This window comes from Mesoplodon bidens (genome assembly GCF_964165515.1).
Source record: "Mesoplodon bidens genome assembly, contig: HAP1_SCAFFOLD_238, whole genome shotgun sequence".
Classification (NCBI taxonomy): domain Eukaryota; kingdom Metazoa; phylum Chordata; class Mammalia; order Artiodactyla; family Ziphiidae; genus Mesoplodon; species Mesoplodon bidens.
In genome coordinates, this window is record NW_027671924.1 from 129926 (window position 1) to 274104 (window position 144179).

Genomic DNA, 144179 nt, shown 5'->3' on the forward strand with positions numbered 1-144179 from the left:
AACTGGGGGAAAGACTTACCAAGGGGCAGGCACCTGCTCCACACCACACATGCTTCATCTCTCCCATCAACCCGCAAGGGATTCTGGCAAGTGTCAGCCCCTTAGAGAGAGGGGAAAGCTGAGTTGACAGAGGGTACCCTTCCCTGGCTACTAAGTGGCAGAAACAGGATTTCCTCCCCACCTGCTGCCCTCCCCCGCCCAGGTTCACTTTTCCACACCCCTTCCTTCTGTGTCTCCCTTACCAGGGTGGCCCCCTTGGATACCTCGCACCATTGCTCCTGGGGGTTTCACTCCAGGACTCAGGTTTGCATTTCAGGCTTGTTGTTAATATGTTGTCAGAAATCCCTGTTTGTCAGGAAGAAAACAATAATACATTTTAAGTTTTGCTGGATCCTAAAGGGCACTTGTGTACATCTGTCTTGGTATCCGTTCCTTCCAGGGAGTATATCTTCGTTGTCTTTAAGCAGAAATTAACAGAAAGTAGAATTCCTCTTTTCTAAGTTTTACACTTAGTATTTTCACAAGGAGCCTTAGTTTTTTAGCCTCCTGTATAAAACTTTGAAACTCTTCACCCGTTCACAGAGGTTGCACGGTTGAAGCACTGAGATGAAATTACACATCTTATGCTTCAGAATTGCCCCCCCCCAAAAATGGAGTTTGTAGTTTTAATGTTTGACCATCTCTTCACCAAGCAGACCTTTCAAGAATCAAAAGTCCTATTTCCACATTAATATCTCTGGCTGTGAGAATGAGACTTGGTATAAGATGCTGGGCCTTCACAGCGAACTGGGCCTGTGGCTCTGTCCATGTGGCAGAGGGACGGGAACCGCGGCCCAGGCCGTGCTCACTCGAATCCACATCCCACATCACTCGAGAAGCCGGCAGTGTCTCTCAGAGTTCAGAGGCCAGATTTGGAGTCAAACAAATAGGGGTCAAGCCCCACCGCTGCCCCGAATGACCCTGAGTAAGTGGCTTGACCTCTGTATCGCAGGTTCCTCTACAAAAGCAACCAAAACTGTTAGCAAGGGGCCTCCTCCGTGGGGCAGTGTGAGGGTTAAATGGCAAAATGCCTGCAGTTCCTGACACATCGCAAGCCCCGTTTCTAAGGGGGAAGAATAGGCAGCTCATGGATGGGTGGGGATTCCTCTATTTCTTTCAGGGAGCTTCCTGCCAGCTGACGCCTTCCCCGGTCCTCCCAAAGCCGCCAGCTCTTATGGGACACGCTCTTCTCTTTGGTGAATACGACTAGGGCCACGGCCAAGAAAGGACCCAGATACCTTTTGTGAATGGGCTAAGGCTGGGATTTTCAAGAGGAAAGTTTTAAATGCACAGAAGTTGCCACTTGGGAAGCACGCAAGCCCTTTCTTAGGGCTTGAAGTGTAAGAAAGGCTGAAGGGCACAGGCTGCTTCTGGCAGGAGAAGCCGCTCAGCTCTCCTGCCAATCAAATCTCCAGCCAATCAAGTCCTGTCTAGGGGGCATGACCACCGCTTTGTCTTGTGGTCTCAGCCAGGAAAACCCCCTAACCTTCCCTCTGCTTAATTAGCTCACATCCCTCTTCTTTAAGATGAGAATAAAAATGGCACCTAGCTCGTAGCCTTCCCAATGGGAGCTTGTATACAAAACCCTTAGTACATAGGACCACAAAGCATACACGCTCTCCTACCATCGTCATTATCCTCACTATTCTATTTAACTCACTGTCTTCCAAGATTTCCTTGGGCCCAGGTATTGTCAAGATTCTGGCTTCCTCCTTGCACTTGTGTGTTTTGTTTGTTTGTTTGTTTGTTTTTGCGGTACGCAGGCCTCTCACTGTTGTGGCCTCTCCCGCTGCGGAGCACAGGCTCCGGACGCGCAGGCTCAGCGGCCATGGCTCACGGGCCCAGCCGCTCTGCGGTATGTGGCATCTTCCCAGACCGGGGCATGAACCCGGGTCCCCTGCATCGGCAGGTGGACTCTCAACCACTGCGCCACCAGGGAAGACCGAACTGTATACTTTCAAATGGTTAAGATGGTAAATGTTATGTTATGTATATTTTACCATAATTAAAAATTAAAAATGTTAATTATTTGGGGAAAAAATGCCGTTGGGGACTTTATAATGGATGGCTCAGTCTGTTAGCACTGGACTTACCATTCAATCTCAATATCGTTAAAAACAGGATGACCAGACATTATGTGCTCACTGTGTGATGCAGGATGGATCACACAGTACCGCCTGTGAAGGCGACTGGACAACAAAAAGACTTTGATCTCCTCAGACCTCTAGATCTAACTATTTGTTTACAGGAAACATGGGGAAAAGAGGAACAAGTTAACTGAAACCAAGAAGAAGTGATCAGCCAAATCCAGTATGTGAATGTTCTACAGGACAAAAGACCCAGTTTCTACAACAAATCAGTGGCTGGGGGATAAAAAAGGTCAGGGGCGGGGTGTTGCTGTTACAAAATTAAAGACATTTCAGAGACATAACAACCAAGTGTAATGTGTGGACATTGTCTGGATCCTGATTCTAACAAACCAACAGTAAAAAAGATATCTCTGAGAGAATCAAGGAAATGTGAGCATGGACTGAATATTAGATGATATTCAGGAATGATAATAAGTATTTTTAGCTGTGATCATGTCAAGGCGGGGATAATGTAAAGGAAAAAATAGTCCTTTCAGTTAGGATGTCTTTATGGGTGAAATGACACAACTTGCTTTAAATTAACCTAGAAAACAACTCAAAAAGGAAGAAAAAAGAATGAAAGAACACTGGGAAAATGTTGAAGCTGGATGATGAATACATGGAGTTAATCGCACTCTTCTCTAGTTTTGTGTGTGTTTCCAAAATCCCATAATAAAAAACAATTTTTATGTAGGCAATCTCAAAGGAACATACAGACACACACACAAACAGAGTGAGCTACAACCAAAGCATAAGCAAATGAGGAAGCCATTTGCCTTTAGTAAGTGCAGGAAAAGGGAGATTAAGCCTTGGGCCTTGAAAAATGAGCTAACCAAGTCTAAGATGCCTGTATTAAGCTGGCACCCTCAAAGATGCTCCACACCCTGGCAAGAGGAGGGCTTAAAAACTTTTTTTTTCTGGACTTTCAGAAAGGGGAGCCTATGAAAACCTGTAGTTTTCAATGTGGCTCTGGAGGGGAAAACTAATAATGGCCACAATACTGATGATGATGATGATCACCCTGAAGGTTTGTAACCACGTGGGTCTGGGGCTCAAGTTTATACTCCATGTATTCAGTGGGAAAACTCCCAAGTTGAGGAAATAAATGTCAGTGTTCAGAGGTTATTAGCATCCCTGGCATCCAGCTGAAACAAACAAAAAAGACTTCCGAGAGCAAAGCAGCCAGGAATCAGACCCCTCAGGATTCCCACAGATTAAGTTCAATGAAGAATGAGATCACAGTCAAATTACTAAACATCCAAGCAATAAGTCAGTATGAGCCAGAGTAAGCAGACACAACAAACAAGACATTGAGACACCACCCCACTGCCACTCCCACCCAAAGATTTCAGATGTTAGAATTATCAGATAACAGATTCTAAAATCACTATGTGTTCAATATTTGTTTAAAGAAGGCTTTTAAAATGAGCAAGGAATGAGACTATCAAAAATGGCCAGGCATTTGTCCTCAGGATTTTGTGGGAGCACAGGAGAGCTATTTGACCCCTGTACATTTGGCTCTTCCATTCTGGTGGGAAAAACAGATTTCTTTACAGAATCAAATTATGCTGGCAATAAAAATTCAAGTGCTTCCAGGAGCCCGAGAGGAAATATGATCAGTGCATTGGGCAGGCAGAACATAGGCTGTATCTAAAGAGGGAGCCTCTTCTCAGCCCCAGCAGATTGTTGATCTATATACAAGAAGAGAGTCCAGGTATTGCCAGATATTCCCATTTTCCCAAAAAAAGGCATAAATCCAGATGTCAATGATCTGTACATGTTGGCTACTGTGGTAGACATCTGGTTTTTGTCACCTAATAGCAATTGACCTCTCTTCTAAAATATTATGGTGTTATGATCCCCCTTTGGGGACAACACCTTTCTCCTAGTCTCAGTCCAGTTTCTCAGAGATGGTGTTGATTCCACCTCTGGCTGCAGGGCTGGGCATGTGGCTCAAGCTCAGCCAATCAGAGCAGTCTCCTGGGCCACAATAATTGGCTCAGGAATGGGCTTTTGACCCACCCAGAGAAAATGAGAAGCAGTGAGGCCATTGGGGGAAGCTTAAGAAAAAGACTCTTATCCTTCCCTATGGAATTCAAAGCTGAGAAGATGTAAGGGCTGGAGCTTCGGCTGCCTTTTTGTGACCATTATAGAGAGATTCTGTCTAAAGTTGGATCCACATGGTTCAAAGAATCCCTGAGAGCTGGAGAGAGGTCAAGGCCTCATGATATCATCTGAGCCTGAACCCAGAGGTTCCCTCTAGACTTTTCATTTTTGGTAACCAGTGAATTTGCATTCATGCTGAAGACAATTTGAATAGGTTTCTCTGTCACTCCACAGAAAGAGGCCTCTCCCTTCAGCAATTAATTAAAAGTCTTTTAACACGCTGGGAAAGCCAGACAAACATATCTGAGGGCTGACCATGGACCTTCAGTCTGCGGTCTCAGCACCTGGCCCCCCCTCTCCTTCTGTACTCTTGTCCCTAGCTTCTCTGATGACTCATCTTCTGGCCTCCATTCCCACTGCTCCTGCCTTGGACCATCCTCTTCTCTCCCTGCTCTGCCTCCGGAAATCCTACTCATCCTTCAGAACTCAAGTCAAATGGGTCCTTTTTTCTTAGTGCTTTTCCTGACAACCCCACCCTAAGCCCTACCCGAGGCAGAAGAAGATACCTCTCCCTCCATCCCCAGGCCCCTCTGACCCCCCCACCGATGAACACTCAGCCCTTCTGCTGAGGATCCTAATTACCCAGCCACGTTCCTGTCTCCCCTGCTTCTTGACCGTGATCCAAATTCAGACCCAGATTAGAAGGGATGATATTTGAGGCTTAAGTTTCAAAAAACAATCAGTTCTTAGGAGAAGTCAGAAAACATGGTGAAAGATGAGAATTTGGGTCAGGGATTCGAAAGAAAAGAACAGTTGTTCCGGGGAAAAGAGAGGGTCTATGTGGAGTGCAGTGAGGAAGGAGGAACCACTGGACATATTTAGACCAAACGAAATGATTCAGAGGAAACCTGAGAAGAAATGTCTAGAGAGGCATGAGGTTGATCTGACTGGAAAGGAATATAAAAATTGTGTGACGGGAATGACCCAAAACAACAACGACAAAATGCCCAAAATAGGTGCACTGTTCACATGAGAAAAGAATACGGACAGCAGCAAGACGCTGAGAAACCTCCAGAAAACAAGAGAGAAGGTGACAAAGGATGAGGTCATTTCAAACCAGATAAACTGGGAGGCTTTCTATGAATTGAAAGGGGTTTTTCAAAAGCTAGGGCTCATGTTGGCTTGCCCCTGATGGAAACTCAGGGCACCGAGGCCTCCTGGAATTTTCTGTTCAACAGACAGACACAGGGAGGGTCCCAGGAGGCCAGGCAGTGGCTAGATGTACCAAAAGAACTACCATGGGTCAAAGGACAAAACAAGCAAGGTGTCAGTTTATGAGCCACCCCAGGGAAGCACTGTCTCGCTTTTTACTTCTAAGGACCATGGGACCTTGTCCACAGTTCCCATGCCACCTACCCTGGGACCAAGTCTTTCTTCATGTGATAAAATACCTAAGCCGGAGAGTATCCAATCACAGCGGTCTTTAACCTTTGTTGGGGACATACCTGGTTGAGGCTCTGAGCCCTCTTCCCAGAAAAATACACACAGCCTCAGACACAACAAAGTTTCCTTCCCGTTTAAGCAGCTTATACCCGCCCTGGGGCCCATCTCTTGAACAATATTTCCTAAACTCATTCACTTAATCAAAAAAACATTCATTGAGTGCCAGCTACCTGGTACCTGCCAGGAACTGCTGCCAGGTACTGCTCCGGGCACCAAGGATACAGGGATCCTCGCCTCATGGAGTGGACCTTCCAGTTTGTATCTGAGCCCTCAAATGATCAGAATGTCTGGCGAAGCGGCCCGGGAATTCAGTGATTCTGACATGGGGCCAGAATTAGGACCTGTCGTCCCAAAGAGCCCCAGCTCAAACACCCCTTCTGTAAGGAGAGAGGGGAGGAGTGTATTGAAAGCATGTGCTCTAACTGGGAAGCTCATAGCCTGCTGAGGGAGTGTAGAGGGTGCCTGCACTTTGGAAAAATGTTTGGCAGAATCTCATAAAGCCGGATGTATGTGTGACCCAGAAATTCTACTCCTAGATATATACCCAAGAGATATGTGCACATGTGCATACCAAAAGGCATACACAACGGCCCCCAAATATCCCTGGTGTTCACACCTCTGTGTCCCCTCCCCTTGAGAGTAGGCAGGACTGTACCTTATTTCTAATCAGTAGATGCTGCAAAGGTGATGGGCATGTCATTTCTGTGATTATGTTACAGAAGATTGTAACTTCCATCTTGCCTGGAGACTCTCTCTATGGACTCTCACTGGCTTTGATGAAGCAAGCCACCTTATGGAGAGGCCCACATGGCAAGAAACAGTGCAAGATCTCTGGCTAACAGCCAGCAAGGCGGTGAGGCCCTCAGACTAACAACCCTCAGGGAACTGTATCCTGCCAACCACCACATGAACTGGAAAGAGGATCCTTCCCCAGCTGAGCCTCAGATGAGACCCCAGCCCTGGCCACCTCCCTCATTGCAGCCTGGGAGAGACCCTGAGCAGAGAACCCAGCTAAGCAGTGCCCGGATTCGTGACCCACAGAAACTGTGACATAAGTGTGTGTTTTTGGGATCCGTTAAGTTTGCCGTAATTTGTTCTGCAGGAATAGATAACAGAGTGTAATGCAATGCAGCAGTGAGAATGAATGAACCACAGCTACATCAGACAACGTGGTCGAACCTCACATAGTTGAGTGAAAGAAACCAGGCAGCAAATGGAATCTGTAAGATTCCATTTCCATGAAGTTCAAAACCAAGCAGAATTAATCTATGATTGGAAGTCAGACAAGCGGGAGGGGGTAACAAGAATGAGCACAGGGAGTCTTCTCGGAGGGGCGGGGGTGGGTGGTGATGTTCTGCTTCTTGTTCTGGGTTCTGGTTAGGGTGGGTGCATACACTTTGTGAAAATTCTTCAAGTGTACACTTATCAGTTGTGCTCTTTTCGAGATGTATATTATGTTTTGAAAACAAAACTTTACAAAAAAGAAAATATGCTGGAGTCCAACAGCTAGGGTTCGAATCTTGGACCTATCACTTACAAGATTTGTAACTGGGCAAGTTACTTGACTTTTCTGAGCCCGCTTCTGTGAAATGGGTTGGGCCAAGAATTAAATAAAACAGTGCATGGCATAGCGGCTGGTACCTAACAAGCCTCAGTAAATATTAGCTAGTTTGGTTCACCTCATTCATAGTGGTTCATTGTTAATCCCCCCAAAAAAAGTAGTGGAGGTTGATTTGCCTGGATGCCTGGAAGTCGAATATATGGAGTTGTCTTGCACATGCCACGCCACAGAGACCAGCTGGATTCTCAGAATCCCTCTAGCAGCGATCAGGGGAGCTCAGCCTGCCTCTGACACCCACACCCAGAAATGTCCCTGGGCAACAAGCAAGATGATATGCGAGTGTTCTGAGGTCAAGTTTGCTCTGGGTTGGGACTGAGACGATGCAAATCAAAGCTCTCCCCAGGATGGCTGTGATCGGGTTGAGATGGTGCTGTCCTCCCACATCATCAAGAAAGCAACAAAAACAAGCAAACAGACAGACAGCAACGCGGACATTCACAGAAGGAGTCTGTGGTACCGGGCACAGTTTACTACTTCACACATTTAACCCATTTGGTCTTTACAGTCAATGCTGTTATTACCTCCATTTTACAGGTGAGAGAAGTGAGGTACAGACAGAATAAAACAAACAAACAAACGAAACCAGGCCGATCAGAGGTGGGATCAGCACCCTTCATCTGCAGTTTTCAAACAGAACATACAGACTGACCTCCCTGGCGAAGCTTTTTTTCTGTTTTTTTGTTTGTTTATTTTAGAGAGAGTGGTTTTTTGGTTTTGTTTTAATTTTTTAAATTAATTAATTAATTAATTTTTGGCTGTGTTGGGTCTTCGTTTCTGTGCGAGGGCTTTCTCCAGGTGTGGCAAGCGGGGGTCACTGTTCATCGCGGTGCACAGGCCTCTCACTATCGCGGCTTCTCTTGTTGCAGAGCACAAGCTCCAGACGTGCAGGCTCAGTAGCTGTGGCTCACGGGACTAGTTGCTCCGCAGCATGTGGGATCCTCCAAGACAAGGGCTCGAACCCACGTCCCCTGCATTGGCAGGCAGATTCTCAACCACTGTGCCACCAGGGAAGCCCCCTGACAGATCTCTGATTTGCAAGAGATGAGCATCCCAACCAGCCTTGTCTCTATCTGAGAAAACACCTGGGTGACTTCTCATTTTCTGACAGGGGAAGGGGGTGTGCATGGCCGCAGAAGGCCTCAGTGACCAGCTGTGATTTTGTGGTTTGAATTTATTTTTGTGAACCTGTGTGTGTGTGTGTTTGTGTGTATAAAAACCTGCATTTCCTTAGCCCATAGCGTCAGGTTATGAATGGACTGTGGAGCCTCCACTGGCCCTTTGCTCTCCCATCTGTCACCTACTCAACAGCTTAGCTACTTCCTGATCCTTGAGCACTCTTTCTCTCTTTTACTCTCCCTTTCTCCGGTTCCAGCTCTTTCCCTGGCTCTCTCTTACCCCTTAAAGGCTGGGCAAGCTCCCTACCTCTTCCAGGCAGGAGGCCAGCATTCATTTCTTGTTGGAATGCAGGGGACAACAAGCAGATCTGGGGAGGGGGCACAGTGGATGGGCTCTCTCAGTCAAGGACAGCCCAGGGAAGGCAACTGTGGCCCAATGAGATTTTATGGGGCAGAGGTCCTGCAGGAAAGAAGCCCAATGGGTGGCAGGAGAGGTCCCTGGCAAGCCCCAGCTACCCACTCCTGACCTCAGCTCCCTCCCCCTCTTGCTGCAGGCACTGCCCAAACTTCAGGACAGCCGGAAGCCCAGATTGTTCAGGGCTGAGGGAAAGCAGGTGGTGAGCATGGGTGTCTCGTGGCTGTGACACCTGTCACCTGTGGTCCCCGGGGAAAATACCGTCCCATCACAGTCATCTAGATTCAAATCCTGTTCTGGCTGTGTCACCTTGGTCACACACCTCCATGGCTCTTGAGCCCTATTTTCCTGTTCCAGTGGGAGTGACGTGATAGAAATAACACCCGTCACGACACTTTTGAGCGCTTCTCTGCAGAGCTCCGAGGTCCAGGTGTTTCACACACACCTACTGCCCCAGGTTATGGTGAGGATTAAATGAGATGATCCACAGGAAGGACTGGGACAGAGCCCTGCGGGTGGAAAGCCCGGAGTTGACATCACACGCTCCAGTATTAGGAGGACACAGCTGGGAATGACAAAGCTGGGACCTGGACCCAGGCCTTTCAGACACCAGCATCCTGATGTTGATGGAGATACAGTACAGCCTTGGTAGCCACCCAGAGCTCAAGAAGATTGATTGATTACAGGCATCACCAAGGAGCCCATATAAACTAGAAACCTCTTTTTTTTTTTGGCCATGCCTTGTGGTTTGCGGGATCTTAATTTCCCCACCAGGGATTGAACCCGGGCCATGGCAGTGAAAGCACCAAGTCCGAACCAGTGGACCGCCAGGGAATTCCCCAGGTGCAGTATTTTGAACACCCCACCATCGCAAAGGACAACTCTCACTCAGCCCAGGACATGCTATGATAAAGCCATGAGTTATTGGGGTATTTTGGTTTCTGTTTTTGAAATTTAAGTGGATGACATGGAACTGGGTTTTAAGACTTTCACACACCCTTTGAGATGACTGTGGCATCCTGTGGGGAGCGGCAGGATCCAATCAAGATTTGGCAATTTCTGCTCCAGTGAGCCTGAATGTCAGCTTTGTTCTGCGTTTAGTATTTCCTCATCGAGAGATGGACTAATGGCAACATATGCTCTCCCAAGCCTATCACGGGGCCAAGGGCGGCTCCGGCTCCAGGCTGGCCTGGATGGGCTCCGTAGGGTCTGGCTGGCAATGAGCAGGGTTGCGCTCTGTGCTCATGTTGATGACACTGAAGACAAGCATGGAGCTGTGGGTGGGGCTGGGGAGGGCCAAGGCTACAGAAGCCTAGGTCCTGGGGTAAGGACAGTTCAGCTCAGCAGCTCAAGAGTAGGAGATAAGGCTGTGGGTGGGTGGCAAGGGCTGCCCCTGTTCATTTACTCATTCGTTCATTCAGGCACTGTTCTAGGTACTGGTGATACAGCAGTGAACAAAAGAGAAAAAAAAAACCCTGCCCTCATGGAGCTTAAGTTGGGGGGCAGGGGGGAGTTGGGAGTGGGGAGACTGACAACAAATAAGAGAAGGAAACTAAATAAATAGCATGTTAGAGGAGTGGTAAGATGAAGGGAAGAGCAATAGAGTGAGGTGTTTGTTTTGTTATTCATGTTTTTTTGGGGGGGTGTCTTTTGTTTTGTTTTGTTTTTTTGGGTGGCATCATGGGGCTTGCAGGATCGACCAGGGATCGAACCGGGCAGTGAAAGCACCGAGTCCTAAACACTGGACCGCCAGGGAATTCCAAGACCCTTTTAAATAGGGTGATATTTGAGTAAAAATTTGAAGGAGCTGAAGGAGATCCCTGGGGGAAGTGCCAGGTAGGGAGAAGAAACAGTAACTGCAAAGGCCCTGAGGCAGAAATGTGCCTGGAGAGTTGAGCCTGACCCTCTCTGTTCCTCTGAAGTTACCACTCAGGGCCCTGGTCTCTGTGGTCACTCCTCATACATTCCTAAGGTCTTTCTGGTCGAAGGGAACTAACCCAGGCAGAACCTTCCAGGCTGACTGAGGGCCTGGAAGAGATTTCTAGGGACAAGTGCTGGGAGGGCTCTGCGATTCAACTGCAGGGTTGAAAAAGTCCTGAGGTTTTGCCAAGCTTTTAACAAATGCACAAGGAATTTGAAAGAACGCAACAAATTCATTCCTGGACCATGCTCCAGAGTTGCCTAATCAGAATCTCTGAGGTCTGTGCCAGGGAATGTGCATTTCTAAGAGCCTCTAAGCATGTGGGAGCATCTTTACCATATATTCCATCCCATATCTATTTCCATGATTTTTCTCTCTTATATCATCTTCTAATTGACTAGAGTGGAGTCTGCCATCTTTCATCTTTCTCAGATGAATATTTTGAGTTTGTCTTGGGGCACCTTGTCCGTCATTGCCTGCCAGGGAAATGAGGCATTCTGTAGGTAGTCAGCAGGGCTGTTCTGCTCCCAGACAGAAGGGGATGATTTGAAAAAGGTGACATGGGGTGAGGGGAGATAGTTGGCATTTGCATGTCTTCTCCACACGCTCCATCCCCCCAGCCCCGTGCCCATGGGGAGTGCGGAGGGGGGCGGTTTCATAAGGATCTGATCCAGGTCAACACTGGGGCCACCGTCTGACCTTGTAGGGACTCAGGTGATGTTTGTAGAAGTAAAGAACACATGAATGAATAAACGCGAGTTTTGACAGGGAAGGACAGGAACAGTAAGGCTGTGGGCTTGTAAATACCCTTTCCCTAGCACGTGGGAGAATCTTCCATTCTTTCAGAAGTGTTCCTTCCACCCCACCCATCTCCCATCTCCACCCCCACCCCCAGAAGTGATGGTTCCCCCCAGCTTACTCTGTTTTCTCCTCCACAACAGAGAGAACTAGAGTTTCGGGTGGGACGGGGGGTACTAACCTCCAAGCTTCTCGTGGCTCAGCTCCATTACCCTCCCACGCCTGACCACCCCCTCCTCAACGCACCGAACCTAGAGCTAAGGTCAGTAGGAAGGATTCTTGAGTCTGCTCCTTCCCCGCTGTAAGACTTGGAGCTACTTCTGTGAACACTGAGCCTGTTTCTCCATCCTCTAGCGGGCAGGTCGGGGAGGGCTCGCAGCGCTGCAGCGGGCTGTAATTGGCCGGGTGCTCCCAGCGCACCTCCCCCTCATCCTTGGGCGCCGCGCACGCCATGCCCCTCCCCAGCTCGGCCGTCAGAATGGCGTTGCCGTGGCGACGTTTGTAAAAAGGCCGGGCGGGCGCGCGGGCTGCGGGCTGTCGCCTGGAGACTCCGCGGGAGGGCGGCAGAGCGGAGGTCAGGGCTCTCGGCGGAGGACGAGGCGTGGGCTTCTTCCTCTGGCCAGGTGAGAGCGGCGCGCGAGGAGGCGGCGGGAGGAAATCTGGGCCGGAGGAGGCCAGCCCTGCGAGGTCAAGGGCGTTGGGGTAGGCAGGGGACCCGGCACCAGCCGAGTCCGAACTCTCTGATCCAGGCTCGGGTCGCCAGGAGCACCCCAGAAAAGGTGCCCCAACACCAGCCATTCCTTCCTAAGTGCAGCCCCTACCTCGCCCCCCAAGGGAGGCGGCACGGGAGCTTTAAGCCTCTCCTGGGCACCAGCTCTTGGATGTCCTGTGGGTATAGCTGGGATTAAGAGAGGAACCCCTGTTTCCCCTGATTTATGGACAACACCCACCCAATGGTCAGAGACACACACACACACACACACCCGCCCCTTACCTGAACTCCCCTTCTTTAAGGAACTTTGAGGCCACTGTAAACCTCAAAAGAAAGTTTGTTCCTTTAGCCCAATTCTGAGCCATCCAAAGTGGTCGGGGGAACGCAGATGACTGAAGCCCTTTTGCTCTTTCCTGTGGCTGGTGCTCCATGGCGCTGAGTAAGAACGAATTCACAGAGCTCCACACATTCAAATTACTTTGACAGTGTTTTCACGCAAGGAAGTGATGCACAGGGCAAAATGAAGGTGGAGAAATATTGTCCAATCCAAAAGCTAAAGAGATAGAATTTAGGTTTTCCAAGGAGTCATCTAAGCTAGATACTGACAGGAAAAATGAAAGGTAGTTACTATCAAAGCTTCCTAGCCAGCTGGCTGTACTGACTTGCTTTGAGGTGTCCTTTGTATTTTCATTCACTCAGCAAGTGTTTCCCAAGCACCTACTATGTGTCAGGTTCTGCCCCCCGCCGCCCCCTACCCCGGAGAAGGGGTAATGCACAGAACTGGCAGGAACTGCAAAGGGTCTGACATTTGACCCTGTTTGAAAGTTAGTAAGTTAGCCTGCCCAGCTTATAGTTCCTGGCAGAAGACAAGAGACTCCTGGGCCAGAAACAAAGAACTTGATTACTCACAGCACAGCTGACATAAAAGGCAGCAGAGCTGCATATGCACTTTGGTTCCTGTTGCCCTGAAAGTCCATCGGGCTGGTGCAGAGCAGCCAGTGTGGATGCTGTGCGCACAGTGGGTCTGTGTCCCAGGTAAGGAACTCCAAACTCAGGAAACTGCAATCTTTGAAAGGGGCTGCTAGCAAACCTGCCCAACTTTTGCCCCAGAAGGAGCCGTTATCTTTATTAGAAACATTACCTCTATCCTCCCAGGCTGTTTGCCATACAAGCAGCCTCGGAAAGTGAGTGCAGGACAAAATCTTTCAATGCCTTTGCTCTGAAGATGGGTACAAACACAAAATACCCATGAAGAATCGCTTCTGAACAAAATGAACACAGTCCTGGTTTTCCAGGAACATATATGTTAGTGAAAGAGAAACCAACAGCAAGCATAACTAAAGAAAGGAACAAGAACATGTCAGAGAATGATAAGTACGAGGAAGGAAACACAGCAGGGGAAAACTAGCAGGGGAATAACATGACTGAGGGTGCCTTTAGCCAGAGTGGTCAGTCAGGTGGTTGCCCCGAGGGGGGACGTCTGAGCAGAGAGAAGACCCCAGCCTTGGGGACGTCTGGGGTGAGAGCTAAAAAACAAATATGCACATGATCCAAGTTTAAGTTTTAGATTAGTGGCGTTTCCTGTGGTTTTCCTGCAGAAGAGACATTTCTTGGAAGTTTCCATTTTAGCTTAATTAGACTTGAATGTGTTGCGTGCTAACATGGTCCTCTGCAATTGAAGATTAATAACTGAAGGCAGCAGAGCATGGTTCTTTGGGAAGAGGAAATGTCTTTTCCCCTGTATACATGACAGCGAACTTAATCAAATGTATTTCTCATTATCTGAAAGCATCAATATTTGTGGGACATCCACAGGCCTCAAAGTTTACAAATATAAACTATGCTGCTTATTTTTATTTCTCTTACCCCCAGGTAGGGTCTCGTCTTCCTTTCAGAGGATAGAATGCTGGTTTCAAGGACTTTCTTTTATTACATGTGCCAAGTGTCAGCAGACAGTGCAATTCCCCCACCCCTACTCTGCCCCACCAGCAGCAATGGAGGTTTGTACACTGGTTACATGCAAAGGCCCAGAGTTGTCACACACTTACTATTGTGTGACCTTAACTTCTCTGAGTCTCAGTTTCCTCATTTGTAAAGCGGGACAATATTGACACCTGCCTCGCAGGGTGGTTCTGAGGATGAAAAGAGGCCATGTGTGTAAAAGGATAGCCCAGTGCCTGGCACTTAGTAGGGATTCAGTGATGGAATGATGATGGAGATATTGATGGAAAGCAGAGCCAGACCGGAGACCCTCTACGGTCAGACCTAGATGATTTTTGTTTTTATCCACAGTCTAACAACTTCACACTTCAGTGACGTTTCAGTTGAAAAGAGACTTTGGGGACTTTCTTGGTGGCTCAGCGGTTAAGAATCTGCCTGCCAATGCAGGGGACACGGGTTCGAGCCCTGGTCCAGGAAGATCCCACATGCCTCGGAGCAACTAAGCCAGTGCACCACAACTACTGAGCCTGCACTCTAGAGCCTGCGAGCCACAACTAGGGCTCGTGTGCCGCAACTACTGAGCCCACGTGCTCCAACTACTGAAGCCTGCACACCTAGAGCCCATGCTCCACAACAGGAGAAGCCACCGCAGTGAGAAGCCTGCGCACTGTGAGGAAGAGTAGCCTCTGCTCGCCGCAACTAGAGAAAGCCCACATGCAGCAACGAAGACCCAACACAGCCAAAAAAAAAAAGGAAAAAAAAGAAAAGAGACTATCTTTGACATGGCACTGAGATGGATCAGAATTCAAATATCATGTGAATTATCATCAACATTTTGGAACCAGCTGAAGTTACTGACATTTTTATGTTTTAAAACACATGTATATATGGGCTTCCCTGGTGGCACAGTGGTTGAGAGTCCACCTGTCGATGCAGGTGACACAGGTTCGTGCCCTGGTCTGGGAGGATCCCACATGCCGCGGAGCGGCTGTGCCCGTAAGCCATGGCCTCTGAGCCTGTGCATCCGGAGCCTGTGCTCCGCAACGGGAGAGGCCACAACAGTGAGAGGCCCGCGTACCGCTAAAAATAATAATAATAATAATAAATAAATAAAAATAAATAAATAAAAAACACGTATAGGGCTTCCCTGGTGGCGCAGTGGTTGAGAATCTGCCTTCTAATACAGGGGACATGGGTTCGAGCCCTGGTCTGGGAAGATCCCATGTGCCGCGGAGCAACTAGGCCCGTGAGCCACAACTACTGAGCCTGTGCATCTGGAGCCTGTGCTCCACAACATGAGACGCCGTGATAGTGAGAGGCCCGTGCACCGTGATGAAGAGTGGCCCCCACTTGCCACAAATAGAGAAAGCCCTCGCACAGAAACGAAGACCCAACACAGCCAAAAATAAATAAATAAAATTTAAAAACATGTACAGGATTTACTTTGAAATGCATTAAAATATAAAATGTATAGATGGGTAGATATGTGATAAAGCAAATAGAACAAAATGTTGATTGTAGAAACTGGGTGGTGGTTCTATAGAAGTTCACCATCCACTTCTTTCAACTTTTCTGTGTGTTTGACATTTTCATAATAAAATGCCAGCAAAAGATACGTACAGAGTCTTGACCGTACAGCCAAGCTATAATCTTGATATTTTGTCGTTGGAAATCATTTTTTTTTCAACCTAAATATATGAAGGAATGCGGTGACTTAAAAAGAAAGTATCTTCTAATGCCCATTTCCTCGATGACTGACTCTTCCACACTTTAAGAAGCTCTGTAGAAGTTGGGGTTTATTGAGTCAAAGTTCAGAAGCCCAAGATTAATAACAGTCACAATCACAGTAGGACAAATGGGTGTTTAGTGTAGCAATCACCATTCTAGATGCTTCACATTTAATCCTCACAAAACTCTTTGGGATACAGAGTATTATTAGCCCCATTTTACAGATGAGGAAACAGAGGCATAGAGAGAGAATAAGTAACTCACTCAGAGTCACAGAGCTAGTAAGTGGTGGGTTAGTAACACTGAGTATTTGATTCTGTCAGATAACTAACCCCAAACTAAGCTTAATGGGAGGTGGAGAGCGGTTATCAGTGGAATTCAGATTTGTTTGGGTTGTTTTTTTTTTTGCTATTGCTTGTTTGTGCTCTGAGTTACATAAAGGATGTCCTCTTGTGATCAGAAGCAAGCTCATCTATGCCGGCTATCACTGTTAAAAGGACAGTCTTAAATATGTGCGGAATTATCATTGTGATCGTTGTTAAATCCAGCTATCCACTCCTACCTCTGCTGACTTCTCCTGTGGACATTATGGTGTATTCCATTCATTCTAAATATGACACTGAATAATTAGAGGACTGTATTTTTCTAACAAAATTGTTTTCTGAAAACCTGTTATAGGAAAAGCAGAGAATATGAAAGCCTATCTAAAGAGTGCAGAAGGCTATTTTGTCCTGAATAAAAGCACTACGATTGGAAGGCATGAAAATTCAGACCTTGTTTTAGAGGTAAGACCTCTTCCTAGCCAGTCCCCGACCCTCCCTACCCCTCACACCACCAAAAGTCCTTACTGTTCTGTGGACTCCAGTCTCTTGTAAAGCACAGCCTCTGGCTAACAGTCCCAGCCTTCCTCGGTGTGCCACCAATAACCAATCCCGGCATGTGCTGGGTCTCCCTGGCACATGTGGTAAGAATGAGCACAGTGCAAAGTGCGATGGGCCCTGTGTCCTTTGCTGACTGTGTCTGCAGTGTCCCACCCTGATGGCGTGGTTTGGAAGGTGGGCTTAGAGCTGATGCTTGACCTTCACCTGCTCTGCGTCTGGCAGCCACGGCCACCTGAAGGGCCCAGCTTGAGCAATGGCCTCTCGCCCTTTCCAGAGCTTCTGGAGACTATGGGCCCCTCAGAGCCCTCCCGTGCCCCCGTACCTCCAAGTAGTAAATCAGGGTAAGCCCTGGGCGTGGCCTCAGCGCTCTCTCACTTCATTTCATTCCATTCTCTGAATTAGCTGTGGCTTGGTCCACAGTCCCAGCTCATTGACAGCCAAGGAAGTTGGAAGAAATTGTAAGTAAGGAATTATACAAACAGTGGCTTTGAGCCTTTTACCATTTTGAAAGGGATTAAAATATTGAAGCAGAAAGAGAAATGCAATGGAATCCCTTTAGGACTGTGAAAGGCAGACCACTCTCAGACTTCACTCAACAGATTTTTTTAAACTTTATTTTGAAATAATTATAGATGCACAAATAGTAGAGGGAATGGCACGAAGCATGTGTGGAGACCTGTGCCATTTTACCACGTGTGGATTTGGGTGTGGCCCTCAGGATATAGGAGTATTCCATCATCAGAGATGTCCCTTGTGATGCTCCTTTTATAGTCACAATTCCTCCTCCCACCATCGTCCCCACGCTCCGAAAACCACTAATCTGTTCTCCGTCTCTATAATTTTCATCATGTATGTATGACCTTTGTGATTGATTTTTTTTTTTTTTTAGTCAGTGTAGTGCCCTTGACATCCATTTAGGTTATTAGCTTGTTCTTTTATTGCTGAGTAATAGTCCACGGTATGGACGTATCACCTGTGTTTAACCATTCACTTTTTGAAGGACATTTTGTTTCCATTTGGGGCTATTACAAATAAATGTACTATAAACATTTGTGTACAGGTTTTTGTGTGAACATAAGTTTTTATTTCTCTGTGATAAATGCTCAGGAGTATGATTGCATGGATTAACATATGTGTTTATATATATTCGGTTTGTAAAGAAACTGCCAGACTTATCCAGCATGGCTGTACCATTTTTCATTTCCACCAGCTATGTATGAGACACATCCTCACCAGCAATTAGCATAAACACTGTTTTTCATTTTAGCTGTTTTAGTAAGTGTGTAGTGGTATCTCATCATAGTCTTAACTTGCATTTTCCAAATCGATAGTGATGTTAAATGTCTTTTCATGTACGTGTTTGCCTTCTGCATATCCTCTTCAGTGAAATATCTCTTCATATCTTTTAAGTGTCTCTAATCGAATTGTTTAGTTTTTTTACCATTGAGTTTTGAGAATTCTTTATGTATTTTAGATATGAGTCCCTTGTCAGATAGATGGTTTGCAAATATTTTCTCCCATCCGTAGCTTGTCTTCTCATTCTCTTAGCAGAGTATTTCACAGAGCAAAAGCTTTAACTCTTGATGAAGTCCAGGTAGTTATTTTTTCTTTTATAGATCATGCTTTTAGTGTCATGTCTAAGAACATGCCACAAGGTCCCTGACCCTGAGGATTTTCTCTTACGTTTTCTTCTAAGTGTTTTATAGTTTTATGTTTAAATCTATGAACCATTTTGGGTTCACTGTCGTTTATGATGTGAGATTTAGGTCAAAGTTCATTTTTCTTGCATGTGGATATTTAGTTGTTCCAGAACCATTTGTTGAAAAGACTATCCTTTCTCCATTGAATTGCTTTTGCAAGTTTGTCAAAAATAATCTGGCCATACTTTCTATGGGGGCTACTTCTTAGTTCCCTATTATGTTTCATGGATCTATTTGTCATAATGGATCTACCATTATGAGATAGCCTTGATTACTGTCGCTATGTAAGTCTTAAATCAGGTAGAGTGATTCCTCCCACTTTTCCTTAAAGAAATTTTTTAACCTCTTCTAGTTGCTTTGCCTTTCCATTTACATTTTAGTGTAAGCCTGTCTGTATACACAAAATATCATGCTGTAATTTTGATTGGAATTGTGTTTTATCCTATATATCAATGTGAGAATAATTGATATACTCCTATATTGTCCTCCAATTCATGAACATGGTATATTTCTCCATTTATTCAGTGTCTCTCATGAGTGTTTTGTAGTTTTCAGCCTGTACGTGTTTTGTTAGATTTACACTTAAGTATGTCTCTCTCTTTTTTTTTGAGTGATTGTAAATGGTATTATATTTTTAATTTTGGTGTCCACATGTTCATTGACAGTATATAGAAATACAGTTGATTTTTGTATGCTTCTTGGTATCTTGCAACCTTAACTGCACTTTCTTATATAAGGGCTTTTGTAGATTTCTTGGGATTTTATACATAAACAATCATGTCATCTGCAAATAAGAACAATTTTATTTCTTCTTTCAGAAAAGGAGATCTGAATGCTTTTAATCTTCTTTTCCTTGCTTTATTTCCCTGGTTAAGACTTCCAGGACTCTGCTGAACAAGAGCAGTGTATAAATCCTTATATTCGCTTGTTCCTGACCTTAGGGGAAAGCAGTTACTCTTTCACCATTAAGTAGGAGTTAGCTGTAGGGTTTTTATACATGTTCTTACCAAGTGAGAAATTTCCCCCTTTATTCCTAGTTTTCTGAGAATGTTTATTGTAAATGCAACAGATTTAAAGATAACTCCATGAACCTCCCCGTGAGATTCTCCTCCATGATATGGTCTCCCTTCAAGGACACAGAACATCTGTTCAGTGTGCAAAGTGGGAGGAAAAAGAAGAAGAAGAAGAACTGTAGTTTCTTCTTTATCCTAACAAGGCATAGATTTGGGGTCGTTTTATTTCCTGTCTGGCTAAAGTAGAGACAGAGATCTCTGTTTTGAACCTGACTATGATATTAGAAAACTGTAGTAATTTTTAAAAGCACGGGCTTTGGAGATAGACAGACCTGGGTTTGAATCTCATTAGGCTACTTTGTGGCTGAGTGACTTCAACCAAATTACTTAATCACTCTGAGCTCCTTTTCCCTGTCTGTAAACCTCTTACCTCACAGGGTTATTCTGAGGATTAAGTGAGAAATGCATATAAAGAGCCTGGCATGTGGTGCTCAGTGAATGACACAATGATCATTATTATGGTCTCATAAAACAGAGACTGAGAAGAATCCTCAGTGGTGCACAGGGTTGAGATGAGGACCCACTGACATTAATAAGCCATTTGGAAAAGGGAACTAATGAGGACAGTTATTAACGAGACAGAAATTGAGTTGCATTCATTGTATATAAATAATTGACTGCTTACTGCTCCTCAGACTTAGCTTAAGAAATACGTCACTAGGCTTCCCTGGTTGCGAAGTGGTTGAGAGTCTGCCTGCCAATGCAAGGGACACGGGTTCGTGCCCCGGTCCGGGAATATCCCACATGCCGCGGAGCGGCTGGGCCCGTGAGCCATGGCCGCTGAGCCAGCGTGTCCGGAGCCTGAGCTCCACAACAGGAGAGGCCACAACAGTGAGAGGCCCGTGTACCACAAAAAAAAAAAAAAAATGTCAGGGATTTATATTACTAAAAATCATCCTTGCAATTACCCAGAGGTTACATCTAGCAAATGAAAAAGATTGTTTGTTTTATTTGCCTGGATCAATCCTAAAGAATAGGCAGTCATGCTTCTAAAGATTTCTACTCATCAGCAAGGCTGACATGTTGTTTTGACTATTGGTATTGTAGTATTTCGACATCATTTACTCTTTCCGATAATGGAAGGTAGTTACATGCTTCTTGTTTTTAAAAATTGGGAGAAAGGAAAATATAAGGAAGAAAATAAAAGTCACTTGTAATCATTTGGCTCAGGGAAAAATCAATATTGATATTTGCTGGGTTTTACCCTCCAGACTTTTTTCTATATCCTGTAAGGAGTTTGGTTCCCTAAGGCAGTAGGAAGCCTGTTTATAGCCAGGCTAGTGAGAACTGTTTATAGTCAACAGTGATAACTGTTGCTATCACTCATTCATTGCACAGTATTTACCCAGAGCCTCAGCACCGAGCCAAGTCTAGGGGTACAGTGATGTCAGAACTGGACATGGTCCCTGCCATCAGGAAGCTGCCAGGAGAGAGAGAAATAAGTCAAATGATCCCACAAAGGTGTGACTAATTCCATTCCAACATTGGGGCTGTAAAGGAAAGGAATATGGAAGACAAGGAGGACTTAACTAGACAATAGGAGAAGGGAATGGCATGTGCAAGGGTCCTGGGGTGGAAGAGCATATTGTGAACCCAAGGGACTGAGAGAAAACCAGGGCGTCCAGAAGTCAGAGTGGGAAGGAGGAGGGCTAAGGGACAAGTCGGCCTCCTTCATGTCACCATAAGGGTTTTGATCTTTATCTGAAAAGCAGTGGGAAGAAGGCTTGAAGGATTGTAAACAAGGGGGAGACCTGCCAGTGAACATCCCGGCTGCTGTGTGCAGACGAGCCATCAGGAGCTCTATTCACAATCTCCCCTCTCCCAGTTTACACGGCTCAAAAGCCTCAGCCTTGCTCATTTCACAGCTAAACCTTGCAAGTTATAATTTATATGATTTGATGTGCCTTGTAAACTGTATTTTTTAGAGTTGGATATGGCTGTTATTTAAACTCTGCTGAGAAAGGGACTCAGTTCTTCCAGAATGAAGAAACACCAAAGCCAGTGGTTGTTGGATTTTCCTCATGTTTAAGAGTGGTTGTTCAACATGAACTCCTAGGCATTCTGACCCAGTGGGTTTGGGGTAAGGCCCAGGAATCTTCACATTTGTATGCTCCCCAGGTTCAGGTGGGGGGAATGGAGTCCCTGGAGTTGGTTCCAGGACCACACTTTGAGAACCCCACCATCAGTGCTCCCTCCCTCTCCCTTCTTGATCAGCAGAGCTCCTGCTTGTGTGTGTGTGTGTATTCTTTCAATAAACTTTGTTTTGAGGAAAAGAGAAGCGAAGGGTAAACAATGAAGGGCTGACTGACCCTACCCCCTCCCCAGGGACTCCCCCAGTCCCACCCTGGGGAAGTCCCAGGATCCCTAGAAGACTGAGCTCTAGGACAGCCCAAGTCAGTGCAGGGCTGCAGCTAGGAAGGTGGAGATGGAAGAGAAAAAGAAAGAACAGACATGACAGGGGGTTGAAATGCTGGTGTCCACACCTCACCCTCGGTGGTCAGTGTCCTGCCAGGCATCTCCTTTCTCATGGGTTTAGCCATCTCTCCAGCCTGTGTCAGCCCTTCTCGCGTGGGATCTGAGGGTCGTGAAGCCAGACTGATCTCATACACATACCCCAGATCCCATCCAGCCGGATGACTCTCGTCCCTTTTCCTGGCCCCTGTCAGTTCTGGGCTGCCTCTCAGGAAAGAACCAGAGCCTACACCTTAATCTTGTTTATTATTATTAAACAAGGCTGCTGGGATTCTCCTATTATTTGCGTAATTTCACGGACATGCAGGTATGTCTGCTCTGTCAAAGGACACACACAGCTGTAGCTCTGATGGGCATGGCCAAATTGTCCACCAGAGGTTTCCGGATGTGGTGTCCTGCCAGCAGTGGATGCCCGTCTCCCACTCCCTCCCCAGCCTAGGGTGCTGACCCCCCATTGGATCTTCACTGATCTACGGGGTGAAGTATGGTACCTGTGTCATTTTAATTCACATTTCTCTTATTCTAAGCGAACACCTGCATTTTGAGACATAAGGTGACAGGTGGACTCTCTGTGGGGAAATCCACGGAATGAAACAGGCCTGGGAGGGTGCACTTGCTGGCTCCCCATCTGCATCGCGCTTGTCCTCCTGCCTGGGTCGTGCTCCCATCCTCCCCCCTCACCCCCACCTCACCCCTGGCTTCTCCCCAAGTGCTCCTTGCTCTGGTGGTTCACCTGTTAGGTCTCACCAGTCCTCAGGGAATGTTTTGCCCCCTGTTTGGGAACTGGCGGCTGATTTCATTGGTCAGTACCCAGCACAGCAATTGATGGGACTAGTTTCTCACCAGCAGATGGAGGGCTTCCAAGAGGAAAAAGTTCAGAGGAAAGGGCTAGATCGTGATCTCATTTTTCTCATTTTTTTTAATTGTGGTAAGATATGCATAACATAAAATTTACCATCTTAACCACTTTTATTAAGTGTGCAGTTCAGTGGCATTAAATATATTCACACTGTTGTGCAGCCATCACCCCCATCCATCTCCAGAACTCTTTGAATCTTGCAGAACTGAAACTGCACCCATGAAACAACAACTCCCCTTGTCCCCCCATCCCAGCCCCAGCAACCACCGTTTTGCTTTCTGTCTCTATGACCTTGGCTACTCTGGGTATCTCATATAAGTAGAATCATAACAGTATTTGTCTTTTCATGACTGGCTTCTTTCACTGAGTATAATATCCTTTCACTGAGTATAATGTCCATGTTCATCCATGCTGTAGCATGTGTCCGAATTTCCTTCCTTTTTTAAGGCTGAATAATATTCCATTGTGTGGATTCACCACATTTTGTTTATTCATTCATCTACTGATGGACACTTGGGTTGTTTCCACCTTTTGGCTGTTGCAAACAATGCTATGAACATGGGTGTATAAATATCTCTTCAAGGCCCTGCTTTCAGTTCTTTGGGATATATACCCAAAAGTAGACTTGCTGGATCATATGATAATTTTATTTTTAATTGTTTGAGGAACTGCCATGCTGTTTTCCATAGTGGCTGCACCAAGTTACATTCTCACAACAGGGCACAAGGGTTCCACTTTCCCTGCTTCCTCACCAACACTTGTTATTTCCCTTTTTTTTTTATACTAGCCATTCTGATGGATGTGAGATGAAAGAAAGATCATAATCTTTTGAATAGCATACATAATACAAACAGCTACAGCATACATTTATGGACTACTTACTGCATCTCACATGGCTTTATACATCATCTATGTATGTTCTGTATTTATAGAATTATATCCACAAAACAAATCCTGTGCGGGTGAGAACTACTATTATCATTATTATCCTCATTTGATGACATGGACATGGGACTCAGAAAGGTTAAGGAACTGGCCCAAATCACACAGCTAGTCGGGGGAGGTGGGGCTGAGTTTCAGACTGAGCTGACTCAAGCTTCTAAAAACAGAAGCTTCACTTTTTGAGTGTAAATTTAGCTTAGGGAACATCTAATATCTAAATTGGAAATTCTCAGTTAACTGAGATAACAAGATAATTGACTAAGCTAGGGAAATTCCACCCTGTGGAATCGAGAATGGGGGTTGTCAGTGAAATGTGAGATGAATGTTCTTGTGATCCTCATTCATGCCACAGACTGAGGTGGTGCCATCTAGGGGGGGATTTGGGTAAAGAGGAAACGTTGACCTGGTGCTTTCCCAGGAAGAGGAGCATTGGGGCTGTTAAGTGGGGGCCCAGCAAGAAACACCACTTATCTCTCCAATCCAGCCAGAGTAAGTTCTCTGCTTCTAAGGACTGGTGGAGTTCAATTAGTCCCACCTGGATAACCCAGGATAGTCTCCCACTTTTTAAAAAATTTTTAAAAAGTTTTTGGCTGGGTTTGGTCTTCGTTGCTGAGCACAGGCTTTCTCTAGTTGCAGCGAGCGAGGGTTACTCTTTGTTGCGGTGCACGGGCTTCTCATTGCAGTGGCTTCTCTTGTTGTGGAGCACAGGCTCTAGGCACGCGGATTCAGTAGTTGTGGCACGTGGGCTCAGTAGTTGTGGCTCGTGGGCTCTGGAGCGCAGGCTCGGTAGTTGTGGCACACGGGCTTCGTTGCTCCATGGCATGTGGGATCTTCCCGGACCAGGGCTCGAACCCGTGTCCCCTGCATTGGCAGGCGGATTCTTGACCACTGCAACACCAGGGAAGTCCTTAGTCTCCCTCTTTTAAGAGCACTGATTAGTAACCTTGACATCGGCACAGTCCCTTTGGCCACCTCATGGAGCATATTCCCAGGTTCTGAGGATCAGGGCATGGGCATCTTTGGGAGACCATTCTGCCCACCACATTAATACTACCACCTGACTGGACCGTTGCTTTGGGACTGGTCTGAGAGCTTTCTGGAAGAATCAGTAGGATCAATGCCACAGGCCATGGAGAAAGATGGCTGGATGAGCTGGCAGGTGATAATCCCGTTACCAAGAGGGCAGGAAGCAGGACTGGTTGAGTGAGCACCTCAACATCCCGGAAGCAGCCAGGCAGTTTGGGGCCTGGAGATGAACCAGGGGTTGGAAATACACACCTGCGAATCCAGGGGGTGGCACAGTGGCCCCAGCCCATGGACAGAGTGTGGAGGAAATGGACATCTGCAGGGAGAGGAGCCCGGCGTGGAGACCTGGAAGCAGTCAGAGAGGTGAGGGAGCCAGAGAGCTGCTGCCAGGCTGAGGGTATTCATCACAGAGACAGCTTGCTTTGTGCCAGGTACTGTTCTGAGCACTCTCGAGTGTATTAACTCATTTCATCCTTAGGAGGTTAATGTTGTTTGCCCCACTTTACAGATGAGGGCGTTGAGGCACAGATAGGCTGAGTATCCTGCCTGAGGTCACAGAGGGAGGCTGGGGCACTGGGCACCACGCTCGGGCAGTCTGATTTCAGGACCAGCCTCTCCTGAGGCCTTGCCGGTCCACAGGGCTCTCCCGGGGAGACCGGGGAGGAAGGATCCAGCTGACGGGGAAGCAGAGAAGCTTCTTCTTTCCTTCCAATCCCAGACCCGTCATCTCACCAGCGCCTGGCCATTTCCTCATATCCTTATTCTTTTGAAAACCCCATTTTTTTTTTTACTATTTCTGCACTACATCCCTTTCTGGAGGCAGTGGGGGGATGGGGCTGGGGGATGGGATAGCCTAGAACCAAAAGGTTAAAAGAAATAGATAAAACACACACACACACACACACACACAAACACACACACACAAGTTAATTTCAAAAATGTTATCCCACTCCTTAGAACATGTCACCAAGCAGTACCTTTTGTCAATCCTACGAAGCCCAGCTTATCAAACTCATTTTTGCTGCTCAGGGAGCAACCAAAGAGAAGCAAAGAACCGTGCCCCAGGCTGCACAGCTGGAAGGTAGCAGAGGTGGGACTTGAACTCAAGGCTTTCTAACTCCAGAGCCCATCCTCTTGCTCATAATAGAGAACATTTCCCATTTGCCCTATGTTCTCTTCTAAGTGCTTTAGTATGTATTATATCATTTATACGTCACCAGTAGCTTATAAGACTGTCCTTTTGTTACCTTACAGATGAGGAAGCTGAGGTATCACTTGCCCAAGGTCACCCTTCTAGGAAGTAGGAGAGCTGGACTCGAGCCCATTCTAATAACCACCACGTTGCCCTGCTCCCCCAACCCCTGAACCATCAGGCCACGTGCCTCTCTCTGAAAACTGTGTCTCATGTCACAGGGAGGCCGAGAGCCCGAGGAGGCCCCCGAGGGCAATGGCAGTGGGTTGAGGACCCAGCGGGAGAGGACCCTCTTGAAGCCATTTGACAATAAAGGAAAGGAAGGGGGAAGGGGCGGCGTTTCCAGGCCGAGGGGGTGGTGAGCACGTTCACAGCTTAGACGGAAGTTACACTGTCAAGGTGAGGATGCAGAAGAGGAGATGGTTGAGGAGAGGGACCAGACCAGGGCGGGATGAAGGCAGGACCACCCGGAAGCCCTTGGCAGCTAAGAGAAGCCTTGAAGGTCCCATCTAGGAGCTTCTCCAAGCCTGGGAAGTCCAGGTCCTGGCAGGGAGCTGAAGGCACATTCACAGGGGTGTGGAGTGATGGAGGGGAGTTTCCTGAAGGGACTCCATAGGGAGTGGGCAGGGCTCAGAGAAACCACAAAGGATAGTGCAGGGCCCAGAGCTAGTATGAGTGAGGACTGTTCCCACCCCCAGAGCTGAGGGGTGAGGGGCAGGGGCATTTCCTGGGACCTGGAGACCCCGAGGGCTGGGTAGAGTCCTCTGAGGGAAGCTGTGTGGCCCCAGAGAATGGAAGCCAGGGGAGTAAGTACCCCAAGCTCTCTCCCTGCTCTGATCTCTAACCCCCCCCACTGGCCAAACCCAACCAGAAACCAGACACAAGGAGCCCATCAGCCCATGGATGTAGCCGCACAGGTGGGCCTGCTGGGCAGAGGGCGCCGTGTAAAGGGATGGAGGAGGGTCGGGAGAAGCAGACGGAGGATGCAGGCAGGTGCAGGAGGTGAAGACCTAGGAGGCTGTTGTCAAAGTAGAATGAAAAGCCTGAGAGCAGGGACCTGCTGGCTGGGGGGCCCAAAGGGCACTGGGCCAGCCTCAGGACAGAAGTGTGAGGGTGGCAGGAGGGTTTGGGGGCCGGGATGGGCTTGAAGGAGCTGGTGAGCTTGAACAGGGCCCAGGCTGGTTGAGCATAGGGCATTACCCCTAGGGAGCAAACAGGGAGCAAAGGCTACGTGACTCAAGGAGAGGATGAGACAGAGGATAAGGAAGGCCGGGAGTGGGAGGTTATGGTCTGAGATGGGGCTTCCCAGTGCCAGGTGATGCAAGGTTGAAACCTAGCTCCAAAGGACGGTTCCAGGTACACGTCGAACCTCAGCGACAATGTCAGTGAACCTCAGGGCAATGTCATAACTAAGTCAGCTTCCCGAGGAGGCTTCCTTAAAGCACAGGGGTCATCAGAGCAGATGGTCATTCTTAATAGAAATTGAAACGTCTCAATATTTTATGGACTCACTATATACTTTTTAAAGACATTTTCAATGCAGGAGCCTTAAAAAATGCACTTGTTTTGTATATTAGGTCCTGCCTGTCTCCTCTCTCATTATTAAATCACTCTCTACTCTGAAAATCACAGGGTACAAATCAAAGGTACAAGTTTTGGAATTAGACTCGGGTTCAAACCCTGATATTGCCCTGGGCCAGCATCCTGATGTTGAGTGAGTCCCTTCATCTTAGCCATTTTTTAAATCGTGGTAAAATACCTATAAAGTTTACCGTCTTAACCACTTTTAAGTGTACAGATCAGTAGTTGTAAGTTATTCACATTGTTGTGCAACCAGCCTCAGAATTTTTCATCTTGCAAAACTGAAACTGTACCCATTAAACAACAATTCCCCGTTTCCCCTTCCCCAGCTCCTGGCAACCCCCGTTCTATTTTGTTTCTATGAGCTTGACTACTTTATGTACCTCACATAGTGGAATCATACAAAATTTGCTTTTTTGTGACACTTATTTCATATAATGTCCTCACGGTTCATCCATGTTGTAGCATGTGTCAGAATTTCCTTCCTCCTACACTGAATAATATTCCACTGTATGGATGGACCACATTTTGCTTATCCAATCATCGGTCAGTGGGCACTTGGGTGGCTTCCACCTTTTGGCAATTGTGAATAATGCTACTATAAACATGAGTGTACAAATAACTCTTTAAGTTCCTGTTTTCAATTCTTTGGGGTATATACCCGGAAGTGGACTTGCTGGATCATATGATAATTTTATCCTAAATTGTTTGATAAGCCGCTCTACTGTTTTCCATATCAGCTGCACCATTTTACATTCTCAGCGGTACATAAGTGTTCCCCTACTCTACATCCTTGCCAACACTTGTTATTTTCTGTTGCTGTTTGTTTGTTTTTGATAGTAGCCATCCTAATGGGTATGAGGTGGTATCTCACTGTGGTTTTGATTTGAATTTCCCTAATGACTAGTAATGTTGAGCATCTTTTTATATGCTTGTTGGACATTTATATATCTTCTTTGGAGAAATGTCTATTCCAGTTCTATGCCCATATTTGATCAAGTTATTTGGGGGTTCTTTTTTGTTGTTGTTGTTGAGTTATAGTTCTCTATATATTCTTCATATTAACCCTTTTTCAGATTTGTGATTTGCAACTATTTTCTCCCATTCTCTAGATGGCCTTTCACCCTGTTTATTGTGTCCTTTGATTCACAGAAGTTTTAATTTTTGATATAGTTGAATTTATCTATTTTTACTTTTGCTGCCTATGCTTTTGGTATCATATCCAAAAATGCATTGCCAAATCCAATGTCATAAAGCTTTCCTCCTGTGCTTTCCTCTAAAAGTTTTATAGTTTTAGACTATGTTTAAGTCTTTGATCCACTTTGAGTTAATTTTTATACATGGTGTAAGGTAAGAGTTCAACTTAATTCTTTTGCAGTCTTTCCCAGCATCATTTGTTGAAAATACTGTTCTTTCCCCATTGAATAATCTTGGCACCCTTGTCAAAAATCATTGGACCATATATGCAAACTTTTATTTCTGTGCTCTCTATTCTATTCTATTGGCCTATGTGCCTGACCTTATGTCAGTATCACACTGTTTTGATTACTGTACCTTTGTATGCAGTAAGTTTTGAAATCAGGAAGTGTGAGACCTCCAACTTTGCTTTTCTTTCTCAAGAGTATTTTGGCTATTTGGGGTCCACTGAGATTCCATATGAATTTTAGGATGGATTTTTCTATTTCTGCAAAAACTGCTGTTGGGATTTTGAATCTGTAGATCCTGCTGTGTAGTAATGACATCTTAACAATATTAAGTCTTCCAACCCACGAATACAGGGTGTCTTTCCATTTATTTGTGTCTTTAATTTCTTTCAGCAGCACTTTGTAGTTTTCAGTGTACACATCTTTTACCACCTTGGTTAAATTTATCCCAAAATATGTTATTCATTTTGATGCTATTGTAAATGAAATTATTTTCTTAACTTCCTTTTCAGATTGTTCATTGTGAGCATATAGAAACACAACTGATGTTTGTGTGTTGATTTTGTGTCCTACGATTTTGCTAGTGAATGGTATTTTTTAGTTCTAAGAGGGTTGTGGTTTTTCATGGACTCTTTAGGATTTTGTACATGTAAGATCATGTTGCCTGTGAACAGAGATAATTTGACTTCTTCCTTTCGAATTTGGATGTCTTTATTTCTTTTTCTTGCCTAATTGCTCTGGCTAGGACTTCCAGTACTTTGTTGAATAGAAGTGGCAAAAGCAGGTATCCTTATCTTATTCTTGAAATTAGAGGAAAAGCTTTCAGTCTTTCACCTTTGAGTATGATGCTACCTGTGGGCCTTTCATATTTCACCTTTATTATGTTGAGGTAATTTCCCTCTATTCCCTGTTTGTTGAGTGCTTTTATCATGAAAGAGTGTTGCATTTTGTCAAATGCTTTTTGTACGTCCATCGAGATGATCATTTTTTTCCTTCTTTCTGTTAATGTGATGTATTACGTGGATTAATTTTCATATGTTGAACCATCAGGTCTGCATTCCAAGAATAAATGCCACTTGGTCATAGTGTATGATCCTTTTACTGTGCTGTTGCATTCGGTTTCCTCCTGTTTGGTTGAGGACTGTGGTGTCGGTGTTCATAAGAGATATTGGTCTGTGGTTGTCCTGTCGTGTCCTTGTCTGGGTTTGGGATCAAGGTGATGCTGTCCTCTCACTTCACCTGTTGAGTCTCAGCTTCTTCATCTCTAAGATGGAGATAACAATAGAGTCCCTGTTTAGGGCTGTCATGCAGATTAAATGATAAAAATGCACACAAAATGCTTCAGCAGGGCCCAGTTCACAGGAAGCCCTCAAAATATGTGAGAGGACGATAAGGATAATAATAAAAATAATAATGAATAAATAACAGTTCATCTCATAGTGGGACAGCTCAGTAGGCTGGGGCTTATAGACTCAGTCTGTATTAGCAGCAGGGCGTCTGTCCAGGAGCAGCATTTAGCAATTTTCCAAGTAAAGGGAGCGAGTGATATTATAGGGCCGAACTAGGAAGCTGTCTCCTGGCCTAACATGTGGTAGAGGCTCACCCAAATTTGTGGAGTCATTGAAAACTTCCTGCTTGCTTTGATGTCTTAATAATGGCCTGACAGTTTTTGAGGAACTGAACGCAGTGAAGCCTGGCAAGAGACAAACAAAATGTCACAGACAGAATTTCTCTCATTCATGGGTTATCAAAGGTTCAAAGGACACAAAGATCAATGGCAATGGTGATGAAGATGATGTGGGTGACATTTTCCAAAGAGCTAATGTGTTTTCATTTTTTTTAATACTTTATTTTTTTGAACAGTTTTAGGTTTACAGGAATTTTAGCAGAGAATACAGAGAGTTCCCATATATCCACCCCTCCAATACACACAGTTTCCCCTATTATTAACCTCATGCATTAGTGCGGTACATTTGTTACAACTGATGAACCAATATTGATATGCTATTATTAACTAAGTCCATAGGTTACATTAGGGTTCACTCTTTGCGTTGTACGTTCTTTCGTTTTGACAAATGTATAGTGACAAGTATCCACCATTACAGTATCATAAAAAATATTTTCACTGCCCTGAAATCCCCTGTGCCCCTCGTCTTCATCCTGAGCCCCAGAGCCCCTGTGCCCCTGGCAAGCACTGATCTTTTACTCTCCTTATAGTTTTACTTTTTCCAGAATTTCATACAGTTGGAATCATACGGTATGTAACCTTTTCAGACTAGGTTTTTTCACTAAGAAATATGCATTTAAGATTCCTCCATGTCTTTTTTGTTATTTGATAACTCGTTTATTTTTATCCCTAGTATTTCATTGTATGGATGTACCACAATTTGTCTATCCATTTACCTTTTAAAGGACATCTTGGTTGCTTCCAGTTTTGGGCAGTTATGAATAAAGATGCTGTAAGCATGTATCCAAAATAAATGAGTCTTCATGGATATAGAGAACAGACTGTGGTTGCCAAGGGGGAGGGGGTTGAGGGAGAGATGGAGTGGGGGGTTGAGGTTAGCAGATGTGAGCTGTTACATCCAGGATGGAGAAACAAGAAGGTCCTACTGTAGAGCACAGGGAACTATATTCAATATCCTGTGATAAACCATAATGGAAAAGAATATTTTAAAAAGAATGTATATATATGTATAACTGAATCACTTTGCTGTACAGCAGAAATTAATACAACATTGTAAATCGACTACATTTCAATAAAATAAATAAATAAACAATATAAATGAGTCTTAAAAATCAACAGTAAGAAACCAAACAACCCAACTTAAAAATGGGCAAAAGAGCTCAACAGACACCTCACCAAAGAAAATCTACAGATGTCAAATAAGCATATGAAAAGATGTTAAACATCATATATCATTAAGGAATTTCAAATAAACATGAAATATCTCTTCATTTATTTAGACTACTTTGATTTCTTTCATCAACATTTTGTAGTTTTCTTCATATACCTCTTCACATAGCTAAGTATTTTGTGAGATTTATTCCTAGGTAATTCATTTTTTTTTTGGTGCTAATGTAAATGATGTTGTGTTTTTAATTTCATATTCCACTTGTTCATTGTTGGTATATAGGAAAGCAATTGACTTTTGTATATTAATCATGTATTCTGCCACCTGGGTACAATTGCTCATTAGTTCCAGGAGGGCTTTCTGTCGGTTCTTTGGGATTTTCTGCATAGACAATCATGCCATCTGCAAAATGGGCAAAAGATCTGAACAAACACCTCACCAAAGAAGATTTCTTTTTCCTTCCCAATCTATCTTTTATTCTCTTTTCTTGCCTTGTTGCATTAGCTAGGACATACAGTACAATGTTGAAAATGAGTGGTGAAAGGGGACATCTTCACCTTATTCCTGATCTTAATTGGAAAGTTTCTAGGTTCTCACCATTAAATATGACGTTAGCTTTAGGGTTTTTATAGATGTACTTTATCAGGTTGAGGAAGTTCCCCTCCATCCCTAATTGGCCAAGAGTTGTTGTGGTGGTTTGGTGGTTTGTCAGTTTATCATGGATGGTGTTTAATTTTGTCAAATGCTCTTTTTGCATCTACTGTTATGATAATGCGATTTCTCTTCTCTACGCTGTTGATGTGATGGATTACATTAATTGATTTCCAAATGTTGAACCAGCCTTGCATACCTGGAATAAATCCCACTTGACTGTGGTGTAGAAGTCTTTTTATACATCACTGGATTCAATTTGCTAATATTTTGTTGAGGATTTTGCATCTATGTTCATGGGAGGTATTGGTCTGCAATTTTCCTGTTTTGCAATATCTTTATCTGGTTTTGCTATTAGAATAAGCTTGGCCTCACAGAATGAGCTGGGAAGTGTTCTCTCTTCTTCTATTTTCTGGAAGAGATTATTTAGAACTGATATCATTCTTTCCTTAATGTTTGATAGAATTGACCAGTGAACCCATCCAGGCCTGGTGCTTTCCATTTTGGAAGGTTATTCATTATTGATTCAAATTCTTTACTAGATATGAGTCTATTCAGAGTATTTATTTCTCCTTGTGTGAGTTTCAGTAGATTGTGTCTTTCAAGTAAATGGTCCACTTCATTAAGTTATAAAATCTGTGGGCATAGAATTATTCATAATATTCCTTTATTATCCCTTCAGTGTCCATGAGATCAGTAGTGATGCCATCGCTTTCATTTCTGATTTGAGTAATTTGTATCTTCTCTCTTTTTTTCTTGGTTATCCTGCTAGAGGTTTGTCAATTTTATTGATCTTTACAAAAAAAAAAAAAACAAACAGCTCTTTATTTTGCTGACTTTTCTCTATTGTTTTCCTGCTTTTTATTTCATTCATTGCTTCTTTTCTTGTGCTTGTGGTAGGCTTATATTGCTCTTCTTTCTCTAGTTTCATAAGGTGGAAGCTTAGATCTTTTCAAATGTATGCCTTCAATGCCATAAACTTCCCTCCAAGCACTGCTTTCACTGCATCTTGCAAATTTTCATAGGTTGTATTTTCATTTTCATTTAGCTCAAGATAAATTTTTATTTCCCATGAGACTCCCTCCTTGACCCATCTGTTATTTAGAGGTGTGTTGTTTAATCTCCAAATATTTGGGGATTTTCCAGCTGTCTTTCTGGTATTGGTTTCTAGCCTAATTCCATTGTGTTCTGAAAACGTACTTTGCATAATTTCTATCCTTTTACATTTGTTGAGGTATATTTTGTGGCCTGGAATGTGGTCTGCTTCATGAATGTTCCATGGGAGCTTGAGAAGGATGTGTGTTTTGTTGCTGTGGGATGAAGCTGTGTGGTTGCCAGTTAGATCCAGATGATGGTAGTGCTGTTCAGTTCAACTTCATTCTTCCTAATTTTCTGCCTGGTGGGTCTGCCCATCACTGACAGAGGGCTGTTGAGGTCTCCAGCTACCATGATGGATTCATCTGCTTCTCCTTGCAGTTCTATCAGTTTTTGCCTTCCATACTTTGATGCTCTATTGTTGGGTACATACAGTGAAGGACTGTTATGTCTGCTTGGAGAATCGACCCCTTTATCACTATGTATCGCCTCTCTTTATCCCTGATAACTTTCCTTCCTCTGAAGTTGGCTCTGCCTGAAATTAATAGAGCTACTCCTGCTTTCTTCTTGTGTTTCAGTATTTTAAGTGCCAAAGTGTTTGGTAGGAATTTGAAAAGTGGGTAAAGGCACAGTCATTTGAATCAGGCAAACCTGGGAACAAGCCAAGCGAGTCAAAGTGGCTGACTGTGGGCACACTTAATCGTTCTATGCCTCAGTTTCCTCATCTAAGAAATGAGTAACTATCGGACCTACTGTACAGCACAGGGAGCTATATTCAATATCTTGCAGTAACCTGTGATGGAAAAGAATCTGAAAAAGAATAGATATTATATATATGTATAAGTGAATCACTTTGCTGTACACCTGAAACTAACACAACATTGTAAATCAACTAGACTTCAATAAAAAATTAAATTTTTTTGAAATGAGGAAGTATCCCTTTGAATTATTGTGAAGATGAAACGGGATAATGCAGTAAAGCACTTAGCAAATTTCCTGGCATTTGTGTAATTACACATAATGTGTCATTAATATATTCTACTAATATATGCAGTTATATTATTATCTATTCATATACTATAAGCTATTATTAATATAAGCTATAGGTTATAATTATATTGTGGGACATTAGTATAGATTTCTAAGTCCAAGTACTCTCTATGAAATTTGGGTGAGGCACTCTGAGAAGAGTGACTTAGAAAATATTTGCAAAGTCTCAGGCTGGAGTGGATGGCTCATAGGCAGTGTCCTGAGAAGACACAGGACTTCGCACGTGCCCTGCAGCCCATAGTCCAGGGCGCCGGGGCCAGGTGGGGATGTGATATTTCCTCCTTGGTGCCGAGTTTTGCTCATTCTTCTTATTAAAGTGGTTACACAGGAGGTTTCTGAGGCCACTGACAAATCACTGTCTGGGGTCTCTCTCTTTTGAGGGAAATGTGGTCACACCAGGGCCCCTATTGAAAAATAGATCATCTTTGGTTAGATAAATTCTGATTAGCTTTTAAGAAGCAACAGTAATAATTAAGCACATGGGAAAAACCTTCATTGTACACCAAGGCTTTTAAAAGGTAGTTATAAAACTATGTTTTGTGGTGTGAGCTCAATTGTGTTTAAACTTTTTAAAAAGATTGTAAGCATAGAGAAAAGACTGGAAGGATGTGAACCACCGTGTTCTCGGTGCCTGCCTCTGGGGGACGGGAGTCTAAGTGATTTTAATGTCTTCTTTGTGTTTTTCTCTAGTTCTCATTTTCTGCATTATTACAAAAAACATGTTATTTTAAAAATGAATAGAACAAACAACAATTATTACAAAACCTCCCCTTAACTTTAACACTTGCAGTAAATGGACAGTTGTCACTTGCCAACTGACCTTTCTGGTTTGTGTTGGGCCATTTCTGCTGTCTTGCCACTCGGGACAACCAAAAGGATCCTTGCATGGGATCAGAGAACTATCAAGTGGCCAATTCCTGGCCAATTCCCCCCGAGTTCCCTCTTGCCTCTGTGTTGCCTGACGCCCTACCCCAAAACTGGGCATCTATTCTGGGTCTGCTGTCAGGGTCTGGTGACCCTCCACTCACTAGCTGTGTGGCCTTAGGCAAGTCACTTAACCTCTCTGACCCTCAGCATCCTCCTCTTAAAATGAGGATTGCAGTGACTGTCCAGCCAGATGAAGTGGTTAGCACATTGGGGCCCCCAGTGTCAGTGGCACTAGTTATTCCTTGTTATTCCTGTTATTGCTGGCTCTGACTGTCCCCCTTCTGCATTTCAGTCTGCAGACGTCGACAACCATCACGCACTCATTGAATATAATGAGGCCGAAAGCAGCTTTGTTCTCCACGACTTCAATTCCTGCAACGGCACGTTCGTCAATGAGTGCCACATTCAGAACGTGGCTGTGAAGCTCCTACCCGGAGACATCCTGAGGTTTGGGTCCAGAGGGCTGACCTACGAACTGGTCATTGAAAACCCAGCCTCGGTGAGTCCAGGCCCCTGCGGGGGTGGGGTGGGGTGGGGTGCAGAGGTGCCGTGTTGTGCCACCTTCCGTGCAGCCTAGGGCTCGGGTACGGCCACAGGTGGAGTTCGTCTGGAGCGCGTCACTCTTGCTTTCGCGATTCTGCGAAGTTCAGCCCCATCGCGTGGGTGCCCGGGGAGAGCGAGTCCTCGCGCCCTCTTCTGGGCATTTCGTGGAATTACATGCAAGGGTTGCCTAGCGACCAGCCCGGAGCGAGAGCGTTTTCCTGAAAAGTGAAGCTTGGCGAGGGGAGGTGGAAAGCAAGTGTGTGCTTCTGAAGATGCAGAGATGGATGCTTCCTTTTTAGGCAGATCAGTGCTCTGCAACTTCCTAGCTTTGTGACCTCGGCCAGGCTTCTCTGTATGCCTGGGTCTGGGTCTTCTTAGCGGTGCAGGGCGTTGAGAGAGTATCTATGTATAAAAAGTCAAAGTCTCTGGCCAGAGTAGACGCTCAAGGCCTGCCAGCTGTTATCACACCGGATCAGAAATGTTCCCGGGATCAGGACCTAAAGTATGGCCCCAGGTTAAGCGGAACGTAACCCAAAATTCGCCCAGCAAAGCTCAGTGACAAGAAGTATCTGGTTCAGTAGGGAGGCAGGATGGGGGCTGGTTAGCAACACAGTCCTGGGTCAGAACCCCAGCTCTGCCACTGGCCTACTCGGTGCGCTCTTGTACAAACCATTGGACCCCTCGGAACCTCGGTTTCCTCATCTACAAAATGGGGCCAACGACAGCAATGACCTTGCAGGCTTATCTCGAGGGCTCAATGAGATGGTTATCATTGTAAAGCTCCCAGAATAATGCCCATTCGTGGTGAGCACACAATGAATACCTGTCGTGTGTGTCCCAGAGAGACGGCGTGTTAACCTCACTCGCCAGCACCAAGAACCCTGAATGGACTGAGACCTCCGAGGCTTAAAGTCCTTTCTGGGACGAGGCTGGGTATAAATAAATAAAGTTTAGAGAATCTAGACAGAATCCTGGGGTGTGGGTCCACTAGGCAGCCTTAAATACTCACTCAGAGAAGATGAGCACCGTCCCTCAGGCTACAGGGCCCGTGACACCGTATCCACCACGTTTGGCTTTGAAAACCTGGGACAGTTTTCTCCTGCTGCTTCTCAGCCCCCTTTTCCTCCTTGGACCAACATTAAAGTGTGCTCACTTGTGGGATGCACTGGGATCCACTGGGCGCCCTGAGGAGGGGCTCCTGACATAGAAGGTGTTGACCTGATCAGGGGTTCTCAACATGGGTTCTAAGGATCCCCCTCGTCAGAAGCACGTGGGGAGCAGACCAACAGTGCAGATCTGGGCTTCACCCCAGGCCTGAGGACTCATACTTAGGATTCCCAGATGAAATACAGGACACCCAGTTAAATCTGAATTTCAGATAAGCAACAAATAATTGTTATGTACAGGTGTGGCCCAACTATTGCAAGGAACCACATATGCTAAAAAAATTATTTGGTGTTTATCTGAAATTCAGATTTAACGGACACCCTATAGTTTATTATATATTGATTTATTCATTTCTTTCTTTATGCGAAATCTGGCAACCATACACATCCTCCCTGGGAGTAGGGCCTGGGAATATGCATTCTCACAAGCTCCCTGATGATTCTGATGCACCGCCAATAGGAGGGAAACCGAAATTTAGAATCATTTGTATGGAACACTTACAGAATTTTTTAGGGATCAAAGAAAAGGGGATTTCACACTCCCAAGCCTGAAAATCCAAGTTCATGAAGTTTGATTCAATGTGCCCCAACATGTCTGATTCCAAGAATTTTTCAGGAATGTTCAGTCAAATTACAGGTTCCCAGGCCCCCTCCCTGGGAAATTCTGACTTTGTGGCCTGCCCGTGGGGAGAAGAAGAGGGGGAGCAGCAAACAATATCTGCATTTTTTTCTTCTTTTCTCCTACAAAGATATTTATTGAACTATTATTTATAGGGGCATAAAATTTGAAACCTAAATTTCCATCCAAAGGGGGCATTGTTTAATAAATTATATTGTTTAATATATTCTAAGGAGTTTAATATATTATAAGGAGTTCGTTATATATGGAATACTCTTCTGCCTTTTTAAAACACAGCTTTATTAAGATATAATTGACATGCAATAAACAGCACATGTTTAAAGTCTGTAAGTGGATGGGCTTTGACATATGGGTACACCTGTGAAACCATAGCCACAATCAAGACAGTGAACAGCTCCTTCATCCTCCAAAGTTTCCTCCGGATCACAGCATGTGTTTGTTTGCTTGCTTGCTCTTAACAGCTTCACTGAAGTACAATTTACATAACAGAAACTTCACCCATTTTGTGTCCAATTCAATCAATTTGAATATATTGATGGAGTTGTGCAGCCATCACCACAACCTGCTCTCAGAACATTTTCCTCCATTTCTATCACCCCAAACCTCGGAGAAACCTTGGAGGTATTTCATTTTGGGGTTTGTTTTTAACTTTTAATTTTCAAAATTATGGTAAAGTACACATAAAATTTACCATCTTAACCATGTTTCAGTGTACAGTTCACAGTGGCATTAAATCTATTCACACTGTTGTGCAGCCATCACCCCCATCCATCTTCAGAACTTTGTTCATCTTCCCAAACTGAAACTCTATGCCCATCACATCAAACCCCCTGCTTCCTTCCTCCCCTCCCACCATGCTTTCTGTGTCTGTGAATTGGACTATTCTAGGTTCCTCATATAAATGGTATCTTACATTGTTTGTCCTTTTGTGACCATCTTATTTCACTTAGTATGATATCCTCATGGTTCATTCCAGTTGAATATTTCATTGTATGGATTCACCACATTTTGTTTACCTGTTCATCCATCCATGGCCACTTGGGTTGCTTCCATCTTTTGGCCATTTTGAGTAAGTTTGTTATGCACACGGGTGTACAACTATGGAATGGGGACTTTATTTTACAAGGTACTTCTTATATAATTGTGGGAAAAAGTGATGACGACCTCTAACCTTGAGTAGATAAGACGGAAGAAGATGCTTTGTAAGAAGAGAAACCAGGAGAGCAGCAGGAGGAATCACTGACGTGAACAGCACTGTGCTAAGCAATTCACCTGCTCTCCCTTATTTCACGCTCATAGCAACCTATGAGATGGGTTCTCCCATGATCCCCATTTGACAGACAAGGAATCCGAAACTTAGAGAGGTTAAGTAATTTCCCCAGGGCCACACAGCTAGTCAGTGCAAATTAAACACTATCCCCACTTGCGGAAAAAGGAGGGGAGAAAACCATTTAGTCTGATGCTAGCTGGAGCAGTAGCCTTGACTGGTTTTCACACCGAGGAAAGCATACTCTCACGGTCACTCGAATATGCACGGATTTTTTCAATTCTTATTCCTACACGCACTTGCACCTTGCTTCATTCCTCAGTTGACTGCAGGCAGCTGCACAAGTGTTCCCCTGGCCTGTGCCCAGGGCACTTTGCAGGACTCTCCACAGCCCCATCTTCTCAAAAGTGCTCTCTGCCGGGGCGTCCCCAGCTTGAGGAGCTTCCATCCATGATGCTCATATTCATGGAGGGGTCCTTTGCAGCGTCCGTGTGAGGGCAGCCTGTGGACTGACTGACACCTTCCTACAAATTCCACTTCCTGATGACCCCAACCTGCTGGCTATTTAAAAGAAGAGAAAGGAAGAGGGGAAAAGGGAGAGGTATTGAAGAGCATCTCTCATCAAATATTTTTTTTTTTTTTTTTCTTTTTGCGGTATGCGGGCCTCTCACTGTTGTGGCCTCTCCCGTTGCGGAGCACAGGCTCCGGACGCGCAGGCCCAGAGGCCATGGCTCACGGGCCCAGCCGCTCCGCGGCATATGGGATCCTCCCAGACCGGGGCACGAACCCGTATCCCCTGCATCGGCAGGCGGACTCTCAACCACTGCGCCACCAGGGAGGCCCCTCATCAAATATTTTGAAGCCCAGTTTTTCTAAAAAATTCGTGGCCGTCTTGCTTCCGGCCTATTCTTGTTTCCAATTGATTTTGGGGTCCCTGGTGAGGGCGCTGTGTTTCCTCCTTGGATGGAGTTTCCACGGAGGACTGCCCTGATATCATACAGATTCAGTATGATGAGAACTGTTCTTCTCCCGACAAAGAGTTCCCAAATGAAAGCATTTATTTCAGGTTTTGTGGTGACCCTAACCAATAGAGGAGGGTGTGACGGCATTTTATTGGGGGAGGCGGGTGAGGTGCGGGGCGGTTAGGAATCCAGATGTGTTTGCAGATGTCTCAGTGGTTAGAGCACGTGCCCTGAGGTCAGGCTGACTCCAGCGCCGTCCCAGCCCTGCTCTTGACCGGCTTTTATACTGGACGTGCACAAATCATCTACCTCTCAGGGCCTCGGTCCCCACTCCTGTAACAATAGTTCCTACCACCTTGAGTGACTGTGGTATTAAGTGGGCAAAGTGCGTAAATTGCTTAGTCCAGCGTCTGGCACCTAATAAGCACATGATAACCCTCAGCTTTAGAGTCAAGCAAACCAGCATGGAGCAGCCAAGATGCCTCCTTTGTAAGTGTCCTTATGGACAGGGAAACCTCCCAAGACCTGCCCCCGCTAGCAGATAAATACATTTGCAGATAAATTACCCATAGAATAACATACAAGATGGAAAAATATAAAGAAAAACTCCTGTTTGACAAAGTGCATTGGCAGCCAGGTTGTGCCCAGGACCATCCTTTTTTTTTTTTTGTGGTCGCGGGCCTCTCACTGTTGTGGCCTCTCCCGTTGCAGAGCACAGGCTCCGGACGTGCAGGCTCAGCGGCCATGGCTCACAGGCCCAGCCGCTCCGTGGCATGTGGGATCTTCCCGGACCGGGGCCCAAACCCGTGTCCCCTGCATCGGCAGGTGGACTCTCAACCACTGCGCCACCAGGGAAGCCCCCAGGACCATACTGTGTAAATTATAGCTCTCTCATCAAAGTATAACCTAGGGCTGCCATATTGCACAGCTCCAGGGTCACCATTCACAACGTAGTCCATGTGGATGGCGCCCACTGAAACTGTGCAGGACATAACCCGCAGGGCCATCTGCAATGCCCTGAAGCAACCGTTGATTAATCCCATAGAGTCTTGGCACCAGGCGTGGGAAATTGAAGTCCCAGAGTCAGGTGTGCTGCCGTGTTGTGGGTTTTGTTGGTTGTTGCCTTTACTCGTGCTTTCTGAGCTCTGGGAAAGGAGGTGTGGAAACAAGCTGTGCTAGTCACAGTGGCGCCGTTCTTACAAGGCAGCTGAGTAAGGAAACCCACGTCACCCGTATGTATCAATCATGTCTTTCTCTGTTCTGAAATATGACAAAACTGATGGAAATGGCCAGAATGAAAAAGGAAGCCAGGCGCCACAAATGACGTGCCGAGTTGTTCCATGAGGGGGTTGACAGCTCCTTGTCGGCAGCCCCATCCCCATGACTGCCTGTGTCTGGCCTTCCCTGTAGCCTGCTCTGCCCTGTTCCCAGTCCAGCCAGACTCTCCCACGTGGCTCCTGGATACTGTCTTCTGTCCCTGCAATGTCATGACGTCCTGTCTTGCGAGAAGAGCGCCCTCTGTCGGCCAATATTCCTTGCTGCTTTAATGGGGAAGCTCTGCAGAACACAATCGAGAAAGCAAGGGCTTTGGAGTTGGATGGACCCAAGTTGAAATGCCAGCTGCAACTAGCTTTACCTTTCTGAGCTTCAATTTCCAATTTCTGCCAAGGAGCTACTCATTAATCCCAGGTCCCCTTTCCCCCTTCAGTTGTTTTTATAGAGGTCCCTGGGACCACCCCTATCATGGCATAAACTGAGGCTCAGAGAGTTTCAGTGACTTCCCCAAGGTTAGGCATCAATCATATAGATCCAGAGGCAGGATTAAAAGCCGGCTCTCCTGAGTCCCTTGGAGCCTTTTCCTAATAGCACGAAGCATCGTGGGGCCGTGAGAGCCGAGGCAGGTCCTTCACTGCCCAGCGGTTAAGGAAGGTCTTGCAATTCCCAGTCCAACCTGCAATTTCACACGCTGACAGGGGATGATTCATTATGTGGGTAAAAACGAAAGCCACTGATAATAGGAGAAACTGCATTTTCAGTTATCTGGCTTCCTTGCTTGTTTGGCTCCACTAACTTTTTTTTTGGCTACACCAATGCAGGATCTTAGTTCCTCAACCGGGGATCAAACCTGCACCCCCTGCATTGGAAGCGTGGAGTCTTAACCACTAGACGGCCAGGGAAGTCCCTGGCTCCACTAACTTTTTTTCTTTAATTATTTTATTTATTTTATTTATTTATTTTTGGCTGCGTTGGGTCTTCGTTGATGCGCGCGGGCTTTCTCTAGTTGCAGCGAGCGGTGGCTACCCTTCTTTGCAGTGCGCGAGTTTCTCTTTGCGGTGGCTTCTCTTGTTGCGGAGCATGGGCTCTAGGTGCGTGGGCTTCAGTAGTTGTGGCATGCGGGCTCAGTAGTTGTGGCACGCGGGCTCTAGAGCACAGGCTCAGTAGTTGTGGCCCATGGGCTTAGTTGCTCCGCGGCATGTGGGATCTTCCTGGACCAGGGCTCGAATCCCTGTCCCCTGCATTGGCAGGCGGATTCTTAACCACTGCGCCCCCAGGGAAGTCTACCCACTAACTCTTTACCAGGGATATTGCTGCCGTTCCTGGACAAATTCAGTTGCGCCCTTTCTTCTCCTTTTTTGACGATGGTGATCACACCTGGTGGCTAATGTTTTATGCTCATTTATTATGGACCAGGACGTGTTCCCAGCATTTCACGTGCACTATCTCACCCACTTCTCACAGACTAAGAAATGGCTGTTGGTATCCCTGTGTCTTACAGACAAGGCACAGAAATGACACACTCGTCAGGGTCCCAGAGACGGAGCAGAGCCGGGAGCCGGACCAGAGTCTGTGTGACGCCGGATCCCAAGGTCTTAACCTGAGGTCGGCACGTTATGGCCCAGGGCCAAGTGCGGTCCATCGCCTGTTTCTGTAAAGTTTCCTGGGAACACAGCCATCCCATTCATTTCAGTATTGCCTGTGTTGTCGGCTACAATGGCAGAGTAAGCTGGGCAGATCCTATGGCCCACAGGGCTGGAAATGCTTACTGTCTGGCTCTACAGAAAACGTTGACCAGCCTCTGCCTGTAACACTATGCAGTCCTGCCTCTTTCATTTGACTTGGTTTCTAAAAGAAGAACTTAAAATAGAGGGGGGAGCTGGGGAGAAAGAACTCACTCAGATTGAGCCTTACTGTGTGCCAGGAAATGTGCTGGTTAATTGCTTAAGTTTACTGAGGAATAAGAAAAAACAGACAAGCTGGAAAACTAAATTTTGAACAGGCTTTTCAATACCTCTTTAAAAAAGAGCTGGAAATATGTGGTTCTAAATATACATACACATATATATGCATTTGCAAATATAGTAATAATATAATTACATTGACATGGATCTGATAAATGTACTAGACATTAACATATTATATATACAACAGATGCATATTATAAATTTTACCTGTTTCTTCAACTGGAAAGTTTTCTTTTAAAACTGTGGACTGTTGGGAATTCCCTGGTGGTCCAGTGGTTAGGACTCAGTGCTCTCAGTGCTCTCACTGCTGAGGGCCTGGGTTCAATTCCCGGTCAGGTAACTAAGATCCCACAAGTGCACGGCGAGGCCAAAAAACAAAATAAATGAAACTATGGAATGTCTTCCCTGAGTCACTTTTGAAGCAGAAATTTGGGGTTTGTAGTCTGAAGCCTGCTGTAGCTAGAGAACTATTTATCTATCAAAGTTTCTCTAAGCAGCGTTTTACTACTTGTCTTATGATTGGTTCCTTGGTCTTAAATCATTCTTCTCTGGAGATGCTGCTTTACTTTTATAAGTTGAAAGGTAAATTTGGTGCATGATGACAGTCTGGTGGGTTTTATTTGAGCATGTCATAACCTTTAAAACAACTTTCACTCTGAGTACATAGTGATGCTTATGCTAAAGTCTCAATAAGCATACTGTCCAGGAAATTTGATTCTTTGCAAGTGTCAGAAAACCAACTAAAACTAGCCTAGGCAAAAAAAAAAAAAAAAAAAAAAAAAGCTCATGGAACTGAAAAGGCCAAAAGCTGCAGCTTAGGCCCAGCTGGATCCAGGCGCCCAAATCATGGTCAGGAATCTGACTCTTTCTTCCCTGTTAGCTTCCCAATCTCAGATAGACTCTTGCCTCACCTGTAGGAAAGTGGCCACCAGCAGCCCCAGCACCCTACAAAGTAGCAGTTCCAGGGATAGAGCCAGCATCTTCATTGACAGTGGCTTGGATCACGTGGCTTCCCCTGAACCAATCACTGAGGCCAGGGGCCAGGAATGCTCTGATTGGCCAGACCTGGGTTATGGTCTCACCCCTGGGGTGGAAGGGTCAGAGTTCTATGGACTCAGGATTGTCAGGGAAAGGGTGTCTTCCCTGCAAAAAAATTAAGGTGCACATCCAGAAGATGGAAGAAATGGATGCGGGGGAGGCAAAAACAAAGAAGATGTCCATGACATTAGGAAGCATTCCTATTGCCTAAGTGGAGCCTTCCTAACGGGATTTGCCACTAGGGATCTGGGGGGAGGAAAATGATGAATAATCCACTTTTCCATTGGAAAAGTCCCAGGCCAGTCTCCAAGGAAGCAGAGTTGCTCATTTCTCTCCTGTGGTGAACTGGTGTGATGAGAAGCTCAGAGTCTGGGCCTTAGTTGTCCATCCCCAAGAAGGGTGGTGTTTCCACGTTCCTGGGACCTCTGAATTGGGCCCGTTGTTGAGGGGGATGTGGCTTTACCGTACCGGGGGTTGAGAAGCCGGCAACTGAGTGAATGACCAGAGAGTATGGTGCCCTTCAGAACAAAGCCTCTTTCTGGTCAAGCTTTGTCATCTCCTACCTGACCTTGTAGGATTTCCTCTACCCTGTGCTCTTACAGGTCCCGTGGGGACTTACTTATGTGATGAGAACTCCTGAGGCTGGGTGTTTCATATCAAAGGCGATTTCCCGAGACCAGTGAAGTGGAGGGCACGGGGCAGCAGACAGCCTCAGGCTCGGCCTCTGCAGCAGAAACTCACACAAAAGGACCCCTGAGGCTGTGTTGTCACCAGATGTCTACAGGCGATGCAGATGACATCGGGGGAGGTGGAGACGGGAGCGCGGGCTGAACCCTTAGCATCCTGCTGAGACAGAACCCAGACTCGGTCAGGAACCGGGCCGCGTCCTGCTTCCTCTGGCAGACCACACCCTTTGTTACCAAATCAGAACCACGTTGCTCCTTCTCTGAACTTAGTTGATGATCATTCATTCATTCATTCATTCCGTCTCTCTATCTGGCAAGACCCAATTGAAGCAGGCCAAGTCTAGGGGTAGCAAAAGCTATTTGCAAAAATCCGGCTGTTTTCTCATTAGATTCTATTTCCCATTTTATGGACTGACCAGGAAGCTGATTAGAACTTGAAAGGAAAGGAAAAACCGTAAGATTGAAGATTTACAAGAAAATGGGAAAATTAGATGGGCCAGATCTCCTTTAACACAGCTGGGAAAACCCCAAACGAATGGCTTTTCTGAACAGCTCAAAGGGACTTAATTCTTTTAAGTTCCAAAACCTAAAAATGATGTATAACTTGGCGGTTCTGTGTTCTAAATGTATAACCCTGATTTCTCACACTGAAGCCCCGTACATGATTTACCCTTTTCTTGGGGACATAGAATTATTACCCGTCTCTGAGTTACGGTGACACCCCGGTAGCTGTTGAGATAAAGGCCATTTGTCCTGGCACCAAGTAGCACCCTCTCCTGGCTTCTGAGATCTACTGGCCATGTTTTCTAGTCTCCATTCTGTCTTTCCAGGTCCATGGCTCCTCCATGCTGCGGTCAGTGTCCCTGCTCGCCACCATCACCCCTACCCCCCAGGCCCTTCCAGACCATGGGAATTAAGCTCCACATCTATGTATGTTAAATTCTTCTGTAAGGAAGCCGGTCTCTTCTCCCTCCTTTATGTATTTACTCACTAATGTATCTATGTCAGTATGGATCCATGTATACTGATTTTACACTTTGAATTATAATCCAATACTCATTAACTTGTTCATCGCTCAAATTCTTCCAGCCTTGGCCACTGGGAGCTCTTTCAGATTGCTTGCTGTGTCCTTGAGCATCTCCCCACCTTTTCGTTTTGGGCACTTGCTTACTCTCTGCTGTTACAAGATGCACCAGGCTTAGCATGTGTTTTCCCCATCCCAGCCCCAGAATCAAAGTGCTTTTTATTTACACTCCATTTGCCAACTGTTCAGCTCAGTCAGCGAACACCTACCATGAGTAGCAGGCACTCTGCTGGGTGCCAGCACAGCCAGCAATTGGCTGGTAAATATTTAATGACCAGCTCTCTGGAAAAAGTAAAGTACATGGATGCATAGCATAAGGTTTACTGATATAAAGAATGTGTAGCACAGTCTATCCATGTAACAAAATATACAGTACTCTTTCTTGTAAATTCTATATAGCCAGCTGAGTCTCACAGAATGCTTTCATTGACTTTAGGTGAACTCTTGTATCCATAGCCAATTTCTCATTGCAGTTGACGAATGAGAGAGTTCCCAACCTGAGCACTGGTGGGTATTTTTGGATATTTTGGATTTATGAATAATACAAGTGAAAAAAGAAAGATGTTAGAACTTCACATGTTCTATCAGTGACATGAGTGACTTTGTTGCTGCATCAGATAATAATTTTTAAATACTGGAAGAACGTTTCCCCAATTTTTTGCTCTATTCATAACATAACGGCTAAGACACAACATGCTTTTGTATAATCTGCATTGTTAACATTTTCTCCGTTACTGTCTTAAGTCTAGGCAATCAACAAAACAAACAAACAAACAAAATCAAACTCTACATGAACCACCATTATTAAACCTATTTATAAAACTTTTTAAAAACCAAGCCCTCATTTATAACATTTCCTGATTTCTATGGTGTAATATGCACTCCACGGTCAATTTCAAGCTCCCAATGACGCATCCCTGAATACAGAGAAGGAAAGAGAGGTGTGGTAACACATTACTATGTAACATTTCCAACAGAAACATATAGTAGAGTGAAATAACCTCAAGAGCATAGGTAATAATAAAATAGAGTAAAATAATTAGGAAGGGGTGACTTTTAAGTTTGTATACCAATTGTTTCTGATATAATTTAATTGTAAATTTATGTTAGTTAATTCTTATTAATGGCTGTGTTTCTCAACCAGTTGGCAAAATTCCTGGAAATTTAACAATCAGTTCTCGTGGGCGGGTACCAGCTGGCCCCAGCACTCCTCTGGTACAGCAGTGAACATACCACAGGTCTTCCCGGATGGAGGCTGGGGTCCTCTGAGCTGCTTCCAGGGCGTGGCATGTAGCAGAAAGAATAACACTTCCATAAGACAGTTGTCAGTGTTCCTAGAAAATCCCATTTCTAAGTAGCCCATGCGATGTCTTGTGTTTTTTCACACCATCTAATGTTCATTTCCTTTTTTTAACTTGGAAAATATCCTATCATTCACTAACCAGTCGTCTAAGATCCGTTTGTGAGTATGGAAAGCAAGTAATAAATCATGACTTCGAGTAACCTAGAAGTCCTAAGAGCACAGGTATTGGAGTCAAATTGTGTCACCACTTCCTGGCCGTGAGACGTTGGGCAAGTCATTTAACCTCTCTGAGCTTCAGTTTCTTAATCCACACAATGAGGGGTAAAATGCCTCCTGCAAGATTATTCTGGAGATCAGATGAGACCACATGCATTAAGTGCCCAGCACAGTCTGTGGCACATCTGTGGCTTCTCTACACAGTGGCTCATAGTCGTTGTATTGTCCACAATTACTTACAAATGGCAGAGCACATAACAAGCTCTCCAAGGGCAAGGTCTAAGTTTCCACCTTCTCTGCAGGCTCCAGGGCTTCCTGGCAGAATTCATGTGTACTGTAGGCACTCGATGTGCAAACTACTTCGAATTTTTTTTAGGGTGTCCCATTCAACTTACACTCTTTTCAGGGTTAGAAGCAGATATTGGGGAAATAACACAAAGAACAAATAGATAATCTGAAAAAAAAATGGATAGTGATTTCTTGAGTAAATCATTGACCTGTGTTTATTAAAGCTAATATAAATTCAGCCGTGGATGTGGTCATGGTTAATCCAGGTGGTTGACAACCTGCTTTTTTTTTTTTTTTCGGTACACGGGCCTCTCACTGTTGTGGCCTCTCCCGTTGCGGAGCACAGGCTCCAGACACGCAGGTTCAGCGGCCATGTCTCACGGGCCTAGCCGCTCTGTGGCATGTGGGATCTTCCCGGACCAGGGCACGAACCCGTGTTCCCTACATCGGCAGGCGGACTCTCAACCACTGCACCACCAGGGAAGCCCCAACCTGCTATTTTAAAGGTAGTATGGAAAAGAAATCAGGAGTATCACATATGCTACCTCAAAAACAAAACAAAAAACCCAACCATGGCAACATACCATATGGTCAGAGAACAGACACAAAGAAAGAGAAAAGGCATTAGCATGTATTTTTAAACTAAAGTTTCTAAAAACAGACTTGAAGACTTCCCTGGTGACACAGTGGATAAGAATCCACCTGCCAGTGCAGGGGACACAGGTTCGAGCCCTGGTCTGGGAAGATCCCATATGTCGTGGAGGAACTAAGCCCATGCGCCACAACTACTGAGCCTGCGCTCTAGAGCCCACGTGCCACAACTGCTGAGCCCATGTGCCCCAGCTACTGCAGCCCATGCGCCTAGAGCCCACACTCCGAAACAAGAGAAGCCACCACAAGGAGAAGCCTGCGCACCACAACAAGAGTAGCCCCCCGCTCGCCGCAACTAAAGAAAGCCTGCACGTAGCAACGAAAACCCAACACAGACAAAAATAAATAGAATTAAATCTAAAATAAATAAATAATAAAAACAAACTTGTTGATAACTGACCTTGACCCCATGCTTCCTGTACAGCCCAGAGCTAGCTTTTAATGTGAGTCTTCTTCTTATGTTTGCTTTTCTCCCTGCCAGCAGCAATTTCTGAGAAAACCTTGACCTTCCCTTTGATAAAGCAAGCCGGGAAACTAGAGAAAACCAACTTTAACCATCCAACTAAAGCTACCCTCAACCAACATGCTTCAGAGAAAAAAAAAAAAAAAAACCTTTATTTTTAAATTTTTAAACCCGAAGAGCTTGGAGTCTCTGCTGCGTTTATACATCTTTGGCTCCTTCCCACTAGGGGCCCTATCGTTCGGGCTCTCTGTGCTGCAAGCGACAGAAACCAGCTCTAGCCAGCCTCAGGGATGGAGCACTTCAGGGTAGCACCCCAGCCAGTGCTCAAAACCAGCTTCCTTATTTTCCCCACCATGTTCACAGCAGCATAGTTATAATAGCCATGAGGTAGAAACCACCCAAGTGCCCATGACGCTTAATGGATAAAAAAAAATACACTCTAAACTGTATGGTGGAATATTATTTAGCCTTAAAAATGAAGGAAGGGCTTCCCTGGTGGCGCAGTGGTTGAGAGCCCGCCTGCCGATGCAGGGGACAGGGGTTCATGCCCCAGTCCGGGAGGATCCCGCATGCCGCGGAGCGGCCGGGCCCATGAGCCATGGCCGCTGAGCCTGTGCGTCCAGAGCCTGTGCTCCACAACGAGAGAGGCCACAGCAGTGAGAGGCCCGCCTACCACACACACACACAAATAATAAAATAAAAGAAGGAAATTCTGACATGTTACAACATGGATGAACCTTGAAGGCCTTATGCTAAGTGAAATACGCCAGTCACAAAAAGACAGGTACCATGTGATTTCACTTATTTGAGGTACTTGGTACTTAGAGTAGTCCAATTCATAGAGACAGAATGTTGGTCACCACGGGCTGGGTGGCGGAGGGAATGGGGAGTTGTTGTCTAATGGTTAATAGAGTTTACATTTTGCAAGACGAAAAAGTTCTGGAGATCCATCTCACAGAAATGTGACTATACTTAACACCACTGAACTGTATACTTTAGAATGGCTAAGATGATAAATTTTATGTTGCAGGTTATTTACCACAATTTGAAAAATAAATAAACAGCTTCCCTCTCTCCATGTCTGGGCTCCACTCCCTCATGCTGGCTGCATTCTGAAGTCCCACCAGGTCACTCCAGATCCTGGTGTCCAGCCAAGTCTTCTTGGGTCTCCTTGGCTCTGATTGCATCACTTGCCCCACCACTGAACCAATCAGTATGTCCAGGGAGTGTGATTGGTTGATTGCTTAGCCCCACCCACAGCAATGGGCCGACAGATTGGGAGGGAGATTCCTGGAATTTCCAGAAGAGCCAGGTGGGTTGCGGCCTGTCCACTACGGCAGTGAACCACTTGAGTCATGAGATATGAGCACTCCCTTTAGCACCCTGGCAGTTAGTGGGCAGTGAGGCACATCTACCTGAGCATCCCAGCACAAAAGGGAATTCCTCCACACTACCCGTGGTCTCTCGATTTGTTTTCTATCAGGCGGGGGTAAAACATATTCAAATTTCCCCCTTCCCACCTTCAGCCCTTTCATTCGATAAATCTTTATTAAATCGATGAGGAAAGGTTGTAGGAATGATTGAGGCAAGACAGCCCCAGAGGAGAGGACGGGAAGGGATCGGATGGATGGAGAAGTGAGTGCAAGGCAGGAGCAGGACACCTCAGCTTCTGAAAGGAGAGAAAGGAAGAAAGCTTAGGTGGAGACCGAGGTGCCCACAGTGGAGAGAAATTCGAATCTTCACATAAGGTAACAGAGTTCTGGAACACTGCCAAGTCCGTTCCTGAAACAGGTTTCAACGGGGCCAGTGTCATCATAAATGCTGGGCCAGGTGTTGCCAGGCAATTGGAGTTTGATTTTCCCCAACAGTGTTCTCCCTGACTCCAAAAAAGTCTTCAGGGGAATTCACCAGATTCTTGACTTGGCTGGGAAAGACTGTAGCTAAAAGACTGGTTTGGGAACCTGAGTGAGTGGAGAACCTTCCTCTTGAATACAATCCAGCTAGAGCTATAGGAAGTTCTGTCTGCCAGTGCTCCTATTTCGGAAGCATTCTGTCCTGTTTGTCATTATGTGTCTGCAGTCTGCAGAAAGAGAAACGTGACCGCCACAGGCGGCAAACCTTTGAACTTAGCTTCTTCCTTGAAAAGTGTGTTTTTTTCTGCCAAGCGACTGGGGGTAGGGTTGGGGCAGAGAAGGGAGAGAGACACAGAGAGGGAAAGAACTTTCCAGAGCCCCAGTCCCACCACCCTCTCCACCACCACCTGAGCTTGGTGAAGTCCTTAACCTCTCCAAGCCTCATTTGTAAGCTAGGAATAAGGAGAGCTCCTCCCCTTCAGGGCTATCGCGAGAAATCGGTGAGTAATTACAATAAATGGTAGCATTCACGATGTCACGGTTTAACCACTAGGCACAGGGAGGGACGGCCACAACAGCATTAACCAAGAAAAAGCCAGGTGTCAGCACCTCTCAGCATTTGCTTCTCCTGGTTTAGATGGATTTTGATGTGCTCTCTAATGAAAGTAGATACAGACATCTTCCACCGGGTCAGATGAAAAAAGGTTCCCTCGATAGATATTTATGGAGCGTCTGCCAAGAATCAGATGTGGCAGATGTTGAGGATCACAGGCTAATGAGCCAGCTGGGTTTCGAGCCAGTTGGGGTGCCTGCCACCCCAGAGCTCTCGGCTTCGGGGAAGAGGTGGAATGGGAGTGCCAGGGAGACACACAGTGTGGATGTGTGTGTCCTGGAGAGCTGGGCTTGAATCTCGGAGATGTGTTCATTCATTCTTTCAACCAATATTTAAGGACCTACTGTGTATGTGCCAAGGGTTTATTCTAGGAGCTGAGGATACGGTGCTGAGCAAGGTAGACAAAAAGCTGTCAGCCTCTCAGAGCTCAGAGGTGGCGTTGTACCAGCTCAGACGCTCACTGCCAAATCTGTGGTCCTGGGAAAGTCACTAGGTCTTGCTCAGCCTCGGGCTCATCACAGAGCATCAGGGGTATTAAATGAGGTAATGCATGTGAATCTCTTGACTGGGTGCCTGGCACGAAGGCTGCACCCAATAAATGGTGGTGCGATAGTGTGCAAGGTGACCCATGGTGGGGACCGCCATCCCAAATTTGGGGAGAGTGTGGGAGGGATTCTTGGGAGAAGTGACTTATACGCCGAAATCTAGGGCAGCAATTATGTCGCCGGGACAGAAAGGTGAAGACCACCCCAGCTGCTCGTAACCTCCCCTGACCCTCTTGTCTGCCCCTGCAGGTCTCCTTCCCATGGGTGAGGGGCCCAGCACCTTGGCCAAGGCCACAGCCACCTTGGGCCACCCAGGAACTGAACCAGTCACCCTCACCAACACAGACCCCCTTCTACCCGGGCATCTGGACAGCGCCAGTGCAGAGGAGCTGGTCGCAGGGGTCCCCCGAGCCCCCCATGGTCCCACCAGCCTCCCACAGGCGGCCCGTGAGTGCCAGCGAGAAGATGTTCTCCTTCAAGGTGGACAGAGCCGCCCACAGCGTTCCCATCATCAGGCAAGGTACTCATTCATGGGCGCTTCCTTGGCGGCTTTGGGGAGGGGCTTTTGCTAGGAGGACGGGTCTCAGTTTCTGCTTTCCCCTTTTTTTAAAAATTTTTATTGAGGTGCAGTTGATTTACAGTGTTGTGTTAGTTTCAGGTATGCAGCACACTGAATCTGTTCAACATATACATGTATCCACTCTTTTTTAGATTCTTTTCCCATATAGACCATTACAGAGTATTGAGGAGAGTTCCCTGTGCTATCCAGTAGGTCCTTCTTAGTTATCTCTTTTATGTATAGTATTGTGTATGTCAATCCCTCTCTTCCAATTTATCCCTCCCCCCTCTTATTCCCGGTAAGCATAAGTTTATTTTCTACATCTGTAACTCTATCTCTGTTTTGTAGATAAGTTCATTTGTACCTTTTTTTAGATTCCACATATAAGCAATATGGTATGATATTTGTCTTCCTCTGGCTTTTGCTTATGTTCTCTGGTTCTGAAGTAGAACATAATCAAATGTGAAAAAAATGGGATAAGCAGAAAGTTAGAAAACAGTAAAAGATAAGCTGTCACCCTTATCACCAGAATTCTCCCTGTTGACTTTTTGGTACAAACTCCTCCAAGACTGTGCTCTGCCCATCTGCACACGTCAGTACCTCTGTGGTGAGTGTGTGTGTGTGTGTGTGTGTGTGTGTGTTTGTACATATATATGAATATATATGAATTTGTATCAGAATCTAAATTTATATACTTCAACTCAGATGTACAGACATATTGGTAACTGAAATCCCTCTTGCCTTAGGAGGTTTTTAAATATTTTATTACCATTTTACAGGTAAGAGGAGACTGAGGCTTATGGAGAAAATTATTTCTCCGGAGGTTATGTATTCAATCTAATCTAAAATAACGCTTTTCGGTCAAATTTAAGGCTGGTTATCTCAGTGACTGTCACTCACAGCCTGGTCACTTTGGGGACACACAGCCATCAGGGTTTCCTTCTCCCCCCCTCCCCTCCAGAAGGCCTCATGGCACTTGGGGAGGAGACTTCCTGTCTGTCACCATCCTCTCGGCCTTGCCAGGCTTACTGGCAGAGTAGCTGGGTCGACTTAGTCCCTGGCATGATTCCCAGGTTTCTTCTGTGGCCACTGGTGTGGAGGTCCCATTCTCTGTTTTCTGTGTCCCAGCCCCAGACCCCTCTGAGTCCCCAGGTCTCTCGATGCCTCCACACCCTTCCCTGGTCTCACTCAGGACCACTCACCTAGTCACTTCCCTCAGCCATTCAAATAATAGTTATTATTCTGAAATAAACAGACTAAGGAGCAAATGAAAGGTATCTCTGCAGTTTACATCATCATCATCATCATCTAAGGAACGCTCATGTACCAACCACCCAAGTTAAGAAATTACTCAGCCATTTCCCCCCAGCATTTTTTTAAATTTAATCTTATTTATTTCTTTATTTATGGCTGTGTTGGGTCTTCACTTCTGTGCGAGGGCTTTCTCCAGCTGCGGCGAGCAGGGGCCACTCTTCATCGCGGTGCGCGGGCCTCTAACCATCGCGGCCTCTCTTGTTGCGGAGCACAAGTTCCAGCCGCGCAGGCTCAGTAGTTGTGGCTCACGGGTCCAGCTGCTCCGTGGCATGTGGGATCTTCCCAGACCAGGGTTCGAACCTGTGTCCCCTGCATTGGCAGGCAGACTCTCAAACACTGCGCCACCAGGGAAGCCCCCCCCCCAGCATTTTAATGTGAAAACTTTCAAACATACAGCAAAGCAAAAAGAATTTTATAGAGACAGCTCTCCTCCTAATTCTACCGCTAACACTTTGCTGTACTCTTTATTACATTTCTGTCTACCCATCCTTCTTGTCCTGCATTAATCCATCTTATTTTTTGGATGCATTTCAAAATAAATAGCACACATCTGTAGTCCTCCCCCTAAATGTTTTAGCACATATACCATTAACTAGAACTCAACATTTTTTGTCTCCTTCATGTAAAATGAACACAGAATGTGTATTAGTTATCATGAATGCATAACGAATTCTCCCCAAACGTAGTAGCCTAAAGCAAAATCAAACATGTGTTATCATCTATACGGTTTCTGTGGGGTCAGGAATTTGGCAGCAGCTTAGCAGGACGGCTGTGGCTCAGGGTCCCTCGTAAGGCTGCAGTCATCTGAAGGCTTGACCTGGGCCAGAGGATCCACTTTGAACACGGCTGCTCACATGGGTGTCAGCAGGAGGCCCCGGTTCCTCACCACATGGGCCTCCCCAGAGAGTGGCTCAAGCGTTCTCATGACACGGCAGCTGCTCCTCCTGAGCAAGTGATCCTGGAGGACAAGATGGAAATGGCAACATCTCTTGTGACTAAGCCTCAGAAGTCATGCTCTGTCATTGTTGCAGTATCCTGATGGTTACCCAGGGCGTCACCCTCCAGTGTGGGAGAAGACTACACACAGGCCTGAAGACCAGGAGGCGGGGATTATCAGCAGTCATCTTGGAGGCCGGCTACCACAGCCTGCCCTCGGGTCCTCAATGATTCACACTCCTCCTCCTCTCTCCCGAGGCCCCCCAGAATCTCACCCCAGTAACAGCATCGGCTCAAATTCCAGAATCTCGTCTAAATCAAGTCCAGGTACAGATGGGGCTCATGGGTGTAGTACGTTACGTTCAGCTCATCAAGTACTACTTCCAGAAATCTGAAGACCTCTGAACAAAGGGTCTGTCCCTCACACACCCAGCACATATTGGTGGGACAGACATAGCATCACTGCTACATACACTCCTCTTGTTCCAAAAGAAGAAAAACAGGAAGCACACAGGAGTCCCTGGCCCAAAGCAGTTCTGAAGTCCAGCTGGGAAAATATCGGCAGTTCCTTGACTGGGCTTCAGTCCAACTCTTGCCCAGAAATGACTTTCCAGGGCTCTTGGCTCTGCCCCTGGTCCGTGAGTTCCGCCTTCTGAGTCGTCCTCCCTTTCCTATGAAAGGTGTCCCATGGATGTGGCTGCATAGTTTTATAGCCTGCTTCCTGCCTGTAGAAGCTTGGGGGTCCAGACGCTTCTTTGACTTTTGTGGGTCTCTGTCAGTCTGAGTTGGCAGTGCTTCTTATTGGGGTTCATCCTATCAGGCAAAAACCACGCCCACAGACTTTTTTGTCACAAGCCCTTCCACCATGGGCTTCTGCAAAGACTGACAAAGGACAGAAGCTTCTTAGAAGCCCAGTTCTTTGACCGAAGGGTTCTCTTGGACACTGCCCTGGATCTGTATTCTTAACAAAGGATTTTACAACCACACCCTCAGCTTCTTCTCTGGACTGTGTTTTCTTGAGAGTACCCTTGATTTGATCTTTGCCCAGAACCTGTTTCTTACATTTCATTTGCCACCTGGAGAGGCAGGGAATTTTCAAGCCCAGAACATTGCCCTGATTTAACAGCCCTTCCTTTAACTGTCTCTCCCCCTCACATTTCACTATAAGTAGCAAGAAGTAACCAGGCAGCACCTTCCAAGACTCTGTCTGGGACTCTCTTTAGCTTGACCACTCAGCCTCATCACAAACATTTTCTACCTTCCTCATGACCACTGGCAACGTGTTAGGAAACCTTCTGCCACCACCTGACAAGGATCCCTTAACCCCAGTAACATTTTCCTCACTTTCCTGGAACCCTTCCCTCACTGCCTCCTCAAAGGCCATCGGGCTTCTACTAAGACTATTCAGGCTTTCTCAAAGACTCTTGGCCAAAGTCCTCCAGCTTCTGGCCACTGTTCCATCCCAAACCACTCCACATTTTAGGGTTTTTGTTAAATTTTGCACCACTCCTGGTGCCCAAACCTGTATTTGCTACTTATTGTTGCATAACAAATTACTGCAGGATGTAATGGCCTAAAACAACAGTAAACATTTATTATCTCCTAGTTTCTCTGAGTCAGGAAATTGGGAATGGCTTCGCTGGGGGATTCTTGCTCAGGCTTGTCCATGAGGTGGCAGTAATGGTGGTGGCTGGGCTGTGGTCCTCTGGGGGCTTGTCTGGGGCTGGAGGACCCACCTCTAGGATGGTTCACTCACATGGCTTTTGGTAAGAGGCCTCAGTTCTTCACTAAGTGCACCTCTCCATACGTTGCTTGAGCATCCTCAAGCTGCCAGCTCCTCCAGACAAGTGGTCCTAGAGAGTGAGGCAGAAGCTGCAATGTCTTTTAGGATCTAACCTCAGGAATCAAACTGTGTCATTTCTGCAATATCCTTGGTTACATAGAGAAGCTTTGTTACGGACTGAATTGCATTCCCCCAAAATGCATATGCTGAGGCCTCAATCCCAATATTGCAGAACGTGACCCTATTTGGAGATAGTGTATTGAAATAGATGAGTAAGTTAAAATGAGATGATTGGGTGGGCCCTAATCCAAGGGCTGGTGTCCTTGTAAGAAGAGAGAGAGAGACGCCAGGGATGCACGTGCACAGAGAAAAGGGCATGTGAGGACACAGCAGGAAGGTGGCCGTCTGCAAGCCAAGGAGAGAGGCCTAACCCTGCCCACACCTTGATCTTGGACTTCCAGCCTCCAGAACTGTGAGAAAATGAATTTCTTTTGTTAAGACCTCCTGTGGTGTTTTGTTATGGCAGCCCCAGCTAACTAATATAAAGTCCATCCAGTATTGGAGAGGATGATGCAAGGTCTGAATACCAGGAGACAAGAATCAGTGGGGCCATCTTGGAGACTGGCTACCACACCCTGAAAGGTGTTAGACCTTGAATGTGCTCACTGAGTTGTGCCAGTCGTGCACAACTATGTAACCCAAATTCCTATCAAGATATAGAACATTACCATCACCCCAGAAAGTTCCCTCATGTCCCTCGCCAGTCAATTCCCAGCCCCAGGCCCCAGAGGCACCCACTCTTCTGAATTCTTTTCCCGCCATGGATTAGATATTCCTGTTCTAGAATCTCAAGTACACAGAACCATGTAGTACATGTTCCTTTGTGGAAGGCTTTTTTCACTCAGCATAGTATTTCTGAGATTCATTCATTTTGTTGTATGCATCATGTTCTGTCTTATGAACATATATACAGGGTTTGGGGTTTTTTTTTTTAATGTGTCCTTTGGACACATGGCACATGGGCTGTTTCTTTTCTTTTTTTTCACTCCGCCATTTAAATTTTTCCACTGTAATCACCGGTTTCTCCAGTGCCATGCTGAACTTGGGGCTTCTCTGAAGGCCTTGGATTCCCCCTGGAGAAATGAAGGATGAGTCGTATGGCTTAGAGTCCCTCACATCTACCTGGGCTCTATCTCCTCAGCCTCTCAGCCAGGTCTCATGTTTCCAAACGTTTGCCCTCGTTCCCCTGACACTCTCGCCATCCTCAGAAAAGGACTTTCATCTTCCCGTGTCATGGGGAGTTCCTTTGTGTCTGGGCCTCTCTACTCCACGCTTTAGAGAAAACTCTGTGCTCCAGTCCTCCATGCTGTCTCTTGACAGAAAACACCTCTTTTTAAGGGTTCCGAGAAAGCTCTTTCCTCTCTTAGCAAAGCTGGGCTCTTCCAATTAAATTGGCTTACTGTTAGACTGTCACCTTGCTTTAGACTTGAAAAATTCTATTTGAAAACCCAAAGCCAAGGATTTATTTACTGCAGATCAGGTCAGGGTTTCTCAATCTTGGCACAGTGACAGGTGGGTCGCATAACTCCTTGTTGAAGGATCTGTCCTGTCCACTGTCGAATGTTTAGCAGCATCCCTGACTCCTACCCACCAGAGATACCAGTAGCAACACCACCACCACCAACCGCCCTAACTGTGGTACTCAAAAATGTCTCCAGACATTGTCAAAAATCAAAACATCATTTTGCCTGGGGGAAAAATCACCCTGTTCTAGTTAATACTCATCCTTCCTTTACCACAAGGCAATAAAACGTCAGCTCCAAGGCCAAATCTTAATGGCAAGAGCTCATGGGAGGTGGGGAAGAATTACTGAGAAAAGAAAATATGTGGAGTGACTTATTAAAATAGCATCTTGATTCATATATATATATATATATTTTTTTTTCCCAATAATGGGATCATATGAACCTAACATAGGTAACCTTCTTTTTTCTTTTTTTGGCCGTGCCGCTCAGCTTGCAGGATCTTTGTTCCCCAGCCAGGGATGGAACCTGTGCCCCCTGCAGTGGAAGCACAGAATCCTAATCACTGGACTGCCAAGGAATTCCCTACCTGATTTTTAAAATTCAATAATATGTCATAAACATCTTCCCACTTCAATACATTGACTACATAGTGGTTAAAAGCATAGGCTCTGAATCCAACAAACTTAGGTTCACCCCTTGACTCTACCACTTACCAGCTGTGTGTCCTTGAGCAGGTGACTTGACGTCTCTGTGCCTCATATCTCTCACGTATAAAATGGAGATGGGAATAATAATGCCTATCTCACTGGGTTGTTATGAAGACGAAATCGTATCCTGCCTGTAAGTGCTGAGCACAGCGCCTGGTGCATAGCGAACATTCAGTAAATATTAAAATATTTAATATTTTAATATTTAAATTTTAAATTTTACAATCTTAATAATTTAAATATTTTAAATTTTTAATATTTAAATTTTAAATATTAAAATTTAAAAATTAAGTTATTACCTAACTATGATTGTTATTTAACTTTTATTTACAACTTACAATGTCTTAAAGACACAGTTAAGGTGCACACATACTGCCCCTGCTGCAGACTGGTGATTATTGGAGCGCACCAGGACAGCTGGGGGTTGTTAAAATATTAAAGTAACTCCCCTGGCTTTTGGCCAACAGCTCATGCCCGAAAATTCTTAAAGTGCCTGCGTCCCCATATCCGCCGTCCCACCGCCCCAGCCCTCCCGACTCTCCCTGGGGCTTCTCCCCACTGGGACCTCCAAAGGATCCAGCATCTAGAGTTAAGCCGGTTTGGTCATACATGGCCCTTAGGTTCTTTTTGATAAATAACAGTAGCCGGTAAAGAAGTTTGGGGCAGGTGAGGGGTAACTGCTCCCGCACCTCCCTGCCTGGGTGTAAGGAAAGCAAGTCTCAGAGCAAATTCTAGCCCCACAAAGACTTTGAGTAAACACACCTTCCCCAGTAAAGGGACCCCATCGATCAGCCTGTTCTGTAAGTTTGATGAAGTCCCCCCTCCGGCCATCATCTTGCAGGGAAGCGTCCCTCAAGACAGCCACGACAGGTTCACAGAGGCAGCCGGAGTCACCCCTAGAGATGGCATCAGACGCCAGAACTCTAAGCTGAGACTGGACAGGGGCCCAGTTAGGGTCAGACCCCGAGGCCCTCCCTGGGGACACAGGCCAGTCAGTACCTTCCTCCAGTGAGAGCCGATTTCTTGAGGAATATGAAAACAGATGAAATCTTCCTCCTGAAAACTCAGTTTCCAAATTGAGATGCGCATTCAGTGTAAAATTAACCCCAGATTTCAAAGGCTTCACGCCTCGAAGAAAAAGAATATAAAATATCTCCATATTTTTTATAGATTATGTGTTCAAATGATGCTTTTTAATGTATGGGGTTAAATAAAATTGATCATTAAAAATTCCTCTCTTCTTTTTACCTTTTTCACGTGACTACTAGAAAATTGAAAATTGCATTCTGTAGCTCCCATTATTTCTCTATCAGGCACTGCTGCTGTAGTCAGTTAGGACTTTGCTGCTCAGGATCCAAGAGAGTCAGATGGGGGCAGTGAGCTTCAAATAAAAGTTTTCTAATCATGGACCTAGTTGGGGAGGTGGAGGGAGAGAAAATGGGCAGCTGCTGAAGTTCCAGGCCCTTCTGTTCCTCGCGCCCCAGGGAACACTGTGGCCAGGGCTGCTCATTCAACACACAAGGCTGTGCATTCTCTGGGCACCACAGGCCATCAGCTATGTCCACTAGAGGTTCTGGGGTCCACAAAGAGGTTTGAGACCTGGCTGGGGGGCAGGAATCTTTGACTCTAAAATGCATAAATAAAAAATACAGAAGCAAAATGAATAGATGATGAATGTCCACAAACATGACAGTGAGTGCTTCATTCATCATTAATGTTAATACTCATTAAAGTTCCATCACCACTGAAAACAATTTGTTCAGCTTCTCACTTCACAGGAAGATAAGAATGTGCAGTGACTGTCCAGAAACCATAGTCACTTGGAAATTGAAAATACGCTGCTTGGGCCCAAGTGATCTCACACGTAGAATTATAGAAATCTTGACAAACGTTTCTACACCAATAAAAAGAAATGTATTCAGTGTTGATGTGAGTGAATTGCGAGATGTCTGATGTGATACAGAGTGGGGTCCCCAAACACAATGCCATAATCCCTGAAAGTCATATAAAAAGGCCTTGTAATACTGGGGTAAATAAGAAAAAATATAGGAAAGCTTAAATGGCCATCAAGTGGATCCTAGTTAAACACGTTTGGCACACTTGTACAATGGACCCCAATGCTACCCTGGAAAAGAACCAAGTACAGCCTCAAATACTGACATGGGAAGATGTTTTTGATATTGTTAGCTGAAAAGTAAGCTGGATAAGAATCTCTATCATGTAAATGCATTTTTGTTTCTTGAAAAGATATGGCTGCAATAAAACAAACAGAGCTAATGTTTAGGGCTAAATGCTCTACGTGAGGGGTCAGCAAACTTTTCCTGTAAAGAGCCAGATAGTAAATACTTTAGTACTTGTGGGTCACATGGTCTCTGCTGCAACTACTCAGCTCTGCCTTTGTAGCTGGGAAGCAGCCATAAATAATATGTAAATCAATCACTGTGGCTGTGTTGCAATAAAACTTTATTTACAAACATAGGCAGAATTCCAGATGTGGCCGCAGGGCCATAGTTTGCCAAGCCCTGCTCTATATCATTATTCTATTTAATCTCCAGATAGCCCTTTATAACAGAGACTATCAGGGATCCTGAATTATGTATGTGGAAACGAAGGCTTAGAGAGAGCAAATGACTTGCCCAAGGTCCTCAGCTCTTATGCAGCATAGAAAAAAGTCTGGAAAGAGACACACCACAGTGCATCAGTGCACTTAACGCTGGGGAAGAGAAATGAGGCAGCTCTTACCCTTTCCAGTCCTCCTGTAATGCTTTCAGTGCATAAGTCTCATGAATGTGAAGGTTAATCTGAAAATATTCTTTAAGACTTTGGGGAAACTCACTGTCTCCTCTGCCTTCTCTGTTGATCTTGTGTGTTAGTGTGGACCAACGCCGCGGAACTGTCGGAACAATCAGTGGCCGAGGAAAGTCCTGGGACAGAGCCCTACAGAGAAATTTTTGTGGACCAGGACCTGTCCCAGCACGATAAGGTGAGGGGTCTTGGGGAAGCACAGAGCTACAGCAGCAAGAGGGACCATGGAGAGATTGCCACTGCCTCTTGTTCTCTGTGTCTCAAGGACTGTCCCTTTTTCCTACTTCCAAGAAACCACCTCTTCCTCCCAAGACATTCAGCCAGGTTTGGCCACTGCTCATTTTATCCCAAATAACATCTACAACTACAAGGTACTGAGCACCTACTGTGTGCTGGGCCATGTCCTGTGCACTTGACATTTATTAGCTTGTTAATCTTCACCATCTTCAAAATAGATTTTATCACCCTCACTTTGCAGATGAGGAAACTGAATCTCAGAGAGGTTCAGTAATGTGTTCAAGGCTGCCCAGTGCAAGGAGCAGTGTTAGGATTCAAAGCGAGGTCTGGTTAGCTTCTCAGCGGGTACTTCTAACTCCCACACAGTAATCACTTGGTCAACCTTCAGTGATGGAACAGTGATGCAAAAACACGTTCCTTGCAGGAGGACGTGAGCCCTGAAGTCAGGGAGGCGTGGGCCGAGAGACTCGTTAAAGAACCAGAGAGGTTTAAAGCAGGGATGCGAGCAGAACAGGTGGATTCAAGCCATCATGGGAAGGGCCCAGGTCAATTTCTCCCCACTTAGACACAACTCGAAAGTTACTCTAAAAGAAGCAGTCTATAATATCTCTCTTTCCTTAAGGGCCAGGGCCTGCTCCTGCAGCAATTCTCAGAGTTTGTGAGGAGCAGACCTACCTGGGGTTCTTGTCAGACACGGAAATCCAAACCTTCAGGAGGCAGGGGGTTCCAACCCAGGCATCCTGGGACCAGACTCTGAAAAATGTTGCAGAAAGGCGAGAAGCCACACTCAGATTCTGTATTTATCGCTGTGTAACAAGCCATCCCAAAACTTAGCGGCTTCCAACAGCAATTCATTATTCCCCAGAATCTATGGGTTGACCTGGAAGGTTCCTTTGCTCGTGTCCCCTGGCCTCACTCATGCGGCCTCAGTAAGCCGCTGGCTTGGCCAGGCTGGTGGTCGGTCTCCATTGGCCTCCTTCCCACATCTAGGGCCTCAGCCAGGACGCCTGGACTGGTGCGCCCCTTTGTGCATGTGGTTTTTCATCACAGCACGGTGGTCTCGGGGTTCCCAGGGGGCCAGAGCAGTAGCTGCACAGCCTGTAAGAACTTCCCTGGAGGTCATGCAGCATCACTTCCACTCCATTCCGTTGGTTAAAGCTAGTCACGGGGCCAGCCCAGACTAGAGGGTGGGGAAATAGACTGGATGGCAAAACTGCAAAGTATTTGTAGCCATTTTTCAACCTGCCTCAATTTTAACTTGGAAATATAGTGCAACCACTATAATTTTTTCTATTTATAGAAAATTTTTATAAGCCATTTATCATTTTTTCTATTTATAATAGAAATAATTCTTTCTCTTGATAAGTCGTTTATACCCTGACTTGCCAGGACTCCTTCAAGTGACAATAAACAAATTAGCTTGAGGGGGAGCATTGATTAGCTCATCTTATTGGAAAACTTAAAGGGCTACTAGCTTCAGGTATGGCTAGATCCAGGAGCTTGAATAATGTCATCAGAACACCTCCCCACTACCAACTTCTCCCCTCTGTTTCCCTCAGTGTCTGGCTTTCTTCATAAGGCTGGCTTTGTGTGTTAGAAAAGACAAACTCAGGCAAACAAGCCTACATGATCCAAAAGAAGGCAAGATCCTCTCCCTCTGTAATCGATGTGTGAAATCTCTGATTGACCAGCTTGGGCCACATGCACATGGGGAGGTGGGACAGGAAGGAGCAGGGCACATGACTGACAGTCCTACCCAGACCAAATGGAAGGAGGAACACTCCCTCCAAGAAGGGCAAGGGGACCCTCAGCAGGAAAGCAGAACCCACAGCTGTCCACTGCCCTCTGCAAACTTCTTATATTCCAGCACTGGCACGGGGCCTGGCACTTAGTTGCTGCCCGATGAATGTTTGTTGCATGAAAAATGAATAAGCACCTGGCTGATCATAACAGGGTGAAACAGGGGAAACTGCCCAGGAGTAGGGAATATGTCTGATGCTCTCTCTTGAAGTTTTGCCACCAACTTTCACAAGGACCCAAAGGAAGGCCCCTGGCAGCAGCTGGCAATGTCAGACAGGCTTTCTCATGAGCGAGACCCTGTCCTTCCCCAGGTCACGGAGCTAGCAGGTCGTGAGGCTGACTGCACGGCTCTCCTGGGAATGAGCTGGCCCAGAAATTGCCCGTTTACCTCCTCCCGTGACTGCTTTGGAAAAGGCCTCTGGGGAATTTTTTCTTCTTCAGTTTTTCTGACATTTTATTGATAACGTCTGGTGAGAAGTTTGGGGGAATTTTTTTTTCCTTTTTTGGAAAACCTAACCAATTCTTTGGCTGCAGAGCTTTATCACTGGAGAGATGGAGGACAGGGTTAATTATACCTGTGGGTACAGTCTACCAGCAATTTTGTTTTTCCAGCCAAAACTTTACATGAGCCCATGCAAATAAATCACTATTCCTGTCTCATTTACTTTCCAGATTGAGTTACCTGGAAAAAATTCATACATGAATAGCCAAAAGAGGCAGGAAATATTAGAAGAGAGGAAAGGGAAAACAAATAGTTAAGAATGTTTTAAGTTAAAACAAATAACCCTCATAGGCAGAATGTGGTCAAACAGAATGTTGTTTTCCTAACTACCTTTCCTAGGTCCCCAGTGTGCTAGGCTGAATATTATAAATGAAAACACTCTAAGTAAACTTTCTAGCAACAAAAGTTCCCAAGTGGGATGGTTGTTCTTAATATGAAAGTCTAATTCTCGGGGAAAGGAAAGTTTCCGTACCTGTGAGGTATAGACATCCATTACAGGAGTCTATATACAAGTACATCATTTTAACCCAGTTCTTGTCTCTATGAGATTTTCCAAGTGATAGAGATAGCCTTGAAAGTCTGCTTTTTCCCTCCCTGCCTGCCCTCACCTTCCCAAAGAATGATACCATATTTTTCCTGTCTTTCTTTAAATGGGCTCAGCCTTACACCCAGACCCACACCTAGTAAATTTCCCATCTGGCCTCCACCCAGGATGAAATAATTTGGCTGCTGGGAAAAGAAGTCAGCCGTCTCTCCGATTTTGAACTTGAATCTAAATACAAAGACACGGTGATAGCAAGCCTGCAGAACCAAGTGGCCAACCTGAGCCAGAAGCTGTTGGAAACAGCCACCTCCAGGCAGAAGGAGAGGGTGATCCCGCCCAAGTTTCAGGTTCTGCATGAAGAGGACGATGCCCAACAGAGAGAGATCCAGAGCTTGAAAAACCAGGTAGGGCTCAGAGACAAGTGGGTCCGGGCCTTGTGGTCACAACACAGGGTGACAGCTCTCAGGTAGAGCCTGGAGGGAGCCACCCGGGTAGTTAGAAATGGGCAGTGAGCACAGCATGGTGAGGAGTACAGTTCCAGGGAGTGCAGGGTTGGCAAGTTTCTAGCCTTGTAAGAACAATATTAGATTTGATTAAGTGCCTACCATGTTCAGGCCCCGGTGCAGGTGCTTTTGGTGCATTAGCTTATTTATTTATTTATTTTATTTTATTTATTTAATTTATTTATTTATGGCTGCATTGGGTCTTCGTTGCTGTGCACGGGCTTTCTCTAGTTGCAGTGAGCAGGGTCTACTCTTCACTGTGGTGCATGGGCTTCTCATTGCAGTGGCTTCTCTTGCTGCAGACCATGGGCTCTAGGCATGTGGGCTTCAGTAGTTGCAGCATGAGGGCTTCAGTAGCTGTGGCTCGCGGACTCTAGAGTGCAGGCTCAGTAGTTGTGGCCCACGGGCATAGTTTCTCCACAGCATGTGGGATCTTCCTGGACCAGGGCTCGAACTCCTGTCCCCTGCATTGGCAGGCGGATTCTTAACCACTGCACCATGAGGGAAGTCCCCTCATTAGCTAGTTAAACCTCAGTCTTCTGGCAGATGCCATTCTACAGATGAGGAGACTGAGGCACGCTCAGAGATGCCCAGGAGCTTGTTACAGCTTGCACAGCAAGTGAGAGGCAGTGATGTGACTTGGGCTCAGCTCTGCCACCTTGTACACCTCATGCTTTCACACCCGCTTTGCATTTCCACCCAACTCCTGTTGCTTCAGTGACCACTTCTCACACCCACCCGGACCCAGCCAGAAAGAGCTGGAGGTGGGGAGGAGGAACCCCACAGTGTTCCAAACACTGAGGCCTTTATCACACCCTGAAGGCAGCTGCTGGTTCATTTATAGGGAATTTCACCAAAAAATCTCCACCCAGAATGTCTGGATTTACCAGTCAACTTCCTTCCTCCTGAAACTAAATCCAAAAGAAAAAAAATTTTTTTAAGTTTTAAAGAACTACTTTAAAATTGGCCACTGATCTTGTACATAAATTATATCTCAACAAAGTTGATAAAAAAGCAATTGGTCATTGATGAATTTTGGCCTCAGTGCATAATTCTGCTTAAAACCGTAGTCAGGTTTGGTTCAACATGACGGAGTAGAAGGACATGCTGTCACTCCCTCTTTCGAGAACACTGGAATCACAACTAACTGCTGAACAATCTTCGACAGGAAGACACTGGAACTCACCACAAAAGATACCCCACATACAAAGACAAAGGAGAAGGCGCAATGAGACAGTAGGAGGGGCGCAATCCCAAGGAAATCAAATCCCATCACTGCTGGGTGGGTGACTCACAAACTGGAGAACACTTATACCACAGAAGTCCACCCACTGGAGTGAAGGTTCTGAGCCCCTCGTCGGGCTTCCCAACCTGGGGGTCCAGCAATGGGAGGAGGAATTCCTAGAGACTCAGACTTTGAAGGCTAGTGGGATTTGATTGCAGGACTTTGGCAGGACTGGGGGAAAGAGAGATTCCACTCTTGGAGGGCACACACAAAGTAGTGTGTGCATTGGGACCCAGGGGAAGGAGCAGTGACCCCCATAGGAGACTGAACCAGATCTACCTGCTAGTGTTGGTGGGTGTCCTGCAGAGGCAGGGGACAGCTGTGGCTCACCAAGGGACAAGGGCACTGGCAGCAGAAGTTCTGGGAAGTATTCCTTGGCATGAGCCCTCCCAGAGTCTGCCATTAGCTCCACCAAAGAGCCTGGGTAGGCTCCAGTGTTGGGTCGCTTCAGGCCAAACAACTAACAGGGAGGGAACCCAGACCCACCCATCAGCAGACAAGCAGATTAAAGTTTTACTGAGCTCTGCCTACCAATGCCACAGCCAGCTCTACCCACCACCAGTCCCTCCTATCAGGAAACTTCCACAAGCCTCTTAGATAGCCTCATCCACCAGAGGGCAGACAGCAGCAACAAGAAGAACTACAATCCTGCAGCTTGTGGAACAAAAACAATATTCACAGAAAGACAGACAAGATGAAAAGGCAGAGGGCTATGTAACAGTTGAAGGAACAAGGTAAAACCCCAGAAAACAACTAAATGAAATGGAGATAGGCAACCTTCCAGAAAAAGAATTCAGAATAATGATAGTGAAGATGATCCTGGACCTCAGAAAAAGAATGGAGGCAAAGATCGAGAAGATGCAAGAAATGTTTAACAAAGATCTAGAAGAATTCAAGAACAAACAAACAGAGATGAACAATACAATAACTGAAAAAAAAAACACACTAGAAGGAATCAATAGAATAACTGAGGCAAAAGAACGGATAAGTGACCCGGAAGACAGAATGGTGGAATTCACTGCTGTGGAACAGAATAAAGAAAAAAGAATGAAAAGAAATGAAGACAGCTTAAGAGACCTCTGGGACAACATTAAACACAACAACGTTCACATAATACGGGTCCCAGAAGGAGAACAGAGAAAGGACCCGAGAAGATATTGAAGAGATTATAGTCAAAAACTTCCCTAACATCAGAAAGGAAATAGCCACCCAAGTCCAGGAAGCACAGAGAGTCCCATACAGGAGAAACCCAAGGAGAAACACACCGAGACACATAGTAATCAACTTGGCAAAAATTAAAGAAAAATTATTGACAGCAGCAAGGGAAAAATGACAAATAACATACAAGGGAACTCCCAGAAGGTTAACAGCTGATTTCTCGGCAGAAACTCTACCAACCAGAAGGGAGTGGCATGATATACTTAAAGTGATGAAAGGGAAGAACCTACAACCAAGATTACTCTACCCAGCAAGGATCTCATTGAGATTCGATGGAGAAATCAAAAGCTTGACAGACAAGCAAAAGCTAAGAGAATTCAGCACCACCAAACCAGCTCTACAACAAATGTTAAAGGAACTTCTCTAAGTGGGAAACACAAGAGAAGAAAAGGACCTACAAAAACAAACCCAAAACAATTAAGAAAATGGTCATAGAAACATACATATCGATAATTACCTTAAACGTGAATGGATCAAATGCTCCAACCAAAAGACACAGGGTTGCTGAAAGGATACAAAAACAAGACCCATCTATATGCTGTCTCCAGGCGAGCCACTTCGACCTAGGGACACATACAGACTGAAAGTGAGGGGATGGAAAAAGATATTCCATGCAAATGGAAATCAAAGGAAAGCTGGAGTAGCAATACTCATATCAGGTAAAATACACTTTAAAATAAAGAATGTTACAAGAGACAAGGAAGGACACTACGTAATGATCAAGGGATCAATCCAAGAGGAAGATATAACAATTATAAATATATATGCACCCAACATAGGAACACCTCAATACAAAAGGCAATCGCTAACAGCTCTAAAAGAGGAAATCAACAGTAACACAATAATAGTGGGGGACTTGAACACCTCACTTACACCAATGGACAGATCATCCAAAGAGAAAATTAATAAGGAAACACAAGCTTTAAATGACACAATAGACCAGATAGATTTAATTGATATTTGTAGGACATTCCATCCTAAAACAGCAGATTACACTTTCTTCTCAAGTGCGCACGGAACATTTTCCAGGATAGATCACGTTTTGGGTCACAAATCAAGCCTCAGGAAATTTAAGAAAATTAAAATCATATCAAGCATCTTTTCTGACCACAACGCTATGAGATTAGAAATGAATTACAGGGAAAAACCTGTAAAAAACACAAACACATAGAGGCTAAACAGTACGTTACTAAATAACCAAGAGATCACTGAAGAAATCAAAGAGGGAATCAAAAAATACCTAGAGACAAATGACAATGAAAACACGACGATCCAAAACCTATGGGATGCAGCAAAAGCATCCCATAGTTCTAAGAGGGAAGTTCATAGCTATACAAGCCTACCTCAAGAAACAAGAAAAATCTCAAATAAACAATCTAACGTTACACCTAAAGGAACTAGAGAAAGAAGAACAAACAAAACCCAAAGTGAGCAGAAGGAAAGAAATCATAAAGATCAGAGCAGAAATAAATGAAATAGAAACAAAGAAAACAATAGCAAAGATCAATAAAACTAAAAGCTGGTTCTTTGAGAAGTTAAACAAAATTGATAAACCATTATCCAGACTCATTAAGAAAAAGAGGGAGAGGACTCAAATCAATAAAATTAGAAAGGAAAAAGAAGTTACAACAGACACCGCAGAAATACAAAGCATCCTAAGAGACAACTACAAGCAACTCTATGCCAATAAAATGGACAACCTGGAAGACATGAACAAATTCTTAGAAAGTTATAACCTTTCAAGTCTGAACCAGGAAGAAATAGAAAATATGAACAGACCAATCACAAGTAATGAAATTGAAACTGTGATTAAAAATCTTCCAACAAACAGAAGTCCAGGACCAGAAGGCTTCACAGGTGAATGCTATCAAACATTTAGAGACGAGCTAACACCCATCTTTCTCAAACTCTTCCAAAAAATTGCAGAGGAAGGAACACTCCCAAACTCATTCTCTGAGGCCACCATCACCCTGATACCAAAACCAGACAAAGATACTACAAAAACAGAAAATTACAGACCAATATCACTGATGAATATAGATGCAAAAATCCTCAACAAAATACTAGCAAACAGAATCCAGCAACACATGAAAAGGATCATACACCATGATCAAGTGGGATTTACCCCAGAGAGGCAAGGATTCTTCAATATATGCAAATCAATCAATGTGATACACCATATTAACAAATTGAAAAAGAAAAACCATATGATCATCTCAATGGATGCAGAAAAAGCTTTTGACAAAATTCAACTCTGATTTATGATAAAAACTCTCCAGAAAGTGGGCATAGAGGGAACCTACTTCACCATAGTAAAGGCCATATATGACAAAGCCACAGCAAACATCATTCTCAATGGTGAAAAACTGAAAGCATTTCCTCTAAGATCAGGAACAAGACAAGGATGTCCACTCTCACTACTATTCTCCAACATAGTTTTGGAAGTCCTAGCCACAGCAATCAGTGAAGAAAAAGCAATAAAAGGTATCCAAATTGAAAAAGAAGAAGTAAAACTGTCACTGTTTGCAGATGACAGGATACTCTACAGAGAGAATCCTAAAGATGCCACCAGAAATCTACTAGAGCTAATCAATGAACTTGGTAAAGTTGCAGGACACAAAATGAATGCACAGAAATCTCTTGCATTCCTATACACTAATGATGAAAAATCTGAAAGAGAAATTAAGGAAACACTCTCATGTACCACTGCAACCAAAAAATACAATACCTAGGAATAAACCTACCTAGGGAGACAAAGACCTGTATGCAGAAAACTGTAAGACACTGATGAAAGCAATTAAAGATGATAGCAACAGATGGAGAGATATACCATGTTCTTGGATTGCAAGCATCAATATTGTGAAAATGACTCTACTACCCAAAGCAATCTACAGATTCAATGCAATCCCTATCAAATTACCAATGGCATTTTTTAGAGAACTAGAACAAAAAAGCTTAAAATTTGTGTGGAGACACAAAAGACCCCGAATAGCCAAAGCAGTCTTGAGGGAAAAAAACGGAGCTGGAGGAATCAGACTCCCTAACTTCAGCCTATACTACAAAGCCACAGTAATCAAGACAATATGGTACTGGCACAAAAACAGAAATATAGGTCAATGGAACAGAATAGAAAGCCCAGAGATAAACCCACACACCTATGGTCAACTAATCTATGACAAAGGAGTCAAGGATATACAGTGGAGAAAAGAGAGTCTCTTCAATAAGTGGTGATGGGAAAACTGGACAGCTACATGTAAAAGAATGAAATTAGAACACTCCCTAACGCCATACACAAAAATAAACTCAAAACGGATTAGAGACCTAAATGTAAGACCAGACACTCTAAAATTCTTAGAGGAAAACATAGGAAGAACACTCTTTGACATAAATCACAGCAAGATATTTTTTGATCCACTTCCTAGAGTAATGGAAATAAATACAAAAATAAACAAATGGGACCTAATGAAACTTCAAAGCTTTTGCACAGCAAAGGAAACCATAAACAGGATGAAAAGACAACCCTCAGACTGGGGGAAAATATTTGCAAAGGAAGCAACTGACAAATGATTAATATCCAAAATATATAAAGAGCTCATGCAGCTCAATATTAAAAAAACAAACAACCCAATCCAAAAATGTGCAGAATACCTAAATAGACATTTCTCCAAAGAAGATATACCGCTGGCCAAGAAGCACATGAAAAGCTGCTCAACATCATTAATTATTAGAGAAATGCAAATCAAAACTGCAATGAGGTATCACCTCACACCAGTTAGAATGGGCATCATCAGACAATCTACAAACAACAAACGCTGGAGAAGGTGTGGAGAAAAGGGGGACCCTCTTGCACTGTTGGTGGGAATGTAAATTGATACAGCCACTATGGAGAACAGTATGGAGGTTCCTTAAAAAACTAAAAATAGAATTACCATAGGACCCAGCAATCCCACAACTGGGCATATACCCAGAGAAAACCATAATTCAAAAAGCCACATGCACCCCAATGTTCATTGCAGTACTATTTACAATAGCCAGATCATGGAAGCAACCTAAATGCCCATCGACGGACGAATGGTTAAAGAGGAAGTGGTACATATATACAGTGGAATATTACTCAGCCATAAAAAGGAACAAAATTGGGTCATTTGTAGAGACGTGGATGCATCTAGAGACTGCCATACAGAGTGAAGTAAGTCAGAAAGAGAAGAACAAATATCATATATTAACGCATATATGTGGAACCTAGAAAAATGGTAAAGATGAACCAGTTTGCAGAGCAGAAATGGAGACACACATGTAGAGAACAAACGTATGGACACCAAGGGGGGAAAGCGGCAGGGGGTGGGGGTGGTGGTATGATGAATTGAGAGATTGGGATTTACATGTATACACTGATGTGTATAAAATGGGTGACTAATAAGAAAAATATAAATAAATAAATAAACATTTTAAAAAAGGAGAGAGGAAAACAAAAACCGTAGTCAGTGCTTGGGGGCCTTTGTTCTCTTGTTCTCTGTTTGCTGTCTTTCCCTCTGTAACCGATTCTAGGTACACAGTTTCAATCCTAGAAATGGTGCTCTAGAAAGGACACAGATTGTGTATGGTGAACCTAGGAGATTCTAGCAGGAAACTGTAAGCTCCATGAAGGCAAAGGTTGGGCCCAGTAACCTTCTAGAACTCTGTTAGGACCGTGTCTGTTTGTTTGTTCTTTATTCATCCATCCATCCATCCGTCCATTAATCCAAAGAAATATTTTGGGGGGCCTATCCCGTGCCATGCCCTCTTCCAGGCTCTGAGAATTCAGCAGAGAACAAGACAGACATGATCCTTCCCCCTGTTATGCTCTAGTGAGGGAGACAGAATAAACAAGTCAACAAATACATGCTCTAATATTTAAAGGAACTAATGACTCTCCTTCAAACCTGGTTTTGAAAAAACAAGGAAAGTAACAGGTCCTGTAGGAATTATTAGTGCAAACAGCTACCTTGACATGTAGCTGACACATTAATGAGCATCTTTTTCTTGAACTGAACCCAATTTTGCTGAAATATTCCTTTCAGTTATTCTCCCATTTCAGAGCTTTCCTGAGAAAATGACATGTCTTTTTCAGGTACATGGATGAGGCTGAATTATTCCCACATACCTTTTTTATTTTTGGCTATACCACGCGGCTTGCAGGATCTTAGTTCCCTGACCAGGGATCAAACCCAGGCCTCCAGCAGTGGAAGCACAGAGTCCTAACCACTGGACTGCCAGGCAATTCCCCACATACCTTTTTTTAAATAATTGAAATATATTTGACATAGAATATTATATAATTTCCACATATCTTTGAATATCAGCCGGTCCCAATTTGAGTTTTATTTAAAGTGGCTGCCGATATCTGGGGGAAAAAAATGTTCTTTTTACAAAGAAATTATCTAGAAATAATTACACTGATGCATCATGCTCTTGCCTCCCCTACCCCTGGAGCTTCACTTATAACTGAAGAAGAATATTTTATAGCAAGGCATATGTGAACCAGAGGCTCGATTCGTTTGAACTCAAATCGAGTTTCATCCACTGACATTTTAATTTCTTAAGTATTCTACTGCCTGCAGAGCATTCCACCAGAAGTGTAAGCCACATGGCAGGTTGATTTATGGTTCTGATTACTTTATGTGTTTTCCCTGGTCCCCGAAGGTGTGTGCATAATGATTTGCTCTCAGAGATCTTCGATCTGCTACAGTATCACTAGAAAATTCTTACCTCCATGTGCTCTTATACGCCTGTGCTAATTAGAAGCCAAATTATCATCCTGAAACAATCACTCCTCCTAGCACTCTTAACTTTCTTATGATTCAGTGCCCATTTTATTACACAGCTTAACAGACATTAAACATCTTGGAATTTATGCCATTACAAACAATATGGATATTTATTTTGATAGTAAAATTATCAAAGAGGTTTGAAGACTCTTTGGAGTTTTCCAGCAATCCGAAATCCTAAAACTCTGACACTCAGATTGAAATATTTTCAATCTGTCAAAACCACTGGAATCTTAGAGGGGAACGTATGTTTTGCCTCCCGGAAGTTTGTCTCTGTGTGTTCTATCTCTGGTATCTTGCAAATAAAAGCATTAAGCTGAGAAGAGCTTACAAACACTTTCAGTGTTCCAAGGACCTTTTATGGAAAAGTTGTATTTCCCCCCAACAGAGAAAAGTAAAATGTGAAAGAATTTTTTTACTCAAAGTTTCCAAAGCACAAACATGCAAAAGTATAGCCTTGGGGAGAGTGGGGGTCAGAGTGGCCTGTGTCCCCTCAACTTCTAGCATAGACCCCCCCAAAAAATGTCTCAGGTGCCCCAGGGAAAAAGTAAGTGTAACTGCCCCAAATGTCCTAGACTCTGAACCATGATGGTGCATGAAACGAGTCGGAAAACGTGTGAGACCTTGACGCTTCTGTTAATTCTACCAGAGTAATAATGACAAGATTTCCAAGGACACAAACCAAGACCAAAGGCTGTGAGCGCCATCTGGTGACCATATCAGCACACCCGAACTCCATTACCTGGGCATGCCCACCACCTCCCCCCAATCTTTTCTTTTTTTTTTTTTTTTTTAGTGTGCTGCCTGCAACCTGGTCTGATGATAAACAGGGAAATTCCTGTATTTCTTCTTTTGGAGGGATCATTTTTATTTAAGATACTGAGTCTCTATTTACTCTTATAACAGTTATTTTTAATTTAATGCACATTTTTAAGTTTAAAAAGGGAGCTGCTTCTACGAAAACTGCTAAGAAATTATAGTGGGGCTAGCCAAGAGACATGGGAAAAATGGTGAAAGTGGTATATGAATGACTGAAGTTTAGGAACTCTCTTTGGGTGGGGTTGCCAGATAAAGTAAGGACACCCAGTTAAATTTGAATTTTAGAATTTCGTTTTAGTGTGTGTCCCAAATATTGCATGGGACACATTTGCAATGAAATATTATTCATTATCTGAAATCCTATTTTAAGTGAACATCCTTTTTTCCTCCCCTAAATCTGGCAAACTTACCTTAGGAGAACAAAGAAATTGCACCCAGAACTTCCCTGGTGGCACAGTGGTTAGGAATCCGCCTGCCAGTGCAGGGGACACGGGCCCGAGCCCTGGTCCAGGAAGATCCCACATGCCGTGGAACATCTAAGCCCGTGTGCCACAACTACTGAGCCCTCGTGCCACAACTACTGAAGCCCGTGCGCCTAGAGCCCATGCTCTGCAACAAGAGAAGGCGCTGCAATAAGCCTATGCACCACAACAAAGACCCAACGCAGCCAAAAATAAATAAATAAATAAATAAAATTTATTTTTTAAAAAAGAAAAGAAATTACATCCTTCTCCTTGTCACTTCCGTTTTGATCTATCAAAACAAGCTAGTGGGGCTTCCCTGGTGGTGCAGTGGTTCACAGTCCGCCTGCCGATGCAGGGGACGCAGGTTCGTGCCCCGGTCCGGGAAGATCCCACATGCTGCGGAGCGGCTGGGCCCGTGGGCCATGACCACTGAGCCTGCACATCCGGAGCCTGTGCTCCGCAACGGGAGAGGCCACAACAGTGAGAAGCCCGCGTACAGCAAAAAAAAAAAAAAACAAAACAAAACAACAAGGTAGTTCTTGTCCTGTCTACGGATTGCGTGGCATTTATGCCCCAATAAACGTGTCCCTGTGGAGTACTGAGGCCTGACATCTGAAAAATCACAGGGCAAAGGCCCACAGTGCACCTTGAGGTGGGGAAGTCCGGGCCACTCAGAACAAGCAGTCTGGCCACATCAAACCGAGAGGGAGGGTGTTCCCGGCCCAGCTCTCTTTCCCAACCTCTCAGGTACCTGCTCTGTGGAGGCCGAGGCCTGGCAGCTACTTTCGGGCCCTTACCAACGTTGCATTTGATGGAGAGCCTTCCGCACCCCACGTGTAGACCTAGACCCCTGGAGGGGAGACCGCCCTTGAGGGGTCTCTGAGCCATGGACTTAGAGGGTGCTCACAGCAGCCATAGATAGAGCCGGCCTGTGGTGCTCCCACCCACGATTCCTGTATTTCCTGGTTTTTTTTTTTTTTTTTTTTGTGGTACACATGCCTCTCACTGTTGTGGCCTCTCCCATTGCGGAGCACAGGCTCCGGACGCGCAGGCTCGGCGGCCACGGCCCACAGACCCAGCCGCACCGCGGCATTTTGGATCTTCCCGGAACGGGGCACGAACCTGCGTCCCCTGCATCGGCAGGCGGACTCTCACCCACTGCGTCACCAGGGACGCCCCTGTATTTGCGCTTAATAACAACCACACTGGCGTTTAAGTGAGCCTGGCAAGGCTTACAAATGCACACATAAAGTTTACCAACTACCTTCCCCAGAGACGGACGAGGGAAGCTGAAGCTAAAACACCCTGTGAGGGCTTCCCTGGTGGCGCAGTGGTTGAGAGTCCACCTGCCGATGCAGGGGACACGGGTTTGTGCCCCGGTCCGGGAAGATCCCACATGCCGCGGAGCGGCTCTGCCCGTGAGCCATGGCCGCTGAGCCTGCGCGACCGGAGCCTGTGCTCCGCAATGGGAGAGGCCACAACAGTGAGAGGCCCGCGTACTGCAAAAAAACCCAAAATAAACCCAAAACAAAAGAAAAAAAACACCGCGTGGGTAGTCAGAGGAGAGGACCGTCACAGCTCATCCCCCTGTGCCGTGTGCCAGGCATGATCTGATCACTTGTACACATGCTAACTTACTAAAATACTTCTAACAATCCTATCAGGTTGGGACTACCATCACCCTGCGTACAGACAGAACAAAAGGAAACAGAATGTGGTGTCCTCCTTGTGTTCACAAAGCCCGTTAACTGGCAGAGACAGGACTTGAAGGCCACAGTCCGGCTCCCGAGTCCATGTCATGCCTTACAGCCTCCAACTTCTCACACTCATTCCTAGAGCCACCTGGGAAGGAGGAACCAGGCAACTAAAGACTGGGTTTGAATCAGACTCCACGTCTGACCAGCCGCGTGATCCCGAGCAGGGGGCCTAACCTCTCTGAGTCTCAACCTGGCTCCCTTGCAAAATGGGCACATTAATGGGAACGTCAGCCTTCAGCAACGCTGTGACGAGTATCAGTGTAGCATGTGTGAACGGGCTTTGTAAACTCTGGAGTGTTCTGTGAGGTATAAACTACCCTCTATTCTCATTAGAGGGAATTCATTTCATAACCTGCTCCCGGCTCTTGAACTTGGCTATGCATCCAGTCAGTGCTGGATGATCTGGAACCAACAGCTGGTCTATTTATGGCTGAAAACCCACAGGTCATAGGAAGACAGCAGCACCGGAGCCCCTGGGTGGCCACAAAGATAAGCTTCGTGTCTCGAGGACCGATGACATGGTGGTCACTGAAGGAACAGGCCCCTCCTGCCCCTTCCACTAGTGACAACTGAAAACCTTGGTTTCCCCAACACCCCGATCCAAGATCAACCCGACTCTTTGCCCAACGTTGGAGAAGTACCGGCGTGTCCTGCAGGCCTGGCTGGCCCCCTCTGACTGTGTGTTGCCTCCTTCCACAGATCAGTGCCCTACAGCAATGCTACAACCAGGTGCTGTGCCAGAACCTGTCTGAGAGAAACTTAGAAATCACCTCCCTGAAGCACGAGGCCGAGAACTTAAGGAGGGAGGCCGCCATCACGTCAGGTGAGGCCCTTCTGCACTCAGGCCCCAGAGCTTCTGCCCTCCCCCTGCAGACATCACCAGTCAACCAGCACACCTGTGCCCATGACCTGGGTGCAGCCTCAGGGATCACCCGTGTCAGTGCATTAGAGTTCTCCCTCAGTGGAGGTTTCTTGCCACCCAGTTCCGAGGGCAGGGCCTGGTAAATATTTGAGAGAATGGTATCTCTTGGCTACAAGGTCTCCTGAGCACTGGCCCCACCAGGGAGAACACAGGTCGCCTTGTGGCTTGGGTGGTTCCACAAAGCAGCCTGAGTGCAAACTAGAGCGTGGACAAACTCGGGTCACTCCTTTAAGGCACCCATGGTCTCACCCATTTCAGCCGAGTGCACTTGGGCCCAAGGGAAACCATTTTCTAATTTGATCAGAGGTGGTTCCCTGATAAAGGGCTTGGGTTGGGAGAGGGGCAGCCAACGCACAGCTGTGGCTGAGCTTTGATTCCCTGGATTCCTTCATTGCTTCCACATGTTTCTTGAGCTCCTACTAGGTGTCAGGCCCCGTTCCAGGCTCCGGGGAGGGAGAGCCAAGCAAGACAGTCAGATTCCTGTACTCACAGATTTGGGAGGGGGTGACAGACAATAAAAGTAAACGGATGAATAAACAAGCCCACTTCAGAGAGCAGTGGTGCTGTGGAGAAAATAAACTGTGTGTCGTGGTGGCCAGCGCTTCAAGGGGGGAGGCCAAGGGGGACCAGCTTAGTGGGTGTGCAACCATGGAACTCAGGTGGGACTTGAACCCGTGGGCTGGGACTCAAACCCAGTCAGAACCCACTATCTTTTAATCGAGATCACTCATCTGGCCTCGGGACTTAATAAAGTTCAGGTTCTTTATGTCTCATCGCAGAAAGAATCCAGTGAGAGACAAAGTAAGAAGTGGATTTCTTTAGAGAGAAACACACTCCACAGACAGAGTGTGGGCCATCTCAGAAGGCTAGAGACCCCCAAATATGGGGCGGTTAGTTTTTATGGGCTGGGTAATTTTATAGGCTAATGAGTGGGAGGATTGGGACAACTCTAATATTTTGGGGAAGGGGCGGGGATTTCCAGGCATTGGGCCAACACCCACTTTTTTTTTTTTTTTTTTTCTGTACGCGGGCCTCTCGCTGTTGTGGCCTCTCCCGTTGCGGAGCACAGGCTCTGGACGCGCAGGCTCAGCGGCCATGGCTCACGGGCCCAGCTGCTCCGTGGCATGTGGGATCTTCCCGGACCGGGGCACGAACCCGTGTCCCCTGCATCGGCAGGCGGACTCTCTACCACCGCGCCACCAGGGAAGCCCCACCACCCACTTTTTGACCTTTATGGTCAGCCTCGGAACAGTCCTGGTGCTGGTGCGTGTGTCATTTTGCTAATGTATTACAATAAGCCTGTAATGAGGCTCCCGTTCCCCAGGAAGTCGAATCTTACGCCCCCTTGGACCTAGCCGATTCTAACCAGTTTATGTTGTATCCTCCACGGCTATGTCCTTCTTTTAGAGAGGACCTGTTTCAGGTGGGCAAGGACAATCCAAGGGCAAGCGAGTCTGCGTGGAGTGAACAGGGGATTGTGGGGCTGGGCAGGGTCGGGGGTCTGGGTTTTTATTGCAAGGGTGTTGGGAATCCAGTGGAGTTTTTTAAGCAGAAACTGACATGTCTAGAGACCTGAAGAGGATGGGACCGCTCACATATGAGGGGAGGGAGAGAAGCAGGTGACAGGGCGGAGGCAGTGAGCCTCGGAGGGGCACATCACTCTGAAAGCAGCCGGCGCGTAACAGGAAACATGCCCACAGCTGTAGAAGCCAGACATAGCATTGAGTCGCATGTGAATCCCCATCTCTGTATGAATCTGTGCTTTTCTTCTGCCTCACTCTGCAACTTAATCACACCCACACCCACCCCCTGCTGCCCCCAGGTCTCTACTTATGCTCCTCCCTCACTTGGGATGTCCTCAGATATTTTCTGAGCACCTCCCACAGGCTAGGTGCTGTTCTGGGCACCAGGAATGGAAGGATGAACTCGCTGGTCCTCACCTTCCTCCCATATGTCAGCCAGTGAAACCTCATCCAAGCATCGAGCCTGTCACAGATCCCACCTTCTCCGATCAGGGAGTCGGACAGACCTGGGTTGTGATAACACTTGAGATGGGCTGGACCCACTCAAAGTGTGGCAAGCCCCAGAGGAATTTCCAAGTAACTGAACTGTGTCCTGGAGGCAAAGCTCATTTTTAAACTGAAATTCTGGAGCATTTTGTGCTTTATTTCATAGACATTCTTGATTGATACCTACCACTAAAACTGGGCCTGATGTTCTTTCAAGAAAAGAACCGGGGCTCCCCTGGTGGCGCAGTGGTAGAGTCCGCCTGCCGATGCAGGGGACACGGGTTTGTGCCCCGGTCCGGGAAAATCCCACATGCCGCGGAGCGGCTAGGCCCGTGAGCCATGGCCGATGGGCCTGCGCGTCCGGAGCCTGTGCTCTGCAACGGGAGAGGCCACAACAGTGAGAGGCCCGCATACCGCAAAAAACAAAAACAAAAAAAAAAAAAAAAGAAAAGAACCGTAGGAGATAACCCAATACCACTGCATTTATGCACCCTTCTTCCCACTTTTATTCAAAATGATACTACAATGCAAGAGGGAAGAGATATGGGGAGATATGTATATGCATAACTGATGCACTTGGTTATAAAGCAGAAACTAACACACCATTGTAAAGCAATTATACTCCAATAAAGATGTTAAAAAAAATGATACTACAGTAATGGAGTAGTTATCTATTGCTGCATAACAAGTTACCCCAAAATGTAATGGATAAAACCCCAACCAATATTTATGATCTCACCCAGTATCTGTAGTTCAGGAATTTGAGCGGGGAGTGACTTAGTTCTCACGAGTTGCAGTCAAGATGTCGGCTGGGGCATCAGTCATGTCATCTAAAGCCTCGGGGGGAGCCGGAGGATCCCCCTTCCGAATGGCTGCTCATGTGGCTGTTGGCTGGAGGCCTTAGTTCCTCAGCCCACATGCTTCTCTCTAGGGCTGCTTGAGTGTCCTCACGACACAGCAGTTGGATTCCCCTGGAGTGAGTGATTCGAGAGAGAGCAAAGAGGAGCCCACAGTGTCTTTTATGACACAGCCTAGGAGGAAACAGTCCGTCATTTCCACAGTATCATATTGGTTACCCATGGCAGCCCTATTCAGGGTGGGAGGGGCTACACAGGGCATGAATTCTAGGTGGTAGGGATCACTGAGGCCATTTTGGAAGCTGGCTGCCGAGAAAAATAATAGGCGCCCTGTAACAAACATAATTTAGCCACTTTGTGTTCTTGGGACACACTGCATCATTTGACCCTTACAATAACTCTGTGTGGGACAGACAGTGGGAGGTGAAATAACTTGTCCAAGACCACCAAGCTAATAAGTGGTAGGGAGGGGTCCAAACTCAGAGGACTGTGAAACCAACCACCCCATCAATAGTGTCCAGCAGTGCCCTCTGCCACACGGCCGTCTCCTGGCCTCTGGAGAAGAATTCCTGGACCTTCCCTGTGCTGGGCATTTGTTCCCCAGGCCCATGGTGTGGCCTCTCCTCCCAGCTTTGCCTGGCCTGTGCCCACAAGGGGCCCCCAAAGGTTTCTCCTTTCACTGGTGCTGACTGCCCCTCATTCTCACTGAAGCCTCAAACCCTGTTCCGTGGACTTCGCTCTCATTCCCATTCCTGCTCTGAGACCCTTGGAAAAAGCCTCCCCAATTGTAAGGCAGGCAGCGGTGGTGGCCAGGACTTGGAAGGTCTTTTCCAAACATTGGCTGACAGCCACGGTGTTGCCAATAATCCTTCCTGCCTCTTTGACCTCCATGAGTCTTTTGTTTTGGTTTGGTTTGGTTCTTTTACAGAGATGGTGTCATCTTTGCAAAGAGACGTGTTAGTAAAGGATGGTCAAGTTCAACAACTACAACAGGAGGTGAATCAACTGAAAAGTGAGAACAAAGAAAAGGATCACCAGCTCGAAGCCCTCAGCTCCAGAGTGAGTGTCGGGTCATCAACAAATTGTAGCTGCGAAAAGCAGACACAGTGGAGTCACATGACACACGGTGGTGAGATGAGGCCAGTGCCCAAGGACACAGGGAGGGTAGCTGCTGGGCAGGTGGCCAACTTCTCTGAAGCCTTTCAAAGGACAGCATGTATGTGGCTCAGAATAAGCATAATAGATTTTCAAATCAAGCAAACATTTTCTAACCCCTATTATAAATGAGTTTGTTTAATCCCAGCAACAAACACACCTATGAGCATATACTGCCAGAACAAGGTTTAACATTAAACAGAATACGATCTCTCTGTGAGCAAGGATGACCAAACGGCTGCATCATGGTCCCAGCACCACTGGTTCTCATAATTGTCTTCAAAGCAGAATGTCTGAAGATCCAGATGCAAACACGCAGACTCTCATTTCTTCCTTAGACTTTAGTGTGTAGAATGTCTCTAGGGAAGATGAACGTGGTAGTCAAGCAAAGAGCTTTTTCCATGTAACTGACTATTTGCAAATCTTGCCTTCAATGCTAACTTTAGAATCGTGACTCTAGAGGATAAGATTTCTCAGTATTTGTATGATGTGCCTGTTTCTGTGAGTCAAGGTAAAACCTCGAAGCTTTCATCTCAGGTGGCAACTCAGAGATTCCCAGAGGCTACCCGATAGCTAGGTCTGCATGGGGGTGGGGTGAGAACAGATCTTGAGGTTCCAAGGAAAAGGCACAATAAGTAATACCTGGTACGTAGTACCATATCCAGTTTGGAGCTGGTGAAAGGCACTGCACGAGCTTTGGGATCAGACAGACCAGGGTCCAATCCCAGAGCTTTCTTTCATTGTAACTTATTTGGTCTCCATTTCCCCATCTGTGAAATGGGGATGACAAAATCGTTTTCCGAGAAGTGGGAGGCTGGTTTTAGTTGTGCTCTTCTGCCTCTGCCCTGGGTCGGCTGCCTGGCCAAGCCCTCTGCATTCGTATCTCCCAAGCAGAGTGTCTTCCCAGGCATGTGCTATAGCTGTTTAATGTGGTGTGTGTGTGTGTGTGTGTGTGTGTGTGTGTGTGTGTTGGGGACGGGAAGGGGATGCAGAGGTGGTGCTAAGTAGAAGGAATCTGCAAAGACAACAACTGCTTGGCTCTTCTACCTCCTGAAGTGCATTTGGATGATTTATGTCCCCGTTTCCCCTTCCTTGTTGACCTCGGAATGAGGTCCCTTCTCCCCTAGACTGTGCTGGCCAGTAGCACAAGGGCTCGTCACCACCAAGGGTACTGCTCTTGTGAACATTTGAGATGCCTTTTTTTTTTAAATTACATACACCATGTGTGTTAATTTTAGAAAAATATGTAGATGACATTGAGAAGAAAAAATAAAAAGAGAGGAGAGGAAATGCTACCTTGAGAAATCAGTGTTAATATTTTCATGTATGTTCTTCCAGTCTTATTTCTATATATTGCCTAGAAATCAATCAATCAATCATTTTATAGTGAATTTATTCTATGCACCTTTTTAAAATTTTTAAATACTTACTATTTTCCCGTGCTAATAAATCAGCGCTCTTATCATTCGTCTTAAATGCTACATACTTTCTCCTGGATGTACCCAGTGTTATAAAGTGGTCTGCTGTTCTAAACAACACTTGGGATGTTTCCTCATTTTTTTTTTTATTCCACGGTTACTGACAATTCTGTGAAGAGCATCCTTGAAACTACAGATTTACTTATTTCTCCAGTCATTGTCCTTAAGGTACATTCCTAAAGTGGGAATTGCTGGGTCAGAAGAAGGCACATCCATCCTTATGCACTTAATGCCTGTTGCCAAGCCACCCTCGGGCAAGACAGCTCCGTTTACCCCTCCACACCAGTCGGGGCAGTTGTGTCTTTGAGACTCAACCTGCACAAAAGCCCTAAGATGGACCCCAGCTCTCTGGCTCGGCCCCCTGCACCCTCACCGGTCACAGCGTGAAAACATCCCAATTCCTGCACCCTAAGTACCCAGACTCTACAAAGCTGGATTTCCCCTGCAGTGAAGTTTGCTGGCTCTTGAAGAGGAATTTAGACGCTCTATTCCTCAGAACTCATGAGAGGGGTGAACTGGGAATGACTGCAGGATCCCGTGCTCCCATCACACAAATGGTCTCGCCTCTCAGAATTCAGAGGTGTGATTGGGTTATACAGCAGGAAACACACCTGGGCGTGAACACAGGTACTTGGGACCCCCAGCCAAGCCCCCGTGGCCTTGTCCTTTTTCTCCACAGTGCTCAGTGCTGAAAGAAGAGTTACAGAAGGAAGATGCCCAGAAGGAGAAGTGGGAAGCCCAAGAGAAAGAGTTAAAACTCTGCAAAACCGTGCGTTGAACCTCCTGACCCCTAGGTGTCCACTGAAAGCCTAGATTGTGGCCTTGAGGGTTTTGGAGGGGTTCCTTGGCCCATTAGCTAGCACAAGCTCTGGGGCTTTCTGGGTGTTTGTCTGTTAATGTAGTCTCCTAATTCTTTGATTTGCTAGCCTCAAAGAGATGGGTGAAAAGACCATGGAAAACACACTCTCCCCAGATTTTCTGGGCAGTTGGCTCAAGGCCCCTCATCAGGTTTCCCCTGGGGACAGGGATGGGAGGTGGCCACCATATGCTGCTAGAAATTCACCGTGGTCCCTACCCCTGGACTTGTGATGCCCAGACTTTCATGATCCACTGTCACAAGTTTTATCACAGCCCTGAGCACTGTTATTAACACAACTCTTCTTGAAGTATTTTTGCTTAAATACATTCAATTTTACAACAATTCATAAAAACAAAATAAAAAGCAAATGTATCACTGGCCTTGTATGGAAGGTGAACATAAAAATTTATAAAATGAAAAGATGACCACTAAATGTAAATGTTCACCCCCTGTACTGGCCCGAACCCTCGTGCACATCACCAGGCATACGTTTTCCATCCGTTGGGAAGGACGGTGCCTGCGACGGGGGCAGAAGACATGTGTTCTTCTCTCTGTCAGGAGCACACTTCTCTGCCTCAAATGAGATAAAAGAAAAATGTCATTGTTCTTTTCTTCCAAACTGTGCCCATTGTGTCTTCCAAACAGCCCTTATTTAGATTGAACTCAAAAATGTGCCCCAAGGAAAGAGACTCTAATGAGTGGATAGGTATCTTATACTGTTTAATCCAGGATCCATGCTGATCTTCAAAAGAAACTCAAATTTTCCCTCACCCAGCCCTTTCATTGCATCCGTTGAAAGAAAGTCTACTTTGCCTCAAAGATGTGGAATTGTCCCCCAAGGGAAGGAATGAAGCGAATCCCAGACTAGGTTTCTGCCTTAATGAACCAGATGAAATGAGTTGTGAAGTTGACTTCCCTGTTGTTGGAACTCTTTCAGCAAATCCATGACATGGAAAAAGAAATGAGGAAGCTCAGGGTGGAGCTGAAAAGGAGCAGTACCGAGCAGAGCCTGATCTCTATGACGCTGCAGGAAAAGAACAAGGTATGGCAGGGACAGGTCAGCCTGGGAACCACTCTGGGACAAGCACTCCACCTGCATCATCTCTGTTCATCCTCACAATGACCCCATGCGGTCTATACTGGTATTAACCCCACTTTACAGTCGGGAAAACTGAGGCTCACAGAGGTGAAGGAAGTTATCCAAGTTCACTTGCATAAAGTAGTTGTGGCAGAACTTGAATCCAGGTCTGCCTGACTCCAAAGCTCCTGTGTGTAACCACAACCCTAGCCTGCCTTCAGATCTTAATTGTGAAATTATCTAAGAAAGAATTGATCCGTTAAATCAAGTTTGCCAATGATGTTGTTCCAACTTAAATTCTCATATTGATTTTTTTTGTCTTTTTGTTGCATCATTGAGAATGTTTTTAAAAATCTCAACATGTTTGTCATTTGTGTGTTTCTTCTTTTAATATGAACGATTTTTGCTTTATATATTTTGAGGCTGTGTTACTAGGTGCATATGAATTTAGAATCCTAATACTTCCTGTAGAGCAAAACTTTAGATCATCATGAAATGTCGCTTTTCATCTCTAGTAGTGTTTCTCCCTTAACGTCTCCTTTGTCATTTAGCTTCATCACTGGCTCTCTGTTGGTTAGAGTTTTCATACCATATCTTTTTCATATGTTCTCTGTCAATTTTTGTCTTAAGGTTTAGACATATGCCATTAAATAACGTATCATTTTTACAAAATCCAGTTTGACAATCTTTGACTTTTAGTCCATTTATATTATGTAATTACTCATGTACTGGGGTTTAAATCTACCTTCTTGCTCAATACCAGTTGTACCATCTGTGTTATGTTCCTTTCTCTCCTTTCTTGCCTCCTTCTGAGTGGATGGTTTTCTCTTATTCCACTTTCCCCCTCTATTAGCTTGGAAATATTTCACTTTTTTACTATTCTTTTAGTAATAGTAAGACAATAGCATTCATCCTTGACTCACCAAAATCACACATTAATTAAGTTTTTCACTCTTCTACTATTCTCTTTGTAGTCATCCTGAAGACTACAATATGCATTCTTTTTTTTTTTTTTTTTTTTTTTTTGCGGTACGCGGGCCTCTCACTGTTGTGGCCTTTCCTGTTGTGGAGCACAGGCTCCGGACGCACAGGCTCAGCGGCTATGGCTCATGGTCCAAGCTGCTCCGCGGAATGTGGGATCCTCCCAGACCGGAACACGAACCCATGTCCCCTGCATCGGCAGGTGGACTCTCAACCACTGCGCCACCAGGGAAGCCCTGCATTCTTAACTTACCAAGAGGTAATAGTAGTTGATAATTATGCCCTTCTCCTTGACAGTGCAATGAGTTTCAAACACCTTAACTTCACTTACCCCCTCCAGATTTATAAGCCATTGCTGTCATTTTCTAAACTCCTCTTCATACTTAAAACCCCACAAGACATTATTAGTGTTTTTCTATAGTCAGTATCATATCCACACATTACCCTTACTGTTGCTTGTCTTTTCTGCATCTCTGATCACCCACCTGGGTTCATTTTTCTTGTGTCTGAAAATACCCTTTAATGTTTTCCCTCATTGTGGCTCTGCTGATGACAAATTCTCACATGTGCCTGTGTGTCTGCCTGGAGATGTATATTTAACCTTCACTCTTAAAACACATTTGACTGCGTATTGAATTCTACAATGGCAATTCTTTTCTTTCAGCACATTAGATATGTCACTATTGTCTTGTGGCTCCTATTATTTCTATTTAGAAGTCATCTGTAAGCCTAACTGTTGTACCTTTGCATAATCTGTCTTTTTCTCCGGTTGCTTTTAAGATTGTCTTTTCCCTTGATTTCCAGCAGTTTTATTATGGTTTATCTAGGTGTGGATTCAGTTTTATTTACCTCGTTCAGAGTTCGTAGCTGCTTCTTGAATCCCTGGCTTGGTGTTTTGCCTTAGTTCAGGAGCTTGGGCTCTGTACCACACAGGCAGTGGGGAGCTACTATGGCTTCTGAACAAGTGACTGATGCAATGACCTTCGTGGACAGTAATCAGGGTGACAATGATAGTTACAATTTCTCACTTACTAGGTGTTCCCTTGAACATTTCATCTCTTCATCTTCACAACAGCACTGTGATCTAGAAATCATCCTCTCCATTTTACAGATGAGAAAGTCAAGGCTACTAGTTACTAGTAAAGTAACTAGCCCAATGGCACAGTCGGTTTTGTCTGACTGCAGGTTCGTCTGACTTCAGTTACCCTGGCGTAGCAAACAGCCACATGCTACTGTTTACACTGAAATTAATGAAAATTAAATAAAATTATTTATTCAGTTCCTCCGTCACACCAGCCCCATTTTGAGTGCTTGATCCCCAGATGTGGCTGGTGGCTGCCGTATTAGACAACACAGCCTCGCTCAGAGTACCTGTACCATTGCAGAAAGTTCTGTTGGACAGAGCTGCCTTACAGCTGGGTAACTCTCACAGTACCGTTAAGATTGCACTGGAAGAAACTAAACTTGAGGCAAGGAGGCCAGTTGTCACAGTCCAGCTTGCATGTGAGAGGGACTGGAGGACAGGCGTGAGACGACCGAGTGTGAGAGAGGGAGCAGGGCGGCCGCTGAAGGTGACTCTGAGGCTTGGGGCTGGGAACGGGGGCTGTTCATGCAGAACACAGACAGGGGCAGAGTCCAAGGCTGGACTTGGCTTTTGCAGCACATGAAACAGGCTGCTGACATAGAAGTCAGAGCATGTTTAGACCTGGGAGAAAACTAAGGCCCAGAGAGTTTAGATGACTTTTCCAAGGTAACGGAGCTGGGTAGAGGCTCTTCCACTGGACCACACTACTCAGAAGAAATCTCTTAAGGGCTTTTCTGGGTCTTTTATTAGATCCCTGTGATCCCCCTCTTCAGATCCCTAAAAAAACAGCCTGTGAATTTGTTTCAGCACAAACACTTTCCATTTATTTACGAGAGTTTGCCTCATTTCCTGTTAGTGCCAGGGCCCAGGGCTCAGCAGGTGCATCCAAGAATTGAGCAGCTGCGAGGCCTACACTGGCCAGCCAAGGGTAGCGTGGAGCACTCCCAAGCCTACCGTGCGTTGACTGTTACCCAAGCAAGGGGGGATAAGTAGGCAAGCTTCTCCACTTTAAATGCCTTCGTTTGCAGGCTGCAATTCTTAATAGACATTGCTTTAGCAAGCCTCCATAGAGGTTACCACCAGTGAGTGTGCTCAAAGTGGTAATGACAAACAGTTATGATAATAAACCCAATCATAACATTTCCAAGTACCCATCACGAGTTATTAGAAAGAGACTGTACGGCGGACATTCCCGTCTACCTTTCATAGGTTACAACAGTACTTAACACACTCACAGAGCCCTTAAGCACTATGCCAAACATTGAATCCCCACAATAACTCTATGCAGTGATACTAGTATCATCATCCCCATTTGACAGATGAGGGCACTGAGTCACGGAGCAGTGAAATAACTTTCCGAGTCTCGTACGGCTTGTTAGGGACCGAGCTGGGATGGGAGTGTGCGGTAGAACATAGTTGAGCCCCGGGTGCAGAGCTCATCCCTTTCCCGTAGGGGGCAACTCCCTGTGAGTTTGCCTCCACCCTGTGCATGCCTGTGACCCCTGCTGCTGGGCTGCAGCTGTCCCTACCCCTCAGGGACTCCCCCACTGCCACTAGCACCCCCCAAGAAGAGTTTCCCCAGAGGGCATGATGATCACATTAGCAGCAAGCCCTCGGTTTCATCATCCTTTCAGGTTGAAGAGAAGCTTCGGGAGGATTCCAGAAGGAAATTGCTTCAACTGCAAGAAATGAGGAACAGAGAAAACCTCATTAAAGCCAATTTGAAAAGGGCAGTAGGTCAGGTAGGCGTGCTGCAGAGCCCCTTCACGGGCCTGTGCTCTCCACGGAATCCCACACCCAAGTGGCCGGCAGGGATGAATGAGGAGGAAGACGGCCTGCCTTAGTTCACCCGCTTATTTTCTATACGAAGAAGTGTCTAGAAAGAACTAGAGCTGAGATTCTATCTAGATCTAGAGTCTGAGCTCTTAACCACGATGCTCTACTACTTCGCTATTAGTTACTATGCTAAGCATCGTTTTTCTGTGTTTTGAAGAAAGTTTCGTGAACCTTTGTCCCGCCCCCAAAGGTAGTGGAAATGACTCCTGCGTTAGTCCTGTCCCCCATCAGCTGCAGTTCCCCTTCCCCTCATTTCAGATGAAGATCAACAGTTCTCAGGAAACTCGGCAGCATCTGGCAGAGAAGGAGAAGCTGACCGAGGAAAGGCTACAGCAAGAGGAGAAGCTGAAAGCCAGAGTCAAGCGGCTAATGGAAGAGAAATCGGTAAGGTGGTCCCCGTCCTTCTCTTTACTACTGGAAACTGATGAAATGGGCTTTCCTATGAGAAACAGAGGGCGCGTACTTAGATGGAGGAATCTCAGCAACTCCTTGTTGGGAGCTAAATTAATTAAAGAGGGTGAATGATGTAGGAGGAATTAACATGAAGCTTGAATCCTAAAACTCAGAGATCAACTTGAAGATCAACTTGAAGAGGCAAGGTTATTGAAATGTCTAGAAATGATACTTTGTTTATATACCGCAGCTGATTTTATTGATACAAATCCCAGTCATTACTGCGGGTCCTGGTTTGTGTCTAAGTGAGTGCAAGACCAACCAATAGTATTTCAGTCTTTTGCTTTCTCTTCATGCATATCAGGGGAAACACATGGCCAAAACGGCTACTTACTTTTCCAGAAACCAGCCAATTACAGGATAGGTAACAGTGGCACCTCTCAACTCAAAGGTGTCCACGGATCGTATGCGGATGTTGTTGAAATGCAGATTCTGACTCAGCAGGTCTTGGGTGGGGGGAGCCTGGGATTCTGCATTTCTGAACAGCTCCCAGCTGGTACCGATAGCACAGCTCTGCAGACTACATTTTCAGCCACAAAGTCATAGAAGAAGGTTTTCCCCAAGTTGGCCGATAAGAACCACCTGGGGCTTCCCTGGTGGCGCAGTGGTTGAGAGTCCGCCTGCCGATGCAGGGGACACCGGTTCATGCCTCGGTCCGGGAGGATCCCACATGCCGCGGAGCGGCTGGGCCTGTGAGCCATGGCCACTGAGCCTGCGTGTCCGGAGCCTGTGCTCCGCAACGGGAGAGGCCACAAGAGTGAGAGGCCCGAGTAACGCAAAAAAAAAAAAAAAAAAAAAAAAGGCCCCTCCAGGGACTTCCCTGGCGGTCCAGTTGTTAAGACTCTGTGCTTCCGCTGCAGGGGGCGCGGTTTCGATCCCTGGTCAGGGAACTAAGATCCCGCATGCCGCATGGTGCCGGCAAAAAAAAAAAAGCCCCTCCAGGAGCAAATCTGATGTGATTGTTCAGAGATGAGACCAGAATGAGAACAAGTGGAAACCCCGGCTTAGAAGAGCATTAGAAGAACAAGAGAAAGAAAACGTGGGGAGGGAACACAGGGGGGATCTCTTATGTATAGTGATGCTAAGTCGGTAGGAAAGTTGGAAATCTTCCTAGATGTGACTTTGTATTCGAAATGAAATTTTTAAATTCCTTCTCTGCTGAAGCCCTGTAATGATATTTTCCAAGGTACTAAGTAAGTGACAGGGTTTCTGCTAATCCATGATTTGTTCATGTTTCTTCAAATACAAGAGAGGGAGGTTGTGATCACTGATAAAGCTGCTGTCCTCACCATTCTGGCCGCAGGAGCAGTCCTTCAGTGATCTAGGGGCCAAGTGCAAAGCGTCCCGACATGAGGAAGTCATTCAGTGTCAGAAAAAGGCTTTATCTGAGCTTCGTGCACGAATTAAAGAACTTGAGAAGGCCTGCTTGTCAAGTAAGTTTCCTCCTGCCTAGTCACCCCCTCTGTGCTGAGAACCGTGGACCCCAGACTTGAGGGTTCACTTTAGGGACTAACCAATTTGCCAGGACCACCATCTTCTATCCCCATCATTTCATAACTAAAACAACAGAGTTATAAAAAAAGATGGGCAGGAAAAAAAAATAGATGGGTAGGCATGAGCTCAGAGTCAAGAGCAGGCCTTGATATTAAATAAACAGGATTTCATGAAAAACTCAGAACCTTGTCCCTCTTTTTCTTATTTCACTGTGGCCCAGTGAAAACTTTTTCATAGACGGATGCTGTGCAAGGACCAACCTTGGGGAACTTCCCAGGATAAATAACCTGTTTAGAGGGAATAGGGCTTTCAAGAAGCCAAGCTTGCTGCTGGGTGGAGCCCTGGGCTAGGACACAGAAGCCTGGGTTCAAGTCCATCCTCACACCTGTGGCCGAAGGTTCCCCCTCAGTGCCCCCGCCCTGGGAGGCTGCAGCCTCATATGAGCTGTGTGGCCTTGGACAAGTCATGTCACCTCTCTGGGCCTCGATGCCTCACCTGCCAAGGGAGGATGGTGAGCTAATTAGTACTGGCCTGTGGTAAGGGTCCAGTAAATAGCAGCTGTGACTTTTACATGCAGTAACTTCTTCCTGAGCCTTTCTTTTGAGTGTAAACTTTTTCTTTTATAGATCACAAGGACCACATGGATGGATCATTTCTAGACTTAAAGACCCTCGGGATGGAAAAAAATGTTCGGAAAATATTGGATGTAAAACCTGACTTGCCAACTTTTTCAAGAGTAGAGATCGGAACGGTAACCAAAGAAACTTTGTCTCTGCATTGACTGACACGTGGGGAGGGTGGGCATGAGGACAGACACGAGCCGTGTGCCCTGGCACCACTGTATACATCATTGGTTCGAGGCCAGGTCCTCCCTGATGGGCTGGCACCTGTATGGACTGGTCGGTGCCTGGCCGTAATAGTGATCCAATGTTTGAATAGAAAGGCGGCTTCCCATCATGTACAGCATGATATAGCATTGCACTGATGCTGGCCAGGTCAATCTCTGGGCCCTCCTTTTCACATCACATGTTATATTCTGCAGAAAATATCCAACAAGCTAATGTACAACATTATGTCATGAGCTTGCCTAACACTTGCTTTTTGCTATAAACTGAAAAACATGAACACATAAAGGGCAGCAGAAGGGAGCCATGATGATTAAGAAGACACAAGTTCTAGAATCAGAGACCTGTGTCCTAATCCCAGCTCTACAAGCTCTGTGACCTTGGGCAGGCTCCTAACCTTTCTGGGACTTCATTTCCCAGCTGTAAAATGATGATGGAAAAATTAAAGGAGATCATCATGTAAAGTGATTATCCCAGTGCCTAGCTCATAGCGAGCACTTTAATAGATGATAGTTATTATTGTCAAACAGTATTTAAAGAGTATTATCCAAGAAAACCTTCCTTTCTTAGGGAGCATAGTTTGTGTTTTCCAGGATTTTCAGAAGTAATTTGATTGTTAGGTTGAAGGTGCCGTGTATCCTAAATGGATGTTTGATCAGGTGTTTGACTGACACATGACAATGGACAGCTCAGGTCAGCGTGGCTTGCTGCGGCAGCTAGTCTAAACCAGCTTTTGGAAAACATAATAAAGCCATCCTCTCTGTACCAGCATTTTCTCCTACAACTTTTCTAGACATTTGCTCACACGTCTAGAGATGTGAGTCTTCAGAAACGTGTTGGTCTTCCTGGTAAAATCGAATCTTCCTTCTCTGAGGTTGGGAGTAGAGGGACTGTCTCCAGGTGGGGAGCTCAGCTGGATCTCACGTCCTGATGGTCCTGCTTCCAAGATTGACCTTCCCCTTGGCAAGAAGCCCTCATCCCACCACTGACACCACAGAGCAGGAAACCTCCCAACTCTCAATCCTCCAAGGTTGGCAGTAATTAAAGGAAAGAGCAGGAGGAAGAATAGCTGACATCTGTGAACTGCTTACTGTGTGCCAGGCGTTGAGCTCAGCCGGCTCCATGCCTTATGTCATTTAACCATCGTAGCAGCCTTGTGTCATAGTTACTATTATTGTCCCCATTTAACAGATAAGAAAAATTAAGGCTTCAGGAGGTCAAGTACCTCACCCAAGGTCACAGAACAATGATTGAAGACACACCAGCGGTGTGTCCCTGGTGGTCTGTCTGCGAGCCTGCAGAGACCGGGTGGGGACTGTGTGCTTGGACCCTGTAGCCCAGGCTCTTCCTTAGTGACCCTCCCCTCAGGAAAAGAGGGGGCGTCTGGAGCGGTACAGAGGATGCAGCTCAGGGTAGCTGAAGACACTGAACAGCATCTCAGGTTCTTTTTGCAGCAGATCTGCCCAGTTTATTGTCATCTTCAGATACCCTCTTTTATTCTCATCTCCATAGGTACATAGACAAATATGTCCACTCTTATCTATCACAGTCACTTTGGGGGCATTTATATTTTTGTAGTTGTTTTGTTTTTAATCTCAGAGGGTTTCAGGGTAGTGCCAACAAATGCTAGGGCTAAGAGAGGCTCATGGCAAGCATTAAAAGCCAATTTATTTTTTAAGGAGGCTTGTTATGGTTATTTGTAGTCGTTCAGATCAGGTCCCCTATTCAGTCTGGTGGCCTTTCCATGCAGTCAGTTGGGCTTCCAGCAGCCAGCTGGCTGGTTGGGGTCTTAGGGAGATGCAGCTGCAAACACTATCTGCATTGTCTCTGGAAAGGGTCTGAAGGGATGCCCACCCACCAGGTTCCAGAGCTAGGAGAAGGTTGGGCCGAATTTTGTGAGGGTATGGTTTCTGCTGCACAGAAATGAGATTCCTTTAGTAAAAAGGAGGGAGGCCATTTTCCACTTAACCTTCATTCGTTCATTCAACAAACATGACCACTATGCACCACTCGGTGACAGGTGCCATGCTGGGCACAAGGAGGGAGATAGTGAGCAAAAGCCACATGGTCTCCATTTTTCTGGAGCTTGTCTTCTCAACATCAGCGGTACTGATTTTTTGAGCCAGGTAACTCTTTGTTTGGGAGACTGCCCTATGCATCATGGGGTGTTTAGCAGCATCCTTGTCCTCTACCCACTAGACGCCAGCAGCAATTATGACACCCACAAATGTGTCCAGGCATTGCTAAATGTCCTGGAGGGGGTAGGGTGGCCAGAGTCACCCCCGGTTGAGAACCACTGGCCTAAAGGGAAGACAGACGAGACGGTGGCCAAAGAACGGCACAAGTGATGCATCATTTCAAAGGCAGTTGTGCTCTGAAGGGGTAGGAGCACAGTCATAAAGAAAGCAGTTCACAGAGTCAGAGTGGATTTAAAACCAACTCTCTTGGCGTGGACATATATACACACACACGCTACCAAAGGTAAAATAGATAGCTAGTGGGAAGCAGCTGCATAGCACAGGGAGAGCAGGTCGTTGCTGTGTGTCTACCTAGAGGGGTGGGATAGGGAGGGTGGGAGGGAGATGCAAGAGTCAGGGGATATGGTGATATATGGATACGTATAGCTGATTCACTTTTTGATACAGCAGAAACTAACACACCATTGTAATGCAATTATACTCCAATAAAGATGTTAAAAAAATTAACTCTCTCAAATTATTCTTTAGTAACTTTCCAGTTCTTCCATTATTCTTTGGGTTATTATTCTGGATGTAGAAAATCATAATGGAATGCCAAGAGAGTTTTTCTTCTTTTTTTTATTTCAGCCTCAAAATGGCCTTTCCAGCCCAGGGTCCATCATGGTCTCTGAGAAGTTAGGGAAAATGGATGTGGCTGACGCTTTAGATCTCAGTGAAAACCTGGTAGGTATACCCAGCATCAGTCCCCTCCTGTGCAAACCTGTGTGCCCTGCAGATAGTTTAAACATCAACTCCACATACATGTTTAGTTGTTACAGTAGCTCCACGAGACCCATCTCCTATCCCAGCATGGGCTGGAAATTGCAGAGCCCAATTCCTTGGAAGACTGGGTAGTAAGAATGAATGTTTATGTCTGTTGTCATTCCCCCTCCCCCACCCCAATTCTCAAAAAGGCATAGTGTAAATGGATGCGGGGGAAAATGAAAGTCGTACTAAAAACCCCAAATGCACTCATTTGCAAAGCATGTGTTTCTTCTCTGCAACTGCAGAAAATGAATGAAACAGAGTTAGATGTTTGCCTCCTCAAAGTGGCCACCAGCGGTCTTGGGCCAGGCCTCTTACCTGAGAAATGCTTTCTCGTAGTACATGGATATGAGCAAAACCCTCGGGACTTTGATGAACATCAAAGATATGTCAGGTCACGTGTCCATGAAACACCTCTCCCCAAAAGAGAGGGAGAGAGTCTACCAGCTTCGACAAAGAGACCTGTACCTGGTGTTTGATAAGATCACCCTACTCAAGAACCAGCTGCAGAGAAAAGAAGAGCTTTTGAGACGATACGAGGAGGACATTGAACAGCTCAAGTATGGCCCGTGTCCCCGGCAAAAGGCCCAGGCCTCCATTCTCCAGGCTAAACCTCGGTGCAGCTGCAGACCCGTAGGGACCAGGACAAGAGGACAGAGGCCTGGGTGTGGAGGGGGGAGGCGGGATGGTGACTCAGGGCCTTATGGACCCAAGTCTCTGGGCAAGAAAGCAGCAGTTAAAGTACCCTACTGTTAAGGAATAAGGTGCACCTTTTATAAATGTGTCTGATGTTTCACCATGTGTGTGCTTTTCGTAATTCCACCCTATTTTCAGTGGTATCCGTTCCCCCACCCTCTCTGGGAAATTGGGAGGGGCTGGTAGCATAACCGTTGCCCCCTTCATGCTGCACGTCCACAGCCAATGGGCTATTTATTCTGCCCTCTAGTCCCCACATCTTCAGCCTTCCCCCCACTTGTAAGGAAACCGCGAAGCCAGGCATATATGGAAGTGTTCTGAGGATCTCCCAGGTCAGGAGCATTGGTGGTGAGTGAGAAAGCTGAGGAGAAAAGAGACTTTGTCTCTCCCGTGTGCTCAGGCAGAGCAAAGTGTCGGTTCAGATGTACCAGTCACAGGTGGCAAAGCTGAAGGACGACACCTCCAAAGAGGCCGAAGAAAAGGCGCTGCTGAAGGAGGCCCTGGCGCACATGGAAGAGCGTCTGCACCAGGAGAAGAGGGTCACCAGGGCGATCAGGCAGCAGAAGGTGAGAGGTCCCTGCTCGGAGCAGAGCCTCTGAGGCTGCCCCTCAGCTCCCTTTAGAAACAGCCAACTGAGGTCCCAGTGGGATCCAGGCAGCACAGAATGCATTCGCTCATTGCAAAGGAAGGTGGCAGAATAGCTTTAGCGTTAGGCAGACTTAGGTTTAGACTCTTGTTCTGCCATTTACTGTGTGACTTCAGGCAGCTTTTTGTTTTTAACATCTTTATTGGAGTATAATTGCTTTACAGTGTGGTGTTCGTTTCTGCTGTATAACAAAGTGAATCAGCTATATGCATACGTATATCCTCAGATCCCTCCCTCTTGTGTCTCCCTCCCACCCTCCTTATCCCACCCATCTAGGTGGTCACAAGGCACTGAGCTGATCTCCCTGTGCTATGCAGCTCTTTCCCACTAGCTATCTATTTTATGTTTCGTAGTGTATATATGTCCATGCCACTCTCTCACTTCGTCTCAGCTTACCCTTCCCCCTCCCCATGTCCTCAAGTCCATTCTCTACCTCTGTGTCTTTATTCCTGGCTGCCCCTAGGTTCATCAGAACCTTGTTTTTTTGTTTTTTTTTTTAGATTCCATATATATGTGTTAGATTAACCTCTCTGAGACTCATAGTCTAGCTTGCCTCTATTTTTTTAAACTTTCTTTTTCTTTAATTTAATTTTTATTTTATATTGGAGTATAGTTGATTTGCAGAGTTGTGTTAGTTTCAGGTGTACAGCAAAGTGATTCAGTTATACATATACATATATCTATTCTTTTTCAGATTCTTTTCCCATATAAGTTATTACAGAATATTGAGTAGAGTTCCCTGTGCTATACAGTAGGTCCTTGTTGATTACATATTTTATGTATAATAGTGTGCATATGTTAATCCCAAACTCCTAATTTGTCCCTCCCCAACACATTTCCACTTTGGTAACCATAAGTTTGTTTTCAAAGTCTGTGAGTCTGTTTCTGTTTTGTAAATAAGCACATTTGTATCATTTTTTTTAGATTCCACATATAAGTGATATCAAATGATATTTGTCTTTGTCTGACTTACTTCACATAGTATGATAGTCTCTAGGTCCATCCATGTTGCTGCAAATGGCATTACTTCATTCTTTTTTACGGCTGAGTAGTATTCCACTGTATATTTGTACCACATCTTCTTTATCCACTCCTCCATCGACATTTAGGCTGCTTCCATGTCCTGGCTGTTGTGAACAGTGCTTTCTGAGACTCATAGTCTAGCTCGTCTGTATTTTTTTAACTTTTGATAATTCGTGTATTTTATTTTGTTCTTTCTATCCAGATAACTATTTTTTCCACCAGTTTTATTGAGACATAATTGACACATAGCACTGTACTGAGTTTAAGGGTGTCCAGCGTCATGATCTGACTTCCCTGCCTCCTGCAATGATGACCACAATCAGTTGAGTGAACAGCCCGAGTGTTTTCAAAGGCGGCGATTCTGACTGTCATTGTTCTGCCAGGTGCCAGGGATACACCGAGGAATAAGCTCTCTGAGAATAAAGATCTGGGTTTGCTCTTCTGAGTAGCCAGAACAGTACGCCAGTCTTTCTGACTTGGGGCTGTGTATTTGTACACGCATGCTTGCGTGTATGTGTGTACATGTGAGTATGTGCTGTGTGTTGGCATGTGTGTGTATTTGTATGTGTGTGTTTGTTGCCTGCATGAGCTCTAAGGAGGCCAAGGTCATAGAAGGGTGCCCTTCTGCTCAACCAGGAGGTGATGGTCAGATAGTTCCTTGCAGAAGCCTGCCCCCCATCCTGCGGACCTTCCAGGCAATAGGTTTCCAGACAGCAGTCTCTCTGGCTTAGAGCCCCAGAAATGAAAAGTGGCTGTCCTGCTCTGAGGGAGCCTGGATGAAGTGTTTCCAGTGCTCACTGCTGTGAATTAAACATCACAGACCTTAGTCTGTATATGTCATGGGGCTGCCTCAGGCAGAGGACAGTTTCCTTTCACACCAAGCAATGCCAGGGAGAGCTGGGCCAGTGACAGAGTTGTGACTTTCCCTTTGATGTGCCCTCTGCAGAGCTCACCCCTCCCCGAAGTGCCCCCCCCGCCCCCAGGGCTTGGCAGACTAGGCCCCAAAGCAGAGACACCAGACCACAGAATGGGACAGCGAAGGGCCCAAAAAAAGCCATTGTCATGTACTGAAAACCTGAGGATTTACATAATCAGGCTTCACATGCATTATTCATGGGCTGCCTCATTCATACACAATGCAAGGGACGTGCCAGCCTGTTTGTCAGGAAGAAAACAACACTACATTTTAAAGTTTTGCTGGATCCTAAAGGTCACTTGTATACATCTGTCTTGGCATCCATTCCTTCCAGGGAGTATATCTTCGTTGTCTTTAAGCAGAAATGAACAGAAAGCAGAATTCCTCTTTTCTAAGTTTTACACTTAGTATTTTCACAAGGAGCCTTAGTTTTTTAGCCTCCTGTATAAAACTTTGAAACTCTTCACCCATTCACAGAGGTGGCAAGGTTGAAGCACTGAGATGAAATTACACATCTTAAGCTTCAGAATTGCCCCCCCAAAAAAAAATGGAGTTTGTAGTTTTAATGTTTGATCATCTCTTCACCAAGCAGACCTTTCAAGAATCAAAAATCCTATTTCCACACTAATATCTCTGGCTGTGAAAATGAGACTTGGTATAAGATGCTGGGCCTTCACAGCGAACTGGGCCTGTGGCTCTGTCCATGTGGCAGAGGGACGGGAACCGCGGCCCAGGCCGTGCTCACTCGAATCCACATCCCACATCCCTCGAGAAGCCGGCAGTGTCTCTCAGAGTTCAGAGGCCAGATTTGGAGTCAAACAAATAGGGGTCAAGCCCCACCACTGCTCCGAATGACCCTGAGTAAGTGGCTTGACCTCTGTATCGCAGGTTCCTCAACAAAAGCAACCAAAACTCTTAGCAAGGGGCCTACTCCGTGGGGCAGTGGGAGGGTTAAATGGCAAAATGCCTACAGTGCCTGGCATATCACAAGCCCTGTTTCTAAGGGGGAAGAATAGGCAGCTCATGCATGGGTGGGGATTCCTCTATTTTTTCCAGGGAGCTTCCTGCCAGCTGACGCCTTCCCCGGTCCTCCCAAAGCCGCCACCTCTTATGGGACGCGCTCTTCTCTTTGGTGAATACGACTAGGGCCACGGCCAAGAAAGGACCCAGATACCTTTTGTGAAAGGGCTAAGGCTGGGATTTTCAAGAGGAAATTTTTAAATGCACAGAAGTTGCCACTTGGGAAGCACGCAAGCCCTTTCTTAGGACTTGAAGTGGAAGAAAGGCTGAAGGGCACCAGCTGCTTCTGGCAGGAGAAGCCGCTCAGCTCTCCTGCCAATCAAATCTCCAACCAATCAAGTCCTGGCTGGGGGCGTGACCACCGCTTTGCCTTGTGGTCTCAGCCAGGAAAACCCCCTAACCTTCCCTCTGCTTAATTAGCTCAGATCCCTCTTCTTTAAGGTGAGAATAAAAATGGCACCTAGCTCGTAGCCTTCCCAATGGGAGCTTGTATACAAAAGCCTTAGCACATAGGACCACAAAGCATTCACCCTCTCCTACCATCGTCATTATCCTCACTATTCTCTTTAACTCACTATCTTCCAAGATTTCCTTGGGCCCAGGTATTCTCAAGATTCTGGCTTCCTCCGTGCCACTTGTGTGTTTTGTTTGTTTGTTTGTTTGTTTTTGCGGTACGCAGGGCTCTCACTGTTGTGGCCTCTCCCGTTGCGGAGCACAGGCTCCGGACGCGCAGGCTCAGCGGCCATGGCTCACGGGCCCAGCCGCTCTGTGGCATGTGGCATCCTCCTGGACCGGGACACGAACCCTGCGTCGGCAGGCGGACTCTCAACCTCTGCGCCACCAGGGAAGCCCCACAATTGGTAGATGTTGTGTAGGAGGAGCGTGGGATGGGAGGGGCTTGGGGTGGTGCTCTTCCGCCCACAATGATGAAGTAGAACCATGTGGCCAGGCCTATGCAGCATACGGATAGAAGAAGGCTAAAGAAAAAGACCCTCCCGCACCCCCTTCATCACATCCCAGTGAGTTCAGTAAAGTTCAGGAAAAGCAGGTGCACAGGGGCCAGGCTCTGCCCTCAGTGCCCAGCTGCCCACTGATGGAACTTAATCCAGGAAGGAATTTTGCAGCAATGTTCAAACTGGGGTTCCCTGGAGCCTTTGGGTGCCATGGAAAGGTGTGACTCTCAAAGCACACACACCTTTCTCCCGCCAGAGAAGCTCTCCGTTATCTTATACCCCAAGTTCCTCATGGGATTTTGCTTGGATAAAGGGTTCTGCAAACAAAAGGGAGGGGGGGGGATGGGGTGGGAGAGAAGAAGGCTGTTGGTTTAAAACTAACCCCTGCTCTATAATATCTGGGCATTTGGATAGTGATTGTCTCAGCGGAGTTTGTGATAAATACCGAGTGGCCGCAGGCTCGAGGCTTCTCCACGGAAAACGCCTGGAGGGCAATTGTCAGTTCAGTACGGGCCCATCAGCCTTCACGGACAGTCCTCTGAGGGTAGAGTCAGCATCCTTCTGGGAGAAGGGAAGAGTCTCGTAAGCACCTATGCCCTGTCCCAAAAGACAGCCTTATTTCCTCCCTGAGTTTTGTGACTACCCGGTAGGGTTGCCAGATTGAGGGGAAAACAAACAAACCAAAAACACGATGCCCAGTTAAATTTTAATTTCAGATAAACAACAAAAGCTATTCGGTATAAATGTCCTAAATATTACACGGGGCATATTCACACTCACAAATTTGTTGGCTTCATTCTGGAATTCAGATTTAACTGGGCATCCTGTATTTTATCTGGCAACCCCTCCAACATTTACTGAGCACCAACTAGACACCAAGCAGGGAGGTTCTGAACCAGGTGTCGCAAGATGGCAGCCCACAGATATATTCCATTTGTCTCTTGGGATTTTTTTTTTAAGTTACATTTCAAAATAGGGCAGTTTCCTGGAATATTCTGGATTTCCAGCTTCTCTGGGAAACTTGGAAGATCTGGCGACCCTAGGCCCACAGACCCACAAGCTACCATCACAAGCCTCCATCTTCCAGGCCCCTTAGAAAGGCGCTGGGCTCGTGTGTTTGCTGCTGTCCACCACCACCCCAGCTCACTTCACCCACTTCTTTTACTTTCCTGGCCGCTGTAGGAATCAGGTTGGCGACCCCAGTGGATGCTCAGGGCTCTAGGAGAACGTCTCCTTCCTGACACCACTGCACATTCACCTGCGGAGTGTCAGTCTGCAAGGGAGACCCCAGTTCCCTCTCACTTTTGTGTCTCCAGTGCCTAGGGGATGCTCTTTCTTTGATGAGCTGCCCCTGAGGTGCAGGGTCTTGAGCAGATCAGGGTCAGCAATAGTCATCAAACCCCAGGGGAGCGGCAAGCTCCAGGTTTTCAGTGATGCTGGCTTCCCAACAGGCCCCTGTAGTCCCTGCCAGGGAGGTTAGCCACTGGGGCTTTCAACATTTCCACTGGGTGGAAAGCCACTGGACATCTACAGCCTCTTCCACTGATCTAGGAGGCTCTGCTTCCAGCTAAAGCAGATCTGTCCTCCAAGAAGAATGCAGTATCCTTCATAGCCTTCTTGGTTGACCACCTCCTCCTCTGCTGGAATCTGGAACAGAGATTCCCTAAAAGGTGCAGCAGGACAGTGTAGCGTTACCCCAAAGCCACACCCCCTTCTGGAGACCTCTATCCTCACCTCCTCACCTAGGAAGGCTCAACATTCCATCCAAATGGGTAGCATCTGAAAGTTGAGAAAAATCCATTTTTCTCTGATGCAAAAGGCAAAGAAGAACATAAGCTAAATTTTGTCAATATTCTTTCTGTGTTAGAGACGAATGTTTGGAGAGCTGATGAAGAACTCAAAGATGCAGAACTCACATTTCCAGGTGAGCCAGAAGAGAGAAGAGAGAAAACCCTAGGACGTCAGCAGGAAGCCCAGTGGACAGTTATCCCACATCTATTATGTATTGAGCCTTTGGCATGTGCCGGGCACAGAGCCAAACACTTGACGTGCAGTATCTCTTTTAAGCTTCACAACAACCCTATGGGGTGGGTGTTGTTATTATACCCAATTTACAGATGAGTTGTCTGAGGCTCAGAGACTTTCTTTGTCCAGAGCCACACAGCTCAGTAGGAGAGCTGGGAATCAGTGCAGATCTGACACCCAGGGGAGTGCTAGCTTTTCCTCCTTTAGGTTATAAACCTCCAGGTAATAAACCTGATACATTTCCAGGGGCATTTCTCTTAAATTTCAAGGAAGCATCCTCTAGAATTCTCTTCAAAGTTGAGGATTAAGACTATGAAATCTTGAACATGTTGAAACATTGCCATTGACAAATCAGCCCTGGAACTGGAATTAAGCCAGTCCATGTTCCCACTTTGCAGACAGTAGAGGCGAGCTCTCAGGAAGCTAGAAAGCCAAACACATTTTGGTTGAATATGAGAGAGGAGATATTCAAGTTTGATAAAAGGCCACAGTCATGCTGAGGCAACCAAATTATCATGGGAAGAAACGAAGATATTCTAGGTGAGGGATATATTTGGAAAATAGAAGCTTCTCAACCAGCATCCTTCTGCTAAGACCAGAAGGTGGTTACTCCCCAGAGCAGGATGTTAAGAGGATAGAGAGCATCCTGAGGGCCCCACTTGATCTGAGACGTTTGCCACCCTGCAAAGTGGAAACGACTGGAAGTTTGTTACTTATTCACTCACATATATGACTGAGCTGGGAGGAGGCAGAAACTGCCCTACATCTAGGTTTTGTCTGAGGACCAGCGGGGATGTGAAATGGCAGAGGAGATATTGGGATGGGCCCCGGATGTTGTGGGAACATTGTGCTTCTCTGAGATGTGAGACACCCTGGAACTTCACGCTGCCTCTGGCTTTAACAGAACCAGGGCAGATGGTGCTTCGGCTAAGAGCAAAGAGCCAGCTTCCCATTCTCCCTGCCCTCCAGCCTGAGCTTAGAAGTTTGGTGTCTAGGATCTCCTCAGTACAGAAAGGTTTCCTCCAGGTTCCTTGCCAAGTGTAACTTGGGCGACTCCTTCCCCAAGAGTGGGCCTTGGGCTTCCCTGGTGGCTCAGTGTTTGAGAGTCCGCCTGCCTATGCAGGGGACACGGGTTCATGCCCCGGTCTGGGAAGATCCCACATGCCGCGGAGCGGCTGGGCCTGTGAGCCATGGCCGCTGAGCCTGCGTGTCCGGAGCCTGTGCTCCGCAACGGGAGAGGCCACAACACTGAGAGGCCCGTGTACCGAAAAAAATTAAAAAGAGGGGGAGGGTTTTTTTTTAAGGATATAGGGGTGAGTGCCTCATAAAAACTGGGAGCTGAAAGAGAGCCTGGCCTCGAAATAGAACTGGTAAGCCATCAGATCTCAGGCATCATCTCTTTTACACACACACAAGCATGTGCACACGCACACACAGGCCGTATCTCCTCTCTGTGTCTCTGTGTGGCTCCCCTGATCTCTGCTCTCTCTAGTCATGTGACAGGAAGGAATGACCTCATGGTCCCCCAGTTCAAAGGACCAGCCCAGGAAGCAAGTAGCATCTTAGAGCCCATAAGCCCAAATCCTGGGAGTGACCATCTTAAAAGCCCAGCCCGTGCCAAGTGCCCGATCAGGAATGACCAGGGACAGAGTCACACACATGGCTGCCTGGATCCAGGAGTAGTGCTCAGAAAAGGGTTAGACAGACCCCCTAGAGTATGCTGCATTTTACCCTCCTAAGACATCAGAGACATAAGGCATTCAGTTCAGTAACAGCTTTTCGAGAGAAAGTCCATCCTAATGAAATTGCCTATCATCAGAAACTCCTGGTTCAAAAAAAGATGCAAATGTAAGAAGAAAACATTATATGTGTATCTGGAAGAGTGTACACCAAAATGTGAATAAGATTACCTGTGGGTAGTGTGATAATTGTGGATCATTTTACCTTCGTTTTGCTCACGTCTATGTGTGTATATAAATATTTTTTACAACAAAGATTTTATCTTGAGTAAAAAAAAATGTCATTTGAGAAATATTTGGGGATCTCCCTACAATTATAGAGTCTGGGCATTTGTTGCTCTTGCTTGTTGTAGGTTGGAGCCAGAAAAGGCACCCCAAAGATGGACCAAGGAAGGGAGATGCTGAAGAGAGAAATGTCCAGCAAATCCAGCCAGAGCCTTCTGTTTACTAAACCTGGTGGAAGGAACTAGAAACGTCGTCCTGCTGGGCCTTGTGTGATCCTCCGTGAGTCAGTGTAACTCTTCTGCGTCAAACTACTAAGATGCTTTTTTAGGACATTAAAGGTTGCTACCCTAGTGTGTTGCTTCCTAGACTGGTATTTTGCACAATACTGGATTTTGGAGTGTGTGAGGAGAGGGGTTCTTTTCACAGATATTATGAATGTAAACATACGCAGGCATATGAAGAATAAGTTTGAAATTCAGACTCCTAGGCCTGGTAGATGCAATTATGTGTTTGGGTAGTGACAAACCCAAATGTCACACCTCCAAGGAGCTCTGAGAAGCCCGCAGTTGAGAAAACCCAGGGCGTGTACTGGGGCCACAGGACAGAATGGTAACCTCAGGGCTGTTGGGGCCATGGTATAGTGCATTTATATCTGAATTGATTATAATAAATGTGAACAGCAACCAGTTTTATCGCTTCCATAACAGTGAGTCATGTTTATATGGCACTCTGAGGTGTTCAAAACACTTCTCGTCTAATCCTCTCTCAAGCCCTGGGAGGTAAATAGCATTATGTTCCGCATTTTACAAATGAGGAAGCTGAGGCCCAGAGAGGTTAAATGGCCCGTCTAAAGTCACACAGCTAGTAAATTCAAGAATTGGGTCTGGAACCCAGGTTTCTAACGCCATCTCACGCTGCCCATTCTGCCGCACCAAGACAGCCCAGTAGGTCAAGTCCCAGGCCATCAGGACAGACCAAGTACCCAGTCATCAAAGAACACACACTGCCCAGGTGGACACACCCCTTTCCCGTGGTGTTTGAAGAGACCCTCATTTTTGCCTTCTCTCCAGCCATCTGTTCTCTCCCTGCCTTTCTTGTACAGCCAGAGACCACCAAACAAAACAGGAGGAAGAGCCAGAAGCCATGAATATCATTTATTTTTTATTTTTAAAAAGGCACAATAAAAGTATTTTGATATTTTAAAACCAAATGCATTCTTTATACTGATTAAAACTAGAAGGAAATGGGAAAAATGATTTGCATGATCTTCCACTAAAGGTACTTCTTACACAGTGAGAAGGGTGAGCATCACCTGACCTTAAAAATAATCTTGAAAATCCCAGCAGTTTTCCATAAAGAACATATTACTTATACTGTACCATATCCCCCAAATCCAAAACAGCAATCTCCAGCACCAGAAAAGATCACTTGGTCAGGCAGTAGTTAAGTAGCTGGCTCATGTTTGGAAGCCAAATTGTGTGGGAAAAAAACTACTTTGGTTGAATACAAATATTTGAATTTGCATAAGTTAAATGTAATGCCTATGTGACTCCACTGTATTTGAGGTCTTTCAAAGGACGTGTTAATCTTTATCGTATCAACATTGCAACCCACAATGGCAATGTCCTTTCTTCACTCCTTGAACCAGATGGTTCTTTAGGTGTCTCCTCAGCCACACACCCCTTTCTCTGAGAATGCACATTCCCCAACCAGGTTTACCCTACCTACTGCTGCTCTCTTGGCCACACCTGACTGGCTGATCAGTAGATAGTCTACCCAAGCCAGACCAATCAGGTTTCTCTTCTAACCCAAGCTGGGCCAATCAGCACCTGTGCCCTTGATATTTGGAAGTGGGACACGGAGTTACCACACAGGTCATTAATGGCCCGGAGCTGAAAGTCTTGATGCAGTTCCCAGCTGGGGTGGCCATTTCTCCCACTGTGTTTGGAGAAACAAAGCCAGTCTTAGAAAGACATGGCCAGGATAGATAAGCAACAGGTAGAGACAAGAAACCAAGACCCAGGGAATTCCCTGGCCGTCCACCCTGCGCTTTCACTGCCAAGGGCCCGGACTCAATCCCTGGTCAGTTAGCTAGGATCGCATAAGCCACACCGTGTGGCAAAAAAAAAAAAAAAGAAGAAGAAGAAACCAAGACGACCCCCAGAGAGACAGTGCAGCAGACACTACAAGCCCCTTAGTCATTGCCCCCCTCTACTGTATAAGCAGCCCGCGAAATGCCCTCATTTCCCAGCCTCCCTTGCAGCTAGACCTGGCTGTGTTGTTCAGTTCTGGCCAGTGACATGCAGGTGAAGGCCCTGGGCAGGGCTTCCCTTCTGGAATTAAAGGCAAGGCTTTGCTAGGAGAAAGTTTTTCTCTTTGTCCCTTTGCCTTGTCTCCTTTTCTTCTCCTGCAGCTCGGACTTGGAGCTGGAGCAGCCATGTTGGGGATCACCAGGTAACAAGCAAGAGACCAAAGCCCACCTCAAAGGACAGTGGAGTGGAAAGACATGAAAAGCCTGGGTGGGAGCCTAGTGGCATCACTGTGCTCTGCACTGTACCTGAACTGCCTACCTCTGTACATCCTGTTGTATAAATAAATAAATCCTATCAGTTTAAGCCACTGTGGTCAGATGTACCTGTTTGTGCTGTGGAGCCAACCACTCAAAATTTAGTGACTTAAAATGGCAAATATTAGTTCTCATGATTCCAGGCGTCAAGCTGGCCACTTGTACTAGTCTGGTTGGTTTGGCTGGGGCTCGTTTAGGGTGGCTTCGTGTACATGCCTGCCTGGTCATTGCCAGGCAAGCTGGGTTAGGACAGTGGTTCTCACCTGGGGGCAATTTTGCCACCCAGGGGGCATTGGGCAATGTCTGGACACACTTTGGTTGTTAAACTGGGGTGGGGGTGATCCTATCATCTCGGGGTAGAGGCCAGGGATGCTGCTAAACATCCTGCAGTGCACAGAACAGCTGCCCACAACCAAGACTTATTTGATCCAATATGTCAATAGTACCGAGAATGAGAAACCCTGGTCTAGAAAGGCCTCAGCTGGGACGTCTGATTCTGCCTGGTGTGGTCCCTCATCACCCAGCAGGCCAGACCAGGCCACGTGTGGTGGGTACAGGTTTCCAAGAGCAGCAGGAGAGAGAAAGCCCCAAAGCACACTTTTCAAGTCTCCACCTGCCATGTGTTTGCCAACATCTCATCAGACAAAGCAAGCCACATGGCTAGAGTTCATTTGGGAGGGGCTCCAAATTTTTACCATCTACCCACATCCAGGTTTCTGTTATTTAAAGCTGAAGGCAGCACGCGCCCAGAGCGTTAACGGGCGGGGGCGGGGGTGTGGAGTTGGGAGGTCAACTGGGCCTCCTGGTAGCCTCCCTGAGTTCAACCAATCCAGTGAGGAGAAGCCGTGGGCGGGCCGAGCTCCGCTGCCAGAGCGGCGTGAAAAATTTCCCAAGGCAGAGCGAAAACCTTTCCTGAGCGACTGAGCATGCCCAGTGGTGAAAGATCCAGCCCAACTTTCACCACATCCCAGACTCCAGAGGGACTTTTCTGAAACCCAGAGAATTGACCATGTCCTCAAACAGCTTAAAAACCTTTCAGGGCTCCCCCATGCCTCCTCAGGAAAAAAAGATCACACTTCAGTGAGTTTTTTATGCTTCATCCTCAACCAATTTCTTCAGCCACGTCTCCCACTACTTTTGCAAGAACTCTTTTGCTCCACGGATGTTGAAAACTTGCAGCTACTCATACATACCATGTTCTCTGTGCACACAGGTTCACCTACCTGCGATTCTCTGCCCAGGCCCTCTCTACCAGGGTAATTGCATCTGTGCTTTCTAGGTCTATGAAGACAGTCATGCTTCATCCCTCTGGCATAGCTCTTGTTTTTTTTTTTTTTTTTTTGCATCTTTGTTGAAGTGTAGTTGCTTTACAATGGTGTGTTGGTTTCTGCTTTGTGGCAGGGTGAATCAGTTATGCATGTGCATGTGTTCCCATGTCTCTTCCCTCTTGCGTCTCCCTCCCTCCCACCCTCCCTGTCCCACCCCTCTAGGTGGTCGCGGGGCGCCGAGCTGATCTCCCTGTGCTGTGCAGCTGCTTCCCACTAGCTATCTATTTTATGTTTGCTGGTGTATATGTGTCCATGGCATAGCTCTTCTTATTCTGTGTTGTGAATATACTCTATGTGCTCACATGTCTTATCTTCACTAGAATGTGAGCTACTTGAGGGCAGGGGTCTTGGCATATTTTATACCTGGATGGAACTCTAAGACCGACCAGGGTGCCTGGCACAGGAGAGATACTCAATAATTGTTTATTGAATAAATGAATGGATTATGAGCTCCATGAAGGGAAAAAAAAAAAGCTGAAGGCATTCCAACTGATGCAGAAAGTTGCCCTGATTCCTGATGACTTTCTGGTTCCTGGTTTCTTTCCTTGGAAAGGCCCATTCCAATGCCTGCCCTTGGGTTCCACTAGGACTTTTTGTATCACTCAAGATTCTCTGGTTGCAACCAACAGAAATCTCCTGTGGCTAACTTAAACAGAAAAGGAGTTTACTGAAGGGAAATGCGGAAGGTTAGAGAAACAAAGGGCAAGCAAAGCGGAGGAGTCTGGACAGGCAGGAGCCATCTTTTCTTCCCCGTAGATGTCCCCTTTTTTCTTCAGCCGGTTTGAGTTTCTGTTATTTGCAACCAAAATGGCATTTACTAAGACGCTCTGCACAGCCCCAACTGGTAGCTCTGAGAAGCTACCAGCGACCTTTCTTTCCCCTGACGTTGTACCAAGGGACAGCAAGGTACCTGCAGTCCCCCCGCCAGAACTCCCAATCTTCTGATCCCCCAAGAAGCTAAAGCAAACAACTTCCTTCCGCCCTTGCCAATGGGGGCCCATTTGGATTTGTGACTTTGCAGATAAGGTGCCCTTCTCCAGCAACTTGGCAGAGCCAGCAGTGCCTGCTGTTGTGGAAACCGGGGTCATGAAGTGTCTACGGAAGAAAACAGATTCCCCTGGATCCGTGTTGCAAAGTGTGTTCCTGGTAAGTGGAGTGGTTTCCAATTTTTTAGGGTCTTAGGAATGAAAGCAATACACTAACGATGAGAGGAAACCCAAAATCTGCTAATGCATTTATTTTATTATTATTATTATTATTATTTTTAATTTATGGCTGCATTGGGTCTTCGTTGCTGCGCCCGGGCTTTCTCTAGTTGTTGTGAGCAGGGGCTACTCTTTGTTGCGTTGCGCGGGCTTCTCATTCCATGGCCTTCTCTTGTTGCGGAGCACAGGCTCTAGGCATGGAGGCTTCAGTAGTTGTGGCTCGCAGGCTCAAGAACGCAGGCTCAGTAGTTGTGGCGCACGGGCTTAGTTGCTCCGCGGCATGTGGGATCTTCCTGGACCAGGGCTCGAGCCTGTGTCCCTTGCATTGGCAGGCGGATTCTTAACCACTGCACCACCAGGGAAGCCCCTCATTTACTCTTAATGCTTCCCCCTGTTGAGGACAAACAGGAGGAAAAAAGAAAGGGCAGGGCTACCTTGGTGGCGCAGTGGTTGAGAGTCCGCCTGCCAGTGCAGGGCACACGGGTTCGTGCTCTAGTCCGGGAGGATCCCACATGCCACCGAGTGGCTGGGCTCGTGAGCCATGGCTGCTGAGCCTGTGCGTCCAGAGCCCGTGCTCCGCAGCAGTAGAGGCCGCAACCGTGAGAGACCCACGTACCGAAAAGAAAAGAAAAAAAAAAAAGGGGGCAATAGCAAGGTTCCATATGAGCTGAGAAATGACCTTCTAAAAGGGCTCTCAATCTGGCCTCTGGTAGATGTCTGTCAGGGTTTCTGCCCAGCCTAGACCTTCCTCAGGAGAGAAGACGTTTAGGGCTTACAGTGGGCTGACTGGTGGCCCCAAAGATCTCAGTCTCTAATCCCTGGGACCTGAGAATGTTACCTTACAAGGTAAAGTTTTGCGGATATAAGGATTTTGAGTTGAGACTATCCTCGCCCTAAGTGCCATCTGTAAGTGTACTTATAAGTGAGAGACAGGATGAGATTATATACAAAGAAGAGGCGGAGGCAGTGACCACAGAGGCAGGACTAGAGTGCTGCACCTACAAGTCAAGGGATGCCAGCAGCTTCTGTGGTTAGAGTCTTTTGAACTCCTTGGCTTTTCAGCTCCTAGGCTGTAAGATTTGAATCCGCAAATGCCCCAAGAAGAAAAGCTGCACCAAATGTCAAGCTTGCGTCTGTGTTTCCCTTCTCTCCAGAACTTGGCCCACATGTCTTGGTGTCTCTCTAACATTCAGATGCCAGCGAACAGATGTTTTCTTACTTTATCCAGGTTTTCTAAAATTTCTTTAGACTTCACCTGATCTTATGTTATTACTGAACTACCATCTCAATTACCTCTAGGAAGAAAATATACAATTTTTAGAGAAAATGGAACCCTGGTACAGTGTTGGTAGGAATGTAAACTGGCACAGCCACTGTGGAAAACAGTATGGAGGGTTCTCAGAAAACTAAAAATAGAACTACCATATGACCTGGAAACTCAACTCCTGGGTATAAATCCGAAAAAAACAAAAACACGTGTTTTCAAAAACATGTATTTGAAAAGATACATGCACCCCAATGTTCAGAGCGTCATTATTTACAATTACCAAGATATGGAAGCAACCTAAGTGTCATCAAGAGATGAATGGATAGGGGCTTCCCTGGTGGCGCAGTGGTTGACAGTCCGCCTGCCGATGCAGGGGACACGGGTTCGGGCCCCGGTCCGGGAAGATCCCACATGCCGCAGAGCGGCTCTGCCCGTGAGCCATGGCCACTGAGCCTGCGCGTCCGAAGCCTGTGCTCCGCAACGGGAGAGGCCACAACTGTGAGAGGCCCGCGTACCGCAAAAAAAACACACAAAAACCCCAAAACAAAACTAAAAAACACCCCGTGGGTAGTCAGAGGAGTGGACCGTCACAGCTCATCCTCCTGTGCCGTGTGCCAGGCATGATCTGAGCACTTGTACACATGCTAACTTATTAAAATACTTCTAACAATCCTATCAAGTTGGGACTACCATCACCCCGCGTGCAGACTGAACAAAAGGAAACAGAATATGGTGTCCTCCTTGTGTTCACAAAGCCCATTAACTGGCAGAGGCAGGACTTGAAGGCCACAGTCTGGCTCCCGAGTCCATGCCATGCTTTACAGCCTCCAACTTCTCAAACTCATTCCTAAAGCCACCTGGGAAGGAGGAACCAGGCAACTAAAGACTGGGTTTGAATCAGACTCCACGTCTGACCAGCCACGTGATCCCGAGCAGGGGGCCTCGCCTCTCTGAGTCTCAACCTGGCTCCCTTACAAAATGGGCACATTAATGGGAATGTCAGCCTTCAGCAACGCTGTGACGAGTATCAGTGTAGCATGTGTGAACGGGCTTTGTAAACTCTGGAGTGTTCTGTGAGGTATAAACTACCCTCTATTCTCATTAGAGGGAATTCATTTCATAACCTGCTCCCGGCTCTTGAACTTTGCTGTGCATCCAGTCAGTGCTGGATGATCTGGAACCAACAGCTGGTCTATTTATGGCTGAAAACCCACAGGTCATAGGAAGACAGCAGCACCCGAGCCCCTGGGTGGCCACAAAGATAAGGTCCGTGTCTCGAGGACCGATAACATGGTGGTCACTGAAGGAACAGGCCCCCTCCTGCCCCTTCCACTAGTGACAACTGAAAACCTTGATTTCCCCAACACCCCGATCCAAGATCAACCCGACTCTGCCCAATGTTGGAGAAGTACTGGCGTGTCCTGCAGGCCTGGCTGGCCCCCTCTGACTGTGTGTTGCCTCTTTCCACAGATCAGTGCCCTACAGCAAGGCTACAACCAGGTGCTGTGCCAGACCCTGTCTGAGAGAAACTTAGAAATCACCTCCCTGAAGCACGAGGCCGAGAACTTAAGGAGGGAGGCCGCCATCACGTCAGGTGAGGCCCTTCTGCATTCAGGCCCCAGAGCTTCTGCCCTCCCCCTGCAGACATCACCAGTCAACCAGCACACCTGTGCCCTTGACCTGGGTGCAGCCTCAGGGATCACCCGTGTCGGTGCATTAGAGTTCTCCCTCAGTGCAGGTTTCTTGCCACCCAGTTCCGAGGGCAGGGCCTGGTAAATATTTGAGAGAATGGTATCTCTTGGCTACAAGGTCTCCTGAGCACTGGCCCCACCAGGGAGAACACAGGTCGCCTTGTGGCTTGGGTGGTTCCACAAAGCAGCCTGAGTGCAAACTAGAGCGTGGACAAACTGGGGTCACTCCTTTAAGGCACCCATGGTCTCACCCATTTCAGCCGAGTGCACTTGGGCCCAAAGGAAACCATTTTCTAATTTTATCAGAGGTGGTTGCCTGATAAAGGGCTTGGGTTGGGAGAGGGGCAGCCAACGCACAGCTGTAGCTGAGCTTTGATTCCCTGGATTCCTTCATTGCTTCCACATGTTTCTTGAGCTCCTACTAGGTGTCAGGCCCCGTTCCAGGCTCCGGGGAGGGAGAGCCAAGCAAGACAGTCAGATTCCTGTACTCACAGATTCGGGAGGGGGTGACAGACAATAAAAGTAAACGGATGAATAAACAAGCCCACTTCAGAGAGCAGTGGTGCTGTGGAGAAAATAAACTGTGTGTCGTGGTGGCCAGCGCTTCAAGGGGGAAGGCCAAGGGGGACCACCTTAGTGGGTGTGCAACCATGGAACTCAGGTGGGACTTGAACCCGTGGGCTGGGACTCGAACCCAGTCAGAACCAACTATCTTTTAATCGAGATCACGCATGTGGTCTCGGGACTTAATAAAGCTCAGGTTCTTTATGTCTCATGCAGAAAGAATTCAGTGAGAGACAAAGTAAGAAGTGGATTTCTTTAGAGAGAAACACACTCCACAGACAGAGTGTGGGCCATCTCATAAGGCTAGAGGCCCCTAAATATGGGGTGGTTAGTTTTTATGGGGTGGGTAATTTTATTGGCTAATGAGTGGGAGGATTGTGACAACTCTAATATTTTGGGGAAGGGGGGGGATTTCCAGGATTTGGGCCACAACCCACTTTTTTTTTTTTTCCTGTACACAGGCCTCTCGCTGTTGTGGCCTCTCCCGTTGCGGAGCCCTGGCTCCGGACGCACAGGATCAGTGGCCATGGCTCACGGGCCCAGCCGTTCCGCGGCATGTGGGATCTTCCCGGACAGGGGCACGAACCCGTGTCCCCTGCATCGGCAGGCGGACTCTCAACCACCGCGCCACTAGGGAAGCCCCACCACCCACTTTTTGACATTTATGGTCAGCCTCGGAACTGTCCTGGTACTGGTGGGTGTGTCATTTCGCTCATGTATTACAATGAGTCTGTAATGAGGCTCCAGTCCCCCTGGAAGTCGAATCTTACGCCCCCTTGGACCTAGCTGATTCTAACCAGTTTATGTTGTATCCTCCACGGCTATGTCCTTCTTTTAGAGAGGACCTGTTTCACGTGGGCAAGGACAAGCCAAGGGCAAGAGAGGCTGCATGGAGTGAACAGGGGATTGTGGGGCTGGGCAGGGTCGGGGGGTCTGGGTTTTTATTCCAAGGGTGTTGGGAATCCAGTGGAGGTTTTTAAGCAGAAACTGACATGCCTAGAGACCTGAAGAGGATGGGACCACTCACAGACGAGGGGAGGGAGAGAAGCAGGTGACAGGGAGGAGGCAGTGAGCCTCGGAGGGGCACATCGCTCTGAAAGCAGTCGGCGCGTAACAGGAAACATGCCCACAGCTGTAGAAGCCAGACATAGCATTGAGTCGCACGTGAATCCCCATCTCTCTATGAATCTGTGCTTTTCTTCTGCCTCACTCTGCAACTTAATCACACCCAGCCCCACCCCCTGCTGCCCCCAGGTCTCTGCTTATGCTCCTCCCTCACTTGGGATGTCCTCAGATATTTTCTGAGCACCTCCCCCAGGCTAGGTGCTGTTCTGGGCACCAGGAACGTAAGGATGAACTCGCTGGTCCTCACCTTCCTCCCGTATGTCGGCCAGTGAAACCTCATCCAAGCATCAAGCCTGTCTCAGATCCCACCTTCTCCGATCAGGGAGTCGGACAGTCCTGGGTTGGGATAACGCTTGAGATGGGCTGGAGCCACTCAAAGTGTGGCAAGCCCCAGAGGGATTTCCAAGTAACTGAACTGTGTCCTGGAGGCAAAGCTCATTTTTAAACTGAAATTCTGGAGCATTTTGTGCTTTATTTCATAGACATTCTTGATTGATACCTACCACTAAAACTGGGCCTGATGTTCTTTCAAGAAAAGAACCGTAGGAGATAACCCAATACCACTGCATTTATGCACCCTTCTTCCCACTTTTATTCAAAATGATACTACAATGCAAGAGGGAAGAGATATGGGGAGATATGTATATGCATAACTGATGCACTTGGTTATAAAGCAGAAACTAACACACCATTGTAAAGCAATTATACTCCAATAAAGATGTTAAAAAAAATGATGCTACAGTAATGGAGTAGTTATCTATTGCTGCATAACAAGTTACCCCAAAATGTAATGGATAAAACCCCAACCAATATTTATTATCTCCCCCAGTTTCTGTAGTTCAGGAATTTGAGCGGGGGGTGACTTTGTTCTCATGAGTTGCAGTCAAGATGTCGGCTGGGGCATCAGTCATGTCATCTAAAGCCTCGGGGGGAGCCGGAGGATCCCCCTTCCGAATGGCTGCTCATGTGGCTATTGGCTGGAGGCCTTAGTCCCTCAGCCCACATGCTTCTCTCTAGGGCTGCTTGAGTGTCCTCACAACACAGCAGTTGGCTTCCCCCAGAGTGAGTGATTCAAGAGGGAGCAAAGAGGAGGCCACAGTGTCTTTTATGACTCAGCCAGAGAGGAAACAGTCCGTCATTTCCACAGTATCATATTGGTTACCCATGGCAGCCCTATTCAGGGTGGGAGGGGCTACACAGGGCATGAATTCTAGGCGGCAGGGATCATTGGGGCCATTTTGGAAGCTGGCTGCCGAGAAAAATAATAGGCGCCATGGAACAAACATAATTTAGCCACTTCTTGTTCTTGCGACATACCGTCTCATTTGACCCTTACAATAAATCTGTGTGGGACAGACAGTGGGAGGTGAAATAGCTTGTCCAAGACCATGAAGCTAATAAGTGGTAGAGAGGGGTCCAAACTCAGAGGACTGTGAAACCAACCACCCCATCAATAGCGTCCAGCAGTGCCCTCTGCAACACGCCCGTCTCCTGGCCTCTGGAGAAGAATTCCTAGACCTTCCCTGTGCTGGGACTTTGTTCCCCAGGCCCATGGTGTGGCCTCTCCTCCCAGCTTTGCCTGGCCTGTGCCCACAAGGGGCCCCCACAGGTTTCTCCTCTCGCTGGTGCTGACTGCCCCTCATTCTCACTGAAGCCTCAAACCCTGTTCTGTGGACTTTGCTCTCATTCCCATTCCTGCTCTGGGACCCTTGGAAAAAGCCTCCCCAGTTCTAGGCGGGCACCGGTGGTGGCCCAGGCTTGGAAGGTCTTGTCCGAACGTTGGCTGACAGCCATGGTGTTGCCAATAATCCTTCCTGCCTCTTTCACCTCCATGAGTCTTTTGGTTTGGCTTGGTTTGGTTCTTTTACAGAGATGGTGTCATCTTTGCAAAGAGACGTGTTAGTAAAGGATGGTCAAGTTCAACAACTAAAACAGGAGGTGAATCAACTGAAAAGTGAGAACAAAGAAAAGGATCACCAGCTCGAAGCCCTCAGCTCCAGAGTGAGTGTCGGGTCATCAGCAAATTGTAGCTGCAAAAAGCAGACACAGTGGAGTCACATGACACACGGTGGTGAGATGAGGCCAGTGCCCAAGGACACAGGGAGGGTAGCTGCTGGGCAGGTGGCCAACTTCTCTGAAGCCTTTCAAAGGACAGTGTGTATGTGGCTCAGAAGAAGCATAATATATTTTCAAATCCAGCAAACATTTTCTAACCCCTATTATAAATGAGTTTGTTTAATCCCAGCAACAAACACACCTATGAGCATATACTGCCATTGCAAAGTTTAATATTAAGCAGAATACGATCTCTCTGTGAGCAAGGATGACCACACGGCTGCATCGTGGTCCCAGCACCACTGGTTCTCATAATTGTCTTCAAAGCAGAACGTTTGAAGATCCAGATGCAAACACGCAGACTCTCATTTCTTCCTTAGACTTTAGTGTGTAGAATGCCTCTATGGAAGATGAACGTGGTAGGCAAGCAAAGAGCTTTTTACATGTAACTTTGACTATTTGCAAATCTTGCCTTCAATGCTAACTTTAGAATCCTGACTCTATAGGATAAGATTTCTCAGTATTTGCATGATGTGCCTGTTTCTGTGAGTCAAGGTAAAACCTCAAAGCTTTCATCTCAGGTGGCAACTCAGAGATTCCCAGAGGCTACCCGATAGCTAGGTCTGCATGGGGGTGGGGTGAGAACAGATCTTGAGGTTCCAAGGAAAAGGCACAGTAGGTAATACCTGGTACGTAGTACCATACCCAGTTTGGAGCTGGTGAAAGGCACTGCATGAGCTTTGGGATCAGACAGACCAGGGTCCAATCCCAGAGCTTTCTCTTATTGTAAATTATTTGGCCTCCATTTCCCCATCTGTGAAATGGGGATGACAAAATCGTTTTCTGAGAAGTGGGAGGCTGGTTTTAGTTGTGCTCTTCTGCCTCTGCCCTGGGTTGGCTGCCTGGCCAAGCCCTCTGCATTCGTTTCTCCCAAGCAGAGTGTCTTCCCAGGCATGTGCTATAGCTGTTTAATGTGGGGTGTGTGTGTGTGTGTGTGTGTGTGTGTGTGTGTGTGTGTGTTGGGTACGGGAAGGGGATGCAGAGGTGGTGCTAAGTAGAAGGAATCTGCAAAGACAGCACCTGCTTGGCTCTTCTACCTCCTGAAGTGCATTTGGATGATTTATGTCCCCGTTTCCCCTTCCTTGTTGACCTCGGAATGAGGTCCCTTCTCCTCTAGACTGTGCTGGCCAGTAGCACAAGGGCTCGTCACCAACAAGGGTACTGCTCTTGTGAACATTTGAGATGCCTTTTTTTTTTAATGACATACATCATGTGTGTTAATTTTAGAAAAATAAGTAGATGACATGGAGAAGAAAAAATAAAAAGAGAGGAGAGGAAATGCTACCTTGAGAAATCAGTGTTAATATTTTCATGTATGTTCTTCCAGTCTTATTTCTATATATTGCCTAGAAATCAATCAATCAATCATTTTATAGTGAATTTATTCTATGCACCTTTTTAAAATTTTTAAATACTTACTATTTTCCCGTGCTAATAAATCAGCGCTCTTATCATTCGTCTTAAAAGCTACATACTTTCTCCTGGATGTACCCAGTGTTATAAAGTGGTCTGCTGTTCTAAACAACACTTGGGTTGTTTCCTCATTTTATTTTTATTCCACAGTTACTGACAATTCTGTGAAGAGCATCCTTGAAACTACAGATTTACTTATTTCTCCAGTCATTGTCCTTAAGGTACATTCCTAAAGTGGGAATTGCTGGGTCAGAAGAAGGCACATCCATCCTTATGCACTTAATGCCTGTTGCCAAGCCACCCTCGGGCAAGACAGCTCCGTTTACCCCTCCACACCAGTCGGGGCAGTTGTGTCTTTGAGACTCAACCTGCACAAAAGCCCTAAGATGGACCCCAGCTCTCTGGCTCGGCCCCCTGCACCCTCACCGGTCACAGCGTGAAAACATCCCAATTCCTTCACCCTAAGTACCCAGACTCTACAAAGCTGGATTTCCCCTGCAGTGAAGTTTGCTGGCTTTTGAAGAGGAATTTAGGCGCTCTATTCCTCAGAACTCATGAGAGGGTGAACTGGGAATGACTGCAGGATCCCGTGCTCCCATCACACAAATGGTCTCGCCTCTCAGAATTCAGAGGTGTGATTGGGTTATACAGCAGGAAACACTCCTGGGCGTGAACACAGGTACTTGGGACCCCCAGCCAAGCCCCCGTGGCCTTGTCAATTTTATGCACAGTGCTCAGTGCTGAAAGAAGAGTTACAGAAGGAAGATGCCCAGAAGGAGAACTGGGAAGCCCAAGAGAAAGAGTTAAAACTCTGCAAAACCGTGCGTTGAACCTCCTGACCCCTAGGTGTCCACTGAAAGCCTAGATTATGGCCTTGAGGGTTTTGGACGGGTTCCATGGCCCATTAGCTAGCACAAGCTCTGGGGCTTTCTGGGTGTTTGTCTGTTAATGTAGTCTCCTAATTCTTTGATTTGCTAGCCTCAAAGAGATGGGTGAAAAGACCATGGAAAACACACTCTCCCCAGATTTTCTGGGCAGTTGGCTCAAGGTCCCTCATCAGGTTTCCCCTGGGGAAAGGGACGGGAGGTGGCCACCATATGCTGCTAGAAATTCACCGTGGTCCCTACCCCTGGACTTGTGATGCCCAGACTTTCATGATCCACTGTCACAAGTTTTATCACAGCCCTGAGCACTGTTATTAACACAACTCTTCTTGAAGTAGTTTTGCTTAAATACATTCAATTTTACAACAATTCATAAAAACAAAATAAAAAGCAAATGTATCACTGGCCTTGTATGGAAGGTGAACATAAAAATCAATACAGTGAAAAGATGACCACTCAATGTAAATATTCACCCCCTGTACAGGCCCGAACCCTCGTGCACATCACCAGGCATACGTTTTCCATCCGTTGGGAAGGACGGTGCCTGGGACGGGGGCAGGAGACGTGTGTTCTTCTCTCTGTCAGGAGCACACTTCTCTGCCTCAAATGAGATAAAAATGTCATTGTTCTTTTCTTCCAAACTGTGCCCATTGTGTCTTCCAAACAGCCCTTATTTAGATTGAACTCAAAAATGTGCCCCAAGGAAAGAGACTCTAATGAGTGGATAGGTATCTTGTACTGTTTAATCCAGGATCCATGCTGATCTTCAAAAGAAACTCAAATTTTCCCTCACCCAGCCCTTTCATTGCATCCGTTGAAAGAAAGTCTACTTTGCCTCAAAGATGTGGAATTGTCCCCCAAGGGAAGGAATGAAGCGAATCCCAGACTAGGTTTCTGCCTTAATGAACCGGATGAAATGAGTTGTGAAGTTGACTTCCCTGTTGTTCGAACTCTTTCAGCAAATCCATGACATGGAAAAAGAAATGAGGAAGCTCAGGGTGGAGCTGAAAAGGAGCAGTACCGAGCAGAGCCTGATCTCTATGACGCTGTGGGAAAAGAGCAAGGTATGGCAGGGACAGGTCGGCCTGGGAACCACTCTGGGGCAAGCACTCCACCTGCATCATCTCTGTTCATCCTCACAATGACCCCATGCGGTCTATACTGGTATTCACCCCACTTTACAGTCGGGAAAACTGAGGCTCACAGAGGTGAAGGAAGTTATCCAAGTTCACTTGCATAAAGTAGTTGTGGCAGAGCTTGAATCCAGGTCTGCCTGACTCCAAAGCTCCTGTGTGTAACCACAACCCTAGACTGCCTTCAGATATTAATCGTGAAATTATCTAAGAAAGAATTGATCCATTAAATCAAGTTTGCCAATGATGTTGTTCCAACTTAAATTCTCATATTGATTTTTTTTTGTCTTTTTGTTCCATCATTGAGAATGTTTTTAAAAATCTCAACATGTTTGTCATTTGTTTCTTCTTTTAATATGAACGATTTTTGCTTTATATATTTTGAGGCTGTGTTACTAGGTGCATATAAATTTAGAATCCTAATACTTCCTGTAGAGCAAAACTTTAGATCATCATGAAATGTCCCTTTTCATCTCTAGTAGTGTTTCTCCCTTAACGTCTCCTTTGTCATTTAGCTTCATCACTGGCTTTCTGTTGGTTAGAGTTTTCATACCATATCTTTTTCATATGTTCTCTGTCAATTTTTGTCTTAAGGTTTAGACATATGCCTTCAAATAGCGTATCATTTTTACAAAATCCAGTTTGACAATCTTTGACTTTTAGTCCATTTATATTATGTAATTACTCGTGTACTGGGGTTTAAATCTACCTTCTTGCTCAATACCAGTTGTACCATCTGTGCTATATTCCTTTTTCTCTCCTTTCTTGCCTCCTTCTGAGTGGATGGTTTTCTCTTATTCCACTTTCGCCCTCTATTAGCTTGGAAATATTTCACTTTTTTACTATTCTTTTAGTAATAGTAAGACAATAGCATTCATCCTTGACTCACCAAAATCACACATTAATTAAGTTTTTCACTCTTCTACTATTCTCTTAGTAGTCATCCTGAAGACTATAATATGCATTCTTTTTTTTTTTTTTTTTTTTTTGCGGTACGTGGGCCTCTCACTGTTGTGGCCTCTCCCGTTGTGGAGCACAGGCTCCGGACGCACAGGCTCAGTGGCCATAGCCCACGGGCCAAGCCGTTCCGCGGCATGTGGGATCCTCCCGGACCGGAACACGAACCCATGTCCCCTGCATCGGCAGGCGGACTCTCAACTACTGCGCCACCAGGGAAGCCCTATCCTGTGGTTTTTAAGTATCCCTGCACACTCTGCCTGTCTCTAGAGTATTAAGTCCAGTTGCGCTGTTTTTACCTCTTTGTTTATTGAGATTATTATTTACTTGCATTAAAATGTACCAATTTCAAAGGTACAGTTTGATTAATTTTGGTAATTGTATACCAGGTGTAACCACCACCACGACCCAGATATAGAAAAGTTACTTACCCTTTAAAAGTTTTCCATCCCAATTTGCCCCAATTCAGTTTTGAGACACTTTATTGAGTTTTACTGCTTTCTCTAACATCGACTCTTCGGGTGATTTAGGAAAGTCACTTTACCTCTCTGGATGTGTTTTTGCTTTTATAACATGAAAAATGCCAGAACAGATGTGTTACCAAGGGCCCTTGCAATACTTTCAGAAAATGAGGGGGTAGGGTAAGGGCGGGGATCTCAGCCTTGCGTCCTCATTCTTCACACAGCACACGCATGTGGCAGATCCTAGTGGGAAAAGCCTGTGGTCGCACCAGAGAGAATTAGGTTTCCATCTCCTCTCTTGCTAGTGTGTATGTAACCTTTTGTAAGCATCAGCTTTCTCATCTCCAATATCAGGCTTATTAACAAGGTCTATTTGTTTACTGTTGTGAGGATGAATTGAGATGCACCGGCAGCCTTAAATGTTAGTTGGTATTTGTATTATGGCATAATAGAAAGGCACTGCATTCAACCATCTCAGTTACTACACGTTTATGCAGGCTGATTCTCACAGCCAAAACAGACGCACAAAGTACACCCACCCATTTACATACCTGGGGAAGCCCGAAGCCTCCCTTGCCTGCCTTCCTTACGGGGCACAGAGAAAAGCTGCGCATGCGTGCGCGTGCTTCCAAAGCGCCTCGCTAGGGGGCGGAATGGGAAACAGGAAGTTCTAACGCCTGTCGTACAAGCGCGACGTAAAGCGGGTCTGCTTTATGGCACCCTGCTTCCGCCGTAAAGCGCCGTTGGCAATCCCGCGTGAGTGGGTTGACGAGACGACTGCCAGGTGAAAAACGCGGTTCTTGGAGGTTGGCTGACTTGACGTCTTCCCCATGGGCAAACGCGGGAGCCGGAGCCGGAGCCGGAGCCGGAGCCGGAGCCAGAGCCAGCTGCTCAACTCCCTAACTAAAAAGCAGAAGCATCATCTAAGGGATTTCGGCGAGGAGCATCCCTTCTATGACAGGTATGGAGAGGCAAGGCTGGGACCGGCGCTGCCGGCGTCCTTTCCCGGTGGGAGCCCGCGTGTCCCCGCGTTTGGTCCGCCGGTGCCCCGGGGGTAGTGACAGGGCAGCTCCCGCCGCGTGCCACGCTGCCCCGGCGCCGGCCTAGCTCGCCCGGGGATCCTGGCGGCTTCCCGCCTGAGGTGGGGTTCTTCGCCGGTCTTCCTACCCTTTGTTGAGCCTGTAGTTTTATGCTAGACGGCACGCCTCCTGTGTGGCGACTGGGCAGAGGTTTTATAAGCTTGTGTTCGTTTTCTATGTTTTTAAAGAATTGCTTGGGGGCTTCCCTGGTGGCGCAGTGGTTAAGAATCCGCCTGCCAAGGGAGGGGACAGGGGTTCGAGCCCTGGTCCGGGAAGATCCCACATGCCGCGGTGCAAGTAAGCCCGTGCGCCACAACTATTGAGCCTGCACTCTAGAGCCCGCGAGCCACAACTACTGAGCCAGGTTGGTGCAACTACTGATGCCCGCGAGCCTAGAGCCCCTGCTCCGCAACAAGAGAAGCCACCTGTCGCCGCAACTAGAGAAAGCCCGGGCGCAGCAACGAAGACCCATAGCAGGCCAAAATAAATAAATTAAAGAAGTTAAAAAAAATAAAAAAAGAATTGCTTGGGACCCTCGACATCACCTATCTATTCAATGACCATGAGGAAACTAATGTTTGGGTAGTTGTGGGTTCCTCTCTAAGTGTCCAGACTCTCAGTTATGATCTTAGTGCTCATCCCACCCCTTTGGGCTGCTTTATCAACAGTTAGAGGGATAGTCTACTTAAGAAATTTGCTAGAAAAGGTGAACCCCGAGGGCTTTTATTTGCCAAAATTTCCCATCTTTTGGATGAGAGCCTGTTACTGTGTGACTGTAGTATTTGTCATGTGGTCTTGTTAGACTTTTTCATTCGTCTCTTATTATCTATTTGGCATATCCTTCCAAAACCTGTCCAAATGCATATGGAGTTTTTACTTGACAATAGATATAATGTATTTATAACGGTATAGTCTGCCATGTTCATTTAAAGTTGTATCATTAGACTTTTCCTAATTGCTACCTACTAGTAGTTAAAGTTTAACATTGCCTGTTTCTTCTCAGGGTTTCCAGAAAGGAAACAAAACCACAGACTTGTCAACTGGTAATGCTTTATACCTTCTTTATGATAGTAGATTCTGGACTGTTACTTTTAAGATTATATATGGTACTAAAGTTTGGCTACATTTCCACTCTCTTTGATTTTAGATGTAAGCTATATTTTAGTAATGTTGCTTAGTTTTAAGTGCAGATGTCTGTTAAAATGCCATTGTGATAACTAATGTAGTATAGAGTATGGAACTGTCCTGAGAGATTAGCCTGTTAGAACCTGTTAAGGAGGCTTACCAGAGGGCTCTTGGTGAATCCTAAGAGGGAATGTCATATTTGCTTAACATAAAATAGAGTGCAAAATCATCAAAGGTCTTATTTCATTACCACAGACTCAGAAATAAAGTACTTTTTTGTTGTAAGTTTTCCTGTTGCTCCTTTAAAGGTGCCAAATGTCTGACACATAGGTTAGATCGCCTTATAACCTAAAGCTCCATGTGTTTAGTTTGCTGTCTTCCCATGTGGAACATGAGCAGTTCAAAGAAGAGGAAGCGCTTCTAGAATCATAGCTAGATTAGCTGTTTGAAACAAATTTGGTGCTCGGTCTGGTTGAATAGATAGGATTGCATATTTGCAGAAAAGCTAGTTTTTATTTAGAAAAGTCTGAACTTGGTTCCACTGTGGGCCTGATGATAGTCGTGGGGTAGCAACAAGACCAGTATAATTTTTGTTTTTAAAATCCCCATTTTCCTTTTAGTCAGAGAGTTTATAGATACTTCAAGTTCTGAAAGTGAAGCATAGAGTGAACCAGAACAAGTTTCTGGTTACAACAGACTACTTGCCACATTAAAGGATGTCTCCAAGGAAGATGAGGAGGAGGAAGAGGAGGAAGACAGTGTTCTAGATGAGACAGAAATGAATCTTGAAGATGGCGATAGTGACGTCATTGTGGAGGAAGAGCTGGCAGTGGAGTCCACTGACATGCAGAAGAGTGAGTGTCTCTGATGTGGGTTTATCATCTTTGCAGGGACCACAGACAGATTGCCCCAGGGGCAGGGTGCCTTGTACCACAGAGCTGGGTGAAAGCACATGGATTCAAAGCAGAGATTCTTAGCATTGTTGGGCTCTGTGATATCTTCAAGAATCTGATGAAAACACAGGACCCTGTGGCCATAAAAATGCAGAAATGACATTTTTGCTTACGATTTCCAGGATTTCATCAATCCTACTTCAAATTCCCCTGATTGGGAGGAAAGGGAACATAATTCTGTTTTTGTAATGGTCTCAATTTATGAAAGAGATGATTGTTCCTGCCTTAGAGGAACCAAGTTTAATGGAAGCTAGACATAAAATATACAAAACTTTTCAAGCATCAAATCTGAATGGAACCGATAAATATAAGGTGTTAAAGAGATGCAAAGTGGTCACATGCTGCCAGGGTAAACGAGGGGAGGCTTCAGAGAAGAGCTGGGACTGAAAGCTGAAAGGGACTCTGTCTCACTCAGACATCTAGGTGACTATTTTTTTAAAAATTATCATTAATTTATTTATTTCTGGCTGCATTGTGTCTTTGTTGCAGTGCGCCGGCTTCTCACTGTGGTGGCTTCTCTTGTTGTGGAGCATGGGCTCTAGGCACGTGGGCTTCGGTAGTTGTGGCACACGGGCTCAGTAGTTGTGGCTCACGGGCTCTAGAGCACAGGCTCTGTAGTTGTGGCGCACGGGCTTAGTTGCTCGGCGACATGTGGGATCTCCCCAGACTAGGGCTTGAAACCACGTCCCCTGCATTAGCAGGCGAATTCTTAACCACTGTGCCACCAGGGAAGTCCCCATAGGTGACTTTTTAATTTAACTTTAAAATCAACTTTATTGAAGTATGAATTACATTCAACAAGGTGTACCCATTTTAAGCGTGTAATTTGATAAGTTTTGACAAATGTGTATATCTATATTGTCATCGCCAAAGTCAAGATACAGAACACTTCCAATACCTGCAACAAGTTCCTTCTTATCCTTTTACAGTCAGTTTCCCAGGCCTGGCATCAGGCAACCACTGACATGCTTTCTTTCACTATGTATTAGTGTTTCCTTTTCTAGAAATTCATATGAATGGAAGCATACAATAAGTACCCTTTTGCACGTGGCTTCTTTGGCTCCTCATGTTGTGACTCATCCGTGTAGCTCATATTAGTAATTCATTTCTTTTTATTACTGGAATAATAGTCCATTGTCTGAATATATCTGGGTAACTTTTTATATTCTATTATCTTAATGCGTACTTGCCTTACTGTATTTTTTTCTATACTTTAAGGTGTCACACACCATTCTTAGTATTTTCATTCATCACTTGGACTCGGATAAAAAAATCGTTGCCTCAGACTTAGGGATTGTTTTAATTTTGTTGGTTTTCCAGTTTTCTTTCATGTTTTAGGTTTTTAAAAATGAAAAGTTGGGCTTTTTAAATTATAAAAGTAATATATATTTACTGTAAAAATTTAAGAGGGTAATACAGTTAACGTATATCTCCTCCACCGTGGGATGAACACCTTTAACATTTTATAGAACCTTCCAGACTACTTTTTTATGGATATATGAGTGAATATATATTTGTGTGTATGTGCATAATGGCCTCATACATTTCTGTAAGTTACTTTTTTCTTTAATAATATAACGTGTGTAACTGTGGGTTACTGCCGCTAGAACCCTGGTGTCCAAACTCCCAGGCCAAATCTCCTTCTACTACATTACACTACCATGGGGAAGCTTAAAAAAGAAAGGGAAAGTATGAAGGGTGATTTTTCCATAAATTAAATCAACTTGAAAAGGCGCATTTGGAGAGTCAGAGAGTACTGATATTGTTAGAAAGAAGAAAGGTTTAAAAGCTGGTTAAATCTCATTCAAAAAAAATCCATATGTACCACATTGTAAAAAAGAGAAGGAAGACGGCGTTCATGATTACTGGGCTGGCAGGGTAGGGGACAGTTGCATGCTGGGGGTGGCTCTCGTACTGGCTCTTCCACTCTTCACACTTGTGCTCGGCCAGGGCCAGGGACCGCTGAGGGAGATCAGAGGAGAGGGTGGTGCCTTGGGGGTTCCAGGGAGTTGTGCAGCTGGCTCCCTTGCCACCCAGACTGCCCCAGGGTTCCCAGCCCCAAGGATTATGGAGCATCCCCACACCTGTTTGCTCTGCAGTTGCTGTTGTGCACGCATTTTCTCCTCCAGCACTTTCTGCAGTGTCTCCTTGGCCTTCTGCTCATAGCTGTTTTCCTGGTCTTCCATCCGTAATAGCAACTTATTCATTCCCCAAGAAGTGTATTTCTGTAAATTTGAGGCAATTCAACAAATACACATTGACCTACTGTGTGCTAAAGCCTGAGCAGGGATACAGAAATGAAAAGAAATTGGTCCTTGCCCACAGGGCAGAGATGTCCGTAATCTGGTGGACCTTCTTCCAGGCTGGAGGCAGGCAGGGAGAGTCCCTCAGGTGATGTGAGAGGTGAGTGGGGATAAAAAACTGCCCTGGGCATGCTGGGCCTTCTCCCCTAGGCCTTCCACAGGCATTTGAACTCCGACATTTCCAAAGGGAAATCATCTTTCTAAACCTGCTCCTATCTCAGTGGCCAGCATCACCCCCCACCCAGTCTCCCAAACCCTAAACCAGGGAATCATCCTTGATTTCTCTCTCACCTTCTTCAAGGAATCAGTTCCTCATCAAGCTGTGTCAAGTCAGCGTCTTTAACGGCTCCTTCGTTACCTGTATCCTCTATCCCTACTGCCACCTCCTTAGTTCAGACCCTAGTGACACTATTATATGGATTATATAGAGACTATGTATTATCTTCATGCCTTGCCTCCCTTCAAACCCTTTTCAGTCCTGCAGCTAGCGGGTTCTTTCTAAAACTTAAATCTGATCCCATCACAACCTGCTTAAATCTCTCAGTGGTTCTCAGTGTTCTAAGAATCAGGTCCAAACTCCTTGGCATGGTTCCTACTTACAAGCCCAGACTTTCATCTCATGCTGCCTCCATGCAAGCTGAACTGCTTGTAGGTCCCCTAAGCACTGTGCTTTTCAGCCTCTGCCTTTGCCCATAAAGCTTCTTCTGCTTAGAGTATCTTGACCCACGCTTCTCACCTGGTTAATTTCTACCCATGTTCAAGATTCAGCCCTAGAATCATAAATTCTGATAAACTTGGCCAACCATACCTACCCCCCGACTCTTTATGGATTAGGCAGTTTTACTGGTGTTACATAGTATCTATATTTCTGATCTATTGACTCATCTGTCTCCTTTAAGGGATTGTAAACTCCTTTGAGGCAGGGAGCATTTTTATTTTTGTATTTTTTGTATTTTATTTATTTATTTATTTATTTCTATTAGTTTCTGCTTTATAACAAAGTGAATCAGTTACACATATACATCTGTTCCCACATCCCTTCCTCATGCATCTCCCTCCCTCCCACCCTCCCCATCCCACCCCTCCAGGCGGTCACAAAGCACCGAGCTGATCTCCCTGTGCTCTGCGGCTGCTTCCCACTATCTATCTACCTTACATTTGGTAGTGTATATATGTCCATGCCTCTCTTTCGCTTTGTCACAGCTTACCCTTCCCCCTCCCCATATCCTCAAGTCCATTCTCAAGTAGGTTTGTGTCTTTATTCCCGTTTTACCCCTAGGTTCTTCATGACATTTTTTAAAAATTCCATATATATGTGTTAGCATACGGTATTTGTCTTTCTCTTTCTGATTTACTTCACACTGTATGACAGACTCTAGGTCTATCCACCTCATTACAAATAGCTCAGTTTCGTTTCTTTTTATGGCTGAGTAATATTCTGTTGTATATATGTGCCACATCTTCTTTATCCATTCATCCGATGATGGACACTTAGGTTATTTCCATCTCCGTGCTATTGTGAATAGAGCTGCAATGAACATTTTGGTACATGTCTCTTTTTGAATTATGGTTTTCTCAGGGTATATGCCTAGTAGTGGGATTGCTGGGTCATATGGTAGTTCTATTTTTAGTTTTTTAAGGAACCTCCATACTGTTCTCCATAGTGGCTGTACCAATTCACATTCCCACCAGCAGTGCAAGAGTGTTCCCTTTTCTCCACACCCTCTCCAGCATTTATTGTTTCTAGATTTCTTGATGATGGCCACTCTGACTGGTGTGAGATGATATCTCATTGTAGTTTTGATTTGCATTTCTCTAATGATTAATGATGTTGAGCATTCTTTCATGTGTTCGTTGGCAGTCTGTATATCTTCTTTGGAGAAATGCCTATTTAAGTCTTCTGCCCATTTTTGGATTGGGTTGTTTGTTTTTTTGCTATTGAGCTGCATGAGCTGTTTATAAATTTTGGAGATTAATCCTTTGTCAGTTGCTTCATTTGCAAATATTTTCTCCCATTCTGAGGGTTGTCTTTTGGTCTTGTTTATGGTTTCCTTTGCTGTGCAAAAGCTTTGAAGTTTCATTCGGTCCCATTTGTTTATCTTTGTTTTTATTTCCATTTCTCTAGGAGGTGGGTCCAAAAGGATCTTGCTGTGATTTATGTCATAGAGTGTTCTGCCTATGTTTTCCTCTAAGAGTTTGATAGTTTCTGGCCTTATATTTAGGTCTTTAATCCATTTTGAGCTTATTTTTGTGTATTGTATTAGGGAATGATCTAGTCTCATACTTCTACATGTCCCTGTCCAGTTTTCCCAGCACCACTTACTGAAGAGGCTTTCCTTTCTCCACTGTACATTCCTGCCTCCTTTATCAAAGATAAGTTGAGCATATGTGCGTGGGTTTATCTCTGGGCTTTCTATCCTGTTCCATTGATCTATCTTTCTGTTTTTGTGCCAGTACCACACTGTCTTGATTACTGTAGCTTTGTAGTATAGTCTGAAGAGGGAGCATTTTTAAAAAAATAAAATTATTTTTGTAGGCTTGGGGATCTGAACAATATTCAGTAAAGTCAAGTTTTAAAAATGAATACATTTGTATTTTTAGAATTTCTCCTGGCTTCAAGGTCACAAAGAAAAAGACACAAGAGCAGCTTTGCAAATTCACTGGGGGTCTTGCCTTTCCAGTGCTTTTCATTTTTACGCCCTGTGATTTTTGGGAAAGCAGGAACCTTTTACTGTCGCTTCTGGGTTACCCAACTGGGTAAGAGATAGTCTAGATAATGCAGATTTAGAGTTCAATATCAAATCATTTCCATTTAGCTTTGGAGTCATCTGAAAATTTGGATTTAAATGTTGAGTGGGTCTTATGTTCTTGGAATTGTCATTAGAAACCAGATACAGGAGTTACTGGTTGAGATCATACATGGTTATGTCCAGGTTATTGGACTTAACCATGCTGGTCACTGACCAGCTTTATCCCCCTTTGAAAACGAGTAGACTGGCATTCTGGATTATATGTCAGTCTCTTACGAGCTTGGTTGGCATTACTGAAAAAATAAAAGTTGTGGATCCGCAAACCCATAGACTCTATAGGCTATGTTCCCCTGCAGAATTCTAACTACATGGCCACCTTATCTTCCTAACATCAAGTGGGAGCAGTCTGGCCGGTCCATCTCGTTCTCTTGATCTTGAGTCCTCTGCAAAAGACATCCCCCTTTTCTGCACCAGCACATACGTCACAGCCCTGAAGAAAGTGTAGACATCTGAGATACGTTAACAGTGGGGGAGGGCTGATATCCCGTGAACAGACACATAGATGCCTGTTAGACCTGGAAATTGAAAACCAGAGAGGCGGGGCCACACTGGTTTTGGCCCAGGCCACCAGCCACTGGTGTTCCCAGCAAAATGTTCCCAATGTGGGAGTTTGAGGAAGCAGGGAAAGGCAGGTGGTGTGAGTTTATTAGGACTTGAGGCCCTCAGCCTCGCACTGAGGCCAGCTGAACCCCCAGAGCGTGCTTCCTGCCCTCCTATGGGCTGCTACTCCTAAAGGTACTTGGTTTCAACAGTTATTTGTGCATCAGGTTAAAGACTGAAGGGAGAGGGAACTGCAAGCCTAAATTCTTCATATCATACGCCACCTCCCTTTCTCTTCTTATTATATAAGCAATTCATGTGAAAAACAAATAAGGCAAGCCAAACAAAACAAAATTACCTGAAATCTTGCTATCCAAAAGTTGCCATTAGTATTTTGGTGTATACTTGTTCCAGATTTTTCTTTATTTTTAACCCTTCATTAAGGCCATTGTAGTCTTGACAGATGATGCTGGCACAAGCACTTGAGATGAGACTCCTCTTTTTAAAATACTGTATTTGCATTTGGCTGAATTTGTCTCAGGCCCTGCCTTGCCTGGTCCCCAGCGTGGTGTTTTCTGCTGCAGTCTCTGTAAATTGGAGTTGGGGTGATGGGGCGGTCAGGCAGGGCTGTGTGTATCTGTGTCTGTATGAGGGAGGGCGGGCACACTTTCCAGTGTTTCTGGGCAACAATCAGGCACTCACTGCAGTTTCCTATCCCTCAGGCCTGGGCTGTGGAGACAGGGGAAGTACCAGGAAGGGGTGGACGACCCCGACCCAGCTAAATGGAAGGCCCAGCTCCGCTGTGCGCTCAACAAGAGCAGGGAATTCAACCTGATGTACGACGGCACCAAGGAGGTGCCCATGAACCCAGTGAAGATATATCAAGTGTGTGACATCCCCCAGCCCCAGGGCTCTATCATTAACCCAGGTGAGGCCCCAGCTGCTGGGGAGAAGGTGGACAGTGTGCCAGGTTCCGGGCTGGACCCTTAAAGCGATAGTCGACTTGAAAGTCGCCTCGCTTACAAAGTTGAAGACTGGTAAATAAAGCAAGAAATGCTGTCCCTAGAAAGAACCCAGAGAACAAAAGATATAAACTCAGCACAGTCTTCCTGCCCACCCAGTGGAACAGTAAAGCATTAGAAAGAAGAGGGGGTATTGAGTTCTATAAAAAATAACTTCTCTTGGGACTCAACACTGAGAACAGAGGCCAGGTAGTTTAGAAGAAGGAGGGCTTAAAACTTAGAAGGTCTGAGTTATAAACCTCGGTCTTTCCATTTCACTACTTGTGGGACATTGAATCAAGTCATTCAACGTTTTGAGCCTCAGCTTCTTCCACTATAAAATCTGGGTTCTCATCTTTCCTGCGTATTTCAAAGGCTGTTCTAAGAATCAATTGCCATGACATTATGAAGGCTATTAAGTTCTCTTTATAAATGATGGGTAAGTGATCATTTAATTTGTATGGTATTTTTCCTAGGAGAATACCACCTGATCCCTATATTTACTCAATGTTGAGCCAGTTCCGACTAAGAGCCAGATAATTTAGACTTGACCTCCAGTGAATCTAGTGAGGCTCTGCCATGAGGGAAGGGTCTGTCTTCACAGTAAGCTTATAAAGGAGAGAAGCCGTGCTCCTTGGGTCCTTAGAAGGGATGCGAATGTGTAGAAAGGGGTTTAGAGTAGGAATTAAAAGGTTTCTAGGAGAAGGGAGTAGGGTCTGCAGCTCCTGGATAGGGGAGGGGATGAGAGCTTGCACTGGGGCTCCGTAGGAGGAGCTGGGAGTGGGCTGCAGGGATGACAGTGCAACGTGAGCGCCTCACTTTTGACCTTTGTGTGTGTGTGTGTGTGTTTCTCGGGTAGGATCCACTGGATCTGCTCCTTGGGATGAGAAAGATAATGGTGTGGATGAAGAAGATGAGGAAGGTGAGCTGGACCAGTCACAGCACCACGTTCCCATCCAGGACACCTTCCCCTTCCTGAACATCAATGGTGAGTGGGGTGGGGGGTGGGACCGAGGCATGGAGAGGATGTAAGGGGCTTTGATTTTGCAACCGTTGACACCATATCCACCATTGCACTGGCACCAGCGACCAGGCCCTGGGGCCAGGCTGCCAGTCTGTTAGCAAGTAGGAGTCATAGGCAAAGGCACTCCGTAGGCATAGTTATCCCAGTGGGGTGGCTTCTAGGCAGAGAGAGCATCTTCTGAATCTTACGTGATAATTCAGAGAAATTAAAAAATTAAACTCGTTCTCCATCCCGCATACAAATACACAAGCTGTTACAAATTTTGCTGATTTCCTTCAGGCGAAGTGCAGGGAGCATTTTCGTGAATTGTAGGCAAACTCTTCTGCTATTTCCCTCGGTACAAATTTTCTGTCACTGCCTTAACAGCCTCTGCTAAGGCCGTATCATGGGAAACTTGTGGCCCTACAGCTCTTAATACTAGGCTCTGATACAATTTCTCTACTAGAGACTTTTATCTTTTTTAAATTTATTTATTTATTTATTTATTTATTGTGGTACGCGGGCCTCTCACTGTTGTGGCCTCTCCCATTGCGGAGCACAGGCTCCGGACGCGCAGGCTCGGCGGCCGTGGCTCACGGGCCCAGCCGCTCCGCGGCATGTGGGATCTTCCCGGACCGGGGCACGAACCCGTGTCCCCTGCATCGGCAGGCGGACTCTCAACCACTGCGCCACCAGGGAAGCCCTATCTTTTTTTAAAATTGACTTTTTGAATTCAGCTTCCCAGGAAAGATGCGTTTAGAGGTTGGAGGGTCCCTGTGAGACAGAGCAGGTACTGCACCTCCCATTGCACGTTCTGAGGACGCTCAACCACAAGGTGAACTGCTCTTCCACAGCATCTTCCCTTGAACTTTTCACTGACATGCTCCTAGTCATATGACTTGCATTCAGTTGAGTAGCTTTTCACTACTTTTCTAAGTTCCATCTGGCTGCTAGGGTCAAAGGAGATACTTTTGCCACCTAGAAAATTTAGTATATGAAGAGGATTCCTGTAGGATTTTGCAGTCCCCTTCCCTAGGTGATGCCCCTTCTTTTGAGAATCAGGAAATGACTCTTATCTGTCTACTTGCCCTCCTTCACTTACCCTGTCATTTATAACCTTGCAACCAAGTGATGAGTAAAGACAACGATCATAGAGCTCTCTCAGGTTAATACTGCCACAGCTACATTCCCACTTGGTGCAATTTTAAGATTTGGACGTTTGGAAATGTGAGATCCTTTCCCAAATCTTTGGCTCACTCATTCTGTTATTCTCACCCCTTAAAAGGATGCAACCCATTTCCAGGATCATGATTTCCCTTTTTTTTTTTTTTTTCCCATGTTTTTTTAAAGCTAATATTGTGTGTCCTTACGTTATGGGCCACCTTGGATCCTTTATGGAAACATGTGAACATATATTAAAAAATAAAAAAGTAAAATATGGCCCTACAGCCACACCGGGATTTCATTGCCCTGAGAGAGGAGTTGGGGTGCATCAGTGACTTCCACGAAGCCTATACTTTCAAACAGGCTCCGGGCCAGCCAGTTTCCGGCTTAAGCAAGGAGAATGTTCCAGCGGTAACCAACAAGGAGAACCTGGTGACGCCGGTCTCGACTGCATTCCTGGAGCCGACCCTGGGGAGCGACGGCTCTGCGGTCACGTTCGGGAAAACCCAAGAGGATCCCAAACCATTTTGCGTGGGCAGTGCCCCACCGAGTGTGGACGTCACCCCCACCTACACCAAAGACGGAGCTGACGAGGCAGGATCAACCGATGGCAAAGTTCTGAAACCGAAGCCATCTAAGCTGGCAAAGAGAATCGCAAACTCCGCTGGTTACGTGGGTGACCGGTTCAAGTGTGTCGCTACCGGACTGTACGCAGACTCCCGTCAGCTCAGTCGGGAGGAGCGGGCATTGCAGGTGAGCCCCCAGCACCCGAATTTCAGGAGCCTGACCAGTTGTCAGGTTTTTTTAATGTGTGAAGAGGAGGGGGCCGGGGGTATGATAGGGCAGGACACTGGGCTGATTTGGTTAATGAAGCTTAGGATAATTTAAATGTTTGAAATGTGTCCAGTAAGGGGACGTAAGTGGATACTTGAAGTTATTCTGTAGATTTTAAGCGAACTCCACTCGAATGCTGATAACGGAAGTTTTAATTATTGCGAAGGATGTCTAAAAGACTGCATGACATTTACCTATCAATCGCTTTGATTTCTCTGCTGTTACTGTACGTTAACAAATATACCTAAAAGCGCTGCTTAGAATGCCTTACGTGATACTTGGTGGAGGTGTGTAGCGGCCGCATGTCTGTGAGATTCGTGCAATTTTTTTTTCCACCCAAAAAACAAACAAACAAACAAAACAAAAACACAAACCTTGCTTAATGGGATAGAGTATGTATTTAACTTGCTAGTGAATGATAGATGTTGTATAGGAATTTCCTTAAGATATTTTACTTTTAATTAAAACACAAATAAAGCCAAATTGTTTTGCAATGTTAAGAAAAAAATTGGTTTATGCTTATAAAAATGGCTGAAGTTATCTAAATGATCCATTGAGTGCCCATTTTAATTACATAGATGGAAGGATTACAAGAGGACAGTATTTTATGTCTACCCGCTGCTTACTGTGAGGTCAATTCTTCAAATTTTTATTACTAGAATCTTCCATAAACCTTTTGAGTTAAATTTCATTTCCAAATATACAAAGGGAAGTTTGTGGGCCATGGTCGTCTTTATTCACTGTGCATTTGTTTTCTTTTCTGTTGTGTTTTTGTTTCGCTTTCTTTGCGTTGTGTTTTTGTTTTGTTTTATTTACCTTCGAAAGAGAATGTCTGTCTGTATGCCACAGTGTATGTATGGCTATATATACACACCACATATATCTCTACATACGTATGGCTTTACGAATAAAGAGTGTGTGACTAGTTACACATAGACACTCTTACGTTTTATCGTTCAATTTTAAAATATCTCAGTTGTATCATAAATTGTGGTTGGTTTTGGGCAAACTTTTCTTTGAAGATACTTTCCTTTAAGGTAAGGGCAGTGAAATAGCTTTGGTGGTAAGGTGTGTCTTTTTTCCATCTCCGTTCTCTTTGTAGCGTGCAGTGATGCGCTTCTCAGAGTTGGAGATGAAAGAGCGAGAAGGTGGCCACCCCACGACCAAAGACTCCGAGGTGCGCAAATTCAGCCCCGCTGACTGGGAAAGGCTGAAAGGAAGTCAGGACAAAAAGCCAAAGTCGGTCACCCCGGAGGAGGCCATTGCCGACCAGAACGACAGTGAGAGATGTAAGTGAACCCAGGCGGCTCGCGTGTGGTACCACGTCGGTGGGAACGGGGCGGTTCCGCTCCCAGTGCCGAGGGAGGTGAGAGGAAGCAGTATGCTTCCGACGGCCCAGCGTCTGGGTGCTGGCTGTTCGGAGAACGGGCTGCTCTGGCCACCCTTCCCAGCTGTGGATTGCAAGGCTGGCTGTCCTTTTGAGCATTGCGGCATCCAGGAGTGAAGCACCTATGAAATGCTGTTTCCTGGCACGCGTCTCCTTTTTCCGGAGCAATGCTAGTCCTGTAGTTAGTCATAGTCTGATACACTAGAGCAGAGGAATGGCAGTGCAGGACCTCCGGCGTAGCAGGTATGTGTTCTGTTGTGTAGCAGGTACGGACACGGGTTTTTGGTAGCAGTGGGATGACACTTGCAGCCAGAGCCAGACCCTCCAGAGTGACAGTCTCCTGTGGGAGGGAGTGGAGAGTACTCGGACTCTCCCTCCAGAGGCAGAGGTTTCGTTCAAGTGCGATGAGGGCTGATGAAGGCCCCAGAGAGATGAGCATCATTGTGTTCTGTGGAGGCTCGTTTGCAGTCAGGAGGAGCTGACACCACGCTCCCAGGCCGTGGGATCAGCGAGGCCGTTCTTCCCACCAGACGGCTGTGTTCTGTTCTGGAGGCCGAACTGGAGAGAAAGCTCGTGTTGGCCTCGAGTCACACTCTGCGGTCCCCTCGGCTGCTCCCCCACTGGGGTTGACTTCGGGCTTTGCCCTCGAGACTTCCTGGGCTAATGAGATGCGTTGGCAGCAAGTGGAGGTCTTTCTCCCGCTTTCTTCAGTGTGCGTGCTTGTGGCCTGTGGCCTGCAGCCTGCTCCGGACCCCAGAAACCTCACCGGTGATGGTGAGTGAGGGCACCTCGGTGAACGTCGAGGACAGGGTGGGCGTGCAGTCCTCCTGAGACGGGACAGTCGGGGGTGGTGGGCACGTTTGGGAGGCCCAGGCCCTTGGACCCAGTCGTAGGGTCGGCGTTGGCCCGCACGCTTAGGTCGTGGGTGCCTGATGCAGTTCGGGAAAATTGTGGTCAGCAGCAGCGTGTGCTTCTCTCTGCTGCTTGGAGCACTGCCCTCCCCCAGCTCATCTTTGGGGTCAGACAAAGGCCTGTGGCCAGGGTTCTGGGTAAGCCACACCGGGACCGGTGTGTCCCACGTGGCTCCCGTAGAAGGGGATTTCTGGGGCTAGTCAGTGGCGGCCTTACCCGAGGGATGGGGCTCTTGATGTGCCTGGAGTAGACGATTCCGAGCTCCTCCCCCTCGGGATTGGAATGAAAAACGGAGGGTCCAGGCCACCCTGGAGTGAAGCAGCAAGAAGGCCTCCCTCCTTGCCTGTGCTCACAGCTGACACGCAGCCCTTACCCTCCTGAGTGGCCTCATAACTCAGCTCCTAGGGAAGTTTCTCAGAGAGATGTGGTAAAAGTGGGCAAGGCCAAGTTCACGGGGATGCACTTTTCTGAGGAGGGAATCTGCCTGTTGCGGGTGGATGGTGAGGGAGGCTGGAGGAAGGGAGCGGGCAGTTAACCGGCCTCGAGTCTTCTCGCCCTTTTCTCCAGCAACGTGGCCAAACCCAGGGTGGCCGCTGCCCTTCATGTCTCAGTGGCCTCACCCACCCTTCTTCCCAGGGACGTTAGTGTGCGTCCTTCCCAGTCTTTCCTGCTGACCGTGGAGACGAGAACTCGGTGTGGCTGATGGGGAGCAGGGCCTGAGCCCCAGATGATTCCGAAAGCCCCCTCCCCCCACCGCCTGCCTCCAATCTCAGACTGACCGACGGGTCTCTTCCTGGAGCACCCGGGACGTGGCCCAGTGAGCCATGAATCGCCACCATGGGAGGGCAGGAGAAGGGTTGGGGAAGGTGAGGGGCTGCGTTTGAAAGGTTGGGGCAATGGAGGTGGGTTCCCCACCCACCCTCTGTCTTGTAGAGACGTGGGGTTTGTAAATAGCTGGTCAGGAAAGGTCACCTGAAGGGGCCACTGTTCTTACTGCAGCCTCCACGTCCAAGGCCCAGCAGGTGTTCATTCCATTCAGCTGGATATGAACGGGCCTTCTTGTTCTTGGGCCATCACGTCTTCAGCTGATATGGGCTCAGGTCCTTCTCATGGGTGTCGGTGTGGCCGAGAGCCGAGCTGTGAGCACATGGGAGCTGGGACGGGGATTTGGGGCGGGCATGGGTCCCAGAGAGGGTCCAGGACGCCTTCAAGATGCCTTCCCCCTTCTGAGGCAGCCCCTACCCATGGAGGGCCCAGGAGCTTCTAAGGTGGTGGGTGCTGTTTGCACGGCCCTGGTTGTCCTGGCGCGGGTGCATCTTGTTGCTAGGGGTTGTTTAAAAAAAGGAATTAACTTGAAAACACAGTGGCCGAGATACTCATTTATTCTTTATGATCACATGGGTGGCTGAGTGAAATTTTTATTTTGGAAGTTCACCAAATGAGTTTGGAGGTTCCTCAGACTTGGAAGTTCATCACTAGGAACCCTCAGTGGCATTTGAAGATGGGGCGGGGCAAGGAGGCATTGGTCCCTTCCTTCTCAAACTTGGAGTAACCATCTCCCTTGCGAACCACTTGGCTGGGACAGGCCTAGGTCCTGCTCAGTGGCAGTGCCTGGCCAGGAGCTGGAGGAAGGCTCAGTCAAGGGGCTTCATGAAACTTCTTTGCTCAGGGAACTTCTCTTCCAGCTGAGCACCTGCACGTTTGTAAACTACTTTGGAACAGAGATCCCCTGCACTCCTTCTGTAGCGGGTGTAACTTTGAACAAGGTTAGCCCTGACTGGAGGTGCTATTACAGTTAAGCTACAGAGAAGGGGATTTTAATCCTGGGGAGCCTTGCAGCGACTCAGAACCCTCTCACCTTGTTTAGGCCTCACTGGGCATGGCTCAACAGTGGTGAGGGTGCTTTGTTGCCACAGTGACTTGTAAATGTTGCTGTGGTGATGCTTCTGTGAGGTGATGCTATGGTACAACCATAACGAATTTGGGATATATGTGCTGTGAGTCATAGGACCATGCTGCAGGGACCACGTTCACATCTTGCTTAGACTGGGTGACCAAGGGCACATGGCTTCCCACTTTTAGAAGGGCCAAAAGTAGCAATGATGGCAAAGCCTGATGGTTAGGATCCCCGTGCATCTGTTTATCTCCCCATCTCTTTTGCCCTCAAGGGTCATCCTCGTGTGGGTCGTGGTTAGAACAGTCTTTGAGAAGCTCCAAGTGACACGGAGCCTCTACCCCATAGCTGGTGGCCATGGGCATCTTGGGCAGTCGGGGTGGGTGTCCTTCAGGGTTATTACTGGCCTGGGTAAGGTCACACTAGCGTAAGGTCTTGGGGGGCCTTAGCTGAGGGGAATTGAGATCTTTGCCCTAAAAGGCTCTGGGGTTGGGGGAAGGGTGGATGGACCTAGTTTGGAAAAAGAAACTTTCAACTTGGACATGGGGGTTCTTAAGGTAGCCCTTCCATCCCTCCATGGATCCCCTCCCACGGAGCTTTTAGGGAAGGCTGATTGGACCAGAGAAGTCCAATGGTGTAACCAGCAGGGCTCACCTCTTAAAATTTCCTACATTTCAGGCCTGAGATTCAGGCTGGTCTGAAACTCTTGGCATCTTTTGGTTAAAGGGATTTTTCCAGCCTTTCTCTGTGCTGAGCCCGGCCCGTGATTATGAAGCCCACCCTGGAGGGAGGCTAGCAGTAACATTCCCACTTTTTTTTTTTTTTTTTGCGGTATGCGGGCCTCTCACTGTTGTGGCCTCTCCCGTTGCGGAGCACAGGCTCCGGACGCGCAGGCCCAGCGGCCATGGCTCACGGGCCCAGCCGCTCCGCGGCATGTGGGATCTTCCCAGACCGGGGCACGAACCCGTGTCCCCTGCATCGGCAGGCGGACTCTCAACCACTGCGCCACCAAGGAAACCCAACATTCCCACTTTACAAGTGAAGGGGGCCGAGTTGTAAAGCGGCGCCATTCCTGCCCGAGTGTTTAAGAGGGTCACAGAGCAGCCCGAGTGAGAGTTGCAGCACGCCGTCTTCACCGGGCCTGCGGTAGCCTGTGCTGCATCACCCGTAAGCACAGGCCAGGAGTTTGGGGTTTCTCCTGCTGCCATGGCAGGAGACCCTCGCGGTTGGGGTGATTCCACCATTCCGGCAAGACTAGATGGGGATCTCTCCCACCTTGGGATACCCTTGGAGAAAAGCTAAGTGTGTTCCACCCTTGAGAACACAGGTCAGGCTAGCCCAGGCCAGGGTGAGGTTCATCCCCACAACTGGCTGCCATTAAATGCTGGGAATGCTCCCAAGAGAGGCTGATCAGGGGACCAGCCTGCTGAGCAGAAGTGGGAGTGATACTTGAAGTGGTCTAGGGAGAGGAGGAGGAATGCGAGCAGCATGTGAGGGGTGTGTCCATGATTTCATCTAGAAAAACGGGCTGTGGGAGCTTAGCTCAGGTGTTAACGAAATACCAAACTCATACACCCACCCCCACCCCCGGCCGGTGATGGACACAGTGTCATCTTCGGGGAACTCTTTAACAGCACAGTGATCATTATGGAATTATTTGTGTGTTAGAAACAATGTGACTAGCAAAGCAGTTGAACTGTTTCTTTGGCTAGAGCAAAAGTGAGGAGTGATGTTAGGCTTGGGTGATTGGAGGAAAAGCCCCAAGTGGATGCTAGATTGAGCAGAGGGGCAGGAGCAACACAGGCGGAGCTGAGGTGTGAGTACTTCAGCCCTGCCCGCCGCACCCCCCCACCCCACCCCCACGAAGGGGGTTGGAGTCTTGTCTTTGAAATGTCCTTAGATGCTTGTTGCCTGGGAAGGAAGGCGTGGAGACGTGCCAGGTGGGTGACTGGTGTCACTGTGGGCCTTCTTCCTAGACAGGAAATAGGAGCAGCCCCTCGATGGCAGTGAAATGCTTTCCCCCCACGGGTGTGGAAAGAGGACAGACGGACTTGTAGCAATCTGGTTGAGTTCTTTGAAATTGCCCTTGACCCTTGTGTGTGCACCAGGAAGCCTTTCCTTTCCCTTTGCCAGGCTCCTCTTGCCTTGGTCTCCCCAGCTTCCCAGCCTCCCACCATTCTTTCCCTACCCTTTTTCTTCACCCTCGCCCCTGCTGACCCAAGTGAACATTGGTGCTATGTCTGTGTAGATGGCAGTTGGGGGCTATTTGGTCTCTTGATGACATCAGCCTTTTTTGTTGACTAGCAGCTGTTTCCATAGTCATTTGTAGCTCTGCCCTGATTGGTTGGATCTTACTGTGAGTTCACTCACCCCCCGTTGTAGCTCTGCCCTGACTGGTTGGATCTTACTGTGAGGTCACTCACCCCCCCTTTAAAAGTAAGCCACCTTGGAGAGTTAAGCAGTTAGGGAGTGATCTCACATGCCTATAGACGGATGGTGTAGATGCCTCACCTTGACCCTTGAAGGATGGATTGTGAGTGGGCTACGCGCCTCATTTTCTGCTTTCTTTGCTGGTTGTGTTCAGCTGTCCTTCCTTTGGGACGTCTTTCTGAGGGTTTTGTGCTTCTGGCGTGTGAGGCCCCTGGTCTCCAAAGGGGGGTGGTCTGTTGGTAGCAGATTGCCTTGGGCGTGGGGGTCCTGCCTGCTCCTGGTGACCTTTGTTCCCTCCTTTCCGGGTTGTCTCCCCTCCCCTAGGGGAGTGTTATGATGGAAGCAAACCTGACCGCTTTGAAGCCCCAGAAGACAGTGATCTTCCTGAGGATATGGACACGGAGCCCCCCAGAGAGTCCCCCGCCGACCAGGCGGCCCCGGACGCGTCACGCAGCCCCACCCTCCGGCTGAACAGAAAGCGCAAGGTGTCTGGCAATAGGAACCACACTGAGACCACTGTGCTCCCGGAGGACTCTCTGCTGAAAGCCAAGCGGAGACGGGTCTCCAAAGGTGAGCTCGGTTTGGCTTCGGGCCCGCAGGGCACCCTACGGAAGTCCTGGAGCGGAGCAGTGAAAAGTTCCAGTCCCACCCTGGATCCCTGGGGGGAGCCACTCACACCTCCCCACACCCCCCCCCATCCCACCCCCCCCCCAAAGCCAGGTGGCGGGGCTGGAGCCCAAAGGTGGCCAAAGGCAAATAGACCCCCTCCCGAGACTTGAGGACAAGTTCCAGCCAACACAGTGACCACACCCCTCCCCGCCCCCACCCCTGTTAGTGATGTGTAAGACAGTTTGTTCCCCGCACCACCACCCCCGCCCCGGGGGGCTTCTTCATTAATTTGTAGTTATTTCTCCATTAGCTGACTGGCCTGAGAGGGAAATGACAAACAGTTCCTCTAACCACTTAGAAGAGCCACATTATAGTGAGCTGACCAACCTGAGGTGTGCATTGAATTAACAGGGCTCCATCCCAGAAAGCAGCGCCGCTTGCTGCACCTTAGAGAACGGCGGGAGCAGAGAGCAAACCTGGCCGGCAGGGCAGGAAGGAAGTGATCCAGGCGGTTCAGCCTGCGGTCACCCGCCAGGGCAATAGCATCTCCAAAGAGAAACCTGGCAGGAAAAGGGCAGAGGCCAAAAGCAACAGCAGCTGGTTGGAGGAGTCCCTTAAATGCAGTGACAATGAACAAGGTACGCACGGGGCGGGGGGCGCTCCTGGAGGGTGGATCACCCGCCCTCTGTGGGAAACGGCCCTGGAGGGGACCTGAGCGCCATCCAAGTTGACAAGAGTAGCGTGTGGCGAGCGGGGAGTTTTCTTCCTGAGGTCCTTTCAGCCTGCACACTTCCTTATGGAATGGACAGTGAGGCGGGAGCTCGACTTCCTGGGCTGCTCCTCATCACCCAGCCCGCGGCTGGGCAGGAAGGGAAGTCTTGGGTGACCCCGGGCGCTTGTCAGTGCCCTCATTCCAGCCTCAGGCTGTCCCCAGTCGCCCTGTCCCGAGCACCCAGGCCCCCCACGGGTGGGGACGGGAGCGCACGAAGGGCTGGCTTCTGCCCTCTCTTGCGGCCCTTTGAAGCGACTTGCCATTTGGCGTTTCGTGGGTTAGCCTATTTGCCGGTTGAATGTGGGATGATTAACATATTAGCGCTTTGAAAACATAATTGGTATATCTTTAAAAACTGAAGCTGCTCCAACGATCAGTGCTAACAATGGGCTTTTCTTTCCTCACCGGCTACAACTGTGTAACGCCCGCTGCTTCTCCCCCTGACAGATGTGCTGTGCATGGACGAAGAAATGGATCGGCAGCCTTCGCCCCTGCCGCAGAAATACACCGACAACAGCGAGAAACCATCCGGGAAGCGACCGTGCAAAACCAAGCATTTGATCCCTCAGGAGCCCAGGCGGGGCTTGCCGCTGCCAGGGGACTCCTAGGTGGACAATGCGGATGGCAAGGTACCTCTTGCCCCTGGCTCTCCCCCGCCCCCCGGGCCCGTGCAGGCACATCCCGCCTGCCTGCTTCTCTGCTTCTGGGGACAAAGCTTTCCTTTTCCTGAACCCCTCCCCCCAAAACGTCCCTGCCCCTTCCTAGGGGACGTGTCTCCTGGGTGGTGGTGAAGTTTCCAGCTAGTAAAAATGCAACCCCTTCCTCGCGCCCCGTCTCCCCCAGACTGAGAGGAGGAAAAGTGCTTTCCTCCACTCAGGTTTGTAACTCAGGGAGGAGGCGAACCAGGCGGGTGGAGGAAGGACAGCCTGAAATGTGTGCGCTGCCTGGTTTCGTGATAGGTGACCGTCCGGAGATTTTGAAAGCGGCCTGAGCCCAGTTCCGGCTATGATCTTTCGCCGGCCAAGCAGGACCAGAAGCCCTTGGACCGTTTGCAGCAATTGTTACCAGCTTCCCAGGCCTCGCAGCTGACATGGTCAAGCTCCCCTCCAGAGACCACCCAGTCCCGCCCGATGCCACCGGAAGCGCGGAGACTTATTGTCAATAAGAACGCGGGCGAGACCCTCCTACAGCAGGCCTCCCGGCTTGGCTACGAGGTGAGCATCCTTGTGGGTGCCCCGGATCAGGATCCACCGGCTGCTGCTCCTTGGGTGGGGGACACACTGGCTGGGGATGGGGGGCGTGTCTCAGAGCCCAGCCCCCTCCACGTGGCGGGCTGGGCTGGGTGTTCCAGCAGGGTGTTTGCGTTGGCTCCCGCTCACACTGCGGGCTCTTTGGTGGCTTGTTCAGTCCTGGTGTGAAAAGAAAGGCAGGCCTCTCTGATGTTCCGTTCCCGTTCAGGCAGGCAGGCTGCTTCGGCCAGTCTGGCTCACTTATCTCTGATATAAAATCTGACCTAACCCAGGGCTTGGCGACCAGGGGAATTTTAATGAGCCCTTTTGGATTCTGAATAGCAAGAAGGAGAGTAGGAGAGTAGTTATTAGCTCTACTAACTTGTGCTGTTTGGGGCAGAGTGATGCCCCTGTGGGGTAGCGGGTGGGAAGTGTCTGTGCAGAGTAGGGGTGGGAGTGGGGCAGACCTGAGCAGTCTCTTTCTGAGAGGGCACGGGAGCCGAGGGCTGATGGGCGGGGAGCAGGGCTTGAGCCTTGCACAAAACTCCCTGTCCACACTGCTGTATCCCAACCCAGCACGGCTGATGACAGTGATGGCCTCTATTGCTAGAGCAACATAGAAAGATAGCTGATATCTGCCTAAGCCCGTGTGATCTGTAGTAACTCCTTTCACCCTGTTAACATCTTCACTTGGGAGTAACGCGTACTAGCCCACTCTCGGATGAGGAAACTGAGCCTCAGAGGGGTTAGCTGATACCCGTACAGGTAGCAATCCAGCAGTGCTCCACAGCCCACCACGCTCCTCAGCAAGACTGGCTCACACTGGAATTGCCCTTTTTACAGTTCAAAACCTCTGTGAGACAGATGACTCTCCATGCCCTGTGCAGTTCCCCCACCATACTTGTCAGTAGCAATTGTGATGTAATAGCCCACAGGGCAAAGGCATTTTTCTGTGCTGGCATCAGCCCTCTGGGAGTTGAATGGTGACAGTAAAACGTGGTTCAGCAGGCTGAGCGTGGAGGTGTGGATGAGCACTGGGGTGGCAGGACCCAGGCTGGCCCGGAGCCCTGGCGCCCACACCCTCAGCCAGCTCTGTGCCCCTGTCCCCCGTCTCCCGTCGTGTCCCCCCACCCCGGTCCATAGTGCCGTGAGCCCTTGGAAGTGTGCCTGCCTTGGCCTTAAGGCATGACTGTGGGTGGGAAGTTGGAAGCACTAGGGCTATGCTTAGTTTGGGGTGTTTTTTTGTT

At 46.6% G+C, this 144179-nt stretch overlaps 1 protein-coding gene and 1 long non-coding RNA gene across 2 annotated transcripts; both read left to right on the plus strand.

Moving 5' to 3' along the window:
• Positions 1-16720: 16720 nt before the first annotated feature.
• Positions 16721-104423, plus strand: LOC308610833 (forkhead-associated domain-containing protein 1-like; the record flags this gene model as incomplete). The annotated part of the gene is made up of 13 exons (XM_081259831.1): positions 16721-16813; positions 36049-36255; positions 52566-52836; positions 62015-62124; positions 65203-65433; positions 77582-77705; positions 81599-81714; positions 90898-91027; positions 91715-91839; positions 94759-94854; positions 95275-95495; positions 96032-96197; positions 104307-104423. 13 exons carry the CDS (start codon positions 16721-16723, stop codon positions 104421-104423), a joined length of 2007 nt encoding a protein of 668 aa, XP_081115957.1.
• A 17213-nt stretch (positions 104424-121636) lies between these two features.
• On the plus strand, positions 121637-123980 carry LOC308610829. The gene is made up of 3 exons (XR_014014666.1): positions 121637-121848; positions 122970-123009; positions 123712-123980. It is a non-coding gene; the product is annotated as an uncharacterized lncRNA (long non-coding RNA).
• The last annotated feature ends 20199 nt before the right edge of the window (positions 123981-144179 follow it).